Here is a 140943-nt window from a genome sequence, read left to right as displayed (position 1 = left end):
GAATACAGTGTAGTGTAAGCATAGGGGCTTCCCAGGAGGCGCCAGTAAAGAATCCATGTGACAGTGCAAGAGATGTAAGAGACTCAGTTTCGAGCCCTGGGTCCGGAAGATCCCCTGGAGGAGGAAATGGCACACCACTCCAGTACTCTTGCCGGGAAAATCTCATGGACAGAGGTCCATGGGGTCGGAAAAAGTCAGACCTGATTGATCATCTGAGCACTATATAGTATAAACGTAACTTTTATAGGTGCCAGGAAACTGAAAAATGTGAGTGACTCACTTTATTGCTGTATTCGCTTTATTGGGGAGTCTGGAACCAAAACTGCAATTTCTCTGAAGGATGCCTATATTTAGACTCTTTACCTTTAAGGTAAATATTGCCATGTTAAAGCTTGGTCTAATATGTTCACTGCAGCTTTATTTACATTAGCCAAGATACAGAAACAACCTATGGTGTATATATACAATGGAATGTTAGCCATTAAAAAGAACAAAATCTTGCCATTTGAGACAAGATGGTTAGATCTAGAGGGTATTATGCTAAGTTAAATAAGTCAGAGAAAGACAAATACTGTATGATTTCATGTATGTGTGGAATCTAAAAAATGAAACAAGTGAACTCACATAACAGAACAGAAACAGTTATAAATACTGAGAACAAACAGGTGGTGGCAGCGGGGAGGAGGTTGGGGGAAGGAAAGAAATAGGTGAGGAAGATTATGAGGTACAAACTTTCGATTGCAAAAGGGATGAGTCATGCGTGTGAAATGTACAGTGTGAGGAACAGCAGTCAATAACTTTGTAATATCTTTATATGGTGATATATCCTAACTAGACTTATTATAGTAGTCATTTCGCAATGTATCGAACCAGGGTATTGTGTAACAGAAACTAATACAGTATTATAGGTCAATTATATTTAAAAAACAAACTCATAGAAAAGGAGATCAGATTTGTGGTTATCAGGGCAGGAGCCAGCAGGGGGAATTGAAGGAAAGCAGTCGTAGCTCAGCTGGTAAAGAATCTGGCTGCAATGCAAGAGACATGGGTTCGATTCCTGTGTTGGGAAGATCCCTTGGAGAAGGAAAGGGCAGCCCACTCCAGTATCCTTGCCTGGAGAATCCCATGGACAGAGGAGCCTGGCGGGCCCCATCCATGGGGTCACAAGAGTTGGACACGACTAGGCGACTAAACCACCAAACCACCACAGTCAAAAGCACAAATTTCCAGCTTTAAGATAAATTAATACTAGGGATGTAAATTACATAATAAATATAATGAATATTGCTATGTGTTATATATGAAAGTTGTTAAGAGAGTAAATCCTAGGAGTTCTCAACACAAGGAAAAAAATTATTCTCTATGTCTTTAATTTTGTGTCTGTATGAGATGATGGACGTTCACTAAACTTACTGTGATAATCATTTCACAATGTATGTAAGTCAAGGTTTTCCTGGTGGCTCAGATGGTAAAGAATTTGCCTGCAATGTGGGAGACCAGGGTTCGATCCCTGGGCAAGGAAGATCCCTTGGAGAAGAAAAGGACAACCCACTCCTTTGGACAGAGGAGCCTGGCGGACTACAATCCATGGGGTCACAAAGAGTCAGACTAGACTGTGTGACTGAGCACACATATACACATATAAGTCAGACCATTATGCTGTACACCTTAAACTTACACAGTGCCAACATCAACCATATCTCAATAAAACTGGGAGAAAAAAACTGAAAAAAAAAAAAAAGCTGCGGCCCTCGCCATGCACCACTAGGAGTTTTAGGGCGGCCAGCTGGATGGTGACCACGACGAGGGCACCAGGTGCCCTTGGGTCCAGAGGTCCCGAGCTGCTCTACCTTCCCTCCACCTTTCAATCTTCTTATGCCTGTTTTATCTATAAAGTCCAGGGGTTTTGGCTGTACTTGGCAGAAGGAATAGGGCCACGTATGTCTATTTCATCTTCTCAAGAGTGAAAGTTCCTGGGACTTCCCTGGTGGTCTAGTGGTTAGGAATCTGCTTTGCAATACAGAGGACATGAGTTCAACCCCTGGTCAGGGGACTAAGATCCCACATGCCTTGGAGCAACTAAACCCATATGCTGCAACTCCTAAGTGTCACAACTAGAGAGTCCGTGAGCCACAACTAAAGATTCCGTGTGATGCAATGAAGACCTGATGCAGCCAAATAAATAAATAAATATTTTTAAAAAGGAGTGTAAGTTCCCCAACTGTTGTCTTTTTTTTTTTTTTTTTTGCCTCACCATACAGGATCTTAGTTCCCCGACCAAGGATCGAACCCATGCCCCCTGCAATGGAAGCGCAGAGTCCTAGTCACTGGACTGCCAGGGAACTTCCCCCCTAACCGATTTTCTTTCACTTGGTTCTCTGTACACTTATTCATTACCTGCTCGGCTCCTGTAACCACTTGAGTTTAAGACCCCTAAGTTGGCCTTTGTAGTTCAGTGTTTTGGCCTTGGGTCTCCTACTGGCGACCAGAATGAGAAAAAGGAAAAGAAAAAGAAACCGCAGGGAAGCTCAGTTGGGATAGGCTGGGGCTGGGGGCACTGCAGGAGAGAGGGCTGGGAGACCCCGGCCCCCAGCCCCTGCATGGTGCTCGTCCTCCCCCTCACTAAGCCTCCCTTCCGGGAACGGAGGGTAAAGGGCTCCGTTGACTTTTAAGTTTATTTAAGCCTTGGGGATCTTATCATATCTGGATCCTAACAGCACAAAGTTAAACAAAGCAGCTTCTGAGGCCCAAGGAAAGAGTGGTTGATTTAACATAGGGCTCTATCAGAGGTTATTCAACCCTTAGTGCCTCCCGCCTTATCGCTGACAGGGGCCATGATCCCCAGCCAGGGCAGTCCCCTGGCATTCTGTGCTCTGGCTAAGCTCCAGCCCCAAGGGGAGTCTTCTGGGGAAGGAGCTCAAATAACTTTGTCAGTTGATGAGCAGCCCTGCCGGGGCCAGGCAGCCTCTTTATCCGCCAGCCTGCTCAATGCGTTTATAATGACAGCAGCCACTGTGGTAGAGAGGTAGGGGGTGGGAGGACATGCAGGGTTTTCTCTCACCAAGGCTGATCCCAGTGCCCATCGGCTGCAAAGCAACACCGATCCTGAATCCAATATGGTGCCATCCTTCCTTAGGGGCCAGCCAACCCAATGTGACCCCCGTCACTCCAGACCCCTTCTGTGGTGAGGACGTTGGCCATTTGTCCATACACTCATTGATGCTTACTTGGGATCTGGATTTGTTTTACTTGAGCATCATGGTTCTGCCAGTACCACCATTCTTGAACTTATTCACGCCTCATATGCTGTTCTTGTGAATCTTGCAATATTGCTTCTGACCTAGAAGCTGCCATACAGCAAAAGAAGTACAGGGAGATGTCCCTGCTTTCATCATGATCCCCACCATCTAGAAGCATCTGGCTTTGCAGGATGCAAGGATGAAATGACCCTTTGAAGACAGCTGCGGTCCACCTGGGAAACAAAAGCGTGGGAGGTTGGACTGCCATCTCAAAATTGCCCTTATACAGTGCCTTTTCTCCTGTAGACAGAACATATGTGCATTCGGACTTCCTCCTCTCCTGGTCTGCTAAAGAGGATTCAGTAATTGCACCAAGTTTCCCCTCACCCCTCCCATCTTACTGATTGTAAGGAGAAAGGGTTGTTTGCTGGGAGAAAGGCATTGTAGATACATATAATAAAGGGTTGAGATGGACAGAGGAAGAACAGAACTTTTTAGACTAGGAATGAAAGAAAGGTTTGGGAGGGCAACTTCCGGAAGATCTGCTGAGGACCAACAGAGGGGTGTGGGGTGTGAGAGGAAAGGACGGTATTTTTCACCTGTATTGTGGTCGACCACATATTTCAATACCTTTGATATCTTTCAAAAGGCAAGGGTGGGGAAGGGAATAGGGAGTGAAAGTGTTAATCACTCAGTCGTGTCCAATTCTTTGAGACCCTGTGGACTGTAGCCCTCCAGGCTCCTCTGTCCATGGGATTCTCCCGGCAAGAATACTGGAGTGGGTAGCCACTCCTTTCTCCAGAGGATCTTCCGGACCCAGGGATAGAACCTGGGTCTCCTGCATTACAGGAGGATTCTTTACTGTCTGAGCCACCAGGGAAGCCCCAGGGGGGAGTGAGTAGGGGGTTCCTATGTACTTCTAGTTCAGGCTGTATAAATGTGACACTGAGCCTAGACTGCTTTAGGATCTAGGATCTCAGTGCTATTTGAGGATCTTGGAACTGAGGGGCAAAAATGGGGGAGGCATCACCCTGAGGTACAACAATGACCACTGTCAAGAGTTTTGTTTCCTGAACTCTGCTGAAGGGAGGATGCTCTCCTGGGGGGTTGCATGATAACAGGCCCACTACAGTGAAAGGGAGGGGGTCTCCTGACCATTTGGGGTTCCTTGGGCCCCTACAAGAACAGGCAAAGGAGGATCGCTGCAATGGCTGAGACAATCGACTCTGACCACAGAGGGTAAGTGAAATCGCAGTTAAGAGATGGGAGCATGGGCAATTGTGTAGAGCTCAGGGACCCTCCTGGGTGTCTGCGTGTTGCCATCACCAGTGGTAAGTTGTTCAAAGAAGACAACTGCCACCCCAGGCAGGACCACCAAGTACAGGTCATCTCCGTGGGAGAAGAACGCTGGCCCAGCTGAGGAGCTGCCAAAGTCGAACTGTGGAGTGAAGGAGGGAAGGTACAGCCTGGGATCGGCTACAGAAACCAAGATGGCATCCCACCGTCTTGCAGCTAGCCTGCAAAATTGCCCTCCTCCCTTGGAATATATTTTTTAAAATTATAAGGGGAGTTTCTTGGTGGTCTCGTGAGGACTTGGTACTTTCACTGCCATGGCTCAGGTTCAGTCCCTGGTTGGGGAACTGAGATCCCGCAAGCTGCAAAGCACAGCCAAAAAAAAAGAAGACACACCACCAAACACACTGGTAAGTACAAAGAAGAACATAAGAGATACCCACGGGGCCCCACCACTCAGATTTAGCAAGTCGTTACATTCTTATTTGGAGAAGGAAATGGCAACCCACCCTAGTACTCTTGCCTGGAGAATCCCATGGAGGGAGGAGCCTGGTAGGCTACAGTCCATGGGGTCGCAAAGAGTCCGACACGACTGAGCGACTTCACTTTCACTTTTCACTTTACATTCTTATTCTTATTTATTTATTTATTTTTTCCCCCACCACATGGCATGTGGGATCTTCATTCCCTGACCAGGAATCAAACCTGTGTCCCTAGCATTGGAAGCACGGAGTCTTAACCACTGGCCCACCTAGGAATTCCCACAAGTCATTACGTTCTGCCAGAAACCCTTTGCACCTCTTCCCTATGCCACTCACTTCTCTCCTTCTGGGTAATAATATCCTGAAGTTGACATGGCATCTTCCTGTTCAGTTTTGCATAGTTTTCTACTTGGGTATATATTCATTCACAATATATAGAACTACCTGTGTATTAAACATTTTTACATGGGCAATCTTACATTGTACACCTCTATCCAAGGAATTCTCCAGGCAAGAATACTGGAGTGGGCAACTGTTCCCTTCTCCAGGGGATCTTCCCTAACTAGGGATCGAACCTGGGTCTTCCACATTGCAGGCAGATTCTTTACCATCTGAGCCATCAGGGAAGCCCTATATTGTACACAGAATTTGACAATTTGCTTTATTCAATGGTGTTATGGCTTTGAAATGTACACAAGAAGCTCCAGTTCATTCAATGTAACTGCTGTGTGGTATTTCATGTCTGTGAGAATGTCACGGTTTCCATTCATTCTCCTCTTGGTGAGCACTTGGATTATTTCTGTTTTGCTATTTCAAACATGTGACATACATCCTCGTAAATGCCTCCAGGTGCCTATGTATGAGTTTCTCTAGAAGTGGAATTGCTGGATTGTAGGGTTTAGGCACCTTCCACCTCACCAGGTGTTGTGAAATGATTCCAGAGAATATTGCCTGTTAGTCTTAGACACTCCCTTCAGCACAGAGTTTCTATTGCTACACATCTCTGCTAAAACTTGGTAGCATTCAGATTTTTGTTTTCTCTCATTCTGTGGGTGTCAAGTGGCATCTCCTTATTGTTTTAATTTGCATTTCTTTTTTTTTTTTAATTTGCGTTTCTTTATTCATGACACTGAGCCTCTTTAATTTGTTCATTGTTTATCTCAGCATTGTCATCTATGAGCTACTCACTGATGGAATTTGCCTAGTTTTCTGTTGGAATGTTCTCCCCTTTTCTTATTGATGTGTTGAATCTGTTTATATGCTCTCAGCATCAGTTGATTGTTGCCTGTGTGTGTTAGTCGCTCAGTCGTGTCTTACTCTGCTACCCCATGGACTGTAGCCTGCCAGGCTTCTCTGTCCATGGGATTCTCCAAGCAAGAATACTGGAGTGGGTTGCCATTTCCTCTTCCAGGGCATCTTCCTGATCCAGGGATCGAACCCAGGTCTCCTGCATTGCAGACAGATTCTTTACCATCTGAGCCACTGGGGAAGCCCTGATTGTTGGCTATATGGCAGTAAATATCTTCTCCTGGACTACAGCTTATCTCTTACCATGTTTAGGTTATCTATTGTTTCTTTTTTGAGGCATAAAATACATTTAGCGAGGTCCTTAAAATGCACAAATCTTAAAAGTACAACTTGAAATTTTTACACTTGCACATATTATGTGCCCACCACCCAAATCAAGATATAGAACATTTCCATAACCCCAGAGGGTTTCCTTAAGTCCCATCCCCCTTCTCCCCAGAGGTGGCCATTTTCCTTTTCCCTTTAAATTTTTTAAAAAAGACATTTATTATTATTTTTAAATTAAATTAGTTTATTTATCTGGCTGTGCCCCGTGGCATGTGGGATCTTAGTTCCGCCACCAGGGATCAACTCTGCACTTCCTGCAGTAGAAGCACAGAGTCTTAACCACTGGACCACCAGGGAAGTCCTGTGACCAGAGGTAGCCACTTCCAAACTCCTGTCACCATGGATTACTTCTGCTTCTTTTTGACCTTTGTAGAAGTGGAGTCACAGTGCGTACGCTTCTGTATCTGGTTTCACTCAGTATAATGTGTGTGAGGTCCACTCATGTTGTGTGTGTGTATTCTTTTTCATTGTTGTATACCATTCCGTTGTGTGACTCTGTCACAGTTCCTATCCATTCTTGTGAGCATTTGGATGGTTTCTAATGGTTTTTCTGTTACATACAAGATGTGGCACACGCCCTTGTCCTCCAGGTACACATACCTGAGAGTTTCTCTAGAAGTAAAAATGTTGGGTCATAAGGTGTATGCATCAACCACGCTACCAGATATTGTGAAATGATTCTCTAAAATTGTCCCAGCCAACTCTTTCTTAAGCATGTTGGAAAGTTTCTGATGTACACATCTCTACCCACACTGGGTAGTACTTTCGTTCTTCTGTGGATGAGAAATGTAATTGTAATTTGCCTTTAGAAGTAAACTAAACATCTACATGAGAAGAAAACTGTAAAACTTTCAGAAGAACATAGAGACTATCTCTATTTCTTGGGGCTGGAAAGCATTTCTAAATATGATACAAAAGTATATTAAATAATTGATAAGTTCGAGTACATTTTAAAAACTGGTGTGATAAAGGACAATAAAAATTAAAAAAAATAAGCTAGGTAATTTGCCATTGTAATTTGCCTTTCTCTGATTGTTAGTGAAGTTGAACACTTTTATGTAGTCATTGGTCATTCCGGTTTCTTCTGTATATTGCCAATTCATAGCCTTGGTCTATCTTTCTAATAGGTTGTCTTTTCTTTATAGATTAATAGAAATTTCTTACATATTCTGATTACTAACCATTTGTTGGCTATACAGATTTGATATGACTTATTTTTTAAAATAGATATTTATTTCATATTAATTTTTGCACGCAAAGTCTTTTTTGTGGCATGTGGGGCTCTTGAGCTATGGCATGGGGGATCTAATTCCTGACCAGGTGTCAAATCCAGGCATTGGGAGTATGAATCTTAGCCACTGGTCCACCAGGGAAGTGGTGCCTAGCTTATTTGTAAAAAAAAAAAAAAAAAAAAGATTATTGTCTTTTATCATGCCAGTTTTTAAAATGTACTCAAATTTATCAATTTTTTTCTTTTTTACATACTTTTGTATCTTGTTTAGAAACACTTTCCAGCCCCAAGAAATAGAGATAGCTCCTGTTTTCATCTAAAATTTTTATAGTTTTCTTCTCATGTAGATGTTTAGTTTATTTCTAATATCTACATTGTTGTTATTGTTGAGTCACATCCGATTCTTTTGCAACCCCATGGACTGTAGCCTGCAAGGCTCCTCTGTCCATGAGATTTTCCAGGCAAGAATACTGGAGTGGGTTGCTATTTCCAACTCTGGGGGATCTTCCTGACCCAGGGAGAGAACCCGCATCTCCTGTATTGGTAGGTGGATTCTTTACCACTGAGCCACGAGGGAAGCCCATATATCTACAAGGAGACCTTTTTGAGAAGAGACAGGCCCTGCCGTGGGATGTCTCAGTCTGAGGCAGATAATCACACATACTGGGAGCAGATGTCACACCAAGGAACAAAAATGGCCCCTGTACTCAGGTGCTGGGGATTTCGGGGGTGATTGGAGAGGTAATTTTGCAGCTGGCTCTTGTTACATGGACACCTGTGCTGAGATACCACAATTACGTGTGTTTTCTGAGATGGAGCCTAAGGCCAGGAAAACGATTAGGTGCAGGAGGCACCTAAGGAAGCAGTGAGGACAGGGGTGGTGGCATCTTAGAATCTTGTGATACTTGGCCCTGGGCCAGTTAAAACCCGCTCTGTCCTTTCTCTTCTCAGCAGCAAGGTTGGGGTCCCCCCGCTACCCTCGTTTGGCATCCCCTCCACCTCAGCCTCCCTCATGAGCCTCTTAAACTGGCCAGCTGAAAAACCAAATTGGTTCAGGGCCAGCGGGTCAGACTCACCCACCCCCGGGGCCGGCTGAGTCTGTGAGCTGGTCCTCAGGCGCACTGGGGGCTGTGTTTGGCTGTGAGTGGTGGAGGTGGGCTGGGCCCTGGCGGCTCTGGGGGTTGCCGCCGGTGGGGTGGGGGGTGTATTTATCTCTGGGTGGGGAGGTTTGGGTTTGGGTTTAGCCCGCGGGTGTGTGTCTGTGTGGGTTTGTTTGTGTGTTTCTCTCCCAGGGTGTCCACAGTTCCGGGCAGGGTCTGTCCCTCCCTGTGAGTGATGGCGACGGCAGGAGACCTGAGGTAAGAGTGGCCGGGGTGGGGTGGAGCCGTGTCCTCGAGGCCTGGCCTGGTTGGCTGCTTTGGGGGTAATTCCCAGGCTCTGGGGTGTCATGAGCCTGGGAGGGAGGCATGAGTCACTCCTCCCCTCCCACTGCCCTAGAGAAACTTCTTCCCTGTCCCCGGGGCCAGGTTTCGCCAGAAGCCATAAAGAGGCCCTGCGTAAGCCTCTTCCGTTTTCAGGTAGGTGGCTGAAACCCAGCCCGGGAGCTGCCTCGGAGCTGAAACGAGGGCGCCGCCCAGATGGGATCCAGCAGCCTGGACCCACCCTTCAGGCCCTCCCGGGTCTTTTCTGTGTCCTGAAAGTTCTGTCCGATTCCGGTAGGCCCGCCGCTCACTGAGCCCTCCCCTCACCGAGCCCCTCCCCTTATTGAGCCCCCTCCCCTCACTGAATCCCTCCCCTCACCGAGCCCCTCCCCTCATTGAGTCCCGTCCCCTCAGAGGCCCTCCCCTCACTGAGGCTCCCCTCTCTGAGCCCCCTCCCCTCACTGAGGCCCCTCCCCTCACGAGGACCCCTCCCCTCACTGAGCCTCCTCCCCTCACTGAGCCCCCTCCCCTCACTGAGCCCCCTCCCCTCACAGAACCCCTCCACTCACGAGGACCTCTCCCCTCCCCTCCCCTCGCTGAGCCCTTCCCCTCACGAGGACCCCTGCCCTCACGAGGACCCCTCTCCGACTCCACTCTGCGCCTCGTCTCTTCATCAAGCTCTTTTTCCCTGGGGGTCCACGGGCGTAATCGGGGGCGGGCGGGGCTCAGGGCAGCGATGGGTTGCGCCTGTGCCAGCTTGTCTTCCGTCTGGCTGGCTCTCCAACGCATCACGAACATGAGGGCCAGTGTTCCCGCCATCTTCCCAGGCCCAGGGGCTGGATGGGGAGGAGGGCAGACCAGGGGGCTGTGGCTGCCATCACCCCGGGGGGCTCCTGGACAGCCCCTGCCTCCCCTCCCCTTCTTTCTCTCTCCTCGCACAGGCACACGTTCACCTGCCTACCCGTCCTCCCCACACACACCACCCTCCTCCGTGGAGGGCTCGAGAGGAGCCCCCCTCCTCACTCCTGGGCCCCTGGTTCTCGGGTAGGTCGGAGCCCTTAGTCTAGGCGCCCCTGCCCCTTTGGACCCGACAGACCCCCGCGGGGTACCTGGGCTTTCCCCGGGGACTTAGAGGCGGGCTGCAGTAACGCCCGACTCCACTGGGGGGCCCTCCTCTGCTGCTGGGGCCACAGCCGTCCATCAGGTATGGACGGTTGGACCTCACAGTCCTGCCCTGGATGGCCGCCTCCCCGGCCTCTGCCTCAGGGCCTCGGCCACACTGGCTGTGCCCTCCGCAGACACCCAAGGGCGTCCACCTCAGGCCTGTCCAGCTGGGCCCTCCCTGGGAAAGATGGGCCTCTGCCATGCATATAGCACTGATCAGCTTTTATCATCAGAGTGAAAAAAATCTGTAAACCCTAATGGCTCACCATTGAGCCCTTTCCCTTCTCTGAACCCCAACTTAGGGGTACCTTGCGCAGCCCCATCAGTTTTCTAATGGCCACAGCTCTTCATTCCTTCACTTTCTTTTCTGTGCATGTAGATTCAGGTGTGTCTGACTCATTGGGATCATATGGACAGTAGCCTGCCAGGCTCCTCTGTCCATGGGATTCTCCAGGCCAGAATACTGGAGTGGGTTGCCATACCCTCCTCCAGGAGATCTTCCTGACCCAGGGATCAAACCTGGGTCTTTCACATCTCCTGCATTGGCAGGTGGCTTCTTTACCACTAGTGCCACCTGGGAAGCTTACTTTGGCAGCGGGGATTTTTGAAATTCCCATCCACAGGTGGACTATGCCTCAGAGGCTGCAGTGGCCACAAGCAGACATGGGGGTGACACCTGAGAGGGCCACACGTGGCGACGGACACACAGCCATTGTGTCCCCCTCCACCTCACTACCCTCTTCTGGCATGCGGCACCACGACCAGGGCCTCTGTCTCCTGGCTGGGCATCCCAGCTCATTCTGGACAGGGGGTCGGGGGAGGGGATGTTGCCTAGGACAGGCAACCTGAATTTCCACTATCCTGCTAGGTCCCCCCACTCTTTACCCCAGCCCTGCACCATCTGACCACTCCTGCGTGTCCACAGCGGGACTGGCAACCCTTGAAGACAGGGCCTGACGGTTTCTGAGTTTCTCTCCAGCTCCAGCAAGCTGGAGTTCAGTCACATCTCGAAAACAAACAAATTTGAGCGTCTTAATGCTTGTTGCAGTGGTTACACACACTGCTGGGTTCAAATCCTGCCTCCACGAGCTGTGTGACCTGGTGGAAGTCACTTTAAATGCTCTAAGCTTTGGTTTCTACATTAGTAGACTGGGACGGTATCCCCCTCCCTCCCCTTTTTCAATGTTTATTTTTCAAAGAAAAACAGCAGCAGCCAATTGGAAACCTGTGTATTCTTCAATTCCAGTTTTGTTTAATTTAGAAATGACTTACTGATCCACTGTTTTAAACACTCCTCTTTCCTCTTTAAATATTTATCTTTTACTTGTGTTGAATTCTTCAAAGGAGATTGTTTCAGTATATATCTCCAGGTCCTTGCTTTGCTACTTTAACCAAATACATAAAGAAAAATAAAAATGCAAAACGCAATTCCATCATGCACTTGTGCACGTTAAGGGCTCCAATCATCAAAAATAGAAAAGAGGGGACTTCTCTGGTGGTTCAGAGGCTAAGACTCTGCACCCCCAATGCAGGGGGACCTGGGTTCCATATCTAATCAGGGAACTAGATCCTACGTGCTGTAACTAAGAGCTCACATGCTGCAACTAAAGATCCCACGTGCTGCAACTAAGACACAGAATAACCAAATAAATAAAAGCAAAATATTTTAAAAAAATAGACAAAGGAAAACTTTTTGGAACAGCCAGTTAAGTGAATTAAAAAAAAGACTCACATGAATTTGGCTTCGTTGGGGCAGAAATCCATTCCTATTATCCATCTCATCACAGGGTTGTGCAGGGTAACAGAGGTTGTGTGGAGCCTTCCTGGCACCTGATAGACATTTGACAAGTGATCATTATTATTTTGGGAGAAGCTCTACTGATAAATTGGGTTGGCCAAAAAGTTCAATTTGGTTTTAAGTAAAAATAAAAGACATATTTTGGGGGACTTCCCTGGTGGTGTGGTGGCTAAGACTCTGAGCTTCCAGTGCAGGGGGCCTGGATTCAATCCTCATAACCACAGTCAGTTTTAGAACATTTTCATCATACCTAAGAGCAGCCCCATACCCTCTATGACCCTACCCCACGTCCTCTCCAGCCCTAAGTCACTCATCTATTTGCTGTCTCTGTAGATTTGCCTGTTCTAGATGTTTCATGGAAACAGAATCATGCACTATGTGACCTTTCTCGCTGACACTTGCATTTAGCGTGTTTTCAAGGTTCATTCATGTTGTAGCATATATCAGTACTTCATTCCTTTTTATGGCTGAAAAATAATTTCAATAAATGAATATTGCCCACTTGGTTGATCAGCTCATCCTCTGATGGCCACTTGGGCTGTTTCCTCTTTGGCTATTGGAATCGTGCTGCTGTGAACATTCAGGTAGCTATTATTATTAATAATATAGATACTAGTATATAATACATTATCAACATATTGTATTATTATTAATATATTGTGTTATTATTGATAATATATTAATTAATAAGATAATGAGGCCTGAGCTCTCCAGACTGTCCAGAGCACATAGAAGGGAAAGAGCCGGGGGGGTGTCATTTTGTACCAGATTTATCCCAGAGGGAGGTCCCGGGCCACAGAGTTACATGGGATGGGGGGGTCACCTCCCCATCAGCAGGGAAGCCTGGTGTGTACAGATATGATTCAGGATATGAATGCGGAGTAGGCTGGGCCAGACTTTAGTACAGGGGAAGGATTGTTGGTGCCTGGGTTAGACTTCTGTGGTGAGTTGGGGTTGGGAGCAAGTGGGTATGGAGGGTGAAGCCTGTAGGAGGCCAGAGAGGAGGATGAGGAAACAATGGCTGGTGTGAGTGTGTGTGAGTGATTATTGCCACATCAGTTTGCCTTTGCTCTCTCCCCTTCCCCATTCCCAGCAGCAAGAGGTCAGGCTTGGGACTGGGGTGGGGTGGAAAAAGAGTCAAGGTCCCCCTGAGCTTGACCTTGAGGGAAAGGCCAAGGTCAAGAAGAGCTGGGAGTTGGTGTTCTGGACTGGGGACAGGAGGAATGGATGTGGGAGAGAATCCTCCATTGGGACGCAATGACTATGGGGTGTGGGTGACTTGAGAGTGTGCCCTGTCAGGTGTCAGAGGAAGTTCCTACTGTGTGCTCCTACTGTGCATCCGCCACTGTTCACAGGATTCACCTTTTAGTTGACAACTGTAGGGTTCCTGGCCAGTGATTTCTGATGCCTGGGTGTGGCCGGGAGGTTACCGAGCCCCAGGCCCTGAAGGGGCCACCCACACTGGAGCTTGGAGGTTTCCAGGGCAATCAGGGCTTGGCCTTGACTTATGATTCAAGAAAGTATTTCTCTCAGTGTCCTGGGATGTTGAGTTTCCCTGATCAGAGATGGAGCTGCAGGAAGATCTGAGGTTGAGGACATTTGCTTCATATTGAAGAAATGTTAGCCAGCCTGGCAAAGAGCTGGAATGAGGTCGGTTAAAAGAAAATAAACACACGGGACCCTTGGTGTACACCCGAGTGTGGTGGGGCAGCTTCATGCCGATGTGTGTGGTCTGAGTGGGCCCTGGGGGTGGACGGCTGTGGGGAGATGCTGAGGGGCAGTGACATGAAGCCAGTGGCAGCTGGCCAGGCCCCCGGGCACCTGCAGTCCCTCAGCATCATCGGAAGGAGGCAGGGAGTGGACGGGCAGAGAAGGAAGGGTGGGACCAAGGGCCTTGCGTGAGCTCTCAGGCCCATGACAGAAGCTCAAACCATGCAGCTTAAGCCCTGCTATAAAGCACCTTGAAAAGGAAAAAAAGTTCAAACTAACCACAAGCGTGGCTGCTCCCAGCTGATGGGGCAGGTCGGGGCCGGCTGCACCCTTCCCCAGGGCTAGACTGATCCAGAACTGGGAGCCAGCAGAGAATGAGGGCTGGGCCAGAGGGTATACCTGGCAGTGGCACAAAGATCTGCCTGATGAACTAGGCCCCAAGCGGGCCAGGGGTCAGGACCTGTGGGTGGTGTCTCCCCCATCCATGCCTGGAGGCACTTGGACAGGAGGAAGTCTGGAGGGGCCCGAAGGCCAGGCCTGGGAGCCTTCTCGCCAGGAGGAGAGTGCAATTAATATGATCTCTGAGTCACCTGGGGCTGGGGTGCCCCTCGTGATCCTTAGACTTCTGGTTTGGTCCCTGGCTTGTCACCACTGACTCACTGGCTACCTACCTGGGAGTAGTACCCTGGCTGGCCTACTGGTTTCTCTCTTCCTCTCAGTGTGTCATGGAAGCAGAGATAGCTTTTCTGTAAGGCGGAGTCATCAGGTGTAAGCTGCCCAGGCTGCTGGGAGGGAAAACGTGCTAGGTTCCAGGGTCCTCTGGGTTCTCCATGGAGTTCTCATTTCATGTTCCAGAGGTCTCCACTGGAGGGATGAGGAGGAGGTGAGTCAAGGTGAACCCAGCCCCTGGCTCTGTCCACTGGAGAGCTCAGTCTGTCCTGACCTGGGGCCAGCAGGGCTGCTGTGGGGTCAAGATGTCCCATAATGTCCTAAGGCTCCATCCATGTGTCTTCTCATCCAGTTAAGAAGTCACAGCTAGCTGGGCCTGCCCTTGACTGCCCATGACTCCCCTGGGCCTCCAAGCTTTGAGCTGGGTACTAGTGGTTTTTCCTGATGTGCCCAACGTGCCTTCCAGACTCCACAAGCCCCCCAAAAGGCCCCCCAGTCTCCCTGACCCTCTTTTTAGAGAACTCTCTCCTTTCCATACACTTCCATGCTTTTACTCGCCTTTCACAGCTCTCCTCTCCCCTCTCCCTCCTCCAGAAAGTCTGCCTTAGGCCTCAAGATGCTGCTGCCTGTGGCTCCTCCAGAGACCATAGAGTGGCTTCTCTGGGCTAGGGAATTGTCTGTGTAGATCAGGGGGGTCTCAAGGTCAGCTGTCATTCATTTGCTCAGTTGTGTCCAATTCTGTGACCCCATGGACTGCAGCACACCAGGCTTCCCTGTCCTTCACCATCTCCCAGAGTTTGCTCAAATTCATATCCATTGACCTCAGGGTCAGGCACGAGCTCAGTTCCCCACTGTTCTCAATATTTTTGTGCCCCTGGAATGTCATCTGAGTTCTCCAAGCCTTAGTTTTCTCATCTCTGAAATGCCCTGCATGGTTTTGTAGTGAGATACGATAACTTGCGGAGAAGGCAATGGCACCCTACTCCAGTACTCTTGCCTAGAAAATCCCATGGACGGAGGAGCCTGGTGGGCTGCAGTCCATGGGGTCCTAAGAGTCGGACACGACTGAGCAACTTCACTTTCACTTTTCACTTTCATGCATTGGAGAAGGAAATGGCAACCCACTCCAGTGTTCTTGCCTGGAGAATTCCAGGGACGGGGGAGCCTGGTGGGCTGCCGTCTATGGGGTCGCACAGAGTCGGACACAACTGAAGCGACTTAGCAGCAGCAGCAGCAGCCGCCGCAGCAGCAGCACGATAACTTGTCATAATACTAAGGCACGTAGCCCACTCCCTGGCCCAACTCTTGCTGACCAGTGGGAAGAGAGACCTGGCTGGAAGGAGGATTCTCTGGCTGGGGGGTCGAGGCCGGGAAGGTATGGACTGGGCAGGACTGATCCCTCCAAAGGGTTATTGGGTCCTCAGGGATCCCCTGGCCTTTAGGTCCTCTTCTTCCTCTGCCTATGGAAAACAGAAATCTTACAACCAGGAGACAGGGGTTGCTCTGAAGTGAGGTAGGGGGAGCAGGAGGGAGGGATGGGTTGGGGTAGGGGGGAAGGAGTTTTCCTGTCCCTGCGATGGACCCCTCTGAGAAGTAGGGGACAGCTTGTGAAGAGCAGACAGCAGGGTGGGATGGTGGGGATGGCTGCAGTCTTGCATAAATACAGGCTCTTTAAAACTGCCAGGCAGAAGCTCGACTCAGGAGGACTAATTTAATGGAAAGTAATTAAAAACCGCTGGCTCAGTGGTAAAGAATCCACCTGCCAGGGCAGGAGATGCAGGAGGGACAGGTTACATCCCTGGGTGGGGAAGATTCCCTGGAGGAGGAAATGGCAACCTATTGCAGTATTCTTGCCTGGGGAATCCCATGGACAGAGGAGCCTGGCGGGCGACAGTCCATGGGGTCGAAAAACAATTAAAAACTCATTTTCACCCATCTTTCAGTCTCCTCCCCTTCACAGAACCCTTCCCCCGCATCTGAGCCCCTCTCTCTCACCAAGCCCATTCAGAGCATCTGCAACCCCTACTCAGCCCTGCCTGGCCTGCGTGCGCTCTCTCTTTCTCTCTGAACCCATCTCCACCCCAACCCCATCCCTCATCCTTCCATCCTGTCACGGGAAGTGCTGGCCTTGCCTGGACTATGGGACTGTAACCAGCAGCAAGGTCTTGCTCCTCCTCCTTGGAGATGCCACCCCACCCCCCGCCTTCTCCCTCCATACATGTGGGGCCCAGCCTGGGGGCAGCACTGGCTCAGCCAGTCCAGCCAGGCTGGGCAGCTGGGCCTCTTGTGCAACCAGGCCTGTCATTACCCTTTCCTGGGCCAACTGGGGAGGAGGGCCACCAGTGTGGGCTGTCAGGCCGCAGGCGGAAGGGCTACCCGCTCAACCGAGGGCCTGGCCTCCACTTCTGAGCCCAGAGCCCGTGGCTTTCTAGGGCCTGGGCTGGACCCTCCAGACCCTTGTCAGGGCAGCCAGAAGAATCTCAGTGGACTAAGTGGGCCTTGATACCCTGTTTTCACGGAGCCTCCCAGTCTCAGAGGGAGATGCTGTCGTCCTCCTTGCCTGGATGAGAAAATTGGCTGAGCGAGTTTGAATCTATTGCCCAGTATCACAGAATCGGTAGTGACAGAGTTGGGACTCAACTGAAGGATGGTTGGGGTCGTCTTAGATGAGAGCCATGAAGACACCACATTCTGCTCCAGATTTCGGAAGTACCAGCTGGGGACCCAGCCCTCCCAGCCAGCGCTGGGTCTTGCCTGCTGAAATCTCCATCGTTGCTAGAGCCATCAAGAGGTGGCCAGCGCACACTGGCCCGGGTTTGGATGTGAACACCCGTTTGCTGAAAGCATCTAGGAGATCCTGCTTCCGGGACAATCCAGGGAGATGGCTCACAAGTGACTCAGTGACACAATCTTTACACTCACAGGGAATTAGGACTCCCCTTTGCAGATTATTTACTGAAACTTAAACAAATTTTTAACTTAATGACATTGTCTGTGGTTAAAAAACAACAGGATCTTAACTTGTGTCCGTGGGCAGAGAAGTTAATGAACTCCTGCAAAAACAAGTCATTTAGAAACAACTTTCGGCTAGACTAATTTTTCAGCTGAGAGTGAAACTGCTTCTTTTTTTCTTCAAAAAAGCCATTTGGTTTTATACTGATCAAAACGTTATGTCTGGGGAAGAATAAACTTTTTTTTTTTTTTTTTTTCTTGGCTGCACTGCACAGCATGTGGGATCTTAGTTCCCTCACCAGGGATGGAAACTGCACCCCTTGCATTTGAAGCGTGGAATCTTTAACCACTGGATCACTAGGGAAGTCACAAGAAGAATGATTTTAAGCTGACACTGACTTACTGGCTTTGGAGTTCCAGGTCCCATAAGATGAGTGAAGGGGCCGAGACCTGGGTCTGCTCAACCCTCAGAGATTCTTCTGGGTGCCTGGCAGGGGTCTGGTGGACCCGCACAGACCAGGGAGGGACAAAGAAAGTTCAGAAGGTAGCAGAGCACCTCAGGGTTGGATGAGACACTTTATCTGTCCCTTTCCCAGGGACACTCAGGGAGCTGGGCACGAGCACTGTGCGTGTGTGTGTGTGTGTGTGTGTGTGCTGTGATCAAAGACTTGGCTGAGCCCCTGGGGCCCTGGGGCCCCTGGTCTGAGAAGTCCTAGTGGAACCAGAGCTGAGGGGCTGTTGGTTTGGGACATAAACTTGGCTCTTTCCTCTTCAAGCTTTTCAGCTCACAAAGGATTTTCATATCCTCATCTTATTTCACATCTGGGAGAGGTGCTAACGCCTTCAGTTTTCAAAGAGAGGTGATGCTCAGATGTGGAGCTGGCTTCCCCCGAGGTTACAGGGCTGGTGAGAGGTTATGGGCAGGGATGGGTGAGATGATCTGGTTGGGAAAGAGGGTTATCATAGATTTAAAAAACCAGCATGTGGTGGCTCAGTGGTAAAGAACCCGTCTGCCAAGGCAGGAGACGTGGGTTTGATCCCTGGGTTAGGAAGATCCCCTTGAGAAAGAAATGGCCACCCACTCCAGTATTCTTGCCTGGAAAATCCCATGGACAGAGGAGCCTGGTGGGCTACAGTGCATGGGGTCACAAAAGAGTTGGACACAACTTAGCACTTAGAAAAGTGTAAGACACAATTCTATTGGCATAAAATTAGTGTCTGTTGGGAGAAAGAAAAAGATGTAAGTGCTAACCCTGCCCTCCCAGCCTCAAAAGCAAAAGTGATGAATGGCAGACACATTATTAAAGTGTCACAGTGAAAGGTTGTCTAAGCTGTTGGGAGGACCAGGCTTGGGGAGCCAGAGTGGGTGTAGCAGAAGTGTTCTGGCTTCACTGGTGTTTTTCCTTTTCCTGGGAGGGGCCCAGCCAGTGTCTCCTGGCATGAATGAAGCATCAACAAATAGCTCTCCAGCTCCACTCATGTGCAGAGGGTTCATGGCTCCCCCAGGACTGGCTCCTAATTCTCTTTCATACCTGGGCACCTCCAGCTCTGCCTGAGCTCCCCCACAGAGCCCCCCTACCCACCCCCACACCTCCCCCCTTAGCTTGTCCTCTGGGGCTCTCCTGCAGCTGTCCACCTCTCTAGCTCTCAGCCCCTCCCCCATCTCTGATGTGCTTGGCTGAGCTGGGAAGGACAGCTTCTTAGTCATTTCTGTTGGGCCACACGTAGAAGGTTCTAGGGCCTGAGTGCTTCCCCACCCCTACTCCTGCTTCTCCAAGTGCCAGCTGACGGTGTCCCAGAACGAGAGCCGGAAGTTGGCAGGGGCTGTCGTGGGGTGAATGAAGGCCTGGCCATCTGGCCAATTCACTCCTGTAGGCAGAAACCTTACAGAAGGGCTGGGATGACCGGCCCGCCCCATGTTGGGCAAGCTCTCCCCCTCCCCAGCCCTCTCTAGGCCTCAGTTTACCCGTCTGTGCAGAGGCAGTAAGAGTCTTTGCCCGGCTCACTGATGGGCAGGCTGTGATGAGGTCATCCCAGAGAAGCACTTATCCTGCATCTCAAAGGGTAGTTATCTCTGTTGCTCAGTCCACAGCCTGTGTGCGTGCCGTTCCTCAAAGCCTTGTAAGGAAAACGCCAGGAAGGCGTGGTCCTGGCAGAAACCATCCCTGTTTGTGTTGCTGTGTGTGCTTGGGAGTGAGGCCGGGGGAGGGGAACCGGAATAATGCCTCCTGCCTTACTGAGCACCCAGTATGTGTCAAACTGGGCACTGAGCTCTGAGGTTGAATATCCTCAGGAGCCCCCAGCATCGTCCAGCCCCAGGCTTGACGCCCTGGGGCGGAGGCTTTGTGTCTAATCTGACCCAGACACAGTTCTTTGAGCTTCCTGAAAGAGAGCTTGCGTGACTTGGGTGGAAGCCTTCTGTGAGCTATCTGAAGCGTGCTGATGGCCGGTGGAGCCCCCAGCCTTGTAGGGGAGACCGAAGTGTTTACAGTCAACCACAGTACAGGACTTCAGCTTCTCCATCAAGCTAGGTGATGCCCGCCAGCCCTGTGGTTCCACGGGCCATCAGCACACTTCAGATAGCTCACAGAAGGCTTCCACCCAAATCACGCAAGCTCTCTTTCAGGAAGCTCAAGGAACACTGTCTGGGTTGGATTATACACCCAGCTGCCCCAGGGCGTCAGGCATGGGGCTGGATGATGCTGGGGGCTCGGGGACTAATGGGAGCCCTGGCCCCTGGGATGAGCTGCCCAGCATGTGGAGCTCTGCAGCACGTGGATCACGTAGGGTGCCCTTGATCCAGTCAGGATGAGCCCGGCCACTCTCTCTCACCTCCATAATGGCTGCTTCTTTAGGTTCCCAAAGTCCTCGGCCCTGAATCAGGCCCTTCCTGGTCCTCTGCCTGCTTTCATCTTCATTCTGTCTCCAGAGACTCCCCCTTCTTTTTTTTTTTTTTAATTTATTTTTGTATGTGGACCATTTAAAAAGTCTTTGTTGAATTCATTACAATACTGCTTCTGTTTTATGTTTTGGTTTTTTGGCCCAGGAGGCATGTAGGGTCTTAGCTCCCTGACCAGGAATCGAACCAGCATCCCCTGCGTTGGGAAGGGAAGTCTTACCCACCGGACCACCGGAGAAGTCCCCCAGAAAGCCGCTCAGCCTGCATCCACTGCCTCTGTTCACAGCCCAGGGCTCCGCGGTGCCCGAGGCAGACATTTCTGGCTCTTTCGCTCTGGCCCCTCCCCCACTCCCCCTGTCTCTGGTCAGACTGGATTCCTCTGAATCCGTCTGGCTCCCAGAACTGGCTGCATTTCCCTACCTTGGGCACCTTTGTCCTCGCTGTTCCCTCTCTCTGTTCTCCTTCCCCTAGTCTGGCTGCCTTGCCCAACTCCAGGGGGACCCCTCCATGGAGATTTCTGTCCTCAGAGTCCTCTGCTGCACAACCCAAGAATTCAGTGCCGCCTGGAGTTGAGCCAGGCAGCTCCTCCTCCCAATCAGGCCCCCTCCCTGGCAACCCCATCTCCAACTCCATCTGATTTAACCCTCCCCTTCGAAGTCTCGTGGGACTTTGCTCCCGCTCTGGCTTTATCCGAGGACCGCTCTGTGTATCTTCACTAAGTAAACAACTGTTTGTTGGGCTGAAGTCCCCACAGTCTGACCCATGGCTTTCTCTTGCTGACTTCCCCCACCACCTAGTTCTGGCCAAGCCAGCTTAGCTCCAGCAGCAACTGGCTGAAACTTCTCAGCTTGGGGGTCCGGGAGTGGGGTGGAGCAGGCTTCCTTCTCTCTTTGGCCAAAAAGGTGTCTCCTCCAACACCCATCCTCCGCAGGGCTGGGAAGCCAGGTGATGGTGGGGAGAGAGGAGGAGGGCAGGTGAGGGACCCAGGAGTCCCGGCGCCCCCCAGCCCCTTGCTCCTTAAAACTGGACCTCACCAGGCCAATGTCCAGACCTCAGGTGAGGATGGTGGCTGGTGAGACTCTTAGCTATTAATAATTATCAGGCCAGTGATGAAGCTGATACAGACTCTGCCAACAGTAATCAAGGTGGGGCTGCTCTTTGGCATTTCCAGGACTCTATCCTCAGACCCTCTCCCTGAAGGTGGTCACACAATCCCCCACTCCCACCCCGTCCATCCATCGAAGCCTGGAATGAGGGAGCTCTGGGACGTGGGGATCCTTCTCTTCAGGTCCCCAACCCAGCTGGGCCTGACTCCTCCTCTGGCCCCTCAGGGATGTCCAGGTGCTTGGAGGCTGTGACTCAGTGTCTGTCTCCTGGGTGACCTCAACAGGGGCCTGGGGGCAGGGGGAAAGGGCAGTTTCCTCTGAGACTGGATCGTGACTCAGGGGCCCAGGGCTGGGACCTGAAAGTCCCTTTGTTGGCAGGCTCAGGAATCTAGAGGAACTGGTCAGGGGGGCGGCTCCAGGGACTGAAAGCCCTCCCTCGGCCTCCGCCCCTCCCGCGGAGCACCATATAACCGCTCCAGTTTTGAGCCCGCGAGCTTGTGGCAGCTGTTGGCAGGAAGGGAACTGGTCGGGTCACATTCGCTGGGTTTGTGCCTCTCTCGGGAGAGACGCCTGAAGCGGCTCCAACTGGCTTTGCCCCCGGACTCCCTCCCGGTGTAAGGCCTTGCTGCGAAGTAGCCGTCCGCGGCTCTCGGACTCCTACAGCCTCCAGAGCCGGATCCTCAGCGCCTTTTCAGGTCCTAGACGCGTCTCGCCTCTTCGCCGACGCTGAGCCATGGCTTCCATGGGGCTGCAGGTGATGGGCATCGCGCTGGCCGTGCTGGGCTGGCTGGGCGCCATCCTGAGCTGCGCGCTGCCCATGTGGCGCGTGACGGCCTTCATCGGCAGCAACATCGTCACGTCGCAGACCATCTGGGAGGGCCTATGGATGAACTGCGTGGTGCAGAGCACCGGCCAGATGCAGTGCAAGGTGTACGACTCGCTGCTGGCGCTGCCGCAGGACCTGCAGGCGGCCCGTGCCCTCATCGTCATCTGTATCATCCTGGCCGTGTTTGGCGTGCTGTTGTCGGTGGTGGGCGGCAAGTGCACCAACTGTGTGGATGATGAGAGCTCCAAGGCCAAGATCATGATCGTGGCCGGCGTGGTGTTCCTGCTGGCCGGCCTGCTGGTGATGGTGCCCGTGTCCTGGACAGCTAACAACGTCATCCGCGACTTCTACAACCCCCTGGTGGCCTCGGGCCAGAAGCGGGAGATGGGGGCCTCACTCTACGTGGGCTGGGCCGCCGCTGGCTTGCTGATCCTTGGGGGGGCCCTGCTCTGCTTCAACTGCCCGCCCCGAAACGACAAGCCCTACTCCGCTAAGTACTCCGCCGCCCGCTCCGCCCCAGCCAGCAACTATGTCTAAGGCACTACTGTTGACTCTTTTTAATTTTTTTTCCTTTCGTCTTTGTTTCTCCCTGGACTGAGCTCACTGCAATCTGTGACCCTAGGCGGATGGCCCGGCCATGGGCAGCAGGGGACCGGGTTAGCAGCCCCCAGAGCCTCCTGGCTCTCTCGGACACTTTCTCAATGCCACCTCAAAAACCAGCAAGGAGGAATGGAAAGAGACTCCTGGGCCACCCTCCTCTGAATGGCTGTGGACACAGGGGGCTGGCTCCTGCTGGCCAGGACAGTTCAGCCTTGACTTTGCTTGGGCTCTGCCTCTGAGTGGGTGCTCAGTGGACCATGGGGCCCACGTTGACCACCGTCCCCCTTCTTCCATCCTTCCTGCTCCACTCTGCCAGCATTCTCTGGCTGGGCCAGTGAGCACTTAGGCTGGGTCTTGCCCACGGAAACCTGGGGTCATGAGAATGGCCGCCTTGCTCACCTACCTGCCCTTGGAGCTTAGTTGCACAGAGTGGACGGACAGGTTTAGAGGGGAGGGGTGGAGGTGCTACAAACTGGTTTGGGTAGTGGTGGGGGAGGAGGCCACAGAGGTGGCCCAAGCTGCCTGCACCCCTCCAGCCCCCGACCGTGGCCCCCAGCCCCTTGATCCTGGCCACCTCTGGATCCTCCGCCCCTGCCAAGGTCATTGGCAGCCTGGAGAGGGCAGGAGGAATACTCTTTCTCTGGCCCTCATCCCAGGAAGTCCTGGGGCTTTCCCCTGCCTCCTACGTGGTTTCTGTTTTGTAATTTAAGCTATTTGTCACGGTAATTGCTATTATTTTCTACAATAAATGGGACCTGTGCACAGGAATTCTCTGTATTGATCTGATTTCAGTTGTGGACATGGGGTAGAGGGGCGGGGTTGGAGGCCTGGGCAGGGGGTTGGTAAGGGGCAGGACCCCCGTGGAGTGGCTGGGATGGGAAGACTTAACAAAACTGATATTGGGGAACTGTGAGGCATGGAAACTGGCCCTGACCTTTGTAGCCACCTTGCTCAAGCCCTCTGTTTGTCAGTGTAAAGCCCAGGATCCTCGTGAAGTGCTGGGGACCCTAGAAGGGAGGACACAGGAGAACAGCCAGCCCTGGGGGATGGGCCACCTGCCCTCTCCCACTTTTGTTCAAGGTTTGTCTGGGCTGCCAGGCTGGTCAGCTCACCCTCCAGATCCTTTCTCCCAGCCTGTGCTCAGGCTGTCCCTGCCCTCAGCCTGGAATGTCTTTTTTCCCTCCTCCACCCTCTGAACCCTGTTAGTCCTGAAGGCCCGGCTCCCCGCCTCCTCCTCCATGAAGCCTTCCTGTGGCTCCTGTATGGAGGAGTTATCATCGGCCCTGGGCACATCCCCACCAGTGCTGGTGCTGACTAGTCACCCAGGCCCTTTCACCTGCCCGGCTCTGGGGCAGCCTCCAAGCTACGCCCTTAGATCCTTCACTCTGCATTCCAATCCCTCTAGAGATGAGGAAACCGAACCCAGGACACGTGAAAGTATTCGGCCAGATGTGTGAGCATGGGTTCCTGGTCTGTGGGTTAGAGGGAGGGGGCCTTCCACGTTGGGAGGAGTCATGGAGTCGCATCTGTGGCCCTGCATGCCAAGGCCCAGGGACAGCCAGGGATGGGGGCCCTCTTTGTCCTGTTTCTTCCCTCTGTCTCCCACTGAGACAGACATCACTCTGGCGGGGGGTGAGAAAAACCACAGCGCCAGAATTCTGATGCCCACTTTGGGTCTCATTTAATAGGCACAGCTCTCCTGGGGGCAGGGGTGACTCACTGGCTTCATTTTACAGGCAAAGCAGAGGGTGAGGCCACAGGAGGGTTAGAGGCCAGCTGGGGGCTAGGCACCGGGCCTCCCTCCCTCAGCCTGGGCTGCCGCCTGCTTCCGGTACAGGTAGATGATACCGGAGATGAAGCCGTCACTGTCGGAGGTGCCAGGCCTCACCTCGAGCTCGGAGGTGGCCAGTTCCCACTGGTCTACAGGCCGGGCCACCAGGCGTTCCCATGCCCCGGCCTGCTCCAGCCTGTCCAGGGTAGCCTCCAGCGCCTCTTTGTATCGCAGGTTAGATGGGTTGGTCCTGGTGGTCAGACACACCAGCCCACCTGGGGAGGAGTGGGAGAGGAGCAGGTGAGTGGGGGGAGGGCGGGAGCCAGGGACAGGGAAGTTTGTCCCCTTCCCACTCGCATCCTCACAGGCAGAAGTCCTCCCAGCTTTGAACCCAGGCCGGCTGTTTTCCATCTCCAAGCCTCTGGGGCCCACTGCCCCCTCCCCCAGGCATACCTTCTGCTCCCCCAGCTTGATGGCCTCCTATGTACCTTTCAAGGCTCAAGGATCCTTTCCGCTGGGAATTCTTGGCTGAATCCCCTTGACAGAGGGGGCTACCTTCTCACTGCTCACCCAGTCTGTCTGCTGGAGGGTATGGTTGTGTCTGAACACTCATGGGCTTTGGACCTAGAGCAAGTCCCTTCACCTCTTGGCGCCTCAGTTTCCCAGCTTACAAAGCGAGGAAGGTTACCCTGTCTCACAGGAAGGCCAGCACATTCAATAAGCACTGGCTGAATGAATGAGTGACCTCGTCCCTCCAGGTCTTCTCTAGGCACCTACTGTATGCCCAGCACGGGCTCAGATATACTCAGGAGAGACAGGGGTCTGGAAGGCTTCCTGGAGGAGGAGGTAAGGAGAAGCAGGGTGCTACTGGTGGAGAGGGGGCTTTGTAGAGGAAAGGCTCTGAAGCAGAAGAGCCTGTGACCTGTGGGCAGGCAGATTGGCCAGCTAAGGGGTCTGGCAAGCCCAGGCTGGGCAAGGTGGCCTGGTCTCCTTACTGATACAGGTGATGGAAGTTTCCTGTCCCCCTGAGCCTGATCACTACCTCTCTCTCTGACCCCAACACGATGTCCTTGCATCTGTCAGCCTCTGTGGTTCCCTGAGGGTGAAGCCTGCCCGGACCTGCCCTGATTTAACCACAGCCCCTGCTGGGCCCTGCGGGCAGGAGTAGATGAGGTTTTGCTGGGATAGGGCACCTTCGGGCTTCCAGATCCTGTGCTTCAGCCGGGTCTTAACCACAGAATCCTCATACTTCATCACTCTCCTTTCTGCCTGGGACTTTGCTTAGACTGTGCGCCTGCATGTCACCGCCCCCCCCCCCCCCCCCCCCACCGCCCATGCCAGAAGTGGGAGATGCCTCTCTTCCCTGAATTCTAGGAGGACTGAACACCCACATTCCTGGGGCCTACCTCCAGCCTGGTGTTTTTCCCCTGGCCCCTTCCCAGGGTGTGTGGGGTGCGTGTGTACCTTCTCTCCAGTCCAGAGGCTCCCATGGGGTAAGGCACACAGTAGGAACACAGTAACCACAATCCCTAGCTGCACACCAGCCCCGTGTGTGGAGTTTATAGAAAAGTGCTTATATCTGTCGCTCCATTTCACAGATAAGAAAACTGAGGCCTCCAAAGTGAAAGAGACTCTTCTAATGGCTGGCTCTGAGTTAGTGGGGAAGCTGGAAGATGAGGGAACTGAACTGAGCCCCTACTATGTGCCAGGATTGAAATACAGGCCTTATAGACACTGAGTGAGCAAGTGAAAATCATTCAGTCGTGTCCAGCTTGTTGCGATTCCACGGACTATAGCCTGCCAGGCTCCTCTGTCCGTGGAATTCTCCAGGCAAGAATACTGGAGTAGGTAGTTAGTTATTCCCTTCTCCAGGGGATCTTCCTGATCCAGGGATCGAACCCAGGTCTCCCACATTGCAGGCAGATTCTTTACTGTCTGAGCCACCAGGGAAGCCCTGATAGACACTACTTCACCCAATTCTCACTGCAACGCTTGTGGGGAAGGGACTGTGGCATTCTGCTTATTGGTGAAGATGCAGAGGCCAAAAAGGAGTGGAGCTGTTTCTGGTTTCCCAAAGGCTGAGAGGCAAGATGACCACCTGGGTCTGTTGATGGTGGCAGCTGAGGCCGAGGCTGGGCTGGAAGCTGGTGGCTGAGATGCTAGGCTGTGTGACCCCAGGCACAACGCCACCACACACCTCGCTTGGCCTGAGGGGTTCTGAGGCTTGTGTCTGTGCGTGTGGAGAAGGGAAGGTGTGCGTGGGTGTGGTTGGATGGGCTGCTTCTCACCTGGCTTGGTAACTCGCAGGAGCTCAGGTATCGCACTGCAGGGCACCTGGCCATCACTGAGGGCACCCACCATCAGCACCGCGTCAAAGGTCCCTGTGTGGGCGTGCGGACATGATGTGGTGGTTTGGCTTCAGTGTGGCCTCAGACCACCCTGGAGGATGGTGTTCATGGTGGGCACTGGGGAGGGACAAGGCCTGCTGCTAGGGTCTGCAGGATCATGATCCCTTGGGCCATATGGCAGCTGTGGCTCAGTCCTGAACTGAGATAAGGTCATGGGATGGAGGTTTCAGAGGAAGCATCTCAATGCGAAATTGTCCCTCAATGAGAGATTGAGGGGCTCGGTGTGGGAGGGGACTTGGGGAGGGCTAGGCAAGGGGGATGGCGTCTTGGCAAAAGGAAGGGGCTCTGTCAGCTGTCAGGTGGGCAGGTGGGCTAGGTCAGAGGGTGGGCCTTGGGCTGTCAAGGGGGGAGGGGTAGTACCTTCAGTGCTGGGTAGTGGCTCCTGGCCCAGGATGCAGAGGTTGAGGCACTGGTAGAGGCCGCGGGCCCGGGCCTGATCCAACATCCCTGGGCTTCCATCCACCCCATGCAGCTGGTGGAAGCCCCGAGCCTGCAGCTGGGGTGGGGGAACCCACTCACAGTTCATACCTGCCACCTCCCAGGTGGGTCCCCACACCTTGAAGAGGACAGTGGGCCCCACGGTGGATGTGGCCCCAGTGTCTGGAAACAGTGAGTCTGAGCAGGCAAGTGGGGATCTGGGGCTGGGGTAGTAGGAATTTTCAGCAAGTAGGGGCTGATGGGAGGGAAGGGGGTCTGGGGTGGCCTCACCTCTGCAGCCACAAGGCCAGTACCACAGGCCGCGTCCAGGATCAGGGCAGCGTGGTGTGGACCCGGAAGGGCTTGCATGAGGCAGTCAACTGCGAGACGGGGAGCACGGTACTGCAGGGCAGCCACATCCTGGGGACAGAATGCTGAGCCAACCACCACCCCATGCTCCAGCATTTAGGGGCCCTTCTTGTGGGGTAGAGTCAACCAAGCCAAGCTGTATGTGTGTGCTGGGGGCCCAGGATCTGGTGGAACTACAGTGAGGGGAGACGCAGGTGTGAGGTGCTTTTCTCTCCCAGTGGGCCCTTTCTGTGGGCCTTGGCATCGCTGTCTGCTTAATTCATTGTGATCGCTCACAGCACCTCGTCCAGGTAGCTCCTCTGCCTGGACTCCTGTACCCGGGTGAGGAGGTCTTGGCTCCTGGTCTCTAGGGGCTGCCAATCTGGAAGAGGATCAGAGGGCAGGGCCACCGTGGTTGGGCTGAAGAGGAGTTGGATGGAGAGCAGACAGGGCTGGAGGTTGCACCCAGATCTTACTTCACTCTCACATTCATCTCCCTGGGATGATTCTAGGCTTACTATACCGGCTTTACAGACAGGAAAACTGAGGCCAGGTGAGCGGAGGAGAGCAGAGGTGAGGACATGGCCGATTTACCTGGTCATAGTTCGGAGCCCATTGGTCATAGAAGTGAAGCTTGTGGGCCAGGTCAGTGATGCCATGCGAAGCCCCAACCAGCGCACGCACCTCGGGCAGGCTCCTGCCCTCCGCCATCCTGCTGTGGGGACATGGCCCACCTAAAGCTCTAACCCCCTCCCACTCTCGTGCGGAGCAGAGGAGGCTGTCAGGACGCCTCTGCCCGGGGAACAATGCAATCTCATTTCACAGGAAGGAACACTAAGCACAGAGAGGGCGAGGCTGGACACCTGGGGGCTCAGGGCTGCGGAAGGGGTGTTTCCCGCGGTGGGGGCAGGGGGAGGACCTGCCCTCGTCTCCCAATCGGCCTTGGTGAGAGGGATTCCAGGGTAGAAGGGCCCTTAAGACGTAGGTGGTTAGAACTCACCGCCAATCTGACCCGCCAGGGAGGTGGGTGGGCTCCGGAACGCTGGGCGGGGCCTGTACTGCGAGCCTGGCCCCGCCCCCATCACCCTCAATGATTGGTTTTCCGCTGAGAGAAAATGCCCAATCAGAGCAAAGCGCTGGCAACCCGTCCCTCCACCACCAGCCAATGAGTTCAAAGTTCTTGGGAACGCCTTCAGCCTGGAAAGATTCCAGAATCTTCAGAGACGCTTTGAAAGGTATCCTGGTGGAGGTATATTTCTTTTTCCTCCCGGCTCCTGACGTCCTTTATGCTTCCCCAAAGCCTCAGCTTTTAGGCAGTAGGAGCCTTAGAATTCCGGCGGGACAAAGAGGGACGTAGGATCAGCCTTCAGTTTTAGAATAGTCACCAAGATCCATGCGAGGCTGTCCGGTAGAACGGATGATGGCTTTGTTTTATAATACACGCTGTTCAAATGGCTGTTGAGCACTTGAAGTGCGTCTAGTGCTGCTGAAACCAAACAACTCAGATTGGGACTCGAACCCAGTTGTGCTTCAGATGGAACATGAACCCACAATCTCTGGCTATGGAGCAGGCTCCAAGCACCAGAGAAGAGTGGGTCTGTAGATGGAGGAATCTGGGCCCTAGATTGTGTGGGGCAGTGTCCTCTCTACCAACCTGCATTGCATTGTAACATGAACAACAAAAAAAACTTTCATATTGTTAAGCCACTGAGATTTTAGAATTTGTCTACTACAGTAACTATTGTGTATGTGTTATATATGAAAGAAATGGCAACCCACTCCAGTATTCTTGCCTGGGAAATCCATCCCATGGACAGAGAAGCCTGGCAAGCTACAGTCCAAGGGGTCACAGGAGTTGGACACGACATAGTGACTAAACAACAACAGTAATATCACATGCTCTTTTTCGTATTCTTTTTCATGATAGTTCACCAAAGGATATTGAATATAGTTTCCTGTGCTATACAGTAAGACCTTGTTGTTTATCCATTCTATAGATAATAGATTGTAGCTGCAAATCCCAACCTCTCCCTTGGCAACCACCGGTCGGTTCTGTATGTCTGTTTCTGTTTTGTAGATAAGTTCATCGATGTCATATTTTAGATTCCACATACAAGTGATATCCTATGGTATTTGCCTTTCCCTGATGAAACAGGGGGGAAAGGGCCAGGGCACAACTTTTAAAAGGATGACATAGCCGTCGAGGGTATGACAAACTGGTTAGAACCCACTAGGTCCAAGATGGCAGAAGATTCAACTTCCAGCAGACCCTGAGCCTCGTTACAAGCTCATTGTAATTCACTGTTGTTGTTCAGTCGTGTCTGACTCTTTGTGACCCCATGGACTGCAGCACATCAGGCTTTCCTATCCTTCACCATCTCCCGGAGTTTGCTCAAACTCATGTCGATTGAGTCGGTGATGCCATGCAACCATCTCATTCTCAAACCCAGTTGTGCCTCACAGGGGACATGAACCCAGCTGTGCTTCAGATGGGACATGAACCCACAATGAACTGTGTAATTCATTATGTATGTGTGAAGTAGCTCAGTCGTGTCCGACTCTTTGTGACCCTGTGGATTGTAGCCTACCAGGCTCCTCCCTCCATGGGATTCTCCAGGCAAGAATACTGGAGTGGGTTGCCATTTCCTTCTCCAGGGGATCTTCCCAACCCAGGAATGGAACCTGGGTCTCCTGCATTGTAGGCAGATGCTTTAACCTCTGAGCGACTATCATAGACTATATGACACACCCATCGGTGAGATGACAGGTCTGACTGAGGCTGACCATAAAAGGCCAAAAATGGACAGTGGCCCGATTCCTGGAAATCTCCTCCCCTTATCCAAAATAGTTGGAATAATCTTCCCACTCATTAGCCTATGAAGTTACCTAGCCCATAAAAACTAATCACCCCATGTATCAGGGCCTCTTGCCTTCTGAAATGGCCAACACTCTCTGGAGTGTGTTTCTGTCTAAATTTGTTAATTTTTTTCGGGAATAGTGCTTAGTTGTCTTTAACTTGATTGGAAACAGTTTTGTTAGACTGTGACAGCTGCTGTATCTGTGCATTAAAAAAACATCAAAGCTGGTGAATTTTTGTGTAGCCATTTTAATATTGAAGATGGAAGAAAAAAGCCATATTTTCTTCATAAAATGCTATATTATTTCAAGAAAGGTAAAAATACAATTGAAATGCAAAAAAAAAAAAAAAAAAGATTTATGCAGTGTATGGAGAAGATGTGACCGATCAAACGTGTCAAAAGTGATTGTGAAGTTTCATGTTAGAGACTTTTTTGTTGGGTGATGCTCCACAGTCAGGTAGACGGGTTTAAGTTAATAGCAATCAATTGAGACCTTGAGAACAATCAACATTATACCATGCGGGAGATAGCCAACATACTCAAAATATCCAAATTAAGCTTTGAAAATCATTTGTACCAGCTTGGTTATGTTAATCACTTTGATGTTTGGGTTTCACATAACTTATTTGAAAAATATTTTCTTGACCATATTTCCACATGTGATTCTCTACTGAAATGTAATGAAAACCTTCTGTTTTTAAAGCAAATTATGATGGGCAATGAAAAGTGAATACTGTATAATAATGTGGATGGAAGAGATTGTGGGGCAAGTGAAATGAATCACCACCAACCATACCAAAGCCAGGTCTTCATTCAAAGAAGGGGATGTTGTATATATGTTGGGATTGGAAGGGAGTTCCTTCTGGAAAAATCAAGTGATTACTTTCAACAAGTACTGCTCTCAGACCAATTGAAAGCAGTGAAAAACATCCAGAATTAGTCAATAGAAAACACATAATCTTCCAATAGGATAAGGCAAGACCACATGTTTCTTTGATGATCAGGCAAAGACTGTTACATTTTGGCTAGTAAGTTCTGACTCATCTGCTGTATTTGCCAAACATTGCACCTTTGGATGTCCATTTATTTTAGTCTTTACAAATTATCTGAAAAAATTTTTTAAGTCTTTATTGAATTTTTTACAATATTGTTTCTGTTTTATATTGTTTTGTTTTTTTTTGGTCATGAGACATGTAGGATCTTGGCTCCTCAGCTAGGGATCGAACCCGAAGCCCCTACACTGGAAGGCAAAGTCTTAACCACTGGACCACCAGGGAAGTCCCTACAAAATTCTGTTAATGGAGAAATTTTCAATTCCCTGGAAAACTGTAAGAGGCACCTGGAACAGTTTTTTTTTTTTTTTGCTCAAAAAGATAAAAAAATTTTGGGAAGATGAAATGATGAAGTTGCCTGAAAAATGGCAGAAGGTAGTGGAACAAAATGGTGACTATATTGTTCAATAAAGCTCTTGGTGAAAACAAAAAATATGTCATTTATTTTTATTTAAAAAATAGAAGGTACTTTTTGGTCAGCTCAATAAATTCACTTCTTACCTATCACTTTGTTTCTCCCTGAATTCTTTCTGCAATTTGACATAAAGAACCTGAGCTTTTTTTTTTTTTCTTTTTTTTTTCTAGTTATCAAAATATTGGCTGTATTCCCTGTGTTGTACAATATATCCTGTAGCTTATTTAATCATAGTAGTCCTAACCCTTTCCACTCCCCACTGCTTTTCTATATCTGTGAGTCTGCTTTTTGTTTTAGTAACTAGTTTGTTATATTTTTTAGATTTCACATACAAGTGATATCATATAGTATCATCCTGGTATCATACAGTATTTGTCTTTCTCTGACATTTCATTTAGCCTAATACCCTTCATGTGCATCCATGTTGTTGAAAATATATATTATGTATATATATATATAATATATATATACACACATACACATATACACCATAAAGAACCTGAGCTTTATTAGGTCCTGAGACCAGGAGCGTGAACTCAACTAAGAGACAATGGTTTCTGGCTGAGTTTGAGTCCTGGGATGTGGGTTTAAACCTGAATCTGAGGTGCATGGTTTTATTAAGACTCAGAAAGAAGCTTTGGGACTGCGCTGGTGGTGCAGTGGTTAAGACATCATGCTTCCACAGCAGGAACACAGATTTGATCTCTGGTTAGGAAACTAAGATCTCACATGCCTCTTGGTGTGGCAAAAAAAGAAACTTTGACCTTCCCCCTAACTGCCTAAAATATTTAGATAGAGCTATGGCCGTAGATATCTGCAAAGAATGTGAGCTAGGTGTGGTGGGGGGAAATTCCAGGAAGTGCCTGGAGATCAGAGTCCTCTCTCTGCCCCATTATCTCTGCTTGGCCCAGCAAAGCATTTGTTTACCAAACGTGTACTTTTCTGTCGATACCAATGGCCTTCTTCCTTTTTTCTTAACATGTTTGTTTATTTGGCTGTGTTGGGTCTTTGTAGCACTTGGGATCTTTACGTAGCACACTCTTTTTGTAGATCTTTCTGTCGTGGTACACAGGCTGCCCAGCTGTCGCTCATAGGCTTAATTGCCCCTCAGCATGGGGGATCTTCGTTTCCCAACCAGGGATGGAACCCGAGTCCTCCGCATTGGGAAGCAGATTCTTAATCACTGGACCACTTAATCACTGGGCCAAGAAAGTCCTGCATTCTTCCTTTTTGACGTTCCAGACCCCTACCCCAACATCCTCCTTTATCTTTAGCTGACGAGAGTATTTAAAGTGAGTGTTTCAGCCATTTTGTTGAGTTACTCAGTTTTCCCGGGGTCTCTTCCATGTATGTAGTTGTTAGTCCCTCAGTTGTGTCTGACTCTTTGTGACCCCATGGACTGTAGCCCACAAGCCTCTGTCCATGGGATTTCCCAGGCAAGAAAACTGGAGTGGGTTGCCATTTCCTTCTCTAGGGGATCCTCCCCACCCAGGAATCGAACTCACGTCTCCTGCACTGGGAGGCAGATTCTTTACCACTGGAGCCACCAATATATGTTATTAAACTTCTGTTTGATTTTCTCTTGTTAATCTCATGTCAATTTAAATCTTAGGTCAGCCAGGAGAACCTGGAAGGGTAGAGGAAAATTTCTTCCTCCCCTGAAAGAGTTCCCCTGCTGAGTTTATGATTAACCTCTATCCAAAACGTTGTTCTCTTTCTTGTCTCATACCCGCTCCCCTCAGGATTGAGGAGTACCAAAGAAAAGGGGGGAATGAAACCCTCCTGAGTGCAAAAGCCTCTCTGTGTTGCCAGGTTCCTGTTTACAGAAAATGGCTTTAGTCTCCTAGGGCTGCCCTGAGTTCCAAAGAGCAGGCACAAGCATTACTAACTAGGGAAGTGAGGGAATGTGAAACAAAGGAAAAGCAGTTAAGCGAGAAAATAATGACAATAATGCAGCTATAAAACAGAGTCCTAGTTCCTCTTTAAGGGACATACGTAACCATCTGACACATATCTTGGAGCTGTTCTGCAGGAACTAAGGCCCCCACCCAGGTGGAGGATGGTGACTCCATGCTGAGACCAAAAGGAAGATCGCAAATTCGTCAGTTGGAAACGGGGAGGTTGAGGATGGAGCTTGATGACATTCCTGGAACACCACCTCACCAACCAATCAGAAGAAAGTCATGCACTCTGCAGCCCTCTCCCCAAGTGTTGCCTTTAAGGACCCTTCCCTGAAAGCTATAAGGGAGTCTGGGTCTTTTGAGCACAAGCTGCCCATTCTTGGTGGGCTCTACAATAAACGCTATACTTTCCTTCCCCACAACCCTGTGTCAGTACCTTGACTTTGCTTCATGGGGGCCAGCAAACCCAAGTTTGGTTTGGTAACACCCTGACACCAGTCTTCCCTGGGGGCTCCGTTGGTAAAGAGGCTGCCCCCAATGTGGAAGACCCGGGTTCAACCCCTGAGTCAGAAAGATCCCCTGGAGAAGGAGATGGCAACCCACTTCAATATTCTTGCCTGGAGAATTCCATGGACAAAGGAGCCTGGTGGGCTGCAGTCCATGGGGTCACAAAGAGTCGGACATGACTGAATGACTAACGCTTTCACTGACATTAGCCAAGATCCCAACCCGACCTATCTTAGCCTAGACCTGTATCAAGAACATGTGAACCCGCTGCAAATAATAGACCCCTGAGTGGCTCGGCTGGTAAAGAATCTGCCTGCAATGCAGGAGACCTGGTTTCGATCCCTGGGTTGGGAAGATCCCCCTGGAGAAGTGTACGGCTCAAGTATTCTGGCCTGGGGAATCCCACGGACTACGTACAGTCCATGGGGTTGCAAAGAGTCGGACACCTGAGTGAGTTTCACCTCCCTTCACTTCACTTGTGTACGTGTGGCTTCAACAGAGAGGGATTTACAGGTCTCAGACAGGAAGCATGGTCTGGGGCTCAGTCACACCATCAGGGACCCTGGCTTTTGTCCCCTTCTCTCTCCGCTTCCTTTTGTATGGAGGCCTTTGTCCTCATGTCTGTGGCAGCGACTATACCTCCCAATAGGACAAAGGGGAAAGGGCACAGAGCCAGGCCAGCTGAGTTTATTCTGTCACCAAAGCTTTATTAGAAGCCCCACCCCATGACTTCTGCATCCTCCTATTGGCCGGAATGGGTCACATGACCACCCCTGAATCATCACTGAGTTGGGGGGAGGTGGGGCGGAGATGGCAGCTAGCTCAACCAGATGACACCCGGGCCCCATCTCTGCAGCCTCATGTGCCATTTCAGCCCATAAATATTTATTGTTCACCTTCTGTTTGCCAGGTCCTGGGCAGGACACTGGAGGCAGTCACAGAGATGATGAGTCAGACGTAGCCCCCACTCCACCCTGTTCTGGTGGTGGTGGTGAGGGTGGGGTGTCTTCTGTCCCAGCCTCTGGTCACCCACCCCCTGCATGTCCAGGACCACTGCTTTGACTGGGAGTGGATGGGCGCTCTGATGAATGTCACTGTGGGGAGTGACCCTCACGTAAGGTGGCTGGCTCCGATAAAGGCAGCTCAGTTAGACCAGCAGAGGGTGGCCTTGGGTTGTTCTAGGAGAAGCCTTGGTTGGAGGGGAGGGTCCCTGGTGGGGCTGTTTGTCCCATCTGCCTGTGTAGCCCCTCAGTGGTGTCCTGCTCACCGGCCTGCACAATTTGTGGGTACCTATATCTAAGACTCCTGCTGAAACAAGAGACTTGCCACATAAGATGTTGTGTGTGGGGGTGCTGGTGGTCTCTGGACACCACTGTGCTCCCCCCACCCAGGCATGGCCCCAGGCCTCATGGACTTCTCCCCCCGTAACCCACTCTATTCTTTCCCCTGTTCTAGCCTAGGGTGGGGAGACCTTTTCTCTGACAACACATTTTTATCTCCTTTGATCGTTCCATCTCAAGTTTCTAGAACCTTTGCCCAAAATGATCTTTCCCGGGGCCATGGACACCACTGGAGGAAAGGGTCACATAACCGAAAAACAGTCTGGGGGTGAGGAGGGGGTGGTAATGATCTCTGGTGGCCTGGGCCCGCAGTGGCTGGAAGCAGGGTTTCTGGTTCCTGGCCAGAGACTGAAATCCCGCTTCAGCAGTGAGAGCGCGGAATCCTGGCCACCAGGGCCCGGTGGTCATGACAAGGCCCGTCAGCTGTGCAGAAATGAATTTCCACAAGAAATGGAAAGCAGTGAAACAACTGAAGTGTTTATTAGGAGGAGAAAGGGTACGTGTGGATAGACACACGGGTGTTTATCAGAGAGTTGTGCCCTCATGGTAGTTTGACTCACTTTTTTTTTTTTAAGTTTCAGACTATCTATTAATCAGTACACCAGCATGCTTTCATGCATTTAGACGGGAAATATTTCCTGGTTAAGTGGAAAATTGTGCAGATGTCTTCTGGAAGACCTTCATTCTAGCAGCTTTATAGTGAAACGTTTCATATAGGAGTCTGGACCTTCTTTCTTCAGTTTGCTATAATCTACATTCACAGAGTAGAACTTGTACTGACCATTAGGACCCAGTTTGTTCCAGCTGTCATTGTTGTTCAGTAGCTCAGTCATGTCCGATTCTTTGTGACCCCATGGACTGCAGCAAGCCAGGCTTCCCTGTCCTTCACCAACTCCTGGAGTTTGCACAAACTCATGTCCACTGAGTCCGAGATGCCATCCAACCATCTCATCCTCTATTTTCCCCTTGTCCTCCTGCTCTCAATCTTTCCCAGCATTAGAGTCTTTTCCATTGAGTCAGTTCTTCACATCAGGTGGCCAAAGTATTGGAGCTTCAGCTTCAGCATTAGTCCTTCCAATGAATATTCAGGTTGCTTTCATTTAGGATGAACTGATTTGATCTCCTTGCTGTCCGAGGGACTCTCTAGAGTCTTCTCCAGCACCACAGTTTGCAAGCATTAATTCTTCAGTGCTCAGCCTTCTTTGGGCTTCCCTAAGAGCACTTTCATGCATTGGAGAAGGAAATGGCAACCCACTCCAGTGTTCTTGCCTGGAGAATCCCAAGAACGGGGGAGCCTGGTGGGCTGCTGTCTATGGGGTCACACAGAGTCAAACACGACTGAAGTGACTTAGCAGCAGCAGCAAGAGCTCAGTTGGTAAAGAATCCACCTGAAATGCAGGTTCAATTCCTGGGTCGGGAAGATCCACTGGAGAAGGGATAGGCTATCCACTCCAGTATTCTTGGGCTTCCCTTGTGGCTCAGCTGGTAAAGAATCCGCCTGCAGTGTGGGAAACCTGGGTTCCATCCCTGGGTTGGGAAGATCCCCTGGAGAAGAGAACGGATACCCACTCCAGTATTCTGGCCTGGAGAATTCCATGGACTGTATAATTCATGGGGTCGCAAAGAGTCGCACATGACTGAGCAACTTTCACTTCAGCCTTCTTTATGGTCCAACTCTCACACTCGTACATGACTACTGGAAAAACCATAACTTTGACTAGGTGTACCAGGGTTCCAGTTTGTTCTAGGGTTCTGGATTATTCTTCCTGATGTCACAGGATTGAACAAGGCCAAGTGCAAGACATACAGTGCTGCTCCAGTACCAACTGCTCCAATAAATAGGAAGAAGGGGATCAAGCTAGGATGCTTCTTGGCCTGACTGACGGTCCGGCAGATCATGGTTGCAAAAGAGGCCTCGGGTCCAAACAGAGAAAAAAATCTAACCCACAAGGCCAGGGATTAAAGTTTCTACCTGAATCATTTTTTTAAAAAATTATTTTTAATTGAAAGATAATTGCTTTACAGTATTGTGTTGGTTTCAACATCAACATGAATCAACCATAGGTTTACCCATATCCCCTCCCACTTGAACCTCCCTCCCATCTCCCTCTCCATCTCACCAGTCTAGGCTGGGACTGAGCCCCAGTTTGTTCCGAGTCATACAACAAATTCTCATTGGCTGTCTATTTCACATATGGTAATACGTGAACCGTGAACTGCCTGATGTTCAAGCTGGTTTTAGAAAAGCAGAGGAACCAGAGATCAAATTGCCAACATCCGCTGGATCATGGAAAAAGCAAGAGAGTTCCAGAAAAACATCTATTTCTGCTTTACTGACTATGCCAAAGCCTTTGACTGCGTGGATCACAATAAACCGTGGAAAATTCTGAAAGAGATGGGAATACCAGACCACCTGACCTGCCTCTTGAGAAACCTATATGCAGGTCAGGAAGCAACAGTTAGAACTGGACATGGAACAACAGACTGGTTCCAAATAGGAAAAGGAGTACGTCAAGGCTGTATTTTATCACCCTGCTTATTTAACTTATATGCAGAGTACATCATGAGAAACACTGGGCTGGAAGAAACACAAGCTGGAATCAAGATTGCCTGGAGAAATATCAATAACCTCAGATATGCAGATGACACCACCCTTATGGCAGAAAGTGAAGGGGAACTAAAAAGCCTCTTGATGAAAGTGAAAGAGGAGAGTGAAAAAGTTGGCTTAAAGCTCAACATTCAGAAAACGAAGATCATGGCATCCGGTCCCATCACTTCATGGGAAATAGAGGGGGAACCAGTGGAAACAGTGTCAGACTTTATTTTTTGGGGCTCCAAAATCACTGCAAATGGTGACTGCAGCCATGAAATTAAAAGACGCTTACTCCTTGGAAGGAAAGTTATGACCAACCTAGATAGCATATTCAAGCTATGAAAGCAGAGACATTACTTTGCCAACAAAGGTCCATCTAGTCAAGGCTATGGTTTCTCCTGTGGTCATGTATGGATGTGAGAGTTGGACTGTGAAGAAGGCTGAGCACCGAAGAATTGATGCTTTTGAACTGTGGTGTTGGAGAAGACTCTTGAGAGTCCCTTGGACTGTAAGGAGGTCCAACCAGTCCATTCTGAAGGAGATCAGCCCTGGGATTTCTTTGGAAGGAATGATGCTGAAGCTGAAACTCCAGTACTTTGGCCACCTCATGTGAAGAGTTGACTCATTGGAAAAGACTCTGATGCTGGGAGGGGTTGGGGGCAGGAGGAGAAGGGGACGACAGAGGATGAGATGGCTGGATGGCGTCACTGACTCGATGGACATGAGTCTCAGTGAACTCCGGGAGTTGGTGATGGACAGGGAGGCCTGGCGTGCTGCGACTCATGGGGTCACAGAGAGTCGGACATGACTGAGCGACTGAACTGAACTGAACTGAATGCGTGTTGCCATGTTACTCTCTCCATACATCCCACCCTCTCCTTCCTGCCCCTCAGCCGTGTCCATAAGTCTGTTCTTTATGTCTGTGTCCATTACTGCTCTTCCAACAGGTTCCTCAGCACCATCTTTCTAGATTCCATATATATGCGCTAGTATACAATATTTGTCTTTCTCTTTCTGACTTACTTCACTCTGTATAGTAGGCTCTAGGTTCATCCACCTCATTAGAACTGGCTCAAATTCCGCCCGAATTACTTTCGGGGGCGTTTCTTCTGGGTTTCCCTTGGCCAGTCATTTTGCTTTGCCAGGTTGGAGTTGGTGATGGACAGGGAGGCCTGGCGTGCTGCAATTCACTGGGTTGCAAAGAGTTGGACACAACTGAGCGACTGAACTGAAGGCTGTATTTGGTGTATATCTCAGGGTCCTTCTACGTGTGCATGCACATCTCTTAGTCAAGATGGATTCTAGCAAAGAGCCTCACGGGTAGGTTGACATCACTTACTATGGGGTGGTGCCCCCTCCCTTTTTGACCTTCAAGGAGCCTTTCTGCGCATGTGTAGTTAGGAAGGTCTCCTTGACCTCGAGAATGAGAAATATGTGGTCTCTGTGTCTTATCTGGGCAAGGCTCAGCTCTTCTCTGGCTCCTGCTATCTCGGATCATCTGTCCACAGGGCACAGCTGACCAGCCTGGGGTCCACGTAGCTCCTGCCTCAGTAACAGCAACTGCTCATCTTTCAAAGCTATCGTCAGATCTCAGATGTACAAGCCACAGGTCAGGGGTTGCTGGTGGTGGAGGAGAGAGGCCAGAGTCATCTGTAGCCAGAGGGAGTGGGCCAGGGTGAGGGTGCGATGAAGCAAGACCTAGAGATGAGCTCTAGGGGAAAAGCCACTACTTTTCGGGGGTCAGGCATGTGAGGCCGGGTATGCACATGCGTGAACATATGGAGGTCAGTTGGGATGGTGCTTTTTTTTTTTTTGCTTTCTCATCAATTTCATTGGTAAAATTCACACACTGCCAGTTGGATGCTTTCTAGTCTATTCCAATCTACATAAGCATCAGCACAGTTAATTTAAGACCGTGCTCATCATCCAAACGGAAGCCCCAACCCTGCGAGCAGTCAGTCCCCAACTCCAGCTGGGATGTTTCTGAATGCAACTATCAGAACCACAAACCTGCCCGGGGTGGCGTAAGCAGTGGGTTGCCGTTTCCTCTGACAGGAAGTCCAGTGGTTAGCAAAACCAAAGCACAGCTGATTTCTCCCAGGATTCAAAGTCCATTCTCTGGTTTGCTGGTTCGTCCTGTGCCTTTGCTCTGGGAGCCCCTTCTGGTCCCGAGACAGTGACAGCAGCTCAGGCAGTCGTGTGTCCTCACAGACAAAACCCCAAGGTGGGTGGGCTACAGATGACCTTGTCTCCTGGTCTCTCTCTTGTCCTTTGGGGGAAGATGTTTTCCCAGAAACCCCAGAGACCGGGAAAGCAAAGTCTGGTACTTCCAGGCTGGGTTGTGGGAGGCAAGCAGGGTCTCCAGGGAGGAGGGAGGGGGAATGGCTGTTGGTCCAAGCTGCGGGGCCCGCTTCTTGATGTGGGAGCATTGGCGGGTGGAGCAGCTGCTGCGTGCAGAACCCAGGCCAAGGTGAGCAAGGTTACCAGGCTGAAGACTTGGTTTCTAACCTTGAATGAGTTGCAGGGAGTTACAGTGTCAGATCTGCGTTTGACAAAGATGGTGAGAGTGGGGACTTACCTGGTGGTCCAGTGGCGAAGACTCTGTGCTCCCAAGACAGGGGTCCCCGGGTTCAATCCCTGGTCAGGGAGCTAGATCCTACATGCCCAAGCCGAAACTAAGAGTTCCCGTGTTGCAAGTAAAGATCTTGCATACCTCAACTAAGACCTGTTTCAGTCTAAAATAAAGATAGTGAGAGTGGACATGGTGACTGCGAGGTCCGAGGCTGTTGTTATTATTTACGCGAGAGCTGGAATCTGAGCAGCGTCAGGGACTGCTGTGGCGATTATAGGTTGTGGAGTTCGGAGAATGAGGGGAGAGGAACATTCCTTCTCTGGTGCGTTCTCCTTCCTGAGAAGCTGCTTCTTCCGGTCTCCTTTCCTGCTGCCTCCTCCTCTCCTCTCGTCCACCTGTAACAGGAGGGCTGCCCCGGGCTTGTCCTGGGCCCTCTTTCTCCTCTATCAACACCCACATTGTAGGTGGTCTCTGTCATCCAGTCTCATAGGTATAAATGCTATTTATACGCCATATCAAATTGCCAGCATCCGCTGGATCATCGAAAAAGCAAGAGAGTTCCAGAAAAATATCTAATTCTGCTTTATTGACTATGCCAAAGGCTTTGACTGTGTGGATCACAATAAACTGTGGAAAATTCTGAAAGAGATGGGTATACCAGACCACCTGACCTGCCTCTTGAGAAACCTATATGCAGGTCAGGAAGCAACAGTTAGAACTGCACATGGAACAACAGACTGGTTCCAAATAGGAAAAGGAGTACGTCAAGGCTATATATTGTCACCCTGCTTATTTAACTTATATGCAGAGTACATCATGAGCAACGCTGGGCTGGAAGAAGCACAAGCTGGAATCAAGATTGCCTGGAGAAATATCAATAACCTCAGATATGCAGATGACACCACCCTTATGGCAGAAAGTGAGGAGGAACTAAAAAGCCTCTTGATGAAAGTGAAAGAGGAGAGTGAAAAAGTTGGCTTAAAGCTCAACATTCAGAAAACGAAGATCATGGCATCCGGTCCCATCACTTCATAGGAAATACATGGGGAAACAGTGGACACAGTGTCAGACTTTATTTTTTTGGGCTCCAAAATCACTGCAGATGGTGACTGCAGCCATGAAATTAAAAGACGCTTACTCCTTGGAAGGAAAGTTATGACCAACCTAGCTAGCGTATTCAAAAGCAGAGACATTACTTTGCCGACAAAGGTCCGTCTAGTCAAGGCTATGGTTTTTCCTGTGGTCATGTATAGATGTGAGAGTTGGACTGTGAAGAAGGCTGAGCGCCGAAGAATTGATGCTTTTGAACTGTGGTGTTGGAGGAGTCTTGAGAGTCCCTTGGACTGCAAGGAGATCCAACTAGTCCACTCTGAAGGAGATCAGCTCTGGGATTTCTTTGGAAGGAATGATGCTAAAGCTGCAACTCCAGTACTTTGGCTACCTCATGCGAAGAGTTGACTCATTGGAAAAGACTCTGATGCTGGGAGGGATTGGGGGCAGGAGGAGAAGGGGACAACAGAGGATGAGATGGCTGGATGGCATCACGGACTCGATGGACGTGAGTCTGGGTGAACTCCAGGAGTTGGTGATGGACAGGGATGGCCTGGCCTGTTGCAATTCACGGGGTCGCAGAGAGTCGGACACGACTGAGCGACTGAACTGAACTGACCTGAATACGCCATATGTGCGTGCTAAGTCTCCTCAGTCGTTTTCCAACTATTTACGACCTCATGGACTGTAGTCTGCCACGTGCCTCTGTCCATAGAGTTCTCCAAGCAGGGATATCGGAGTGGGTTGTCATGCCCTCCTCCAGGGGATCTTCCCGACCCCGGGATCGAACCCGCAGCTCTGTGTCTCCTGCATTGGCGGGCGGGTTCTTTACCACTAGAACCACCTGGGAAGCCCCCATGACTCCCAAATGGGTGACTGGCTCTGACTCTTGCCTGAACTCTGGACTTGTGTGCCTGACGTCTCTCTTCGGAGGCCACAGGCCTCTCCTGGGCCTCCTCCTCCCAAACCCCTCCCATCTTCACTGACGCCGGAACCACTAGGCATGCAAAGACTCAGCCCAAATTTTCTCTCATCCCACATTCCGTCTGTGGGCAAAGCCTGTGTCTGTTCTACTCCTCCCTGGCCCCTCCCACCTTCCCCAGACCCCTTTGGCGACCTCTAAACTGGCCTCCCTGCCTCCCCATTGTCCCCATACCCAGTCCTTTTCCCTCACAGCCAGAGGTCATAATTATTTTTAACTTCTTACGGGAAATTTCAAACACACACAAAAGAAGAGATTAAGACAATAACCTTATGTGTTTACCACTCAGTTTCGATCGTCAATAAAATATGCCCAACCAGAACGATGTCTTTATAGTATAAGTTTGGTGAATTTCCCCTTCTGCTTAACCTCAACTCAGATTCCTTACCAACCTCATCCTTAACCTTTTTCTTCCTCACTCCGGCATCCTGGCCTCTGCTGATCCTGAAACATGGTATGGTGACCTCAGGGCCTTTGCACTGCTGGGTTTTCCTTTTTTTTTTTTTTGGCCTGATTGCTCTTCTTTCAGATCTTTGCTCGCCTGGCTTGTTCTCAACCTCAAGGTATCCACCATTTGGAGTGAATAAATGTTAGTGTTTTGTCAATATGGCTTCTGAATATTTGAAAATAGAAAAAGAAGAATGCATTGCAGGTGAAGCAGAAGTTCCCTCTGAGTCTCACCCTCCTCCATCTGCTGCTCTAGGGAACCAGCTGCCATCACGAGTGGGCAGGGATCTTCTAGGTCTTTCTTTGGCCAGAACATGCAGCATGTGGGATCCTAGTTCCTCAACCAGGGAATGAACCTGGGCTCTGTGCTTCCAAGGCCTTGGAAGCACAGAGCGTAACCCCTGGACCACCAGGGAAGTCCCTAGGTCTTGTTTCTTTAAAAAATATTTTCACTCTACTTGTGTCTAGAACAGCATATAATACTGCTTAATGGGTTTGAAAAAATTATACACATGCTATCATTTCACAGCTATCACTCTGTAACTTTCCCCTCTCACGTGACACTGTGTTTTCCAGACCTGTCCATGCTGACGCATATAGATCACATTCATTTTAACCACTGCTTAGTCATCCCTGAGCCCGATATACCCAGTATATTTATTCATTTTCCTAGTGATGGAAAAAATGCTGCCACACGCAGTCTCACACGTGCTTTTTCATTCACAGATGCATGCTTCTGGAAGGAGTGCCTGTCAGGCTGGGGTGTGCAACCCTTGAGGGGGTGGTAAAAACAATCCAGCCGGTTGTGAAACAGGATGGAGAGAAAACAAAGGCGTGGTGAGGGTAATTGCTGTTTTGGAAACTTGCATTTCAGTTTCCCGTGTCTGAGTAGTGGGCGGTTTTGTACAGGACCCTTCTCGCCACTCTCAGAGTCTGAAAAACCAACAGAGAGCTGTGGGCTCAGAGATGGGCAGAAGCCAATGCTCTGGTCGCCCCGTGAACTCATCCGAGCCCCGTGTAGCGTCAGACTTTCTTGGTTTTTCCAAATGAGATAGTATCTCATTGTGGTTTTAATTTTGCATCTCCCTTGCTTACTAGCAAAGTCGAACATCTGTTCCTACATTCTTGGCTCTTTGGTTTTTTTTTCCTCCTGTGACTTGCCTTTGCCTAGGTGTTCTACCGAGTCACTTGATTTTATCTTACTGATGGGTAGGCGTTCCTTAGATATTCTGTGAATTCTGGCTACTTGTCCTTGGACTGTTTCACGGGTTGCACACATTTCTTCCAGGCTGTCACTACCTTTTGCTTTGCTCCAGCTCTCTCCACACCAGACCCAGCAACAAGACGTTTATCAGTGACTTGGGCCAGGCCGTGGGGAGGCGTGGGCAGAAGCCATACGGCCAGTGGCTGGTGGCTGCACACCTTCTTTCAACAATATGGCTTAAATGATCAAGTGAAGGGGCAGTGAGGAACATTTTTCTTTCTTTTAATAAAAATTGTATACTTGTTTTTCTTTTTGCTGAGTCGCATGGCTTGCAGGATCTCAGTTCACCAGGAACTGAACCCCAGGCCAGGGCAGTGAAAGCACCCAGTCCTAACCACTAGCCCGCCAGGGAGCGCCCCACATTGTACACACTTAATGTTTGCAGGTCGGTGTTTTCGTCCTACATACACATTGTGAAACAATCGCCGCAGTCCGGCTAAACAACGTTTCTGTCACCTCTACAGCCAGCGTGTGTTGAGAAGATGTAATTAAACCTAGCCCCTTAGCAAGTTTCAAGCACACAAGGCAGCATTGTCAGCTGTCATCGCCGTGCTGCAGGTTAGATCTTTAAACCTTACTCATCTTGTATAACTGAGACTTTGTACCCTTTGATACTGGAGTGGGTTGTCACTTCCTCCAACCCCAGCCTCTGGCCACCATCTTTACACTTTCTAAGAGTTCAGCTTTGTTAGATTCTACACGGAACTGAGGTTACGTGGTCTTTCTCTTTCTGTGTCTTGCTTATTTCTCTTAGAGTAGTGTCCTCCAGCTCCATCCACGTGGTCACATCTCACACGTGGGAATGTAAATTGGTGCGGCCATTCCGGAACACAGGATGGAGGTTCCTCAGAAAATTAAACTTAGAACTAACTTAGGATCCAGAAATCCCACTCTGGGTACGGCTGCAAAGGAATCAGAATCAGGATTGTGAAGAGACCCATCTATACCCCCAAGTTCACTGCAGTGTTATTCACAGTAGAAATGGAAACACACTAAATGTCCTTTGATGAGTGTGTGTTTAGTCGCTTCAGTGGTGTCTGACTCTTTGCCACCCTATGGACTGTAGCCCACCAGGCTCTTCTGTCCATGGGATTTTCCCAGCAAGAATACTGGAGTGGGTTGTCACACCTTCCTCCAGGGACTCTTCCTGACCCAGGAAACGAACCCACGTCTCCTCTGTCCCCTGCATTGGCAGGTGGCTCTTTACCACTGAGTCACCCAGGGAAGCCCCCTTTTGATGGACAGAAGGAGCAAGTAGGGAGAGGAGTTGCTGAGGAAGTGGGTGTGGGAAGATCCCAGAGAGAAGTCCAGGAGAGCCGGCAGAAAACAAGACTGTGAAACACATTGGTTCTGCATAAATTAATAAGTGAGTGAGTGAAAATTATATTTTCCATTCTTGTTTTTGTACCATGCAGTGTGACTTTACAATCTGTTGTAGGCATTGATGTGCTTTTTTTCCCCATTTATCCAAACTTTTTTTGGGTGGTGGTGCTGAATGTTTTTCAACAATGGGATGGTTGCACAACTTCATATCCTTTTAAAGAACTCTTTCTAAAGCATTTTCATTCGTGCTTGTGTGCAGTAAAGTTTTTGCATTATTTTTAAAGTAGCAATGACCCTTTTCAATATGGTCGTTTTCTTTTTTTTAAATTTTACAATCTAGTCCTGGGTTCCAAGTGCTTGCTTGAAAGTGGTTTGATTTCAGTGAATATTTCCACATATTGGTTTACAAATTAACAAGACGTGTGCCCTCAGGAGGTGATTTCTTTGTAGAAATCTGTACATATTTGAAAGCAACCTGTAGCTTATTTTGTTTTTTAAAAATTCCTTGCATTCCTTCTCACCTGTGGACGCTGACTTCACTCACTCATGAGCTCCCAAGCATTGGTGCATGGCCAGGTACCGGGCAAAGCATTTCACAGACATTATTTCATCAGCTCCTCCCCAAGGCCTCACCTGGCAGATTCTATATATAAACTATGTACCAGCTTTACAGATAAAGAGACCTGGGGCGGGAGCTTAGATTTATGATCAAGTGGTAGAGGTCAGTTCAGTTGCAAGTCTGTCCTCTGATTCCAAAAACCTTTTCCCTTAGTCAGGATAGGTTCTTCAGCTTTCATCAATTTTTAATGATGATTTTTGCATTTTCAATCAAGCCATTTTTAGAAAGTAAAAAAAAAAAAAAAAAAAGCAAGTCACAGTAAGTTTGAAGGCATATTTATCAATTTTTGCCTTCTTCTGAGGGGGAAAAAATGAAGATTTGAAATAAAGTGAGGTTTTCATATTGGAATGAGGAAGAAAGACTATTTGTCCCCAACATTTCTCAGCGGTTTCGCCTCCAGCAACTCAGGCAGGATGGGACCTGCACCGGGCGAGCTCCTCGGGATGACGTAAGGTTGTTGTCGCAGGCTGAGAAGGGACAAAATCAGCCACAGAAAACTTTCCATCAATTTGCGCAGCGCGCTCAGGTGCGTTGGGCCCCTGCGCGCCAGGTGTTTGCTGCCCCCTTGCGGTCTTGCCGCCGTCCTGCACCCTTCAGGGAGAGCACCTGGGAGGCCTTGGGACTGGGAGGGGAGGTGACGCTTCCTGCCTCTCTCGGCCTGAGTCCTGTGCTGAGGAGGCGAATCTCGATGAAGAGGGATCAGGCCCGGGGAATGGCGCCCCCTGGCGTTTGACAATGCAGCGGTCACTAATAATTGCCTTACGCCACTTGGTCCTTCCTCTGAGGAAGGGGAGATGTGATCTAACATCACTTAGCACACTTAGCATGGCCTTGAACCTAGGTGTTAGGCGGGGAAGAGAAAGGAGGGGAGGGCTCCCTGCTGCAGGATCCAAGGTGGGGCGGGGGCGGGCTTCTGCAGCAGCTCCTCTGCTCCTATTCCAGCCTGGCAAGTGGGGATAGCTGAGGCCATTACTCATTCATTCATTTATAAATTCAACAAATACCGGGTTGGCCAAAAACTTGGTTTGGATTTTCCTGTGGCGTGTGCGTGCATGCGAGCTCAGTCGACTCTTCCCGACCCCATGGACTGTAGCTCACCAGGCTTCTCTGTCCATGGGATTCTCCAGGCAAGATTACTGGAGTGGGTTGCTATTTCCTTCTCCAGGTGGTCTTCCCAACCCAGGGATCAAATCCACAGCTCCCACATTGTTAGATGGATTCTTTACCACGGAGCCACCAAGGAAGCCCACATTTGAAGATCTAATTGGCTTTATTAAACAACTCATGAGTAGGGTAGCATCCCATCAAGCAATCAGAAAGGTGCTCTGAGGAGCTGTACAAAATGGAAGGTTTTTATAGACAGAAGGGGGCGGGACATGGAAGTAGACACAGTGGATGAGCTCAATTCAGTCACTTTGTCCTGTCCGACTCCTTTCGACCCCATGGACTGCAGCATGACAGGCTTCCCTGTCAATCACCAACTCCCAGAGCTTACTCACACTCGTGTCCATCGAGTCGGTGATGCCATCCAACCATGTCATGCTGTCGTCCCCTTCTCCTCCTGCCTTCAATCTTGTCCAGCATCAGGATCTTTTCCAATGAGGCAGCTCTTCGCATCAGGTGGCCAAAGTATTGGAACTTCAGCTTCAACATCAGTCCTTCCAATGAATATTCAGGGTTGGTTTCCTTTAGGACTGACTGGTTTGATCTCCTTGGAGTCCAAGGGACTAGTTAGGCAGGGTTATCTTCCCTTAGGGGAAGTCAGGGAATCTTAGGCAGATTTCCTTACTAGTTCTCACCAAGTAATTCCAGACTGATTGGTTTAAAACACCACTCTTGAGAAAGGCTGAAATTATAATCGTTGTTGCTTTTTAGTTGCTAAGTCATGTCTGACTCTTTGTGACCCCATGGACTGCAGCACACCAGGCTCCTCTGTCTTCCACCATCTCCTGGAGTTTGCTTAAATTCATGTCCATCGAGTCAGTGATGTCATCAGGCTAGGTAGTAAGTCTTGGTGGCGCTTAGCATAAGTGACTTCATTTTGGACCTGTTGTTTCTTTTCAACAATTCCACTTTGATCAAACCCTCAGCCTAACTGAGAAATGGGATCAGAATTTAAGGTATCAGCACCACTCACCTCCTGCTCTGTAGTTCCCACCATTTTTTGCTACTGCTGCTTTATTGCCGAATCTGTGTGCTATCCACAGTTCACCACTCCAGGCTCACCATTTTTCAGTCAATCATTTGCTTTGTTCCTCTTCTGAGGTCCAGTCTTAGGGGGATTTGCTTGGTGACTAGAGGCTGTGAATATACATTTAAAGCTTTAGACAGAATATGCAATGTACCAGGGATATTATTTTAACTACAAGCGGGATAATTCCCAGTGTTAAGAGTGCACTTGGGAGCCATGGGTCTCCAAGACCCAAACCACTCAACATCAGATTAATCAAAGGAAGACCCCATTGAAGGAGTCACCTTTAAAAGCCAATGGTTTGCTCAGGGATCTTATGTAACTGAGTTTTGGCCTCCCCAGAAGTATTAACTCTAGGTACGGTAGGTGATGCTGGCTATAGAACCGCTCAGCTGAAAGATAATTCTGTTATCAAGAACAACTTTGGCCAGAGAGTCTAAGGATTTTGCTGGGTAGCCAGTGTCTTAGAAACAGAATCTGCAATGTTTTAAGAGTTAAGGAGAGGTTTCTGATTGCACTGCCATTGTATTTACTCCTAAGCCAGGGCTCCTTTGTGCTTCCCTGATGGCTCAGCAGGTAAAGAATCTGTCTGCAATGCCGAGACACAGGAGGCGTGGGTTCGATCCCTGGGTCAGGAAGATCCCCTGGAGAAGGAAATGGCAACCTCTTCCAGTATTCTTGCATTAAAAAGTCCCATGGACAGAGGAGCCTGGTGGGCTACAGTTCAAAGGGTCACAAAGAGTTGGACACGACTGAGCAACTAAACACCTCCCCTCAGCCCCCAACACACAAGGGTCATTCAGGACTTTTAGTGCATATGGGGGAAGAAACTTCTAGCCTGAAATAAAAAATTGTTCTAAATTCCAGAGCTTAACCCCTCTAGCAATGGCCTGAGAAATATGAGTGATGTCATTATCTTTCCAGGCCAATGCCAGGGTAAAGGAGAGGAAAAAGAGAGAGTTTCGTGGTTTTTTTTTTTTTTTTTGACCAAGCTCTGTGGCATGCAGGATCTTAATTCCCCAACCAGGGATCAAACCTGAGCCCCCTACCTTGGGAGCTCAGAGTCTTAACCGTGGGACTGCCAGGCAAGTCGTGAGTTTCATGTAAAGTATAAAGTCTTGATCGGTGTCTTGAGTGCAAGCAATCTACTTTGATGTCTAACTACTTCTCTTCCTAGTCAATTTGATTTGGATGTCCCCAGTGTTTAGCACAGGACCCACCGATTTTGCAGCCTTTTGGCTTCTGAGATTCCTGTTAGCAGTTGTTTTTACTGGACCCTGTCCAGCTCAAGTTGGACCCAGTCCGACTCCGGCTGATAACCACCAAGAATTCCCATGGAACTCTGGAGTGGGGGAAAAGCCTTGAACCAAAGACCTCAGCTAAGTGAAGATGGCAGCTTGATTCCAAACAAATGGGGAACTACAGCAGTTACCGCATTTCCAGATGTGGAATTTGGGGAAGGAGTTCAAAGAAATGGGAAACTGCGGACTAAATCACCAGCAATTCCCAACATGAAATCTGGGGACAACATCAAGAACTGGGGTTTCCAAGCAAAAGGGGAACTGACCAGAAAACCAATTAGACCAGGGCGCTTGATGCAAAGAAAGCAGAGCTCATGAACATGATGAACTTCCTCTGGCCTCAGAAATGGTGAGAAAAGATAGTCCAGTCAAAAAGGGGTTTGCCGGCACCACGCCTGTCTTTCTCATTGTCCGTGAACGCCATCAGAAGGTCACCTTGGATCCCACCACTGCCACCAAATCTGTTAAAAGTCAAAATTCAATTGAATACGGGAAGGGAGATGGGAGGGAGTTTCAAAAGGGAGGGGATATATGTATACTTATGGCTGATTCATGTTGAGGTTTGACAGAAAACAGCAAAGTTCTGTAAAGCAATTATCCTTCAATAAAAAAATAAATTAATAAAAAGTTCAGTTGAGTACATTTGATGATCGAATTGGCTTTATTCAATAACCTTGAACAGTCTGCATCCCACCCAGCAGGTAGAGAGAAGCTCCAAGGAGCGGAACAGCAGTACAAAAGGGAGGCTTTTATAGGCAGGAGGAGGGCGGGACAAAGAAGTTAGAGGGTGAATTATTTCAAGTCAGGTCACCTTCTCTTGCTGCTGCTGCTAAGTCGCTTCAGTCGTGTCCAACTCTGTGCGACCCCATAGACGGCAGCCCACCAGGTTCCCCCATCCCTGGGATTCTCCAGGCAAGAACACTGGAGTGGGTTGCCATTTCCTTCTCCAATGCATGAAAGTGAAAAGTGAAAGTGAAGTCGCTCAGTTGTGTCCGACTCCATGGACTGCAGCCTACCAGGTTCCTCCGTCCATGGGATTTTCTAGGCAAGAGTACTGGAGTGGGGTGCCATCCCCTTCTCCGCACCTTCTCTTAGAGGAAAGCAAAAACTCCAGATGAATTGGCCTAAAATTCCACTCCCGGGAGAGGTTGAAATTGCAATTAAGATAAATATTAAGTCCTGGGCTTCCCTTGTGCCTCAGCTGGTAAAGAATCCACGTGCAACGCAGAAGACCTGGGTTCAATCCCTGGAGAAGGGAAAGGCTACCCGCTTGAGTATTCTGGCCTGGAGAATTCCACGGACTGTATAGACTGTGGGGAAGCAAAGAGTCGGACTCTGAGTGACTTTCACTCGCTCAGTCACTCACATTAAGTCCTAGTGGGGCTTAGCACAAGTGACTCCATGTTGGGCCTGTTGTTTCTTTTTAACACATTACTGACTGGGGGATTTTTGTAGAAACTAATGCCTGTGGCTAGTGATTTGTTGTTGTTCAGTCGCTCAGTCGTGTCCGACTTTTTGAGACTCCATGGACTGCAGCACGCCAGGCTTCCCTGTCTTTCACCATCTCCTGGAGCTTGCTCAAACTCATTTCCATTGAGTTGGTGATGGTGATGCTACCCAATTTGTCCTCTGTTGCCCCCTTCTCCCCCTGCCCTCAATCTTTCCCAGCATCAGGATCTTTTCCAGTGAGTCGACTCTTCCCATCAGGTGGCCAAAATATTGGAGCTTCAGCTTCAGCATCAGTCCTTCCAATGAATATTCAGGGCCGATTTCCTTTGATCCCCTTGCAGTCCAAAGGACTCTCAAGAGTCTTCTCCAGCACCATAGTTTGAAAGCATCAATTCAAATGTGGGCATTTAAATGTGGACATTTATTATTACAAAATCAACTGGTTTGATAAAGATAACCATCGTATTTTAAAATAACTTAATACAAATACAAATTAAAATAACTGTAAACTGTGATTCTTTTTAAAAAATTAATTAATTTGTGCTGAGTCTTAGTTGCAGCATGTGGGATCTAGTTCCCTGACTAGGGATTGAACCCAGGCCCCCTACACTGGATGCAGAGTCTCAGCCACTGAGCCACCAGGGAAGTCCCACTGTGATTCTTTCGAGTGCCAACTGTCACCCAAAGAAGAAATAAACCTTGCATGCTCAGTCGCTCAGGTGTGCCTGACTCTTTGCGACCCCATGGACTGCAGCCGGCCAGGCTCCTCTGTCTGTGGGATTTTTCCGGCAAGAACATGGGAGTGGGTTGCCATTTCCTTCTCCAGAAGCGCACTTTATGCTCCACCCATACTGAATTGTTGGAATCATGCAGTTCCTTCTGCCCATACCACCCTTCACACTTCCTCCTCCGGAAAGCTCCCACCCATCCTTCAAAACTTAGCTGAAGGAGGCCTTTTTGAACCCCAGCTTCCCCTCAGGGCTATGGTGTTAGGGGACTGTAGAGGGTGGTGGGGGAGGGGTAAGGGCAGCGGACGGAGCCGAGGGACTTTGCACCCTCCTCGAAGTGGACCCCAGCTGTCGCCCCGGGAGAGGACACAAATGGGCGAACGGGACCCGTCCTGGGCAGGGGTCACCTCTGACCTTCCAGGGATTCTTTATGGCGGGTTGTATCCTGCACCAGGGTCCTCGCGGAGAAAGGGAGTGAGACTGCAACTGTGCCCTGCACTCACGGGCCACCAGAGGGCGCGCTTTTAAAAAAATTTATAAATGGCTTGAGAGCCTCATCCTTGGAGCATCTCGGGGCACCTGCTGGGACCCAGACAGGAAAGCATTGTAGGAAAGGCTGTGGTCAAGGTTCTGGATTCTCCCGGAATGCTAAGACTAACTCTGATCTTCTGAGGCTTCCAGAAACCTCTCTTCCAGGCAGCCTGTGGCTCCCGAGGGGTCTCGCGCAGCAAATTGCCCCCTTTCCCTCTCTGAATGCCTCTCTCCAAGACCCTCTGAAGCCTTTTGCAGGCACATTTTCTCTCCCCTGCCCTCCTCTGAGTCTTGGTAGCCACTGACGCATCACTCAGATCAGAGAATAAAGGTTACAGCTGACTTCTCTACTTTGTGATGAGACCAACCTTTTAGCAAAATGCAAGAAGGATGGGTGGGGGTTAGGTAGGAGCTTTCAGAGTTGGGCGGCTGAGGCTTCCATCTGCCTTCAAGCGTTCTGCCCACCCGCGGCCTTAGGGTGAAGATGTCTATCTCCCAGGTCTCTGATCCTTCAGGGTTTGGAAGGATGTGGGAAGGTACAGCATCTTTGTGCTGCCTTGGCTGCCTGTGCCGGGTGGACTGGAAGTTCGTGGAGCTGATGTCTCCGGGAGCAGTCTCCCATCAGGAAGGCAACAGGATGCGGAAGACAAGTACCCCAGTTCTTGTGCAGTGATGGGGCAGGAGGCAGGGAAAGGGGAGACTTTCATGGCAACTGGGTCCCCACGGTAACTTGGTCCCCACCCTGCGGTGTCTGTGAGGTCACCCTGCTTCTTCCACTGGAGAAGGGAAAGGAGGGCCAGACATGGAGGCCATCCCTCTGGTCAGATCCAGCCTCTCGGGGACTCTGCTGGTGGTGGTGAAGCTGTCCGCACTGGTGAGGCGGGGGTTGGAGGTTGGGGGCCAGGGGGACGAAGGCCCAAGCTGCTGCTGGATGCCGCTGGTGAAACGAGGTGGCTGCCCCGCTCCTGGAGTAATCCCATAGCTTTCAGAAGCCCTACCTTCAAGCCGCAGAGCCACAGAATTTTCTTTAGAGCACTCCCGTGGGTTAAGCATTGACCTTCCCACCACTCTTTTTCAAACATGACCTTAGTCTGAAGGGTGGTAAATAACCATTGAAACCCAAAGGAAAGGGAATTCCCTGGTGGTCCAGTGGTTAAGACTCTGTGCTTCCCCTGCAGGGGACACGGGTTCGATCCTTAGTCAAGGAACTAAGATCCTGGTGTGACCAAAAAAAAAAAAAAAACAGAGAGAGAGAGAGAAAGAAAAAAACCCAGAGGAAAGAAAATCAAATATAATATGAAACACCTACTAAAGCTCCCTCTTGAGAATGGAGTCCTTCCAAGTGGACAGATAAAGATCACTCTTGGGATAGGGGAAACTGAGGCCTTGAGAAAGGAGGACCTGGCCCCGGGATGGCCTGGCAGCCACACCCGCACCATAAAGCCTGGGACAGGTGGGCGCCCGTGGCAAGTGAGTGGCAATGGGTGACAACATTCTCTTCTTCCTGTAGCTCATCCAGAACCGGGCCCACCTCTATAATTTCCTGCTCCTCAAGATCTTCCTCTTCAACCACTGGCTGTTGGGGCTGACTCAGGAGGCCCAGGGGTTCCACCCACCCTCCAAGATTGCCGGCTGCCCTGTGGGCCGGGTTCTCTGGGCCGGGCTGACACTGCTAGAGGTCCCTGTGTGCCTGGCACTGCGGGTGCCCAGGCTGGTGTGGGCAGGCCTGCTGGGCTGTGCCCGGGCCTTGGGCCTGGGCCCAAAGTGGCTGGGGGCCTGGGAGCAGCTGGGCCTGTCTGCGGCCACCTGGACGGACCTGTTCCTGTCGTGTCTGCACAGCCTGATGCTGGCTGCGTTGCTGTTGCTGCTGCTGGTCTGGAGACTGTACCAGAAAGCCCAGTGCTGCAGCCTGGGCCGGCTGCCCAGGAAGGTGGGTGAGGGCGGGTGCTGGCTGGGCTGGGGAGCGCAGACCCTGAACGCTGGGCCTGGGCTGGGCTGGGGGGTCATGGGGCCCCTAGCGGCCAGGCAGTGTGGCATGTGAGCTTCGGACAGCCGCCTGCCCATCTTCTCGCCGCCCCCCCGCCCCCAGGCTCTACTGCAGAACCGCGTGGTGCGGAGGTCACTGGCGCTGCTGAAGAGTCTGTACTGGTGGGTGGAGAGCACGGCAGCGCTCACCTCCTGGCACCTGGCCTACCTCATCACCTGGACTACCTGCCTCGCCTCCCACCTGCTGCAGGCTGCTTTTGAGCACACAGCCCAGCTGGCCCAGGCCCAGGAGGCCGAGCCCCAGAAGGCCTTGGGGCTCTCGTCTGAGACCCCACCCCCTGGGCCCCCAGCACCCGGGGCCAGGCCAGTCCTGCCAGAGCCTGGAACTCCTGGAGAATAAATGTGTCCCCCTGTGCCTCCCCTGTCTGGTCTGGCCTGCGGTCTCACTCTCGGTCCCTCTTCCTTACTGGGCTGGAGGGATGTGCGTGTGTGTGTTTCCTAGAATGCCTCACTTCATCTGGGTCCATGCGCCTGCTTCCTGAGACTGCTGATGCCCAGGGTTTTTAGGGACAATGGGTAGTTAGAGACTCTGCCCTCTGGGGGGTGCCAGGGCCTCACATTTCAGAGATTGAGAAAATTCCTTTAAGAAAGGAGTTATTCCTGAGCCAGTCTGCAGCTGGCCTGTGCATCCATTTATACAGTTGGTCACTCATGTCCCCACTCATCCATCCGTCCACTCAAACACCTGTCTATCTCTCAGCCTGTCTTCCTATTCACCCACCTGCCCATCCACCCTGCCTGCCTGCTAAGCCGCTTCAGTCATGTCTGACCCTTTGCAACCCGTGGACTGTAGCTCCCCAAGCTCCTCTGTCCATAGGATTCTCCAGGCAAAAATACTAGAGTGGGTTGCCATGCCCTCCTCCAGGGGCTCTTCCTGATCCAGGGATCAAACCTGCATCTCTTACGTCCCCTGCACGGGCAGGTGAGTTCTTTAGCACTAGCGCCATCTGGGAAGCCCGTCCATCCACCCCCTCACCCACAAGCACAACCACAGATCCATCTCCTCCAGGGAGAGGGAAACACCCAGTTTCCCTCTCAGCCCTTGGCCCCAGCTGCCCAGGTCCTGCTCAAGGGGTGCGGATGCCATCGAGGCGTGCTCAGGCCGCAGTGGGTCAGATCCCCCATTCGCCACCCTTAGGGCAGTGCTTCTGTGAGAGGAGGGGAGAGATGGTTTCTTGGGAGTTAGTGATCGCTTCTTACTCATTCCCAAGCCTGGGGGTGATGAGTGTGGGAAGACATTCCCGAGAGTTCTGCTCTACATTCTTCTCCTCCATTCTGGCTCCTAGAGAAGTTAGGGCCAGATTCCTGCCCTGCCTCTCATAGAAAAACCTGCAGATGGCCGGGGGGGTGGATGTGGGGTGAACTTCCAGGCCCTTCTTCTGAGTCTCAGGAGCAGACTCGGCCTGCCCCTGGCCCGATGACTCAGAAGTGGCCAACCAGGCAGAACACCTGTGAAGGGGTCACAGCTGGGATTCTGGAACTCCCACCCAGCAGGCAGGGAAAGCAGAGCGCAAAGGTGTGTGAGCTCGGCCCCCTGCTGAAGATGCGGGCTGGGGGACAGGGAGGTGGCCCCAGAGCTCACCTGGGAGCGGCCAGGGACCAAGATGGCACTTGAATGGGCTCTGGCCATGGGCCTGGGGTGCTGGGAGGGAGGGAGCAGGTGGAAAGGGGCCTCAAAGGCCAAGAAGGGAGGGGAGGTGGCAAGTAGCTGTGCCATCTAGGGAGAGAGGCCCGGAGCCAGGATAGAGCTGGGAATGGGCTGGAGGCTGGGACCAGTGGTGGGGCCCATGGGCAGTAGATGGGGAGAGTTTGGTGGGGGTGATGATGGGGGTAGGGGCTACTTTTTTCCTTCTCCTAAATTTTTTTTTTTTTTAATTACCACAAGTACAGAGATGTTGAGAATTCCCTGGTGGTCCAGTGGTTAAGGCTCCATGCTTTCACTGCCAGGGCCCCGGGTTCAATCCCTGGTCAGGGAACTAACATCCCACAAGCCCCATAGTGTGGCCAAAAAAAAAAGAAAGAAAAGGGACAGAGGTGTGAAGGTAAAAATGTTTCCTTCTCTCTGGTTCTAAACTTCAGAGAAACAGAGTCAACTGTGTGTGGAATATCTTTCTAGTCTCAATATACATGCAAACCTGCGTGCGCCCACACAGAGCCCACCTACAGCCACTGATGGGGCACCATACTGATGCACTGATGGGAATCCACTCACATAATACGTGTCGCTGGGTGGCCCCTCTGGGTCTCGGTTTCCATGTCTATGCAGTGTCAGGTGACTGGGTGATCCTGATGAAACAGCCAATGTTGGGGGGGGGCCTCGATATCCTGGACACCCCAGCTGGGAGGAGGTCACCTGTACATCTGATAGGTCCTTGCTTGCTTAGTTGCTCAGTCATGTTCAACTCTTCACGACTCCACGGACTGTAGCCCGAAATCCTCTGTCCATGGGATTCTCCAGGAAAGAATACTGGGGTGGGTTGTCATTTCCTTCTCCAGGGGATCTTCCCAACCCAGGGATCAAACCCACGTCTCCTGCACTGCAGGCGGATTCTTTACCTGCTGAGCCATAGATCCTTACATGAGCTAAGATCTGGCTCCACAAATGTAAGTGCTCCTGGGCCTTCCAGGGGCCCTGATGACTCGGGGCTAGGGCTTGGGAGAAAGGGGAGAAAGGCGTGAACCTGCCCATGGCTTTTCCTCGTCGCCACAGGCCAGCGGTGAGAAGATCAGAGGCCCTGGGGTTAGACAGGCTGCAGTTTGAACCCTGGACCGACCCCCTCCCCTCTGCATGACCTTGGGCAAATTCCTTAACCCCATGAGCCTCAGTCTCCCCACCTGAGAACAGGTACAGCCGTAGCCTTGGGCCTCACACACAGGGCTGCGCTGGGTCTGTGCACACACAGAACCCCACCAGGCCTGGTGGATCAGTGCTGGGAAACCCTGATCTCTCTCTCTTGGGCCTGCGGCCTTCCCAGCGCCATGGGGGGCCTTGCTCTGAGGTCTGGAGGGCGGGCGGGCGGTCCGTCTATCTCAGGCCTGAGAGTGTGGAGGGGCCCTGGCCTGCTGGAGGAAAAACAAGTTGGGGGGCGGTGGTGGTGGGGGTGCGAACAGGGTGGGGGGAGCTGGCTGCAGGGCTGGCCAGCGGCTCCACGCAATCTGTCTGCTATGCAGTCCCGGGCCTGGGCTGTATTTATTTATGCTGAGCGTGTATTTATATCAGCCCCTTTCTCATTAATAGGGCAGGAAATGGCTGGAATTGTTACATACCTGGCGGCCCAGGGGTCCCACTCGGCCAAGACATACAGGGCCCTGGCCGCCCAGCCACGATTGTGAGGGGCCCCCTCCTCAGGCCCAGGCCTCAGTCCCTGGCCTTTTGTTAACCCTGCTTCCCCCCACCCCCGACCCTTGCACGGAGCACTCATCTAGGTCCTTGGGCTCCTAGTCACTCCCTGAGCCCACCGCCCTGAGAGTGAGGCTCCTTTTCAGGCTTCTCCTTGTCCCCAGGAGGGAGAGTGATGTTGGGGCTGTCAAGGTGCGTCTCTGAGGATGGTGGGGAGTGTTGGTGCTGGGCAGGCCCCAGGCAGAACAATGAGAATATGAGAAATCAGGGTCCCCTGAGTTGGGGATGGGATCTTGGAGCCCCGGGGTGGGGGTCTGGCTGGAGGAGGAAGTGATGGACGCGAGAGGGCCCCTCCTGAGGCTTGGGGATTCTGCTGCCCAGCAAGCAGAGCTACCTGTAGGCTTGGACAGACCCTGCCGCCGAAGGGGGTGTACCCCTGTTGGCCACCCAATGGAGCCCGATGGGGTGGAGGCTCACCCGGGCCTTGCCTTCCGGGCTACCGCGGCTAAACGGCTTCCCCGCTCGGGGCGGGCAGCCCCCTCCCCGGCCCTGCGGCTGCACGCAGAATCAGGCCAGCATCTCTCCCCAGGCCCCAGCTCTTGGGCGTGGGCCCCAGGTGGGTTAGCGCTCGCCTGACATAACCCGTTAGCGCCTCTCGCCTTGGCGGCTCCCCGCTCCGCCCGCCTCCCCGCTGACCCTCTCTGGGCTGCCTCACCAGGGCAGGGTGAGAAGGCATCTGCAGGGTGACCAGCAGCCCCCCAAGGTCTGCAAGGAGGGCCGCTGTGCCCACCCCGCTCTCCTCCGCTCGGGCCCAGAGGCAGCCTCTAGGCTGAGATTCCCAGAAGCCACTGCGGGCGGTAGGTCTGACCTCTGACCTCTACCCACTGGGGCCGCCACGCCCTCCTGGTTTAGAGGCCAGAGCCGGGGCCCCTGTGTAAACGTGAGGACTGAAGCTTAGAGGGGCTTTCCCAGGGCCCTCCATTGGCCTCCATCCTTGCCTTCTCAGCCCACTTGCAGGGTCTACGGGAAGGGGTGGGGAGGGGGCGGCTCTGGACATCGAGGAGGGGCTGTGGCAGGGGTCTGTTTTTCCCGAGGCAGTCCCACCATCGGGGCGGAAGTTATGTGTTGGGACAGGAGGCTCAGGTCTAGGGAGGCACCCCCCCACCCAAGGCTTCCTTAGGAAGGTTGTCCCCAGACACTGTCTTGAGCCCCCAGCCCACAGAGCCCGGCAGGCCCGGGCCAGGGGCTGGTCCCCGTGCCCCTCTGGCCCTGCCTGGCCCAGCCTGGGCACCTCTGGGACCGGCCGTCTCTGAGATGGGGAGCCCGCACCCCACACCGGAGCTGTGGGGAAGCGCCCTGGCTGGTAAGGGGCCTGCTCACGGCTTGCATTCGCTGGTGCTCAGGGAGCAGGAGCGCCTCTTTCAGCTTGGTGGCTGAGTGCCTGGGGTCGGCCGGGGTCCTTTGCCGAGCTGAACCCCAACCCTGCCACCCCACCGTGGAGCAGCACCGTCTGCGGCAGGAGGAGGCTGGGGGGCTGCATCCTCTGAGTCTCCTGGGCCTGGACCGTGTCCCCGCCCACCCCGTGGACCCCACCTCGAAGGTCAGGGCTGCGCCTGCTCCTACCGCTCCCCCAGAGATGCCCAGGTCAGCCCAGTGTGTGGCTGACAGCGTCTGGGGAGAGGCTGGCCTCCAACCCTGGAAACCGTGCCACCCACCCCCCGCCCCCAGCTGCCTGTGGTCGGAGGGACTCGAGACCCTTTGTTCCTGCCAGGGGTCCTGCCTGTCTCTGGCTTGCTTGACCCTGGGCAGATCCTTGGGCTCTGTCCTTGCTCTGGAAATGAGGCGGGAGCCTCTGGGCTTGGTAGTTGCTGGGTCAGAGTTCTGTGAACCCTGAATCCCCTGACGCCCAAGGGCTGGAGTGGTGGGTGGGCTGGAGAGGATGTGAGCAGAGAGGCCCCTTGGCCCAGCCCTCGAAGCTCTAGGCCCCTGGGCCCCCGGGGTGCTGCCGCTGAGTCCTACAGTCATCCTTTGCTCAGACAGCACACATCTGGAGCTGTGTCCCATCCCCCCTCCCCACCCCAGGCCCACATCTGGAGCCCAAAGCCGGCTCGCCGGCTCAACACGGAGCATCTGGGCCCTGAGGAGACTGCTCCCAGGTTAATGCAGCCCATCTGGCCCCTGGCGGCTGCTCTGGCCTGTCTGCAGGCTGCATGTCTGGAGGTTCCGAGCCCCGTGGCCGTCCCCTCGCCCCATGCCCGGCGGGGTCTGGAGTTGGTACTCCCTGGGGTGCCCTGCCCTGAGGTAGGGTTCCTGTATGCAGAGCCCCCCACCCACCCACCTCTTCCTTTCTGGATGTCACAGCTCCCAGGGCTTCTCCTGGGGGCTGCCTGGGGAATAGCTGAGTTGTGACATAATGTAGACACACGTCCCCCGCCGGGAGTGGTGACAGCTGCCACTCTGCACCAGCTCAGCCAGCAGGCTCTTGGCATCTCTTGAAAGAGTCTCCGGCCCCCCACCCCCGGCTCGCCTGCCTGCCCAGCCCCTCCCGGGGAGCCTAGCTGATGGTGGGACTTCACTGGGTCCCTGTCACAGAGCACATCTCACATGATGTGCCCACCTGTCGCTTCCTTTCTAACCCAGTCTCTTGCCAGTACCTGTGCTTGGCAGGATGGGCTTAGATGTCTCCCAGAGGCCCCCGACTCAGAGAAGAGAGCCTGGCAAAGCAGGTGGCTGGAGGGCACTGATGCTAGTCTGCAGGAAAGACCACCTCGGGGTGAGGGGCTCCTGGGGCAGAGACGTGGCATGGAGCCATGAGGGGAGGAAGGCAGGTCTGGGTTGGAGGAAACCTTCTAGCCATGGGAACTGCCCAGCGGTGGCCTGGACTGTTCCTCCTCAGTGTGGGGCATGGCCCTTCTGACCTCACTGGGGACGTGGGACCCTAAGGAATGAAAGCAGATGGGATTCTCATGGGATTGTGGTGGTGAGCTCCCCGTCACAGGAGGGGATCCAAGCTGGCAGGGCTGCTTACCATCAGGAAGATGGCAGAGGCTGTTCTCACCAAGAGTTCAAATGCTATGTTAGATAGTTTTCCATCACTGTATTCCAACCCTGTAACTCCAGGCATCTAGGATTCTGAGACTCAGCCGCCTATGACATGAGGCACAAACAGCCATGGGCGGAGGCCAGATATTTGGCATGGAAGGCGGCGGGGAAGCAGGGGAGAGAGGCGCTGGGAACGCAGAGGAGTGTTGGCAGCCTGTGCCCTAGGACTGAGGGCTTTGCTGCCTCCCCACCCTGAATGGCCTCAGCTCTGGTGGTGGCCTAGCCTTTGAGGCCTGGGGTGTGAGCCCACAGCCCGCCGATTCTGCGTCCTGTGGTCAAGCTTTATCAGAGCATCACTGGCCCCAATTGAAAGGAATCCTTTATAAGCTGCAGCCTCCAGCTCAGAGGCCCTGGGAGCAGCGGGCAGTTTAGACCACAGAACTTCAAGCCTTCTTCCGCACCTCCTTACCCACGGAAAATTTGAGTCAACAAACATGCAAGACAGAGACACAAATAAAAAATAATGAGGGTTAGCATTTATTGAATGTTCACCCTGGGCCAGATACCGCCCTGAGGCCTTTCCTTGTATTAACTCATTCCAGCCTCCCTGGGATGAGGTACTGTTGTTATTACTAATCCATTTTACAGATGGGGAGCCTGAGGCTTAAGGTCCACTCAAACCACCGGGTGGTTTGTCTCCCAAGTCTGTGTCCTTCCCGCTCTCACTGCCGCTCTGCAAGTGGGGTGGGTGGAGGAGACAGAGAGCAGACTTAGAAAGGAACTGGGCAGGAGGGTGGGGCCTTGGGGCGGCTCAGGAGAAGCAGACCAGCTGATTTACAGGGGCCTGTTCCCTAGAACTGCCCCCCAGGCCTTCAGATGAGGTGTCAGGCATGCAAGGGCGGTCCCCTGCTATGTTGAGCCTTCCAGACCCAGAGACAGGCTCTTCTAGGGTGGGAGCCAGTTCCCCTGATTCTTCTGGAAGGAGGGAATCTCAGGCTGCTGCGGCTGTGAGGGTCAGCCCTGAGCCGCCCTGCTCTGTGGCCAACATCCTCAGGGTACCCCCACTCCCAAGGTGGGACCGCTGTCTGGAGGGTCACCCGGAGCTTCCAGGGCTGTGGACGGGGGTCTCCATGGATGTGTATCTGTGTGTAGGGGGAGGGTCTTCCATCAGTCTGCCTCTGCCACCATCTGACCCGCCAGAGGAAAAAGCAGAAAGAAGGAGGAAAGGACTTTCTGGGGCCAGGGGTGTCATCGCTGGACAGCCCAGACTGGCCTGCTTTGCTCCACTGATACTTTCTAACAACCTCTCCCACCCGGAGCCCTTTGCCCTTCTTGGGCGTGGACATGGCAGCCGTCCTCACTGGGTACTTCATTTGTTCGAGGTACTGCCGTGAGGACACAGACCATAATGTCATACTTCACTTAATTGCCACAACTGTGGCAGCAGGCTGTTATCCTCACTCCCATTTTACAGACGGAGAAACTGAGGCTCAGAGAAGGCAAATCCCTTCATACAACTGACAAGCGATTCAGATCAAGGCCTGTCTGACCCCCTACCCCTCACTAAGCTCCTAATTCCCACCCCTACCAAGAGGGCTGGGGAGACACCTCCCCCAAGCCCCCAGACTCCTGGGGTTGGGCCAGGCGTCCTAGAGCCCCAGCCTGATGCCCCCCTCATTCCCTAGCTGGGCTGGCTTAAACGGTCCTTAGCCTGGCCTTTGGGGACTGGCTGAGGGCCAAGAAGGAAAACAATGGGAGAGAAAGGAGCGGAAACCCTCTGGAGGTGCAGGGTGGGGGAGAGAAGCTGGGACGGCAGGGATTTTGGACACGCTGGGTCCCCGGGTCCACGGGGCAGGGGGCAGCGGTGGGGGTCGGCGTGCCCAGACCATGCTTCCTGTGTGCATTTGAGGTATTCTGGCCAGACCCTGCGTGGGGAGACCGAGGAAGGAAGGAAGGACCCATGCGAGTCCCATCCTGTGGTCTGAGGAGCAAGCTGCTGGTTGAGCCCGGACAGCAGCTCCTCTGCCTCTGGACAGGCTGAGCATGTGGGGAGAAACGGAGGTGGGTTCAGGCTGCTGGACCCCTAGCTGATCCAGCTTTCCCCTGCTCACAAGGTGGACTTCCAGTGGCCCCTCCTGTCCCCTCCTCGCCAAACCCTGGGATGCTGCCCTTTGGCATCCCTTATGTTAACTTGGGGGAAAGCCCAGGTCAGCCTGAACTCAGGTCCTTTTTTTTTTTTTTTAATTTAATTTATTTGACTGTGCCAGGTCTTAGTCGAGACATGCAAGCCTTTTAGGTGAGGCATGTAAACCCTTAGTTGCAGCATGTGGGATCCAGTTCCCTGACCAGGGATCAACCCCTGGCCTCCTGCATTGGGAGAGCAATGTCTTAGCCACCACCCCTAGGGGAATCCCAGAAACCAGGGCCCTCTGCTGCTGCTTGTCAAGTTTCCAATGTCCTGACCACGTGCTCTGCGTCCACCCTGGTCCCCAGGACTGGGTCTGTCTTAGCCTCGGCGCTCAGGATAGGAGGTTGGTTCTCAAAGTGGCCTCGGACCGCTGTGACCCTGCAGCCTCAAGCACCCAGGGCCCTCACCTGGACCCCCAGAATGGCAGGGTTCAGCCCTGGTCCCGGCGTCCGGGTGGAGCCCAGGTTCCCATCTGCGACTCTGTTCTGTCTGGTTGGCCGCCCCCAGCGGCTGGTCTGAGGGATGCTGCGGCTCTGCCTCCATCGTCTCCCCTGGGGGTGTCCCTGTCTTGCCCCCCATCCCAATAGCCCCTGGCCTCAGTGCAGGTGAGTCTCTCTCCCCTGGGAGCTGCTCCCAGCCCTGGGGGAGCGGCTCTCACCATTCACATCTTGGGGGAAGGAGATACAGATGCTCAGGGCGCTGGGGGACCTGCCTGCCTCCTTGTTCTGCCCCCAGGGGTCCAGCTCCCTCTCTGTTTCCTTCCTCTGAGCTGAGGTTTGGGATGAAGGGCTTTGACCACACTCGCAATCCACCCACACTCTGGGGGGACTCCCGGGTGCCCGGCAGGCTCTTGGTGCCGGGTACGTGGAGTGAACCCTGGTGATGCTGTTAACAGCTTCTGGCACTTCACCTCACTCGCTTCCTGCTTCTGGCCTCAGTTTTCCCCTCCGAGGAATGCGGTTGGGCTTGAGAGGTTCATGAGGCCCCTCCAGTTCTTGCTGGAGTGAAGCCCACCCCTCATCCTTGTGTCCAGGGTCCCCAATCCACCCACATTTCCCAGGTCACAGGGCGCCCCGTGATCAGTCCCCAGGCTGTGACGGTCTCTGGCCCAGTGTGGGCCTGGTCCCCAACAGAGAGGGTGGGTCTTCCTGCCTCACCCCCTCCCTCTCTCTGCAGGGCCAAGTGGCAGGGAATTTGTGAGGGAGCGAAGCCTCCAGACAAGACAAACCAGGCCAGTCCACAAACAGGCGACCAAAACAACAAGGCGAGATTACGAAACCCAGATTCAGGGAAAGAGGCCACTCGGAGCCTCTCTCCAGGACAGGGGGCGGTGAAACTGGGCCAGGCCTGTGGGTCAGAGCCGGCCTGGCCCGGACTATTTTTGTACTGTCTGGGGGGTGGGGGCTGATGAAATCCCAGCTGCATTTCACCAAAACACTTTCCCCTTAAGCCCAGGGCTCCATGTGGCGCAAATTCATTGTCACTTAACTCATCACTCAGGGCTCTGAGCCGCACCCCTCCCCCTCCCAAGAAAGACAAAAACACACAGTCTCTGGCCCGGGGGAGGTGGGCGTGAGGGGCTGCGACAGGCAGACTGGCTGTCTTGACCTGAGCTGCCCCCGGCAGGCAGGCAGCCGGCCCCTCCATCTTCCTGCCTCTTTCCCTCAAAGGCAGGCTGCATGGCAGGGCAGGCCCCCCACGAGGGACTGGGCGGGGGGGGGGTGTAGGTGGGAGCCTGGGGTCACTGACCTCTCCTTTTTGCCCCACGCAGCGGGTGCTGGAAACAGGAAACTGATGAGCTCTGCAGGCAGGAGCCCCTACTCCCCCACCGGGGCGGGGGTCACCCCGTGGCAGTGTCCCGTGCAGACGCTCTGCGCCTGCCACACAGGAGATTGCAGTCTGTTTTATCTCCTTGTTGCTTCGCACATTTTGTTGACTTGTACCTGGTGTTCTGCACCTCAGGGCAAGGGGAGAATCAAACCGGATGGGAAGGGCTTTCTGGAGGGGAGGTGCCTCCAGTCTTTTATCAGACCCTGCGGACGTGGCCTCTGCTTTTGCACACTGCCCTGACCCCTTGGCTTCCTGAGCTGGTGGCCACCACGGGTGCGTGTGGCCCTCCCTAGCCCGTCCCGCCCCCACATTCGCCAATCCCTCGAGCCCTTATTTGAGCTGACACCATTCTGGTTTTTCTCAGGAGGACTTTCAGCTGGGACGGAGCAGGCCCCCACCTAGCATCTTACTGCATTCCGGGGGGCCTCCCTCTCTCTCTTCCTAGATCGTGGGCCTCTCCAGGGCAGAGTCGGGGGTGATCTACCCCAGATCCCCAGTGCCCGGCCTGGGGCTTGGCCCAGAACCCAACAAGCACATGCTTGTTGAATGAATTAATACATTTCTCAAGTCACATCAAAGTGCTATTTGTATTATCTTTAGGCCAGATTAATCCAGAGCCTGGGCTCTCCAGATAAATATTGACAATCTGGCTTTTGTGTATCCTGCAGTCGGGGACAGAGGTCCCTTTTTTTTTTTTAATTTGACTTCATTTTTTTCTATTTTCTTTTTATTGGAGTATACTTACAAGGTTGTGTAAGTTTCTGCTGGACACCCACGTGAATCAGCTATATGTATACATATACCCCCGTCCCCTCCAGCCTCTCTCCCACCCGCCACCCCCTTACCCCATCCCACCCCAGAGCTCCCTTTCTGATTTGGGCAGGAAGGAAAAAACTCCAGTCCTTAGAGGGAGGTGACCCCTGAACTCTCCTCTGGCCACCTTGGGGATGCCCGTGACCCGCTTTGCTCTGGTAATAACCTCTCTGCTGGTTTCTGATCCCCAGACTGAGGGGGCCGCAGGGTGGAGCTGGAGAATTTCGCTTTCCTGGGCAGGGTCAGGCAGTTCCTGAAGCAGCGGAGTTGTTTGGGTGCAAACATTTCCCTGTATTGTCCAGCTTCAGAAGGCAGCCAAAAGTCTAGGCGGGAGGGAGGGAGCTATAGCACAATTTTCCTCGCCTCTGCCCCTAAGAAGACAGGAGCCTCAGAAGCTCACAGGTGGGGGTTGGGAGGTTGTTTCAGGCCCTGGAGGATGCAGAGGAACAAGGAGGAGACAGAGCAGGGGGCTCTGCTGGGCAGGACAGGGAGGCAGGTGGGTTGGTCTTTGATTCGTGTCTAGCCAAACGATGAGACTGTACCTGCCCCAGAGGATGCTGGAAGATGCGGTCACTCCCTTGCAGGCTGGCTTTTCCAGATTAGCCATGGTTTTCTCTTCTGATGCAGCAGATGGCCACCTCCCCTCTCGGCGAAGCTTGCCCCCTCCTCCTGCGGCTTCTGTTCTTTGACCTCTTTTTTGGGGTCAGTGGCTCTGGAGATGGGGCCTTCTGGAGGCAGAGACAGGGATGCCCATGCAGTATGTTATTTAGGTCTCAAAAATGCCCCAGTTACAGATGAGGAAGCTGGGGTTCAGCTAGTAGCTGGGATGGGGAGACCCTAGAGCCTCCTCCCACTGCAAGGCCCCACCACCTGCCCCTGCGGACTTCCAGGGCCCCTGCTCTCTTTGTCTCGGGGTCTTTTAATAAGAAGGCCCCCCTCTCCCCACCTCCAGCTTATGCTTTTCCTCCCAGAAATTCCAGAAAGAAGTTCCTCTGTGTCAAGATAGCAGTGGGAGATGTCGCTTTGCATTTTGGGTGGTTCCCAAGTGATGCTCCACAGAATGTTCTTTTGGGAGAGGTAAAAAAGGTTCTGGACCCAATAAGCTGGAGAGACACTGGATTTGACACGTCAGTCAGACTTCTCTCTCGTGGGACTTCTCAGAACCTTTTGTCTATTTTGATCTATTAAGAAGGGGCTTCCCAGGTGGCTCATTGGTAAAGAATTTTACCTGTCAGTGCAGGAGATGCGGTTTGATCCCTGGGTTGGGAAGATCCCCTGGAGGAGGAAATGGCAACCCATTCCAGTATTCTTGCCTGGAAAGTTCCATGAACAGAGGAGCCTGGCAGGCTGCAGTCCATGAAGTCACCAAGAGTCGGACATGACTAAGCGAGTACACGCATACACCAGTATGCAGTGTTTCCCACGCTTATTTGATATTGGTGCCTTTTCCTCCATGAAATCTTTCCTAGGACAAGCGGGACATACTCTGGGCCATGGAGACTTTGAGGATATCTCTGGGCTTCTTGGTCTTCCCTGGTGGTTCAGACAGTAAGGAATCTGCCTGCCATGCTGGAGACCCAGGTTCGATCCTTGGGTCAGGAAGATCCCCTGGAGAAGGGACCCAGCAGAGACGGTGGCTGTGACTAAGGATGCTTCTTTTTTCACGTTGAGTGGGAAATGGTCAACATTGGAGGAAGCTGGCCATGGAGGTTCTCCGGTGTCAAGCAAGTGGAAATCTGGTCACATGAATCGCCTGCTCTTCCTTGGTGCTGAATGGACAAGAGCTGGCAGGTGGACAGAAGAAGGAGGTAGGGACAGACCCTGTTTGTCTCGCTAATTTATTCTGAAACTATGAGTCATGATTCGGTCAACTGTGACCAAGTTTGGGCAAGACCCAGGCAGTTGGGAAGCTGGGAGGATTTCACTCATCCAGTTGGTGTGAAGTTCTGGAAAGGGCAATCCCAACTTCAGCAGATATCCGTCTCCAAGACCAGATTTGGGGACAAGTTACCAGGGATCAGAAGGTAGTGGGTTCTTACCAAGTATCTCCCTGTCCCTTCCTGACAGCTAGAGACCCTAGACTCCACGGGCAGGCTCAACTCTGCCACAAGCTCTGGGGCCGGACTTGACCTCAGGGCATTTCAGAAGGAGCCAAGTTCGGTGTCCAACCTTGTATCTTAGTTCTAATAATAGAGGCTCAACTTTGCTCCCAGGGCCCCTCTCATCAATTCTTCCTTGGCGTGAGAGACTTGGACCCCAGCTGTATGCTGAGGACCTTCTTGCCTGCCGTTGGATGTTCCTAGCTCTGCCCTCTTGCTTGGTTCCCAGGTCCTAGGTTCCTGATGCTGAGTCCCATGGACCTGCTGGACCCCTTCTTCCCGTCAACTCTGGCTCCCCTTTGCACCTCCTAAGTCCCAGGCCCCAGGGCCTCTGGATGGGCTTTTTGCAGGTAATGTTGTTTCAGAGCCTGCTCCACCTCAGAGGGAGTCCAGCCACTCGGTCCTCTCTTCTTCCAGTCTGCAGTTCTCTTGGACACCAGCTGGGCAAAAAGGAATCATTCTACTCAAGCCTGGGGATAAGACCAGGCCTCCTGAAACTCACTCCACTTCCTTGTTCATTCACCTGATTACGTATCATTTCTATCAACATTTGTGGACTTAAGCAAGGTCACACTCTAAAGTCAGTGGTGCTCAAGCTTGAGTGGAGAGTGTAGGTCTATGGGACTTATTAAAAAAAAAAACAACAACAACAGGCTGTTGATTTCATAGATTTGGGGTGGAGCCCAGTCATTTGTATTTCTAACAAGTTTCCAGGTGATGTTGATGCTATAAGCCTGGGGACCACAGCGAGGACAGGTCGAGCCATTGTCAGCTATCAAAGCCCACCTGTGGACTAGCTTATTGAGCCATTGAAACCAGAAGCTTCCCCAAGAGAGGTCTGGATGGAGCAAGGCTGTGGACCTGAGAGGGGAAAGGAAGCAAAAGACAGACAGAGGCCCATAAAGCTGGTTGGGGGCACAGAGGATGAGTCTGTCTCTTTCCTTGGCTGGGCTGGGCCTCGGAGCTCAGGGTCTGGGGACAGAGGGAGGCAGGCAGGCCTAGGAAGTCTGGGGCCCTGCTGAGCAGAGGCTGGGATTCGGCCCCGGCCCAATGCACCTGACCCGTGGCTCTGGGAACAATGGCTGGCCCGGCCCTGCCTGGCCTGCTGCCTGGCACATCTCTGTTTTCCTTCCCAGCTCCCATCTCTCCGACCTCTCCTCGCTTGCTCTCTCTCCGGCGGGCCCATCCTGTCCGCTGGAGCCTGGACAGCACATTCCTTCGTGCTGATCTTTTCCCGGCGGCTGCAAGCGCACGTTCTCACAGCAAGGCGAGGAGAGTGGCCAGGGACTGGGGTGAGGCAGAAGGGGGCTCAGGCGGGCCTCCCTGGGGCCCTGGTTCCCACATTCAGAGACCAGGAGGCATCTGGTGGGGAGAAAGGGGTCCCGCAGGAGCCAGCCAGCCCGGGGAACTTGGACTCCTTCCTCCCCAACCTTGTGTATCCTGTTACTAGATGAGGACCAGACATCGGGAGCCCCATGCATAGCACCCTCTGTAGAGAGTGGCCCTGATCCAGCTGGCCCCGGGTATGGTCTGTTCCCCCTGGAGGAAGGCTCAATGTATGGGGGAATCATCCCTTCTGGAACAGGGCCTCCCTCAGGGCAGGCCACCATTCCTGCATTGCCTCTCCCTGTATGGCCTCTCCCTTCTCCATACCTTCTCCATAAGCGATCCCAACCATTCAGAGGGAGCTGCTGTCCAGGCCAGCAGCAGAGGAGGTGGGGGCTCGCGTCCTGGCCTCCCTGGAGTCTTTCCTGGGCTGTTTATGCCACGCCAGTCCTCTGCCTTGGGGCCAGGTACAAGGTTCACTTTTGGGGTCGGGGTCAAGATCAAGGTTTAATTTGGGTTTGAGATTAAATCCCCCAAAGCTCAGTCTGGGCTGGGCTCAGGTGTCAGCCTGTATTTCAGGTTGGACTCCAGTCCAGTCTGAGAGTGGAGTTGGGGTTCGATTGGATGCCAGGCTCAGTCTGGGGTCATGAGTGGGCTTAGCCTAGTATTGGGGTATTGGGGTCACTCTGGGTTTGGGGTCAAGGCTTGGACTGGCATCAGACTGGGCCCTCAGTATGAGGGCTGGACCCGGGTGTAGAGTTGACTGAGGCAGGTACATGTTAAGGGTGACCCCTGGCCCATTCCCACCATCTCCCTCCCCATACCTCCCACCCTCTGCAGAGCTGTTTCCTGACTCCTGGAGCCTCTTAAAGGGTCCAGAGGCAGAATGAAGGCTAGAACCCAGCTTGGTGGCTGGGGAGGGCATCCAGTCTGGCTCGCTCTTTTTTTTTTTTAGCAAAATGCACCCCAATGCCTGGATGCACAGCCCCTTGTGCCTCTCTGGGTCTCAGTTTCCCTGTCGGAGGCTCAGTATTGGGGAGCTGAGCTCTAGAAATTGGATGCCTTGGGCAGCTGTGTCAAGAGGATTAGAGGGAGGAGGGCATGCCCGGGGCGGGGGGCGGTGTGGGGAACCACTTCAAAAGCACTGGTCTGGAGCCGGGCAGGGAGGGGGGCTGCCCTGGGCAGGGGAGGAAGCAGGGGTGGGCAAGGACGGTTCTTCCTGGGACCCCCTGGGCGAGGGTCTGTGTAGTGCAGGAGGCATCTAGGGCCCTTAGTGGCCCATGGTGCCACCTCCGTAGTCAAAGGGCCTCCTCTGGGGACATGGAGCCTCCCAGGCAACAAATTTGGCTTAAATGTTAGGGCTCAGGGGTGGGGTCAGTAAGGGGTCCCAATGCTGCTGCTGACCCCCGATGCCCTGACACCTGCCCAGTAGGTGACCCCTGCTCTGCTCATCAGCAGGGCCCCCCACCGCCCCCACAAGCTCTCTGGGCCCAGGAGGGCAGGTCAGAAGACCGGGGCTGCCCTCGGCCTCTGGTCCTTCTCTTGCCTTTTCAGCTCGGCCCCCTAATTCGGCCTCCTTCCGTCGAAGCCGCAGACACAGAAGAGCAGCCCCGATTGACGTCAGGCGAAGCGTTCACAGGGCCTCTGTCTCTCCCAGAGATTTGGCTCCGGTGCTCGGTGTGGATGTCTGTGGTTTTTAAAAGGTGAAAATGGCCCCTAGCCCTGCTTCTGCGTCTCCACCGAAACCTGGCAGGGGATGGGCGTTCTGGGGGAGGATGGGCTCCGGGGTCCTGGTCCTACACCGGGAGAGGGGGTGGGACTGGTGACCCCCTTCCCCTCTCTGAGGTCCCCTCTCCCAGCCCCCATCCCTCTCCCCTGTCTCCCACTCACTTGCAGACCCGGGCACCCCATGCTCCCCTGTGGGCCCCAGCAACTCCTGCCCCCTGGCCTCACCGCCCCTTCTCCTTGCCCCCAGCTCCTCTCCACACCGAGGCACTGATCCTTCCCATGCCGAGGTCCCCCTGCCCAGTGTTCCTGGGCGCTACCTGGCTCATGGATCTCTGGGTGCCTGACACCCCCTTGGGGTCCAGCCCCAAGCCTGGACATAGCCAGTGCTCAGTGAGACTGCTGGCTCAGGTTGGATGAATTCCTCCTGAAACCTCCGTCTTCTCTCATACTTTACTGCAATTTGATGTGGATATTTGAACCACTGATTTCTGGAAACCATTCCGTGCCCCAAGCAAGGGCTGCTGGGAGGAGCTGGGGGAACCAGATGGCTGTTGTGCCCTCGGTCAACTCGACCCAGTTCAGCCCAGGGGTGGCCTCTCCATGCAGAGGGCTCTGATGGCCAGGCTCCCTCAGGACCTGCACACAGTCAGCAGGCCAGTCCTGCCTCCTGATGCCAGCCCTGGGCACCACAACCCCTCTCTTAACATCGAGGGGCCCACAGTCCAGGATGTATGGGGAGTGAAGAAAAACTCAATCTCTAATTCTTGCTCAGAGCCTTCTCGACTTCTGCTGCAGCCTCAAGGCCACGGACAGCTGTACGATGACTCCTTCCGTGGGCCAACGGCCCCAGCTCCGTGGTCAACCTGACCATGACCCTGCCTTACTTAATCCCCTTGTTCTCCTATCATTTATGGACTATCGTCCAAGCAGCTGACGCCAGCCACCCACACCCATACTTTCTATTCCCTGTCCATTCATCGCTCCTCCGGCTCCTGCCAGGACTCTTCGTGTCTCTGAGGCTTTACCTGGTCCCTCCTCAGGCCTCATGTCCCAGCTGAGGCAGGGATCACCACAGGCGCCCTGCTAGAACTGGAGGGCTCCTGAGTGTGGTCAGGATTTGGGAGCCCCAGGCTGGTCCTCAGAGCACAGCAGAGTCACTGTGTGATCCCGTTGGAGCCAGCACCCTTTGCCCTCCTTGTATTCATTTGTGAGACCACTGAGGCCTGGAGAGGGGAAGTGACCATCCCAAGGTCACACGGGCAGTACAGCTCACCTTCTGATTCTTCTTTGCGATTTTCCTTTGGTTGATCTATTGCCGTTTCCACCTGGGCTCACCTGAATGGGCTTCACAGAGAACCCAACTGTTGGGGAAAGCACCTCTTCCAGGAGGCCTTCCCACAATTTCCCAACCTTCCAAGCCTCGGACCCTGCCTGCTGCCTGGCGTGATACCCAGGAGCATCCTCATCGGAATCTCACCTTCACCTCTGTTGCCCTCTGACCATGGGCAAGCCTTTGTCTTTTTTTTTTTTTCTTTTCTGAAACCCCAGTTGACCTCTTTATAGAACCAAGATATTGAACTTGCTGATCTTTGAGGCTCTGCTGTTGGAACTAGGGGTTGATCTGGTGGGCTGGGCCCAGGGTCTCGGTGGCCTCTTGCTGTTGGGATGAAGTGTGGCAGGAAAGAATTCAGAGTGGGAGGTGGCAGTCCTGGGTGAGAACGTGCATTCACCTCTCAGACACTGTGTGGTCTCAAGCAAATTCCACTCTGGGCCCTCGTTTCCGAAGAAATGGGGAAACCTGCCAGGCTTGGCTTCCTGCAGGGGTGATTAAGTGAGACCAGGGCTTTGAAGGTGTTTGCTGAATCAAAGGGCCATGCTCAGGTGCTTGAGCAGGCTCCCCCGGCCTGCAGCGCTCCTCCCGGGGGGCCCAGCTCAGAGAGACCGGGCGGATGAGCCCCACGTGGCGGGCTGCCGAGGGAACGTGGCAGGTGTCTGGACGCTGCGTCCCCGGGCGACTTGTGCGGGCAGCCTTCCCGGCAGCTCATGCTCTGTTCCCAGCTGGTCCCACTGCTGGGCAGCTCCCTCCTCCCCACCGCCACCCCAGCCCGTGGATGGGAGGAGTGGGGGTGGGGGAGCCACCTGGCACTGGCCCAGGTTGGCCGGCCTCCCACCCCATGTTTTGTTCGCAGAGTTTGGAATGTCCTGGGATGAGGAGCCGGGCTCCCTGGGGAGACATGGGTGCCATCTCCTTGATCTCATCGCTGGACAGGTTTCTCGCTCATTCCAGCCTGGGACTCGGCAGGCTCCCAGCCCCAGCTGCTGCCAGTCCTGCTCTGTCTGTGTCTGTCCCAGCGCTGGCAGCCAGGAGCCGTGCGGCTGGGAGCCGGGGGGCTTCCCAGAAGGATCGGGGAGTGGTTCTCCCAGGCTGTCTGCCGTGGGCCCTGGGCATGCCTTGAACGGGCTCTCTGCAAACCCTTTCCAGCTGCTTTTCTTCACAAACTCCTTTGTCCATGACCCCCTGATCCTGGGGGGTCTGTTTGAAATGATGTTCTCAGGACCTAAGGAACTTGGGAAGGGGCAGAGTGGGCCCAACTGCTTTGATTTCTGGTTCCCTTGGTACAGGCTGTGCACGGAGTGAAAAGATGTGTGTATGTGTGTGTGTGCGCGCGCGCGCATGCGTGTGTGAATTCGCACGTGCACGGAGTCTTTTGGAATTCCTAGTTTTATGTATTCCTAGACTTGATTCATTGCAGGAAGAGGTTAAGGGGAAGGGCTAGGGAGGTCAGGGGTCTAGTTCAGGAAGGAGTCCGTCCTATCCTGGACAGCAGATGCCTCTGGGTGGCTGGACACTCTGCACCCTGACTTGGGCCCACATGTTCAGGTTGGATCCACTTGGCTGGAAAGAGGAACAAGTGCAGCTTATCCTGTTGTCGGAAATGTGTAATTATGTGTGTGTGTGTTCATGCACACGCACACCCAGGTCAGGAAGGAGATTCATCATTACTTAGCTACAGGATACTCCCGGTGTGCGGAGCTCACACCTGGCTGGGTTGTGGGGCTGGGGTATCCTGGTAGTGCAAGAGGAATCCTCACTGGAGGAACAGAGCCCCGGAGGGACCCCTGCGGTCTGTCCTCAGCTTGGGCAATCCCTGGCCTGATGTAGGTCAGCACCCGCCCCAGGCTCGGGTAAATGCTCTTCTTTCCACATCATTAATGAGGAGACTAAATAAGTCAGTGCCTCTGGCAGGCCCCCGAGCCCCCCAGGCGGTCTGGCTGAAGCTATTAATATTCCCCGTGTTTATGACCCCCCTGGCCCCGCTGACAGGCTCCTCTGTCTTAGCCATTGGAATGAATTTTGTGAATCAGAAGGGGGTGGGGGTGGGGGGGCAGCCTGTTGGAATCCAGGACCATGACATCTCCACCCCCTCCTGCAGCGGGTCCCACTCACTAATTCTATAAAACAGTCACCGTGTCCAGCCCAGCCTGGGGCCGCCTGCCTGGCCAGGACTGCCTCATACCTCTGCTATGCTCTCTCCTTCCCCCCCTGAGGGAGGGGGGTGGCGGGCTGGCCCGGGGCCCCGATGATTCAGGCCCCCTGACACCTTACACTGATGTCAGTGGGAACTGAGACCTCAGGCCCTGCGACCTTCTGGCCTGTTGCCTGGGCCCGCGCCCTGCACGGGGCTTGGCCCTTGCCAGTGCCTCTCGTGACCTTCCCATGGACCAGGACTGGCCGGGAGAGGGAGTCCAGGCCAGACAGCCTCTCCCTCACGCTGTCCCTTTTCTGAAAGCTGCCCGCCCTGGCGCCGGGCCGTCCCCCCAGCCTCCTCGGGTTTCGAGGACTGTTCTAAAATTAATATGGGGGAATTCGGGGAATTTGCAAGCGAGTTCCCAGAGAACTGTGGCTGCCCTCGGGGCAAGGGTCCCTGCTTCTTCCCAGCCTCCCCTAATTCTCCTTTCTGATTGCCTATATGGGCAGATCCCCGTGGGATCAAGCTCATTCCCTGGAGGGTGGGGTAGGTTGCCTGTGGTCTGTACCTCAGAGCAGGGTTATCCCCCTCCACACCCCAACCAGAGAGAAGTCCTTCATCCAACATACTCTTAAGTCATTTGAAATATGATTTGCAAATATTTTCTCCCATTCTGAGTCGTCTTTTCACTTTCTTGATAGTAAATTTTGAACCACAAAAGTTATTAGTTATGGTGAAGTCCAATTTATCTATTTTTTTCCCTTGTGGTTTTGGTGTTATATCCAAGAAACCATTGCCAAAATCAAGGTCATGAAGATTTATCTCTGTGTTTTCTTCTGTGAGTCTGATCGTTTTAGTTCTTACATTTAGGTCTTCAATCTATTTTGAGCTCATTTTTATATATGGTGTGAGGTAGGGGGTCCAACTTTATTCTTTCGCTGTGGCTCTCCAGTTGTTCCAGCACTATTTGTTGAAAAGACTGTTCTTTCCCCTACTGAATGAAGTCTTGGCATCCTTGTCAAAAATCAATTAACCATCAACGTAATGATTTATTTCTCAATTCTGTTGCACCGGTCTCTATGTCTGTCTTCATGGCAGTACTACAAGGTCTCGATTACTGAAATCAGGAAGTGTGAGTCTTCTGACTTTCTCTTCTTTTTTAAGATTGTTTTGACTATTTGAGATTCATTGCATTTCCATTTGGATTTAGGAAGAGTTTTTCCATTTGTGCAAAAGAAAAACACCATCGGGATTTTGAGAGGGCTTGCATTGAATCTATTTTTGGTAACTTTGTCATCTTAATATCAAGTCTTCCAATCCATAAGCATGAGATGTCTTCTCATCAAGTCTTCCAATCCATAAGCATGAGATGTCTTCTCATTTATTTAGACATTTAATTTCTTTCCATGATGTTGTGTAGTTTTGGGTGTACAAGTTTTGTTCTTTTTTTGTTGAAAGTGAAAAGCGAAAGTGAAGTCACTCAGTCATGTCCAACTCGTTGCGACTCCGTGGACAGTAGCCTACCAGGCTCCACCGTCCATGGGATTTTCCAGGCAAGAATACTGGAGTGGGCTGCCATTTTATTTAAACATTTTATTCTTTTTCATGCTATTATAAATGGATTTTTTTAACTTAAAAAATTGTTTATTTATTTTTGGTTGCACTGGGTCTTCATCGCTGTGTGTGGGATTTCTCTAGTTGTGGCTCATGGGGGCTACTCTCTAGTTGCGATGCATGGTCTTCTCACCGTGGCAACTTCTCTTGCTGCAGAGCACAGGTTCTAGGGTGTGTGGGCTTCCGTACTTGCAGCACTCCAGCTCTAGAGCATGTGGGTTTCAGCAGTTGTGGCTCATGGGCTTAGTTGCCCCACAGAAGTGGAATCTTCCCAGACCAGGAATCAACCCTGTGTCCACTGCACTGGGCAGGTGGACTCTTAACCACTGGACCATCAGAGAGGTCCTGAAATTGTTTTTTTCCAATTTCATTTTTTTCTCCCTCCCCACTGACCTTTTAATTTCATTTCTGAATCAGGTCATTTAAAATAGGATTTGACATAAAGCATCAGCCTAAGCATCGTTTACCACCTAACTTGACAAGAACTTACTTATGTGAAATGTGAGATCTACCTGTGATTTTTAAGCCTAGGTCAGTGGTTCCCTAGTGCCTGATCTAGGACCCACCAATGGGGCCCTGGCCTCTCAGGGGACATTTCATCCTCATCCTATGTCTCCCCGTCTCTGGTCTCTCACTGCGCAGGCCAGCCTTCTCCCCACTACCTGAATGATTCTTCTAAATCTGATGCTGATAGCCCTTGTGGGTCTTCTCTACTGAGATGTCCCAGGTGCTGGAAGCCATCAGGTTCAACGGAGGCTTGGGGATGCTACCAGATAGCTGTTCCTCCACTGTCTCCATCTCTACCTGCATCCTGTCCATCCTCCCTACTTCCCAGACACGTCCTCCCCCCCCCACCTCAATTCCCTCCCTACTATTACCAAATCCTATAGATTTTACCTACTACGCTCTGTGTCCCTCTTCTTCATGGCCATCAAAGTTGGGCTCTATTCTGGCCTGTTCAGGTCTTCTCAGGTGGTGTTAGTGGTAAAGAACCCCCCTGCCAATACAGGAGACATAAGAGACTTGGGTTTGATCCCTGGGTTGGGAAGATCCCCTTGAGGAGGGCATGGCAACCCACTCCAGCATTCTTGTCTGGAGAATTCCACGGACAGAGGAGCCTGCTGGGCAACAGTCCATGGGGTCGCAAAGAGTCGGACATAATGAAGCAACTTAGCATGCACGCACTGGCTTGTTCACAGGCATCAGAATGATCTTTCTTTCTTTTAAATTTATTCATCTATTTAGCTGCATGGAGTCTTAGTTGCATCATGCGGGATCTTTTAGCTGAGGCATGAGGAATCTAGCTCTCTGACCAGGGATCGAACCCAGGCCCCCTGCATTGGGAGCGAAGAGTCTTAGCCACTGGACCACCAGGGAAGTCTCAGCCATCAGAATGATCTTTCTAAACATTAGTCCTTCCTCCTTCAAACCTTTGATAAATCCCCCATGAGCATGTGAACTTCAGTAGTTGCGGCACACGGCCACAATGAGGCCCATGGCCTCTAGGGACAGAGCCTGATGCTGATGTACTGACCTTGCTCACCTCCGCCCTCTCCCTCAGGCCTGTCTATCACCCTCTGTGAAGCCGTCTGCAGGCTCCCTGCTGTCCCCTCACCTCCACACTCTTGAAAGCTCTTCACCCAGGCCTGCCTGACAAATTCCTGCCCCCTGCACCAGACTCACCTCTCTAATACGGCATCCGCCCGTCCCAGGTGGAGTCAGTCATAGCATCCGGGACACTCTGTCTGTCTCCCTCCCCCGGCCAGGACCACGCTTGGTTTTTGTCCATACCACAGAGCCTGGCACGGACCTGGAACATGGGAGCCATCAGCCCATGTTCGCTGAACACTGAGAGGGTTGGGGTGGGGGGTGCTTGGGGAGACATGGAGCCACAAGATGCTTTGGAAGAAAGCTGGGTCTGGCGCCCCACAGCTCGTGTTTGAGTGCTACGATGATCTGTGGAGTCGCTGGTGGGTCTGCAGGGTGGGGGTGGGTGGTGGGGTGGGGTAGTGCCGGAGCCAGCATCCTTTGCCCCTTTGGATTCATGAGACCACTGAGGCCTGGAGAGGAGGAAGGGACAGTCCTGAGGTCCCTTCTGCAGGAGGGCTCTGGGCCCTGGGTCCCCAGGGGGGCTTTGCCTGGGGGCTCCCCACCCTCCCAACACCTCCCCCTCAGGACTCCCCCTGGCAGTCAGGCGCCTCCCTGCTCCCAAGGCTGGGTTTTGATCACCTCCACTTCCTCTCCTTGTCCTCACCCCTCCGTCTACTCCAATTTGGCTCCACTCTACTGCGGCGTGGAGACCAGGGGCCTCTTCACTCATTAATCTCAGGGTCTGAACAGCGGGATACAATCTCCACCCCCCTTCCCCACCTCCTGGTTTCCTTCATCCTCAGAATCTCTCCGGGAGCGGCCTGGCCCTGCGCCACCCCCACCTCACAGCAGGCCCTGCTGGACTGTCCTCAAGCACACTGCTTCTCCACAGCCATATGCCTCCCCTGCTTGATGGAACAGCTTTCAAAGGCAGGGCCTCTGGGAGTCTTCTCAGAACCTAGCAACAGGTCTGGCTCAGGAAAGGCTTGATAAATGGTTTAGCATGGAGTTCTTTGAAAAATGCCTTCTTCTCTGCTTTCCCCTTGCCCAGAGATGAGATATGATTTGAGGGGCACAAGAGCAGCCTCCTGAGGGGAAGGGAAGTATGTGATTGGATTTGGGGTGAAGGTGTTTACATTACCACTAGGGGAGGTCCTAGGATCTTCTGGGGTGGGGAGTAGCTATGTGGGACAAGCACCTGGAATCTTCCTTCCTCTGGACAGCAAGTGTTATGGAGCAGATGGCAAGGGGGCCCCCCACCCCATGTCCCATGCTTCTCTTCTGCCCTGGCGTCCTCTCTTCCCTGGGCGGGGGGTGGGGGGCGGGTCCCGGCTCTAGCCTTCTGGTCCTGTAGCACAGGAGCCTGGCTGCATAGCCTTGCCTGCAAACCGGCACAGCAGCCCCAGGCCCGTGGCAACAGTGCAGCTGGGAGAAGCCGCCCGCCAGGGTCTGAGCTCTGAGCCCTGAGCCCTCACGCTTGGTTCCCATCTCCGCCCCCTGCACCTCCTGCCAGCGTCTAATCACTTCCATCTGCCCCTCTGACTCACGGGGCTCCAGCTGTCAAGGTTCTAAAAATTTCCAAATTCCTCCCCACCCTGTCCTTCCAGGCTACTTCCCCAGCTCTGACCCCCTGGTGGCATCCCCATATACCCATCCAGCTGCTCACTCTGGCCATACCCAGCAGGGCAGCGGGTGGCAGAGAGGGGCTCTGTGAGGGGCTGAGCAGAAAGCATCTCTGGACCTCTCCCCCCTCCACCCAGGGAAGGTCCTGACAGCAGCAAAGAAAATGGAAGTTGGGAAACCAGGGTCAAAGGAAGCATCAGGACAAACTGTCCATTTTACAGATAAGGTAAACTGAGGTCCAGAGCCAGTGGCAGAGCTGGGTGTAAATCCAGGCCTTGGGACCCTGCTCTAGGGCTCTTCTCCCCCTGCTGTTACTCTTCCTCTCCCTCTAGCTTTCCCTCTGGGCCTTGGGAAAGGAACTTCAGCCCTGGCCCCACCTTCCCCAGGGACCAGGGTTACTTGGTGACCAGGAGGGGCCTCTTCCCAGCTGGCTTGCTTCTCCTTCCTTCCCCCCAGGAGAGCTCCTGAAGAAGTGTTTGTACCTAAACAGTATTTCCAGGGTAACTTGCCTTCCAGGGGGTGGGGGTGAGGAGCATGGGGGAAGAACTGGTTCAGTGCTGACGGCCCCCACCCCCCATGACCCACAGCCCCTCTGGGTTTAGGAAACTTGTGCCCTGGGAGACCATTTCACACTTGGATCTTGGATGGAGCCTCAGGATGACCGAGTGAAACACTCATTCCTTCTTTGTAGGGCATCCTGCATGGATGGGCAGAGTCCAGGAGTTCCTTAAGGAGACAGAGGGGTAACCCTACAGTGACTAGTCCTGGGACCCCCTTTTCCTTCTCCTGCTCCTCAGGGGACCCTCTCCCTGGCAGTGCCTGATTACACATCTCCGTATGCCCCTCGACTTGTAAGATGAAATCCTATCCACATGGCAGCACTTGCCAGGCTGTGTGTGGCAGTGCCTGTCCCCTTCTGCAGCCCTGACCTTGCCCTTTCCCCTGCCATGCCTGCCACACACCTGCCCTTGGATGGCCCCGCTACTCGCGGCAGCCAGGCCTCTTTATCTGGCTTCCTACTCCTTCAAGCCCAGCTTGAGGGTCATGCCTTCTCCTCCAGGCAGGCTTCCTTGGGCTGCCAGAGAGAGCTGACCACTGCCTCACAGGCTAGCTCACACCTGGAGATGACCCACAGTAGCTCGCGTCTCCGTGTGTATGATGACCTGGTTCTTAGCCTTCCGACTGCAAAGCCAAGCCAAGGAGGGGGTCCCTTCGCCTCGGCACTATGGCCTCAGAGCCCGAGCAGGGCCTGGAGCGCGAATCCTTCCCCACCTGGACCGCCCCCACCTTTGCGGAGATGTCCTCAGAGAGGCCCCAGACCTCGGGCTGTTCTGTCTTGGATTCACCGAGGTCCCGGATGGACAGGGACGTGGCAGGGTGGTCAGAGCCGGGCAGGCCGGAGGACAGAGGTACAGCCTACAGCGGGTGGCCCCCTGATAGCTGTGTGGGAGTGGGAGGGCCTGGGTCCCCTCTGCCATTACTAAGCCCCTCTCCTCTGTCTGAGCCCCCTCCCCCTTATTAGATCCGGTCCTAATTGCACTCTTTCCCCGTCCCTCCCCACTCCCCCCGGGCCGGCGGCTTTGCCAGGCAGGTGGAACCCCAGCTGCCAGGGGGCAGGTCTCCGGGCGCCCCGGGTCCTGGTGATTCGGCGTCTTCCCAGGGGCTGGGCAGGAGTGAGACGCTTCCCTGGGAGACCTCGGGCCGCCCTCGCCCGTGGCATGCTGGGAATGCCGCCGCGCACTGACCGGCCCCCTCCGCCGGGGGAGAGGCACTTCGGCCGGTGGACTTTTAAGGACTGAACCGGGAGCGAGCTGCGTCCCTGGCCTGGCCGAGCTGTCCTCGGATCTGGCCCTGTCTTGGAGGGGCTTGGCCGGGTGCCCCGGTGGGGAGAGGTCTCGGCGCTCAGATCAGGAATGGACCGGGCTTGGAAGCCTGCCGGCTCTAGCTGGGCCTGTGTGCCTCCGTCCCCGCTTGGGCGGTGCTGCGGAACGGGAACCGCTGTCCCTGACTAGCGGGGGCTCCGGGCCTGGTTTGGACCTTCCACCTGAGCCGGGGCCTCTGGGTGCTTCTTGGGAGGCCTGGAGACGGGGAATAGGACAGTGCCTGTAGCCCCAGCTGCCGTTTTCCAGTGCCGGGCCCTTACTTGACTTAGCCAACGGCCCTCTGGTTTTATCGTCACTCCCATTTCACAGATGAGAGAATTGAGGCTCAGACGCATCAAGTATCTTGTCCCACGCCTTCTGGCTGATCTATGGTGCAGCCGGGATTTAGACCCAGTCTTTGGTCTTTTGGTCTCAGAGGACAGAAGATGAAGCAGAGGAAGAGTAATATCCCCACCCCCCTTTCTGTGTCCCCCTGATCTTTCCTTCTTCACTGCAGTTTTGGGTGATTCCTCCCACCCTCGGGCTTCGCCCATGGATCCTGAGCCCCATGCTGTGTCCCCTAGCCCCAGAGGCTGTGGCCCACCTGATGTGATACTTGGGGCCTTGCACCCGATCCCCGACAGGCCCAGTCTTTCCCCAGAGGCTGGTAATGGCCTCCCCTGCCCTCTTCCTTCCTGGGCTGGAATTGGGTCCCTGGTTCCCAGATGTGACCTTCAGGCCCTCCACTGCCCAGTCCTGCCCCATTGCACTCTGGAGTTTGACATCCAGCCTCCTGCCTCGTCCCAGGGCTCCAGGAGGAGGACCATGTCTGGGTCCCCCGGGGTCCCTGGTGCCAGCCCGTGTGGGGAGGCCTTGACCAGGTGCTCAGCTGGAGACTGGGGAGGGAACGGGTACCTGAGGAAGCCCCAAGGTGCTGGGAATTCCAGCTCCTGCTGGAGGGGGCCCTTCCCCCACCTCGGTGACCTGAGCCGTCCCTCCCAAGGCCAGCCAGCTCTGGCCCCGCCCCGCCACTCTGCTTTGTCTCAACTGCTTCCTGGAGGACCCGCTGCCGGACTCACATCCATTGTTTCCTGTGTCTTGGCCACGTTGTCACCTGGGGTTACCTGAGGCCAACGGAGGGAAAGAAGTCTGGTGGATTTCAGGCCAACTGTGTGTTTGCCAGGAGTCTTTGCAAATGTTGCCTGCTGACTACCGGGACCCCCAAGGTAGGGGTTATGGCCTTTGGAAAACACAGGAACACTCTGCCCTCCTCCCTTGCAAGCTGGGTGGTGGGGGAGCAGTGAAAATGCCACCTCGTCCTTCTCTGGGGCTCAACGGGGCTATCCCCGAGCAGTCTTCATCCCTGACCTGGGGCTCAGAGACCCTGTGGGGGCAGAGACTAGAGCTCAAGCTTTGGGTCAGACCCACTTGAATCTGTATCTTAGAGCCACCCTTACACAACTCCACCTTTCAGACCCTTCTTCAAAGTCACCTCAGCAGGAGCCCTCCCCTCCCTGAGCGGTCCAGCCCAGCCCTCCTGCCCCGAGTCGGGCTGTCTATATCTGTCCTTGGCACAGAGACTCCTCGAGGAAGCAGGAGACCCTGAGGGTGGTTGGGGACTTAGCAACTTCCTTCACTCTCTTCTCTGGGCGGCCGTTGACCCCCAATCACACCCTCTCATGTCACCACTGAGAGAGAGATGAGACCGGGAAATACTTGTCTGATGGGGAAGGGGAAAGTACAACCCTGATCTGGGATGGTGGTCTGATGAGCGCAAAGCCCTCGCCTAGGATGTGGGTCTCACCGTGTGTGTGTGTGTGTGTGTGTGTGTGTGTGTGTGTGTGTGTGTGTACACAGCCTTGACTTGGGAGGCTTATTTTTAGAGACAATTAGTCTTCTGAAATGATAGTCTGAGGGTGGAGGCATGGTCCTAGAAGAGGGCACGGGGGAGGAAGACCTGAAGTCGACTCAGAGAGAGAGGAGGCAGCTGAGTGTGTCTGCTCCTTGACCATCCAGGAGCAAGCTTTGGGTTCTCAGCCAGGTGTGGGATCTGGGCAGTGGGGTTGGAGTGGACCAGGCTCCGGGCCGGAGGAGTAGGTGTGGGGGTGGGTAGGGACTCATGGACAGATACAGGGACCGGGGGTTGGGGTGAGCAGCCTCGCTTGCCCTGGACTCCTGGCCCTTTTTCATTCCCTGGACACAGAGCAGGTGGCGGCCTTCCTTGAATGTCCCCGCCCCAGCCCCGCCGTCTGGGTTCCAGACGTGGCCTCGGCTTATGGGGCCACGTTCCCTCCCTGGCCAGCTTGGCGGCCACTTCAGACACGCTCGTGCCTGGATGCCCCCTGCCTCGCTGAGGACAGAGAACACAGTCTGCCTCCCCCAGCCCCAGCCGCCCCCGCCCTGCTAATCCCGAGCACACGGGCCAAGCCAAGAATGTCTTGCATACTCTGGCGGGCGGGCTAGCCACGAAGCCTCCTGGAGGGGCATGAATCACAGACCCCGCCTGCCAAGTGCTCACTTGGGACGTGTTCGAGGCTGGCTGTGCCCAGAGCTGATGGGGAAAAGGGAGGGAAGGAGAGCTGGCAGCTGCGATGGGCAGACAGAGCAGTTTTGAGGGGAGAGATGTCTGCTGGACCCATCCCTGGTGGCAACACAGAAATTATGTTATAGGATTTTAAGAGCCTGGAATCCTACAGGAGTGACTTCTCGGAATTCCACGGGTCTGAAATGTGAGACCCGTGGAATGTCACATTGCACCCCTCTGACAGCACGCTGATGCCAAGGCCCCATCCTGCAGGTGGGATGCTGAGGCTCCAAGAGGGCAGAAGGCTCTGCTCCAGGTCACATGTGGAGTCAAGCATTGGGCTGGGCTGCACCCCGGCCCCCTGCCTTGGGTTGAGGCCCTTTCTAGTCCCATGGCAAGCAGTGTCTGTTCCAGCTCCTCTCCCAACACAACCGTGTGCTCCCGACTGATAGAGAGGAGAGAACATTGGGGACCTCCTTCTCCTCCAGCTCCCCCATCACTCCAAGCACACAAATCATCCCTACCTTATCTGCAACAACTCCCGTGCCCAGCTGGCCTTCCCCTCCCTTCTGTCCCCATCATGAAAGGAGTCTGCCTGAGGCCCAAGCTTGCTCCCACTGTCTGTACTTGCTCATGCTCTTGTGCCAAAACTGCCCACCGAGTGCTGGGTGTCCTCCGGCCAGAGACACTGAGTGATCACCCTGCTCTCCCGTGTCCGCAAACGCTCCCTAGTTCTTGGCACGTCACCAGCTTAGTTTTTCCCTCATCTTAAAAGGAAAGTGTCTCTGGGTGCCGCCCACCCTCACCTTCACCCCCGAGCTTTCTCCATCAATCCATACATAGTCAAGTTTCTTTAGAAGGTTGTCTACACTTCCCATCCCCTCCATCCTCACTGCCCACCCTCTCCGGATCCCTCTCCAGTCCCCTACAGATGGAGAGGAGGATGCCAAAGCTCTCATGGCTTACTGCTACTGCTCCCAACCATGCTGTCTGCCCTCAACTTCACCTGTCACAAACCCCTGCCCACGCTGGTCCTTCCTGTCTCCCCCGTTCCCTCCCTTAGAGCTCCTCCTTGGGTTGGTGATCAGCCTAGATCCCCTCCTCTGCTCACCGTCCTCTTCCCTGGGCCGGCAGTCTGATTATCAAACACTGGGGTTGATGACTGTCCCCACTGTCCCCGGATCGGATGGCCAGCTCCATCTCCCCAGGGCCCCAGACCAGTACATCCAGAACCAAATTGACGTACCCACCTGGGTGAGCCACGGGCCCTCACACTCGGCTGTCTGGGGTTCCCACCTGCCCTGCTCCTCCCCAGGGCTCCCCCACTTTCCGTGAAGCTCCCCCCACCCACCTACCTGATTCCAGGTGGAGATGCGGGCATCACCTGAGACTCCTCCCTCTCCCTCATCCCCACCCTTGGTGCCAGGGATCGACCAAGGCCAAGCCATGCGATCCCATGACTTGGTTCTCTCCCTGCTGTAGTCGCCTTCATTCTGAGCTCATCTTATCTGGCTCGGACTGTTGCAACATCCACATCACTCATCTCTGGCCCTCCAGCTGGCCTTCCACGGGGAGCCAGAGGGCGCGTCTTCCCACGCAAACCTGCCCCTGCCCCCCAGGGCAACGCCCTTCCCTGGCTCCCCACGGCTCCCCCCGCCCCACGGGGCCCTCCACATCTAGGTCCTTGGCCACCCCTCCGGCCTGACCCAACACCCCACCTTGTGTTCCATCCACCTCCAAAGACCCATCACCTCCAACCAGGCAGGACCGATTCTCCTTTCCAATCTCTTACCTCCCATTTCTTCCCTTTCTCAACAGACTGGCCAAGTTGAAAGTCCCCTCGGGTAGGTTTCCAGTGGTCCTGTGGCCACTCCACTCACCACTCTGCACACCATCCCTGCCTGGCTGTGTCCCCTGCTCCTGTGTGAACTCGGAGGGCAGGGCTGGGTCCCGTCCTTCTGGTCCCTCCACGGCCTGGAGTAGAGGGTGTGCTCACCACACACGTACTAAACGAACGAACGAATGAGCCCAGCAAGGCCTCAGTCCTCTCCTTGGGGACCCTGCTCATCTGTTGCAATCCGAGGCCCCAGTTGCCCTTCTGGCTCTGAGTTCTGAGCACTCAGGTCTGAGTTCTGAGCATTTTTGCCACGGGCTGATGGCTGGTGTGTGGAGATTTATTCTCCTCTGAGATTTCTAATCCCACCGGAGAGGGGCAGTTGGGTGGGTGCCTGGGAAACCCGAGGGCTGGCGACAGTGGGAGGGAGGAGCAGGTGGGCTTATGCATGAGCTGGCACTTGGCTCTGACTCTGGGGACCTTATCCTTGGAGGAGTTGGCTGGGGAGGGGGCAGGAGGCCTGTCTCCCACCCTTCTCCAGACCTGCCCTGGAAACCCAGGCTGAAAGACCAGTGGGTGGAGGAGCCAGGGGAGAACTGGAGTTTGTGCAACAGCCTTCAATATGTTTGCAATAACAGGGAAATGGAAAAAATGTTAATTTAATTTTGACAGTGCCCTGGGGATAGCGCTCATGGCTCAGAGCTCACTGACTGCCACCCTGTCCAGCCCTGCTCTGGAGACTCCAGGGAGGGAATGTGGGCGGTGAAGGAGACGGTTGGGACTCCCCGTCCCAGGCTGTCCCCCTGCTCCTGGTCACTGAGTGGACCCCTCCCTCCATGAAGCAGCCTGCTCAGGGTTTTGAGAGCCATGTGCCTTCAAGCCGAATGAAGGCGGCTCACCAGGGAGGCGAAGACCAGCTGCTCACTGCACATGCCTTCCGGGGTTGGGCCTGGGGCTCTGATAAAGACCCCCAACTGGGAAGGGCCAGCCTCTTCTGCCTTGAGCCTGAATCACTGAAACTCTGATGATCCCTGTGTCTGCCCCCAGAGACCCTCGGGGAGGGTACAGCAAGGGCCAGGGTCTCAGAAGACCTGACTCTGAGAGCCAGCTCAGCTCTTGAGCAGCTGAGTGACCTTCTCAGAGTCACGTCCTCTCTCTGATCCTCTGGGTCATCACTAGGAATGTGCTGGTGCCTGAGTGCCTGGCTGCAGGCAGGGCAGGGGACCTTTGGGTGGAACTACCAGGGGCTCTGACCCCCCTTTCTGGCACTTAGAGCCCGAGGGTTCGGGATGCTCACCCCCAGATCTCAAGGCTGTTGATCTCCTTGCACATTGGTTTCTGTGTGTCTCTCCATGTGCCACATTTGGAGGGGGGGGTGGGGGCAGCACTGGGGTCAGGAACACAGCCCCTCAGCTTCTTCCGGGGCTCTCGGGTGATAGGGGCTGAGTCACCCCTGGTTGCCATCATAGCGATGTCACAGGTGCATTGATTTAGGATCTCCAGAAAGCAGACCTTGAGACAAGGTGTTGGCTGCAGGTCTTTTATTTGTGAGAAGGCCCCAGGAACCACAGGTAAGGGGGTGGGAGGACAGGCAGGGAAGGGAGAAAGGCCAACGTGAGCAGGCAGCCCAGGGCTCCATTCCCCCGGGGCATCCTCTGAGATAGCACTGCCAACAGAACATTCTGTGTGCTGGGGATGTTCTAAATCTATCCTGACTGGTATGGCAGCCACCGGCTGCATGTGAGGTACTGTGTGACTAGTGCAACTCAAGAAATGTATCTCCACTGGCTCAGATGGTGACGCATCTGCCTGCAACGCAGGAGACCCAGTTTCGATCCCTGCGTTGGGAAGATCCCCTGGAGAAGGGAATGGCAACCCACTCCAGTATTCTTGCCTGGAGAATCCCATGGAGACTGGCGGGCTACAGTCCACAGGGTCACAAAGAGTTGAACTCGACTGAGTGACTGAACAACAACTGTAGGCATTCCTGGGGAGGCTTGGATACTGATCCGCTCTTAGGGGGCATCAATCCCCTAGAGCTCTTGGCAACAACCAGCCGAACCAGTGTTCTGGTGTCAGAGAGCCCTCAGGCAAAGAAGGAGAAAGACAGAGGCAGTAGCTTGAAGCCATTTTCATACCAGAAACACGCCACCAGCAGGTAAACTCAGGTGGGCTGAGGGGTCTAGGTAGGGCGTCCACGGATACGTCTCATGGACAGATTGCTAACAACCCAGGATGCTGCGGCCTCTGACCCACCCGCTTCCTTTCGTCCTTGGGGAGTCTGCTGGGCAGGGAGGAGGGCAGGTCCTTTTCCTCTGGGATCTGCTCCATCTGAGGGGCCCTCAGCGGGGCTGACGGGGCCCATAGCCATGGCTGAGTCAAGTAAAGCAGCTTTCTGCTCCTGCCATGGCTGTATTCTCCCCAGGTGACCCAGGACCGTGTGCCCTGTGTGCCAATCCTTAAAATCACTCTCTCTCTGTTCTATTGGTCTTATTTCTCTGGGGAACCCTGACTGATACATTACCTAAAAGTTCATTTACTAAGCAAGCGTCTTTGTGCTTTTTTAAAATTAAAATTTTAAAAATTTTTTGGCTGTGCTGGGTCTCTGTTGCTGTGCACGGGCTTTCCTCTACTTGCGGCCACTTTCTGGTTGTGTGGTTCGTGAGCTTCTCGTGGTGCTGGCTTCTCTCGTTGCCGAGCACAGGCTCTAGGGCGCGTGGGCTCAGTAGCTTTGGCTCTCGGGCTCAGTAGCTGCGGCTCTGGGGCTCTAGGGCGCATGGGCTCAGTAGCTGCGGCTCTCCGGCTCAGTAGCTGCGGCTCTCGGGCTCTAGGGCGCAGGCGCACAGTCTTAGTTGCTCCAAGGCATGAGGAATCTTCCTGGAGCAGGGATCGAACCCGTGTCCCCTGCATTGGCAGGCAGATTTGTAACCACTGGACCACCGGCGAAGTCGGAAGCCAGGCATCTTTGTATTCCTAAATATGTGTCCAGCATCTGCTCTGGGCTAGACCAGTGATGGGCCCTCTGGAACCGGATGTGAGGAGGTCCCCTCCTGGGACTTCTCTTCTGTGGGTGTTGATGTAAATGTCACCTCTTCAGAGGAGCCCTCAGACCTTTGGAAAACTGATTGATCCACCCCATTGTTATTCTGTTTCAATGCCTTCAAATCATGTTTTAAAATTATTTTATTAATATTCCTTTTGGGGGAAGAAGGATCTGTTTCTGTTTACTTAATAGAGGATCCAAGTGCCAGGAGGAACTTCACATCCAGTAGACAACAAGTCTTTATTGAATAAACACATGAATGAATGTATGGGAAATGCCATTTCTTGTTGCCAAGGCCCTCTCATTCAGTGAACACTTGGGAGTGCCAGAGGGGGGTTCAGGGTCCCAGGCATCTCTAGGAGCCATAGTGGATGATCTGGGGAGCTGTGTGTCACGGTGAGCCCAAGGAAGTCTTCGTACGTGGCCCGAACTCCAGTGTGGATTTCACACCTGGACTTCCCGTGTGGCCTGAACTCCCACCTACAGGCCAGCCTGTTGGTCGACTGTCTCTCTTTTTAAATTAGTTTATTAAAAATATTTTTTATTTTTTAAAAACCTCAACTTTATTAAGGTCCAATCAACACACAATAAGCTGCATCCATTTCAAGTTTCATGGGCGTGTGTGCATGCTAAGCCACTTCAACTCATGTCCAGCTCTTTCTGCCAGGTTCCTGCCCCCCAGGCTCCTCTGTCCACGGGATTCTCCAGGCAGGAATACTGGCATGGGTTGCTGGGCCCTCCTCTCGGGGATCTTCCCCATCCAGGGATCGAATCTCCTGCATCGCCAGGCGGGTTCTTTACCACTCAGCCATCGGGGAAGCCCATTGCTGAGTATATCAATAATTAATTCCCTTTCCTTGCTGAGTAGAACACCACTGGGTACACCATTTGTTTATCTGCTCACTTGTTGATGAACATCAGGGAAATTTCCAGATTTTGACTAGTTTGAATAAATAATATGTTCTAAACATAGGTGTACAATCCTTTTTATGAACACATGTTTCCGTTTCTCTTGGAAATCTGCTTGGAAGTGGGATCACTGGGCCATATGGTAAGGGTATGTGCAATTTTTTTAAAACTTTAGTTTTAATTGGAGGATAATTGCTTTACAATGTTGTGTTGGTTTCTGCCACACATCAGCGTGAATCTGTTCAAACCGCCAAACTGTTTTCCAAACCGACGGCACCATTTTCCTTTCTCATCTGTAACAGATGAAAGAAAGCCCTAAATACTCACTGACATTTGGTATTAGCAAGTCTTTTAAAAAAGTTCTTTTTCATTGTGGTGTAATTTGCCTACAGTGAAATGATGCAGCCTTAAGTGTATCATTCAATCAGTTTTGACAAAGGCATATCAAAACTCAGAACATTCCCATCACCTGTGAAACTTTCTGTGCTCGTTTCACATGTCCCAACCCCTCAGATGGAGAAGGCAATGGCACCCCACTCCAGTACTCTTGCCTGGAAAATCCCATGGACGGAGGAGCCTGATAGGCTGCAGTCCATGGGGTCGCGAAGAGTCGGACACGACTGAGTGACTTCCCTTTCACTTTTCACTTTCATGCATTGGAGAAGGAAATGGCAACCCACTCCAGTGTTCTTGCCTGGAGAATCCCAGGAACGGGGGAGCCTGGTGGGCTGCCCTCTATGGGTCGTGCAGAGTCGGACACAACTGAAGTGACGCAGCAGCAGCAACCCCTCAGAATCAACTGTTGGTCTGATTTCTATCAGACTTCCTTGGTGGCTCAGACAGTAAAGAATCTCCCTGCAAGGCAGGAGAACTGGGTTTGATCCTCTGGAGAAGGGAATGGCAATCCACTCCAGTATTCTTGCCTGAAGAATTCCATGGGCAGAGGAGCCTGATGGGCTAAAGTTCACGGGTTGCAAAAAAATCAGACATGACTGAGCATCTAACCCCTTCACTTATACTCTTCACTGTCTTCTATCACCATGAGTTGGGTCTGCCTGTTCTAGAATTTTATCTTTCATTTGGCATGATTTTGTTGTTGTTGTTGTTGATCACGCGCAGGAATCTTAGTTTGCCAACCAGAGTTTGAACCTGGGCCATGGCAGTGGAAGTGCTGAGTCCTAATCACTGGACCCTCAGGGAATTGATTCCCAGTGTAATATTTTTGAAATTTATCCATGATGTTGCTTGTACTTTGTTCCAAATACTTCCCCACTGTATGGACATCCCACAGTTTGTTTATCCATTCTCCTGTAGAGGGACATTTGGGGTTTAATAGTTTGGGGCTATTAGAAATAAAGTTGCTCTGAGTGTTTGTGTTCAAGTCTTTGTGTGGATATACCCATTTCTCTTGGGTAAATCCTCAAGAATAGGTAGAGTTTTTGGACTATATGGCAAGCATATGTTTAACTCTAAGAAATTGTCAAACCATCTTCCAATGTACATTTCAGCCAGTAACATATGAGAGTTTCAATGGCTCCATATCCTCTGTAACATTTAACACTGTCAGTCTTTTTCATTTTAACTTTTCTAAAAGGGTATATGGTAGTATCATTATGATTTTAAGCATTTCCCCACTGATTAGTGATGCTGATCACTTTTCGATGTGTTTACTATTTTTGTACTTTCTTCTGTGAAATGTCTTTTCAAGTCTTTTGTCCATTTTTAATTGCATTGTCTTCTTCCTGATTTGCAGGAATTCTGTATATATTCTACATTCAAGTCTTTTGTCCGATGTATGTTTTGTGAAAATTTTCTCCCAATTCTGCGGTTATTCTATGTATTTTCTTGTCAGTGTCTTTTTTTTTCTTGTCGGTGTCTTTTGAAGAACATGTTTTTAATTTTGATAAAGTGTAATTTAAATTTTTTATTTTAAAAATATTAAAATACAAATTTTTTCTTAAAAACTTTTTTTCAAATTTTTAAGAAACACTTGCCTACCTCCAGATTGAAAAGCTATTTTCTCGGTTTCTTCTAAACTTTGTAACTTTACCTTTTACTTCCAGGTCTAGAATCCATCTCAAATTAATTTTTGTGTACTGTATAGAGAGAATAAATGTTCTTTTTTTTTTCCCCATGCAGATATCTGATTATCCCAGCACCATTTAAAAAGCTTTTTTAAAGAAATCCTAACAGGTCATGAAGATTCTTTCCTATGTTTTCTTCTAAAAGCCTTATAGTTTTAGTTATTAAATTTAGATTTTTAATCAATTTTGAGCAAGTGTTTGTATATGCTGTAAGATAAGGGCTCAATTTTGTTCTTTTGCATGAGGAAAATCAGTTTTCCCATCACCATTTGGTGAAAAAACTGTTCTTTCCTTATTGAACAGTGTTGACACCCTTGTCAAAAATCAACTGACCATCACTGTGAGGATTTAATTCATGAACACAGCCTATCTTTCCATTTATTTGGGTCTTTTAAAATTCTTCCAGCAATGTTTTGTATTTTACAGTGTCCAGGAATCACCTTGATTAAGTTTATCCCTAAGAGGTTTTTAGTCATTTTTGATGTTATTGTAAACGGAATTGTTCTTTAAAAGTCTTTTTGTATTGTTCATTGCTAGTGTATACAAAGACAACTGGTCTTTGTGGGTTGATTTTATATCCTGCAATTTTGCTGAATTTATAGCTTTTATAGTTGTATATGTGTTTGTGTGTGAATTCGTTAGGGTTTTTTTACATATAAGACCATATCATCTATGACTGGAGATAGTTTTACTTTTCTTCCCAACTTGAATACCTGTTATTTCATCTTCCTGCCTAATTGTTTTGGCTTGATTTTCTAGTACTGTGCTATCAGGTAGCAAAAATGGGCATCGTTGTCTTATTCCCAATCTCAGAGAAACGGCTTTCAGCCCTTCATCACTGAGTACGATGTGTGCTTTAAGTTTTACATGCATGGCCTTTATTTTGTTAAGGAACTTCTATTTCTAGTTTATTGGGCATTTTTATTTTTACCATAAAAGGTGTTGGATTTTGTCAAACGCTCTTTATGCATCAGTTGAAATAATTATGCTTTAAAAATGCATTCTATTAATGTGGTATTTTACATGGCTTCATTTTTTCATATGTTGAACCACTTGCCTTCTGGGGAGAAATCACACTTGCTCACGGTGTATAGTTTTTTAATAAGCTGCTGAATTCAGCTTGCTAGTATTTTGTTGAGGTTATTTTGCATTTATATCCATAAAGAATATTAGTTTGCAGTTTCGTTTAATGTCTGTGGCCTTGGTTATCAAGGTAATATTGGCCTCATAGAATGAGTTAGCAAGTATTTCCTCCACTTCAAATTTTTTGGAAAAATTTGAGAAGAATTGGCATGAAATCTTCCTTTGATTGATGGCAGGAGGAGAAGGGGATGACAGATGATGAGATGGTTGGATAGCATCACTGACTTGATGGACATGAGTTTGAGCAAGCTCCAGGAGTTGGTGATGGACAGGGAAGCCTGGCGTGCTGCAGTCCATGGGGTCGAAGAGTCAGACATGACTAAGCGACTGAACTGAACTGAACTCCTTAAATATATGGTTGACCACCAGTGAAGCCATCTGGTAGACTCTTCTTCATTGGGAGGTTTTCAATAAATAATTCAATCTCCTTACTTATTGTCAGTTCAGTTCAGTTCAGTCGCTCAGTCGTGTCCGACTCTTTGCGACCCCATGAATCCCAGCACGCCAGGCCTCCCTGTCCATCACCAACTCCCGGGGTTCACTCAGACTCACGTCCATCGAGTCAGTGATGCCATCCAGCCATCTCATCCTCTGTCTCCCCTTCTCCTCCTGCCCCCAATCCCTCCCAGCATCAGAGTCTTTTCCAATGAGTCAACTCTTCGAATGAGGTGGCCAAAGTAATGGAGTTTCAGCTTCAGCATCATTCCTTCCAAAGAAATCCCAGGGCTGATCTCCTTCAGAATGGATTGGTTGGATCTCCTTGCCTATTCAAATTATCTAGTTCTGCTTGAGTCAGTGGTTAGTTTGTGTGTTTCTATGAATTTCTAACCATTTCAGATAGGTTTTCTGATTTGTTGGCATATAGTTGTTCACAGTATTTCCTTATAATCCCCCTTTTATTTTATTTGTGTAAATTCAGCTGTAATGTCCCCTCTTTCATTTCTGATTTTAGTAATTTTTATTCCCTACTCTTTTTCTCTTAGTCAAGCTGACCTGCCTCTTGAGAAACCTGTATACAGGTCAGGAAGCAACAGTTAGAACTGGACATGGAACAACAGACTGGTTCCAAATAGGAAAAGGAGTACGTCAAGGCTGTATGTTGTCACCCTGCTTATTTAACTTATATGCAGAGTACATCATGAGAAATGCTGGGCTGGAAGAAGCACAAGCTGGAATCAAGATTGCTGGGAGAAATATCAATAACCTCAGATATGCAGATGACACCACCCTTATGGCAGAAAGTGAAGAGGAACTAAAGAGCCTCTTGAAGAAAGTGAAAGAGGAGAGAGAAAAAGTTGGCTTAAAGCTCAACATTCAAAAAAAAAAAAAAAAAAAGCTCAACATTCAGAAAACGAAGATCATGGCATCTGGCCCCATCACTTCATGGCAAATAGATGGGGAAACAGTGGAAACAGTGGCTGATTTTATTTTTCTGGGCTCCAAAATCACTGCGGATGGTGACTGCAGCCATGAATTTAAAAGACGCTTGCTCCTTGGAAGGAAAGTTATGACCGACCTAGACAGCATATTAAAAAGCAGAGACATTACTTTGCCAACAAAGGTCCGTCTAGTCAAAGCTGTGGTTTTTCTAGTAGTCATGTATGGATGTGAGAATTGGACTATAAAGAAAGCTGTGCACAGAAGAATTGATGCTTTTGAACTGTGGTGTTGGAGAAGACTCTTGAGAGTCCCTTGGACTGCAAGGAGATCCAACCAGTCCATCCTAAAGGAAATTAGTCCTGGGTGTTCACTGGAGGGACTGATGTTGAAGCTGAAACTCCAATCCTTTGGCCACTTGATGAGAAGAGCTGACTCATTGAAAAGACCCTGATGCTGGGAAAGATTGAGGGCAGGAGGAGGAGGGGACGACAGAGGATGAGATGGTTGGATGGCATCACCGACACAATGGACATGGGTTTGGGTGGACTCCGGGAGTTGGTGATGGACAGGGAGGCCTGGCATGCTGTGGTTCATGGGGTCGCAAAGAGTCGGACAAGACCGAGCGACTGAACTGAACTGAACTGAACTGTTTTTCTCTTAGTCAAGCTAACACTATGTCAATTTTGTCGTGATTCTATTGTTTTTCTATCTCTATTTCATTAATCTCTACTCTAATTCCTATATTTACTTCCTTCTGCTAGCTTTGGGTTTAGTTAGCTCTTTTTTTTTCTAGGTCCTTAGGTATAGAGTTAGATTGTTGCCTTGAGATTTTTCTTCCTTTTTAATGTAGGCATCAACTGCCGTAAATTTCCCTCTCAACACTGCTTTTGCTACATCTCCTGTGTTTCAGTATGCCGTGTTCTCCTTTAGTCTGTCTTGGGGAGGGGGGTAGGGTCTGTCCACACGCTGCGGCAGTCACCACAGTGGCCACTTCGCTTTCTGGGGGAGGGGCGGCTGGGGGAGTCTGGTACCTCAAGGCTTCCTCGTGTGTCACCAGCAAAGGCTTTTTTCATGCAGGGCGCAGAGTCGCCCACCCGTCACCTCCCTTTCCGGCCAACAGAGGTAAGCAAAGGGCCTCACAAGGGAGGGGCCTCATTGGACAAGAGTGCCAGCCCCCTTCGCATTGCCCAGGCTGCCACAATCGCTCCCACACCAACAAGGGGGCACGGGCGCCTGCCTTCCTTACGGACCACAGCACCCCCCCAACAGAGCTCTTCACCTGACACAGCACCGTGGAGGGGACCTGAGGAGCTTGCTGGGAAAGGGAAAGGATGCCATCACTCGGCTTTGGGCAGCTGAGCGGTGACCCAGATGCTCCAGGGGCACCTAAGAGGGCCAGGTGGGACATGCTCACGGTGGGATCCCCCACCGCCCGGCCGCAGGGAGGGCCTCTCACGAGACACGCCAAGAAGGGGAGGTGAGCGTGCCATGGCATCAGCAGACACCTGTGAGGCAGGGGCTGGAGACTGAGGATCGAGGGTCAGCTGGTGCCCCATGCCTGCCCTCCACACACCACCAACAGGTGGGCAGGAGCCCCGAGGGCCGGCGAGGAGAGTGAGAAGGGTAGCCCCCCAGTTGCCAGGAACCGCCGTCCCTTGTCTGGCACATCCTAGGCCCAGCTGGAGAGACTGGGACATCCCCACGTGGATAATCTGTAAGTATTTTCTAATTGGCCTTTTGATTTCTTTCTTTAATCGTAAATCATTATTTACAATTGTGTAAATTCCCACATATGTGGCTTGTTTCCTTTTCCTTCTGTTACTGGTTTCTAGCTTCATTCTGTGGTGGTGAGAGAAGATATGATTTCAATCTTTTAAAATTTATGGAAACTCACATTGGGCCCAACATATGGTCTATCTTGAGGGATGTTCTCTGTGCCCTAGAGAAAAATGTGTATTCTAGCTGTTGTCTACTGGAGTGTTCTGTGTAGGTCTAATTAAGTCTGATTGTTTTGTAATGTTCGTGTCCTCTTTTTCCTTATTGATCTTCTGTCTAGATGGTCTAGACATTTTTTTTCTTTTTTAAGAGCCAACATGTGGCTCTTTATTTATTCATTTTTGGCTGCTCTGGGTCTTCACTGCTGCCTGCAGGCTTTCTCTGGTTGCGGTGCATGGGTTTCTCATAGAGGTGGCTTCTCTTGTTGCAGAGCACAGACTCTAGGGCACTCAGGCTCAGTAGCTGTGGCACTCAGGCTCAGTAGCTATGGCTCACAGGTTCTACAGTGCAGCCGCACAGAGTTAGTTGCCCTGTGGCATGTGGAATCTTCTCAGACCAGGGCTCAAACCCGGGTCCCCTGTATTGGCAGGCAGATTCTCACCACTAGACCACCAGGAAAATCCCAGTCTATCCATTATTGAAAGTGCACTATTAAAGTCTCCAACTTTAATAGAGAATTGTCTATTTTTCTGTTCAGTTCTGTCAATATTTGATTTATACATTTTGAAGGTCTTCCGTTTTGTGAATAAATGTTTTTAATTGTTATATCTTCTTGATGAATTGACTCTCTCATTAATAATTAATGTCTTTGTTGTAACAGTTTTTGACTTAAATTTTTTAAATTTCATATTAGTTTAACCATTTCCACTCTTTTAATTACAGTTTGCCTTAAAAAATTTTTTTTTCTTTTCCTTCCTTTTACTTGTGTCCTTGAGTCTAAAAATATTGAATTATAAAATTATTGGCTTTTGTATTTACTCAGGTAGTTACCTTTACTAAAATTTGTATTTCTTCATATGGCCACAAATTACATCTAACGTCCTTGCATTTCAACCAGAAGTACTCCCTTTAATGTTATCATAGAGCAGGGCTGCTAGCAATGAACTTCTTCAGGTTTTGTTTATCTGGGAATGTCTTAATTTTTGCCCAAATCTTTTTGAAAGATAGTTTTACTGGGTATAAAATTCTTCATTAATTTTCTCTTTTGGAGAAAAGAGAGTGTGTACACACACACACGTCAGCTCTGCTGCTACTGCTGCTAAGTTGCTTCAGTCGTGCCTGACTCTTAGTGACCCCATGGACTGCAGCCTACCAGGGTCCTCAGTCCATGGGATTTTCCAGGCAAGAGTACTGGAGTGGGGTGCCATTGCCTTCTCCAATGTCAGCTCTAGAATGTCTATTTAGTTCCTTAAATATTTTTTTCTATCTCTTTGTTATGTTCTTGTTATGTATTGCTTTCCTGATATCCTCAGTTCTTTGTTTATAGTTTCCTTTAGTTCTTTGAGTGTATTTAAAACACTATATTTTAAGTCTTTATCTAGTAGTCTAATGATCAGACTTCCTCAGGTATAGTTTCTGTTGATTAATTTTTTCCCTATGAATGAGCTGTACTTCCTGATTCTTTGTATGCCTGATAATTTTTTTGTTAAAAACTGGACATTTTGAATATTATAATGTAGTAACTCTGGAAATCAGATTTTCTCTCTTCCCCAGGGTTTACTTTGGTCCCTTTGTTTAGTGACTTATCTAAACTATTTTTGTAAATACTATATTCCTTGTTGTGTATGGTCTCTAAAGTCTCTATTTTACTGTCTCAGTAGTCAGCAGGTGACATGACTGAGATTTCCTTAAGTGCCTGGGACTAAAAAGGAAAAAAAGTAGTACTCTCTCGGTCTTTGTGCTTTACTCTGAGCTGAGGCTTTCCTTCAGCCTAAGCCATGCTGCTTACGCCTCCACCTTAGCCCTCACCCTCTTCTTTGCAGAGCCCACAGAGTTATCAGAGGTGGAACCTAATGACATTTTTGGCTGTGCCGGGTTTTAGTTGCAGCATGCAGGATCCTGAGTTGGCGGCACGTGAACTCAGTTGCAGCATGCAAATTCTTAGTTGTTGCATGTGGGATCTAGTTCCCTCATCAGGGAATGAACCTGGGCCCCCTGCTTTGGAAGCTTGGAGTCTTAGCTACTGGCCTACCAGGGGAGTCCTGACATCTCAGGTCTTTTCTGAGTATTCATTACATCCTGGGCATGTGCACTGCACTCTTTTTCCCAGTGTGTGCAGTGGCCCTTCTCAGCTGTTATTGCCCTAATAACCATCCTTCTCTCTCTCCTCCTTCCCAGTTTTTTTTTTTTGGGGGGGGTGTCTGTCAGTCCCACTTATCCCTTTGCCACAGGAGGACATGAAGTGCATATGACTTTAAATCCTTCCACAGATGCTGCTGCTGCCTGGAAAGTCACTCCAGGGGTGTGTGTGTGTGTGTGTGTGTTGACGAGGGAGAGCATAAAAAGAGTCAATTTCTGAGTCATTCCTCAGGGACCCACCAGTGAGGTCAAAACATGCAATTCCAGTTTTTAAGAACAAGGTTCTATATTAGCCCCCATCATCAGTCAGTTACATCAGGAGTGCCGGCTGTCATGTCATCCCCACAGCTGCTACCATGCTGGAGAATGAGAAATGAGAGTCAGGTGGGTGAGAATGTCACAGTGTCCTCTTGCTGAAGTTCAGTTTTCCTTTCTCTTCATTAAGCATCTTCCTGGTAGCTGTAAATTTTGGATTAGATTCCAGAGTCCTCCAAAAGCTGATTAAGTCCATTTTTCCCAAGTTGTGGTTGTTTCAGTGGAAGGACTGATTCTTTAACTGGTCCACTCCATCATTTTCTGTGATTTCACCTGGTCTCTGCCTTTTCTTAACTTTGCATTTTCATTCAGGTAAAATTTACAGGGACTTCCCTGGCGGTCCAGTGGTTAAGACTTCATGCTCCCAATGCAGGGGGCCTGGGTTTGATCCCTGGTCAGGGAACTAAGATCCCAAATGCCACAACTAAGAGTGTGCATGCTGCAACTGAGACCTGGCACAATCGAATACATAAATAAAAATATTTTTACAATTTACAAACAGCTATGCACAGCTTGATGAATTTTGCATATGTATACGCTCATACAGCTGCCACTCAGATGAAGACCTAGAGTATTTTCAGTTCCTTAGGAATCGCCTTCATATTCCTTCCAGGAGACTTACCCATTCTCTCAGATAACTGTCACTATGACCTTGATCACCGGAAGTTAGTTTCGCCTATTGTAGAAGTTCTTATGAATAGAGTCAAGCAGTAGGTACTCCTCTGAGTCTGGTTATTCTTGCTCAGCCTAATGTTTTTGGGATTCATCCATGTTATTGCTTCTAGCTGAAGTTCATTCCTTTTTCATTACTGAAACAATTCCACTGTGTGACTATATCATGATTTGTTTATCCATTCATCAATTGATGGGTATCTGGGTTGTTTCCAGCTTGGAGCTGTTATGAATAGAGCTGCTATGAACATTCTTGTATGCATATTTTTGTTAATATGATGCATGGACTTTTTTCTCTTTGGCGTTCGTCTGAGAGAACATTCTCTTGGTCACTGGACTCTTGTAGGGGGAAATGCCCTGCTCTCTATATCCAGTGACCTTTTCTCTGTGCCCACCCCATCTGAACTCTGGTTTGGCCTTCTGCTTCTTGAACCCCACAACTCCCAGGAATTCTGTGACTTTTCTCTGCTGGCTTCTGTCCATCCCACTTGACTTTCATTTGTTAGTCCTTTAACTTTTCTTAATCCCCAGCTGGAACACTCCCCCTCCAAAACCCTTCTGGACCCCTTTTTCCATTGGGTCTGGCTGTTCACCTTGGCTCTCTCATTTTCTTCCAAAACCTGACTCTCAATGAATATGGAATCCAAGACTTGACCTTCATCTCTGTCTTCCCTTCTAAAAGTGGGCCAATGGGCAACTGCTTGTTGGACATCTCTGCTTGGGTGACCCCAAACCCCTCACAATCCACATTTTCCCACTTTCCCTTTCCACCATCCCTCAGCTCATTCTCTCTCCTCTGTGATACACAGCTCAAGAACTGCTCCTTTTTTCCTTTAGCTGCACAAGTCTAGGTCCCCACTTCCTTCACTCTGTCCCTTTCCTTTTCCCCAGCAACCAATCTGGAGAACCCCAGCACCATCCACAGAGCCTTTCCAATGTCTTTGGCGGCGGGAGGGGGTGGGGGGGCACCCTGCTCCTCTCTAGCCTCATGGCCACTGCCCCAGTTCAGGCCTGAACCCGAGCATCCCCTTTCAGTATTGTTGCTGGGCTTCCATCCCCTAGCCTTGGCCTGAGGCTCTCTCCATGGTCCCCATGGCCGGCCCTGGCCGTGTCTGCCTCAGCTGCGAGGCCACACTCCTGGGCCCTGCTTTGGGGCCTGGGCTGCAGCCGAGCCAGCCCCAGGCACCATTCCTTAGCACCGATCGTGCGTGGCGGACACGCTCCGTGGTCGGGGCTCACAGACAGGTTTTTTGAGTTAAGAGATTTGGAAGGGACATCAGCACTGGTTGCAGTTCAGAGTCCGTGAGGTGCTGGGTAGACCCTGTGTGAGCTCATCTTTCCTGGGGCAGCTGGACTCAGGGCTAAGCCGGCGGGGGCAGCGGATTGGAAAATTTCACACTCATGCTCACCGCTTGGCTGGCCTCTGGGTGTTTGGCAGCTCAGGTGACTTGTGGGGAGGCCTTAGTCAACCTTTTCCTCCAGCAAGTACTGCAAGGCTGGGTTCACCTCTAGACGGGTCACAAAGGCAGGGCTGGGGAGGTGGGTACCTTGAGAGACAGACACTGTTATGATGGACTTGTGCCCTTGTTGGGGAAAGGAGATTCATAAGGAGACGTTGGTGCGACTCCTGAAGGTTGGTGCGACTTGTGTGTGTGTGTGTGTGTGTGTGTGTGTGTGTGAGGGAGATGGCATTGATCATTTGAGACTGAATAGCTAATTTATTTGTGCTTTAATGTGTTAAAGCACAGTGTTAAATAATTCACCTGCCAGTGCTGGAGATGCAAGAGACAAGTTCGATCCTTGGGTGGGGAGGATCCCCTGGAGGAGGAAATGGCAATCCACTCCAGTATCCTTGCCTGAAAAATCCCATAGACCGAGGAGCCTGGCAGGCTACAGTCTATGGGGTCACAGAGTCGGACACGACTGAGTGACTGACCACGGGCACAATGTGTCCACAACCCTCTGGAAGAACCGCAGCGATACATCTCAGTGAGACAGTACCTGGTCACAGTTAAGAGCAGGGCTCTGGAGCCAGCCTGCCCTGAGGTCAACATCTAGCTCCACCACTTGCTGGCTGTGTGACCTTAGGCAAGTTGCTTAACCTCTCTGTTCCTCTGTCTCCTCATCCGTAACATGGTGATGATAATAATCAGCACCCATCTACCTACTTTATCTGATATTCATGATCATTAAATACATTTAGTACAAATGAAGATTGAGGACAGGACCTGACGCCTAGTAGATACTCAGATATTCATGTTGCTATTACTATACTTTTTCCAGCCTACCCTTCCACACCCTCCCTCCATCATTTTGCTCCTCTCTGTCTATGCTGGGGAGCTCTTACTCCTTCCAACCCAGCTCAAAAATCACCTCTTCTGGGAAACCTCCCCCAACACCCAGATCCTTTTTTCTGTTGTATCAACACTTGCACATTTTATTTTTTGAGCTTTAAAAAAATTATTTTTATTTATTTATCTGGCTGCACCGGGTCTTAGTTGCAGCACGTGGGATCTTTAGTTGCCACATGTGAACTCTTAGTTACAGCATGTGGGCTCTAGTTCCCTGGCCAGGGATCGAACCTTGGGCCCCCTGCACTGGGAGCTCAGAATCTTGGCCGCTAGACCACCAGGGAAGTCCTAGCACTTGCACCTTTTAAGTTTAAACATGTCTTTAGCTGTCTGGCCTTCTCATCAGCCGGTGAGCAACTTGAGGGCAAGCCTAAGTCTAAACCATGCCTTTGTTCCTAACACCCCAAACCCCCTGGTGTTGGTGGTTTAGTCGCTCAGTCGTGTCCGACTCTGTGACCCCAGAACTGTGGCCCGCCAGGCTCCTCTGTCCATGGGATTCTCCAGGCAAGAATACTGGAGTGGGTAGCCATTCCCTTCTCCACCAGACCCCCGTGGCTAGCCCCAAATAACCATCTGATGAGTGTGTGTTGGATGGGTAATTGAAAGAATTAATGACACATGATAAGGAAACATAATGGAAGACAGTTATGAAATTCTACACTATGGCAGCTACGATGAAGTGTCTGCTGCTGCTGCTAAGTCGTTTCAGTCGTGTCCGACTCTGTGCGACCCCAGAGACGGCAGCCCACCAGGCTCCCCCGTCCCTGGGATTCTCCAGGCAAGAACACTGGAGTGGGTTGCCATTTCCTTCTCCAATGCATGAAAGTGAAAAGTGAAAGTGAAGTCGTTTAGTCGTGTCCGACTCCTAGCGACCTCATGGACTGCAGCACACCAGGCTCCTCCATCCATGGGATTTTCCAGCAAGAGTAATGGAGTGGGGTGCCATCGCCTTCTCCGAGTGAAGTGTCTGACCAGGCATAAATGGCAATGATGCTTCCCCAAGCTAAGGCCAGTGCGTGCCATACTGTGAGATCCTGTGGGTGGCGGCAGTCAGGGCAGGCTTCCTGGGGGAGGAGGGGTCAAAGTGACAAGCCCAGGCTGGTTCCAACTGGCTCCAAAAATGTCAGGCGCTGTGGGATTGGCAGCTGGTGTCCCCATGGTCTGTCCTGGGCCATCGTGCTGCCCCTTTGGGGCCGGGGGAGCTTGGCAGGATGGAGTTCTCCATTCTGGTCCGGGGAAATGACCTGAATGTGAGGTGGTGCTGGTGAGGCCCAGCTCCATCCGGTGACACACGGAACCTCTTAGAGAGGATTTCACGCTCCCTGCCCTAATGAAGACAGTCTCTGTTGTGCCTTGGGAAAACAGAGGTCTCACTCCAGCCTTCTGAAACCAATTGGAAACAAACCTTCCTTCCCCGCCCCTCCCCCAACAGTTTCAGAGGCCAAAAAAATAATGCAGAACGAAGCAGGACCGAATGGCTGAGGAGCTTGGGACCCCGCTCCCTGTGGTGAGCAGAGCGGCCACTTCCTCTTGGAAGGATGGGAGCCAGCTTAGGCCATCTCTCCAAAGCTGAACTCCCTATCTGTTTATCCTGCTGGCTCACCAGAAAGTCTTCAGAGAGGGTGTGGCAAAGCCGATATTGGAATTGAGCCATAGCCACATGCCCGCTTGGTGGTGCTGATGCCTGCCCGCTTCCCCTCGTCAGTAAGGTCCCTGCTCTGCAGCCTTCGGCCCAGGTCCAGGGCCCCACGGCTCCTTCTTATACCCTGTCCCCTCCGTAGAGGTCTGACTGGCACCCAGGCCAGGCCCAAAGGGCCCAGCTTCTTCCCACTCGCTGGATTCCTGGCCTGGGTCTTCCCCTCCATGGCCTGGGTGACCTGACCCACGTCCTTGCATCTTTGAGCCTCGGTTCCCCAGAAGAGCAAATGGAGAGAGTGAAAGTGACTTCCTGCCTGTGTGAGGGGGGCGGAAGCCCCTCCATAGGAGATGCGGGAAGGCACACGTATGAGTTACCGCCATCATGCTCGCCTGTCTCCAGGTCTGAGCCTCCCCTCTGCTCCTCCAGTTCCTTGCCAATGTGTGGTCCAACTCTGGGCCACCCCCCTAGGAAACCTCCCTGGACCATAGTAACCCCAAGGATGCCAGGTCGGTATGCAGTCTGAGCAGTTCGGCACTCACTAGGCACACCTGGTTGTATTTATGTATCTGTTTATTTCAGAAAAAAGCATAGCAATTGGAGGCCAAAGGTTGAGTTGGAGTTTCTACACCCCCACTGCTGTCTAGCTGAGATGGGGAAGCAGCCTGCAGCCTCTCTCCAAGCCCCCAAGTTCCTCATTTCTGAGTGGAGATGGTTATAATCACGCCTACCTCCTGGACTTCTTACAGGCACGATGGGCTGCAGACATGCGAAAGTACTTTGTGGACTATAAAAAGCACTTGGTCACGTCGCTTCTTTCTGTTTCTAGTTTGATGTACGTTTCCTGTGAGAAAGACCTGAGCCAGGGTGATGGAGCCGGGAGGATGTGGTACCAGGCAGGTGCCCGGTGAGTGGTCCTTCTGGACCCCACATGGGGTGGGAGCAAGCCAGGAACGCTGGCCTGCCGTGACTCAGATGGCCCACAGGAGTGCTGGCCGGGGGAGAAGGCAGTGGCAACCCCGTGGATTGATTTCCAGCCCCGGTCCCCGTCTAAAGACATCCAGATGGTTGTTTGACGATGTTACCCAGGAAGCCCATTGCCAGACATGAAGGCTCTGAGAAGAGGTCCAAGGAAACACAACCAGAGGACACAAGAGGACACATCTGATGGTTGAAATGTTGAGTTGCCCAAAGCCCAGCTAGAGACCGTCAAAATACAAACACCCAGTGGGAAACAGAGCCACAGAGATCGGATTGTGAAATGGAGTGCCAGAAAATTCTGAATAATTGAATTATGAAAATTCTTTTTCCTAAATGAAGGAGAGAGGCTGCCGGCTGTGGTGGGGAGGAGGAGAGAGTGCTGGGCCGGGGGAGGATGTCTTCCCAGGGTCACGCCCGGGCTGGACTCAGCTCCATCCCCTCTCTGTTCCCTGTGCCCAGCCAGAGGCAGGGTTCAGAGCAGCAGACATCAGGGAGACCTGGAGGGTCTCAAACATCATGGCCAGAAGTTGTTATCTTTAATGATGGGGAGCCATGGAGGTGGGGGGGGGAGAGTCACAGATATCAAGTCCAGATATTTGAACTTGAACTGTGGTGAAGAAGATTGGCAGAATGGAGGGGAACTGACTGGATATCATAGATGGAGAGTGGGGATGAGGCTTGATGATGACCCTCGCACTTTGGGAGCAGGAGACAGAGTGGGTACCAAGTACGAGTAGACGTGGGATCAAAAAGGATGGCATTTATGGAGTTTGGTGGACTGGCCAGCTGGACATGCTCAGAGGAGTTTGGATAAACAGATTGAGGTTTGCAGTAAACATCTAGATCTGGAGTTTCAGGCTTGGGAGCTGTCTGAGGTTGGGTTTCTTAGAAGCAGACCCTGAGATGCAGATTTCTGTGTGAATGATTCATTAAGGAGGTGCTCCCAGGGGAGCCTGGGAAGGGGTGGTGGGGGATGTAGGACAACACAAGAGAAGGAGTCAAGCAATAAAAAGTGCAGAACCCCAGCACCCACCCCTGAGGGGACTCTGGAGTGTACTTAGGCTTCTTGGCCTGAGACTGGCATCAGAGTGATTGTTTCTGAGAGTGATGGTTTCTGCCGGTGTAAGCCAGTGGTTAGGGATTGTGGTAGCGAGGGATGGGTAGGTTGCTTGGCGTCTAACTCTCTGCAAGTGCAGGGAAGCCTCCAGCAGGCCAAGGGCTGTCCTCCAAAAAGGGGCCAAGAGCCAGTTGTTGAACAGGAAAGCCTAGCAAGTCCAGGTACGCAGAGTCGTCCCAGGGTTCCGCGTTGGGGAAGATGAATCATACTGTCTGCTCCCCGAGTCCACAGCAAGTTGACCATCATCAAAGCTGGCGTGGATGGGTTGGCCCTGGAGAGGGCAGAGCCAGAAGAGGAGAGCAGAGGGTGGGCTCTGGGCAACACTTACTGTCCAAGTTCCTGGCTGGGAGGGGCCTTAAAAAAAACAATGGTTTATTTGGCCACGCTGGGTCTTAGTTATGACACGTGGGATCTTCGCTCTTCGTCGTGGCTCGCTGGATCTAGTTTCCTGACCAGGAATCCAAAGTGGGCTACCCTCTGCATTGAGAATTGGGAGTCTTGGCCATTGGATCCCCTGGAAGTCCTTGGGAGGAGACTTACAGTCCACCTGACCTAGTTTCCCATGGATGCCAGCAAGCGTCGGTCACAAGTGATTTCTTGTTGTTTAGCTGCTAAGCCATGCCGACTCCTTGCAACCCCATGGATTGGAGCCCTCCAGGCTCCTCTGTCCATAGGATTTTCCAGGCAAGAATACTGGAGTAGGTTGCCTTTCCCTTCTCCAGGGGATCCTCCCAACCCAGGGATTGAACTCCCATCTCCTGCATTGGCAGGCGGGTTCTTTACCACTGAGCCACTTGGAAAGTAACTCTACTCAAATGACTTCAGCAGGAAATGAAGTCTTTGACCCTGGTCGCTGAGAAGTCTAAGGGTATGGCCAGGTGCTGGAGTGGAAATTACGTGACCAGGTTTCTCTCTCTCCAACTTTTGACTGTGGCTCCCCTTGTGTGCTGGTCTCCCTCGGAAAGGCTGGTGTCTGACAGCCCCAAGCACTATCCTTCAATTTCTCAGTACAAAAGGAAGAAGGACAGTCTTCCTCGCAGCTGCCAAATGTCAGATCTCAGAGAAGACCAGTTATCCTGCTGGGGTCACATGTCCATCCCTGACCCGGTCGTTCTGGGGCATCCTATCCTGAAAGTACCCACAGTGGGTACTGTCATCTAGCCAGCATCATCCACTCCCAAATCTCTCTCTCCCTCCCTTTCTCTCTGTATTTCACTCAGGCCCGAGTCACAAGACTACTTCTAGGAGGGGGGATTGGGAAGGATCAGCCCCTCCAAACCAGATGAAATGACTTCTCCATGGGAAGAAGTTTCAACTACTGCAAGAATCTGCATGTAATGAGGGAGACCCAGGTTTGACCCCTGGGCTGGGAAGATCCCCTGGAGAAAGGAATGACTACCCACTCCAGTTTTCTTGCCTGGAGAGTCCCATGGACAGAGGAGCCTGGTGGGCTATAGTCCATGGGGTCATGAAGAGTTGGACATGGCTGAGCGACTGACATGAAGGAAAAGGAGGAAAGTCTGGGTTGACAACTGTGGACATCCTGCCCACCTGTTGGATGGCCACCTGGCCTCCCCTTGTGTTTCTGAGATGGGGATGCTCCCCTCCCCAAGGCGTCTAGGAAGGTCAGGGTGGATCCTAGGAAGGGGAATGGGACAAACAGACGGCCTACCCTGGAGAGATGGAGAGAAGAAGGACAGGCTTCAGCTAGGTGGTTGGAGCCTGTCTGGGATCTGAGACAGGGGAAGGGGCAGAAGCAGGCCCTACATGGAAGGCCCTGGGGTCTGGCCTTGGGGTTTGGAGACACTGCTCCTGAGACACTGGCTTATGGGGCAGATAGAAGAGCAGACACTCCCCATGTCAGGCTGCAAAGGGGGAGCTGAGCGGACCTGGCAGGAGAAGCTGCCAGCTGCTGGGGCTGTTCCAGGAGTCAGGCAGGGGGACATAGCTAGCATCCAAGGCCAGGGAAGACTTGATGGTGGCCCTTGAACTCTGACCCTACTGGTCAACATGATAGAGCTGGCCAGCACCTGGGGCACTAGGGTAGGAGTCAGTCCCCAGATGCAGGGGGCAAAGAGCATGCCATTCCTACAGGGACAGAAAGTCCATTAACAGTAGGAAGTAACACGACGTTTTAAAGCACTTATACTAAAAAAAAAAAAAAAAAAAAAAAGAGTTAAAAATAAAAGAAAGTAGATTAGTCGTTGCCCAGGGCTGGTGGGGTGCTGGGAGGGAGGCAGGGGATGATGGCTAAAGGATATGGGGTTTCTTTTAGAGGTGATGAAAAGATCCTAAAGTGGTTACACGTATCTGTCAGTATACTAAAACCCATCAAATGGTACACTCTGAATGGGCGAGTTGCCGGGTGTGTGAATTATATCTTAATAAAGCCTTTTCGTTGTTGTTTTTAAAAAAGTGTTATTGGGACAGGTCGCCAAACAGGAGTGCTTGGCAAGGAGACTGAGGCATAAGCCTCTCCTGTGGGCTGGCTGGGCCCCCATGGAGGAATAGAGGCTGCTATGGCCCAGATGGTCCCCAGAGTGTCCCCAGGCAGGTGAGAGCCTAATGGAACCACCTGCAAATGCCATCTTCTGTTGCTACTATGGGGAGGACTCGCCTGTCTGAGCTCCCACTTCCATCACCTGCTTATCTATACTAGATCCTAAGGCGGGGGGCACTCTCTCTCCTCTGTACCCTCTCGGCTCTGTAGTCAGGGAACCTTGGCAAATGCACATGTATATTCATGTCACCCCTTGAGTGACAAGCGCATCTGACCTTCTTGCACATCCAGCCTCTGCTAACCCCTGCTAACTGACCTCTTTCCATCCTTTGAACTTGACATGGCCTCAGGGCCTTTGCATTTCTGGTTCTCAGGGACCAAAGCTCCTTTCTCCTCTTTGGGCCTAGGAAAACAGGAGTAGCTCCTACCTCCCCTCCTGAAGACCACCTCTCCCCGCGCCCAAGTGTACATTCCTGCCTGTTTGGAATGTAAGCTCTCTGGGTCTGTGTGTGCTCACCCAACCCAGAACACCCCATAAAAATGTGTTCAATGAGCAAAAGGAATGTTCTCTCTGGCCTGGGAAGGCTGGAGCCTGCAAAGCGAGCCTGTGGGTCTCCTGGGTGTGAGCAGACGAGGCCAGCAGGTGAATCCTCTTCCCCAGTCATGTAGCCTGATGAGTCCTGGGCCTGGGGGTCACGCATCTCTCTGTGGCCAGCACCCTGGAGGTCAGAAAGCCCCACAGCCGCACGTTTGTTGAGCTGGGGCAGGCCGTCCTGAGACTGCGACAGGGGTAAGTTGGAGCTGGAGGCTCTGAGGGTAAGGAGATGCTTTGGCCTGGAAAATCACATCACGAGCTCGAGGCTGGCCTCAGGACAAGGCAGGGAAATTGCTAAGGGCCTGGCGTTCCAAGAGGCGGCCTGTGCAAGAGGAGAGACTCATTCTTGGAAAGTCGAAACCCCCACGGGGGCTGCAGCGGGTCTTTGAGCTGCTGGCGCGCGCGCCATTCTGGCTTCGGGATCAACCAGAGTGGTGAAAACAGAGTGACTGGAGAGTCTGGCCGCCTCGCGGCGTGGACAGGACGGTGAGGTCCAGGGGACCGGGGCCATCCTGCGAGGCCGCGGCGAACTGGAACGTGGGTCCAGGTGCCCTGGCTCCCGGCCTGCCCTCTTTTCTTTCTGTCAGGCCGCGGCCGCCGCTGCCTCTTCCAAGTGGGAAAATCCACGTGGCACTTCTTCTTGATTCTGGAAGGGATGGTGCAGTGAGCGTGTGGACGCTCACAGAGCTTCGCGTCCGAAGTGGATTTCCCTTCCCGAGGTTTTTTCTTAACCTGGAGTCATTGCTGATTTACATTTTACCCCTTTTGCTTATCGTGTAATCTCCAGCTACACACAGACACATACACACAGATAAATATGCAAACACAGATGCACACATTGCAAACCGTGAGTTCATATTGATGCACTCAACTGCTGTCCAGCACCCTAGTTTGGTTAAACCAAACTTCTAGACTTCTCCTTTCCATGTATGTGCGTTCCCCTCCAACAGTGAAGAAATACTACCTCCTATTTTGTATTTATTTGCTCAGAGAAATCGTTTTAGAGTTGGTAACCCATACCACCTTAACAGGAAAACCTATTAATTGGTATTAAATATGCCTTTACATTTCCTTAAGATAAAATTTAATATAGAAAATGCACACATCTTAAGCGTGTGATTTGATGAGCTTTAACAAATACATACACTTGTATGACCCACGGCCCAACTGTCTTGATAAGCCATACCATAGCCAGGGTGGCTTACATATTAGGCACTTATTTCTCATGGTCTGGAGGCTGGAAGTCCAAGATCAGAGTGCCAGTGGATTTGGTTCTTGAGGTTTATCTTCCTGGTGTGTAGATGGCTGTCTTCTTGCTGCGTCCTCATTAGGCAGAGAGAGCACTCTGGTCTTGTTCTTCTTATAAGGTTGCTAATCCCATTCTGGGGGCCCCACCATCATGACCTCATCTAAACCTAATTACCTCCCCAAAGCCTCATCTCTAAATGCCAGCACCTTGGGGGTTATGGCTTCAACAAATGAAGTTTGGAGAGGCACAAACATTCAGTACCTAACATCAGTCAAAGTAGAGACAATTTCTGTCGTTTTAGAATATTCTCTAGAGCAACTAGGGACAGAATTGGCTGGGTGATGAGAAAAGTGTATGTTCAACCAAACAAGAAATGGTCAGAACTTTCCTCACAGTTTTCCTATTTTTTATGTTCTCCCTAACGATAAAGAAGAGTGGTACTGTTAGTGTTTAAATTTCATCCTTTAGAAGTGGAAGCATACAGCATGTGTGTGTGTGTGTGTGTGTGTGTATAGAAAGAAAGAAAGTGAAGTTGCGCAGTTGTGTCCGACTCTTTGCTACCACATGGACTGTAGCCTACCAGGCTCCTCCAACCATGGAATTTTCCAGGCAAGAGGACTGGAGTGGGTTGCCATTTCCTTCTCCAGAGGATCTTCCCAACCCAGGGATCAAACTTGGGTCTCCCACATTGCAGGCAGATGCTTTACCATCTGAGCCACCAGGGGGCTATATATGTGTGTGTATACACATACACACACACACACACACACATACACACACACACATAAGTATATGTATACATATATTCACATATTCTTTTTCAGTCTGGTCATTCTAATAGATATATAGTGGTATCCCTTGATTTTAATGCATTTTCCTGCAGAAAATTACGTTCAACTAATTTATAAAACTTCGTTTAGGAAGTGTCTAAGGTTCAGGTATATTTTGCCTGTTTTTTAAATTGGGTTTTAATTTTTTATTATGGATTTGTTTGGAGTTTTTTACATATTCTGGATACAAGTTGTTTGTCAGATCTATGTCTTGCAAGTATATATTTTTTCAAATCTGTGACTCGTCTATTCCTTTTCTTTGGTTCAGTTGTTTAGTTCAGTCTCTCAGTCGCGTCCAACTCCTTGCAACCCCATGGACTGCAGCATGCCAGGCTTCCCTGTCCATCACCAACTCCCAGAGCTTACTCAAACTCATGTCCATCGAGTCAGTGATGCCATCCAACCATCTCATTCTCTGTTGTCCCCTTCTCCTCTTGCCTTCAATTTTTCCCAGAATCACAGTCTTTTCCAGTGAGTCAGTTCCTCGCATCAGGTGGCCAAAGTATTGGAGTTTCAGCTTCAGCATCAGTCCTTCCAATGAATATTCAGGACTGATTTCCTTTAGGACGGACTGGTTGGATCTCCTTGCAGTCCAAGGGACTCTCAAGAGTCTTCTCCAACACCATAGTTCAAAAGCATCAATTCTTTGGCGCTCAGCTTTCTTTATAGTCCAACTCTCACATCCATACATGACTACTGGGAAAACCACAGCTTTGACTAGACGGACCTTTGTTGGCAAAGTAATGTCTCTGCTTTTTAATATGCTGTCTAGGTCGGTCATAACTTTTATTCCAAGGAACAAGCGTCTTTTAATTTCATGGCTGCAGTCACCATCTGCAGTGATTTTGGAGCCCCTCAAAATAAAGTCTGTCACTGTTTCCATTGTTTCCCCATCTATTTGCCATGAAGTGATGGGGCTGGATGCTATGATCTTAGTTTTCTGAATGTTGAATCTTAAGCCAACTTTTTCACTCTAACTTTTTTACTGTGAGTTCTTTCCTTATTGGTCACTTAATTTTTTTTATTTCGTTGCACTGGATCTTAGTTGCGGCACACAGCACCTTCAATCTTTGTTGCATCTGCTGGGATCTAGTTCCCTGACCAGGGATCGAACCTCAGCCCCCTATATTGGGAGGGTCGAGTCTTAGCTACTGGGCCACCAGGGAAATCCCTTGGTAACTTTTTTTAATGTGATAAAATACACAGAACGTACAATCTACCATCTTAACCATTTTAAAATTCAGTAGTGTTTAGTGCATTCATAGTATTGTGCAATGGTCACCACTGTCTAATTTCATTTTCATCAGTCCAAAAGGAAACCCAATACCCATTAAACTGTCATTCCACATTCTCCCTTTCCAGCCTCTGGCAACCACTAATCTACTCTTGGTCCCCATGGATTTGACTATTTTGGATATTTCATATTAACAGAATCATACAGTATGTGGGCTCTTGTGTCTAGCTCATTTCAATTAGCATAACATTTTCAAGGTTCATCCACACTGTAGAAATAAGTTCACATCCATTCTGTGAATAAGGTCGTGTCATCTGTAAACAGCCGTGGTTTTGCTTCTTTTCTTTTTCTTTTTTTTACTTCTTTCCTCATCTGGAAGCCTCTGCATCTTTTTCTTGCCTTGCTGCCCTGGCTAGGACCTCTAATGCCATGTTGAAGAAAAGTGGTAAGAACAGACACTCCTGTCTTGTTCCCGATCTTAGGAAAGAAAAAATTTTAGTCTTTCACAATGAAATATTATGTTGCTCTGGGTTTCTCATAGATGGCTTTCATCAGATTGAGGAAATTCACTTCTATTTCTAGCTGGTTGAGTGTTTTAATGAGGAAAGGGTGTTGGATTTTGTTGTTATTGTTTTTTTACATTTATTAAGATTAGTTTGTGTTTTCCCCTTTATTTTGTTACTATGGAATATTTCACAGGTTGATTTTTGTGTACTGAACTAAGTTTGCATTCCTGGGATAAATCCCACCTGATCACAGCGTATAATCATTTTTGTATGCTGCTAGATTCAGTTTGCTAATATTTTATTGAGGATTTTCCTTCTATTTTCATAAGGAATATTGGTCTATAATTTTCTTTCCTTGTGAGAGTTTGGTCTGGCTTTGGTATCTGCAAAGTACTGGCCTCACAGAATGGCTTAGGAAGTGTTCTCCTCTCTTCTCTTTTATGGGAAGACTTTGTGAGAGATTGGTGTTAATTCTTTTTAAACATTTGGTGAAATTAAACAATGTAACCATCTTGTCCTGGGCTTTTCTGTGTTGAAAGTGTTTTGCTTACTAACTCAATTTCTTGTTACATGTTTTTTCAGATTTGCTTTACCTTTTTCAGTCTCTCTTGGGAGTTTGTGCATTTCTAGGAATTTTTCCATTTCATCTAGGTTATCTAATTTGTTGTCATAGTATTTTCTTATAATCCTCTTTATTTTTGTAAGATCTGTATTAGTGTCTCTTCTTTTATTCCTGAGTTCAATAATTTGAGTCGTTTTCCTTTTTTCCTTCATCTGTCTGGCTAAAGGTTTGTCAATTTTGTTGATCATTTCAAATGACCAATTTTTGGCTTTGTTCATTGTCTCTATTGAGTTTCTTGTCTCTGTTTCATGTATTTCCATGCTAATATTTATTATTTCCTTCCTTCTGAGTCCTTTGGGTTTGGTTTGCTCTTTCTCCCCCTAGTTTCTTTTCTCCTTTTTGGGTCGGGCTGCGTGGCATGCAGGATCTTAGTTCCCCAATAAGGGATCCTACCCACACCACCCTCCAGTGGAAGCTTGGAGTCTTAACCACTGGACTGCCAGTATGCTAGGTTGTTGATTTGGGATCTTTTCTCCTTTTTAATTTGGGTGTTTATAGCTATCAATTTCCCTCATTTATAGCACTACTTCTGCTCCATCTCCAAAGTTTTGGTATGTCGTTTTTGTTTTCATTAATCTCACAACATTTTCTAGTTCTCTTTGTGATTTCTCCTTTGATCCACTTTATTTAAGAGTGTGTTGTTGAATTTCTGTGTATTTGTCGATTTTCCAAATGTTATTAACTTCTAATTTCATCCCATTATGGTCAGAAAACCTACTTGCATTATTTCAGTCTATTAAAAGATATTTATGGTCTAACGTATCAATTATCCTGGAGAACATTCCATGTGCGCTTGAGAAGAATGTGTATCTTGCTGCTGTTAGGTAGATGTTCAATAGACGTTCATTAGATCTAGTTGGTGTATATTCTGTATCCTGATGACCTTCTGTCTGGTGTTCTCTCCATTATTAAAAGTGGAATATTGACATATCTAATAAGGGAATTCCCTGGCAACTGCCAGGGCCCAGTTCAATCCCTGATCAGGGAACTAAGATCCTGAAAGCCGCATGGCAAAAAAAAGAAAAACAAGAAAGGAATACCTAAATATCATAGTTGGGGTGCTTATTTTTTCCGTCAGTTCTTTCAGTTTTTGCTTTGCTTTGTGTGGGGCTCTGTTTTTAGGTATATATGTTAACAATTATTATATCTTATTAATGTGTTGACCTTGTTATCATTCTGTGATGTCCTTCTGTGTCTTTAGTAACATTTTTTCCTCTTAAAAAGTATTTATTTATTTGTTTGGCTGGGCAGGGTCGTAGTTGCAGCATGTGGGATCTAGTCCCCTGATCAGGGGCCAGACCCTGGCGCCTGCGTGGGGACTGCAGAAGCGTGGTCACTGGACCACCAGGGAAGTCCTAACAATTTTTTTTTTTTTCTTAAAGTCTATTTTGTCTGAATTTAGTGTAGGCACTCCATCTCCCTTTTGGTTACTGTTTGCATGGGCTATCTTTTTCCGTGCTCTTTAAAGCTATTTATTTATTTTTATATCTATTCTGCCAATCTTATGTCTCTTAATAGGAGAGTGTAATCCATTTAGTTCAGTGTATTTATTGATAAGGAAGGCCTTGCTTCTGCTGTTTTGCTGTTTGTTTTCTTTATGTATGTCTTTTCATCCCTGGGTTCCTCCGTTCCTCCCTTCCTTTGTGTTTATGGAGTGTCTTGTGTATCACTTTAATTTCTTGTTGTTCCTTTAAATACATACTATTTCAGTTATTTGGGGTTGCCATGGGGATTAAAATGAACATTTTAATTTGTAATAACCTAGTTTCCGTTAATGCTAACTTAATTTCAATAGCATACAAAAATTTTTGTTCCTATATAGCTTCGTTACCCTCCACTTATGTGGTTCTTGTTCAAACTGCGTTTTTATCCATTGTGTGTCCATCGACATATTAATATATTTGTAATTATTGCTTTTCAGGTCTATTTTTTGTATGCATCCTCCCTGGTATGTACATTACCTGCTCGATCCCCAGAAATAGATCAGAACTTTCAAATCCATGTAGACATCTCATTCCCCAGCCTTTCCTAAAAAAAAAAAGACAGACTTCTGGTTAGGCTATTGTTTGCCTCAGCTTTTATCCAGTGCCTCAGGCAGCAGTGACTAAAACATTTGCCTATAAATGTTTTTAATAAACACCCCCCCACCCACACCCCGGCTCTCTACCCCTGGGCCAGTTCTTAGTTAGGCAAAATGAAGACAAGCCTTCTGAGTTGATTTTACAGGGAACCACAAGACTGGTCAAAACAAATAATTACATTTTTTTGTGTGTGTGAATGAGGTCTGTTCTGCTCCCTCTACCACCATCAATATGGATTATTATTTTCAAAACTACCACTGAGCTGGAGAGTAGATGAGACAGGGGTAAGATTATACACCGCAAAGCTTGCTGTCTTGCTGAAATTCAGCTGGTTTTCTTGAACAAGTGCTCCCAGGTTTCTTGAATAAGTGCTCCTTTGTTTAATTTCCACAATTGCAAAAAAGCGATTCTGACATTTTTGCCTCATTTTACTGCTTTTATTGAGGCTGAAATCTTGGAGTTCCTGACTCTGCCACACTGACGTCACTCTTCCAGTAGACTCGTGTTCTTGAGAGTCATGCGTATCATTGCATAAATCAGGAATTTCTTCCTTTTTGCTGGTGGGTAGTATTCCACTGTAAAGATATGCCATAATTCTTAGTTCATTCATTTTTTAATGGATATTTAGGTTCTTTGCAGTTTCAAGCTTTTATAATAAAGGTACTGTATATGTTTATATATAAGGCTGTGTTCAAATATATGCTTTCTTTTCTCTTGGATACCTGCCCAGGAATGAGACTTGCTGACTATTTGTTTAATTTAGTAAGAAATAGTCATGGACAGCAAAAGAGACACAGATGTGTAGAACAGCCTTTTGGACTCTGTGCGAGAGGGAGAGGGTGGGATGATTTGGGAGAATGGCATTGAAACATGTATAATACCATATATGAAACGAATCGCCAGTCCAGGTTCGATGCACGATACAGGATGCTTGGGGCTGGTGCACTGGGATGACCCAGAGGGATGGTATGGGGAGAGAGGTGGGAGGGCGGTTCAGGATGGGGAACACGTGTACACCTGTGGTGGATTCATGTTGATGTAGCAAAGCCAATACAATGTTGTAAAGTAATTAGCTTCCAATTAAAATACATTTATATTAAAAAATACAGGAAATAGTCATGGGCTTGCTGTGTGGTCCAGTGGTTAAAACTTTGTCTTCCAATGCAGGGGGTGTGGGTTCTATCCCTGGTCAGGGAGTTAACCAAAACATAAAACAGAAGCAATGTTGCAACAAATGCAATAAAGACTTTAAAAAAATCCACATCAAAAAATAAACAAACAACTTATCCTTAATAAAAAGGAAAAGGAAAAGAAAGAGTCAAAGTGTTTTACAGTGTGGCTGTGCTATTTACATTCCCGCCGGTGTGATGGTTCCAGTTGCTCCATATGCTGTTAATAGTAGGTGTGGTCAGTTTACAAAAGATTAACAGTTTTAATGGTTAATGCATTTGTGTCTTAATATGGACTTACCAGAGATCAAATTGCCAACAGCCACTGGATCATGGAAAAAGCAAGAGAGTTCCAGAAAAACATCTATTTCTGCTTTATTGACTATGCCAAAGCCTTTGACTGTGTGGGTCACAATAAACTTTGGAAAATTCTGAAAGAGATGGGAATACCAGACCACCTGACCTGCCTCTTGAGAAACCTATACTATATGCAGGTCAGGAAGCAACAGTTAGAACTGGACATGGAACAACAGACTGGTTCCAAATAGGAAAAGGAGTACGTCAAGGCTATATATTGTCACCCTGCTTATTTAACTTCTATGCAGAGTACATCATGAGAAACGCTGGGCTGGAGGAAACACAAGCTGGAATCAAGATTGCCAGGAGAAATATCAATAACCTCAGATATGCAGATGACACCACCCTTATGGCAGAAAGTGAGGAGGAACTCAAAAGCCTCTTGAAGAAAGTGAAAGAGGAGAGTGAAAAAGTTGGCTTAAAGCTCAACATTCAGAAAACGAAGATCATGGCATCTGGCCCCATCACTTCATGGGAAATAGATGGGGAAACACTGGAAACAGTGTCAGACTTATATTTTTGGGGGGTTCCAAAATCACTGCAAATGGTGACTGCAGCCATGAAATTAAAAGACGCTTACTCCTTGGGAGGAAAGTTATGACCAACCTAGCTAGCATATTCAAAAGCAGAGACATTACTTTGCCAACAAAGGTTCGTCTAGTCAAGGCTATGGTTTTTCCAGTGGTCATGTATGGATGTGACAGTTGGACTGTGAAGAAAGCTGAGCGTTGAAGAATTGATGCTTTTGAACTGTGGTGTTGGAGAAGACTCTTGAGAGTCCCTCGGACTGCAAGGAGATCCAACCAGTCCATTCTAAATATCAGGCCTGGGTGTTCTTTGGAAGGACTGATGCTGAAGCTGAAACTCCAGTGCTTTGGCCACCTCATGTGAAGAGTTGACTCATTGGAAAAGACTCTGATGCTGGGAGGGATTGGGGGCAGGAGGAGAAGGGGACGACAGAGGATGAGATGGCTGGATGGCATCACTGACTCGATGGCCATGAGTCTGGGTGAACTCTAGGAGTTGGTGATGGACAGGGAGGCCTGGCGTGCTGCGATTCATGGGGTCGCAAGGAGTCAGACACGACTGAGCGACTGAACTGAACTGAATGACTAATGAGGTTGAGCATGTTTCATATGCTTATTTGCCCTTTATACATCTTCTTTTGAGAGGCATCCACGCATTTTGCCCAGTTTTTATTTTTTTTATTTATTTTTTTTTATTTTTTTTCCTAATTTTATTTTATTTTTAAACTTTACATAATTGTATTAGTTTTGCCAAATATCAAAATGAATCCGCCTGCCCAGTTTTTAAAAGACCATTTTTCTCTCTTTTACTGAGCTGCATAAAAGTCCACTGTCATCTATAGATACTGTGAAGATTTTCTTCCATTCTATGGTTTACCTTTTCCTTTTCCAAACAATGTCTTTTTTAAACTGTAGCTTTATTAGAGATCGAGTTTCTTGTTTGGGTACTATTATAATTGGTACTGTTTTTGAGATTTCAGTTTGCTGAAATGCATGGTTTGCTGCTGGTGCATAGACTTTAAATTGTATGTTTCCATCTTTATAAATTTATTTATAGTTTTAGGAGCTTTTGAGGGGTGGATTTCTTGGAATTTTCTTTGGAGACAATCATGTGTTCCATAAAAAGGGACAGTTTAAATTCTTCCTTCCCAAAGTGCCCTTTCTTTTTTTTCTTTTTTTATTATCTTGCCTTGGTCTTCCAATACAATGTTGAATAGAAGGGGTAAGAGTAAACATTCTTATCTTGTTCTTGAATTTAGGGAAAGTATTCAATCCTTTACCAGTAAGCATAATTTTGATCAGTCGCTCCGTCGTGTCCGACTCTTTGTGACCGCACGGACTGTAGCTTGCCAGGCTCTTTTGTCCGTGGAATTTCCCAGGCAAGAATACTGGAGTGGGTTGATATTTCTTTCTCCAGGGGATCTTCCTAATCCAGAGATGGAACTCACGTCTCCTGCATTGGCAGGCAGATTCTTTCCCACTGTGTCACCTGGGAAGCCCCTATAATTTTGATAAGTAAAAGTGTTAGTCACTAGGTCATGTCCGACCCTTTGCAACCCTGTGGACTATAGCACACCAGGCTTCTCTGTCCATGGAGTTCTCCAGGCAAGAATACTGGAGTGGGTCTTGCCATTCCCTTCTCCAGGGGATCTTCCCAACCCAGGGATCAAACCCAGGTCTCCTGCTTTGCAGGCGGATTCTTTATTGTCTGAGCCACCAGGGAAGCTCCAAGTATGATTTTAGTTCTGAGTAATTTATAGATGCCCTTTATCAGGTTGAGGAAGTTCCTTTCTATTCCTACCTTTTTTTTTTTTTTAAAAGACTTAAAAACATATTAAAATTTTTTTTTCAATTTAATTTTTTGGCCATGCCACACGTTGCAGTATGTGAGAATCTTAGTTCCCCAACAAGGAATCAGACTCGATTCCCCAGCTTTGGAAGTGTGGAGTTTTAAACACTGGACCACAGGCAAGTCCTCTATTCCTACTTTGATGAGAATTTATCCAGAATGGATAGGGATTCCCTGGTGGCTCAGACGGTAAAGTGTCTGCCCGCAATGCAGGAGACCCGGGTCGATATCCAGGTTGGGAAGATCCCCTGGAGAAGGAAATGGCAACCCACTCCAGTACTCTTACCTAGAAAATTCCATGGATGGAGGAGTCTGGTGGGCTACAGTCCATGGGGTTACAAAGAGTCGGACACGACTGAGCGACTTCACTTTCACTTTATCCAGAATGGATGTTGAATCTTGTCAAATACATACATTGATATGATCTTCTGTGCTTTCTTTTTTAGACTGCATTAATTAACACTCAAATAGTAAAACAGTCCTGTGTTGCTGGGATAATACTCAGTTGGTTGCTGTGAGTGGCAGTGGTCTGTGCCCCGTAATTTATTCCTCAAAGTCTATGCTATCTAGGGCCAGATCCACACACAAAGCTCAGCCATGAGCACACGGGTTCATACATACAACGTTACCAAGTTGTTTTCTTCTTCTTTTTGGCTGCACCACACCCTTAGTGGGATCTTAGTTCCCTGACCAGGAATTGAACCCTGGGCCCTCATCAGTGGAAGCTCGGAGCCTAACCACTGGACTGCCCGGGAATTCCCCCAAATTGTTTTCTTGAGTTCCTTTTTCTCAGCGATCTCACACTTTCCAGCTTGTGACTACTCGTCTTCCTTGTCCCTAATTAGAAAGCCAGGCTTTAGTTTCTCTGCTCTGCAACACCCTATTCATGATGACTTCTTCCTTTAGGATCAAATGGCAAGGAGATAGAGAGAAGGCAACAAGGGCGCCCCCGGTCCTCTCGGGACCACACTGCCTCTTGCCGTGGAGAAGATGCCTTTTAAGTCTGCCTCTGCCTTTTAACTTTTAACTGGGGTTGAAAAGAACATTGAAGAACATTTTCTGTAAAGGACTGGCAATAAATAAATTAGGCTTTGTGGGCTGCATATGGTCTTTGCTACATACTCCTTCGCTTCCTTTTTTTTTTTTTCTCCTTTGCTTTCTTTTCCACAATGCTTTGTGAATGGACAGACCATTTTTAGCTTGAGGGCCATGTAAGAACACGCTGCAGGCCATAGTTTACCACTCGTCCTACAAACCATTTACATTTTATATAATCATTGATACGGTGGGACTCAAATCTGCTATCCTGATATTTGTTTTGTATTTGACCCATCTGCTCTTTGTTCCCTGTTCCCTCTTTTTCGGGCTTCTTTTGAATTAATTGAACATTTTTTATGATTTTATTTGATCTCACTTATTAGTTTATTAGGTATAACTCTTAGTTTTTTATTATTTAGTGATGGTTTATGACAGTGTGTACATCTTTAACTTATTAATCTACCCTCAAGTAACATTATACACTTAAAAATATATAGTCTAAGATCCTTACAAGATTGTGCTTCTATTTTCTCCTTCACCTTTGTGATTCTGTTGTCAGATATTTTGCTTCTACGTGTTATGCCTGCCACAATACATTGTTACTATTTCTGCTTTGAGTAGTCAATTCCCTTTTGAAAAGATTTAAAAAGGAAGAAAAAGACTTTTTCAAGTTTATCCACACACTTACCATTTCTAATGCTCTCCTTTTCTTTATGTCCATCCATATTTCCATCTGGTATCATTTTCCTCCTGTCTGAAAGACTTCCTTTAACATTTTTTTTTGAAGTGAAGATCTGCTGGTGATTAATTCTTGCAATTTCATATGTCTAAAGAAATCTGTAGGCTCTGGTTCTGGGTAAAATGTAGTAAGCGCACTCCACCCTGTCTCTCCTACTGAATACAGCTGCAAAACCTGGATGGAATACATGGAACAGCGATCTGAGGACTCTGAAAAGTCAATATTAGTAGGAACATTGGAAAAAAAAAAGACAAGAAGTTGGAGCACCACCGAACCAGTGGTGAGTCTACCCGTTATTTTTTTCCTACAGTGTCCTCCAGTCTGAGCACAAGTCAGCCTGAAACCAAGAACTGGTGTTGGCAGGAACAGTGAGAAGCCCAGGAGGAACCTTATGGTTCCCGCTGGAGGAGCAGGAAAGGGACCTCCTAAAGCCTAGAGAGAGGAGAGACTTCTTTTTCTTTTTCGCCTCCCGTCTCTCATGTCACTGCCCTCAGCAACTTCCTGGTAATGACGTGAGACCTCCCAGTGGAGCCCACAGGATCCATTCCTCAGTAACAACAACCTTGTGAAGTGAGTTAAGGGTTAACCTGAATTGCTCCATAGTTACTGAAGAAATTGAATTTATAGCTAGAATCGACCAGTGAACCCATCTGGGTCTGCTGCTGTCTGTTTTGAAAGGTTGATAATTATTTGGAGTTAATAATTATTGACTCAATTTCTTTAATAGATAAAGGCCTATTCAAACTTTCTCTTCCTTCTTATGTGAGTTTTGCAGATTGTGTCTTTCAAGGAATGGATCTGTTTCATTTAGGTTATCAAATTTGTAGGCAGAGTTGTTCATAATATTTATTATCCTTTTAATGTCCCTGGGATCTTTAAGGCTGCCTCCTGTTTAATTTCTGGTAATAGTAATCTTGAGTCCTCTCTTCTTAGACTGGTAAGAAGCTTATGAATTTTACTGATCTTGTCAAAGAACTGGATTTTGGTTTCATTGATTTTCTCTATTGATTTTCTGTTTTCAAGTCCATTGATTTCCATTCATTTTTATTGTATCTTTTCTTCTGTGTGTGTGTGTATGTGATCAGTAGTATCTGACTCTTTGTGACCCATGGACTCTAGCCCACCAGGCTCCTCTGACCATGAGATTTCCTAGGCAAGAATACTGGAGTTGGTTGCCATTTCCTTCTCCAGGGCATCTTCCCAACCCAGGGACTGAACCTGCGTCTCTTGTGTCTCCTGCATTGGCAGGCAGATTCTTTTGCATTAGTGCCTTCTGGGAACCCCTTCTTCTGCTTACTTTGGGTTTAAATTGCTCTTCTTTTTCTAGCTACCTAAGGTGGAAGCTTAGTTGATTGATTTTAGATCTTTCTTCTTTTTTAATATACTGAAAGCTATAAATTTCCCTCTAAGATCTGCTTTTACTGCATCCCACACATTTCGATAAGTTGTGTTTTAATTTTCATTTCATTCAGAATATTTAAAAATTTTTCTTGGTATTTCTTCCTTGATCTGAGTGCTATTTAGAAGTGTATTATTTAGTCTCCAAGGATTTTGGGATTTTCCAGCTATCTTTCTGTTGTTGATTTCCAGTTTAATTCCATGGTGGTCTGATACAGACATTGTGTGCTTTTCATTCTTTTAAATTCATTAAGATGTGTTTTATGACCCCAAATGTGTTACAGGCTATCTTAGTCAATGTCCCATGTGAACTCGAGAATCTGTATTCTGACATTATTGGATGAAGCACTCACTAGATGCTGCTTATATCCAGTTGTTTGATGTTGTTGGGTTCAACTGTGGCCTTGCTGATTTTTCTGCCTGCTGGATTCATGCACTTCTGGTAGAGGGGTATTGAAATCTCCAAATATGGTCGTGGTCATCTATTTCTCCTTGCAGGTCCATCAGTTTTTGCCTCACATATTTCAATGTTCTGTTATTAGGCATGTATGCATAAAGGATTGTTATATCTTCTTGGAGAAATGGCTCTTTTGTCATTTCCGCCTTTTGTGGTTTTAATTGAGCATTTTATTCTATATTATCCCCTTTCTTAGCATATCAGTTACTACTTCTTTTTTTAATGATTGCCCTAGAATTTGCAGTATATATTTACAACCAGGCCAAGTTCACTTTCAAATAATACTTTACCGCTTCACAAGTAGTGCAGGCACTTCAGCAAACGGACTCTGATTCCTGCCTCCTGTCCCTGTTGTCATCATTCATTTCACTTACACATAAGTACACACACACAAATAAGTATACGTGGTACTTTGTTGGTATTATTAGGTTGAACAAGCTATTATCTTAGATCAACTGAGGATAAGAAAAATACGTTTTTAAATAGCCTTCACTTATTCTTTCTCCTGTGCACGCTCTTTCTTTATGTAAAAGTGGGTTTCTGAACTTTATTATTTTCCTTCTCTAAGGAATTTTTGAAAAGCATTGTTTGTGGGACTTCCCTGTGGTTAGGAATCCACCTTGCAGTGTGAGGGATGCAGGGTTGATCCCTGGTCAGGAAACTGGGATCCCACGCGCAGCAAGGCAACCAAGCCAAGCGTTCCAGCCACAACGAAAGATCTCGCGTGACACAGCAAAGATCTCGTGTGCTGTAACTAAGACCCTCCTGACACAGCCAGATAAATAAATATTTTTTAAAGAAACCATTTTTTTTTTTTTGCAAGGCAACAAATGCTCTCAATTTTTGCTTGAGAAAGTATTTCTCATTCACTTTTGAAGGATATTTTCCTCCTAGAAATCTAAAATGGTGGGATATTTTTTTTACCCTCTTAATACTTTTTTTAAGTATTTCACTGCACTCTCTCCTTGTTTGCATAGTTTCTGAGAAGTTGGACGTAATTCTCATCTTTTCTCTTCATTTTTCCCTGGCTTATTTCAGGAATTTTTCTTTATCTTTGATTTTTGGTAGTTTGGATATAATATGCCTGGGTGTAGTTTTCGGCATTCATCCTGATTGATGTTCTCTAAGCTTCCTGGATCTGTGGTCTGGTGTCTGACGTTAATTTGGGGGAAATTCTCAGTCAAACAAATTATTGTTTCAAAAATTTCCTCTCTTCCTGTCTCTCTCTTTCTTCTCCTTCTGGTATTCGCATTAAGCATATGTTACACCTTTTGTAGCTGTCTCCCAGTTCTGTTCTGCTCTGGTATTTTTTCTCCCAGCCTTTTTTTCTCTTTGTTTTTCCATTTTGGAGATTTCTGTTGAGACATCCTCAAGCTCAAAGATCCTTTCCTCAGCTGTGTCCAGTCTGCTAATAAGCCCATCAAAGGTATTCTTCATTTATGCTGCAGTGCTTTTGATCTCCAGCATTTCTGTTTGGTTCTTAGAATTTCCATCTCTGCTTACATTGCCCGTCTGTTCTTGCATGCTGTCTATCTTATCCATGAGCACCCTTAGCATAGTGATTATAGTCGCTTTAAATTCCTTGCTTTTATATTAATAATTCCAACATCCCTGTCTTATCTGAGTCTGGTTCTGTTGCTTGCTCTGCCTCTTCAGACTATGTTTTTTTGCCTTTTAGTATGCCTTGTAGTTTTTTTTTTTCCCTTGATAGTTGGACATGATGTACGGGGCGATAGGAATGACTATAAATTACCCTTTAGGCATGTTGTGATAAAGGGGGTGTAGGGGAGCAGTCCATAGTCCTAGGATTAGATCTTAGTCTTCGTGAACAGATGCTCCTGGACTGTGAGCTTCACAAGTGCTTATTGTTTGTTTTTCTGGCCTTAGGTGGAACAGGATGGCTAGAATGGGATGGAGCTGGGTATTTCCCTTCCCCCAAGACAGTTAGGCTCCGTTAAACCCCTCTGCAAGTAAGTCTCTGGTTAGGTCATTTCTCCTGAATGCAGGCTTTGTTAAGAACAGAATACTCTGGCATGTTTCATAATGGTTTGTTTTCTTCTGCACCTGCCAGAAGCACTGGGGGTTTTTCTCTGATATTCATTATGAGAACCTGATAAGTCTTCAGGAGGTAAAACTCACACAAGTGTGTCTGTGTGTGTGTGGTGGGGGGGGGGGGCAGGCCACCCTCTGATTGCATCCCCTTGGAGTTTTTGTCAATGAGACTTGTCCACACTCAGCCTCCAGCAGTTTGTTGATTGTAATTGAGGTTTCCCCACCCCGGTACTGCTTTCTGCACGGATAAGCTGTAGTTCTCTGCGTCCACCTGCCTGTCTCTACAGTTTGGGTGGGGAGGGGGCAGTGATTTTCCCCATGACTGTGCTTCTCTGATGGATCTGAAGTTATTCATACTTCAGTTCATTCAGCCTTTTACTTATTGTTAGGACAGAGTGATGACTTCCAAACTTCTTCCATGTTGGATGGGAAATGTTTCCATTTTTAGCTTGCTGAAAAGTGTTTTTATCATGACTGTATGTTGAATTTTGTCAAATGCTTTCTTTCTGCCATTATTAAGAAGACTATGTTATTTTTAACCTTTATTCATTGATATATTTTATTACATTGACTGATTTTTTTTTTTTTTTTTGTAAACTAACATTGCATTTCTGGGATAAATTTCCAGTTGACTTGACTTTTACCTTTTTTATGTGTTTCTTGGTTGATTTGCTGATCCTCCTAATGGATTTTTGCATCTTTGTTCAGGACAGCTCTTTGTCCATAGCAAGGAATCAGCAAATTTTTTCTGTGAAGAGTCAGGTAGTAAATATCTGAGGCTCTGGAGACCGTGTAATCTGTGTCACAACTACTCAACTCTGCCACTGTAACATGAAGGCAGCAATGGAGAATACACACATGAATGGGTGTGGCTGTGTTTTCTTAAGACTTCCCTGGTGGCTCAGATGGTAAAGTGTCTGTCTACAATGTGGGAGACCCAGGTTCGATCCCTGGGTTGGGAAGATCCCCTGGAGAAGGAAATGGCAATCCACTCCAGGACTATTGTTAGGAAATAATGTATGTAAATAATGTGTGTTTTCTTAAAACATTATTTACATAAACAGACTGCAGGCTGATTTGGGCCCGTAGGCCATGGTTTGACAATCCCTTGTCTAGGTTTGTTAGGTTTTTTTCCCCCTTGTAATGTTTTCGTCTGGTTTTGGTATCAGAGTAACACTGGCCTCATAAAATTAGTTGGGAAATATTCTCTCTATGTTCTCTAGAAGTTTTTGTGAGATTGGAATTACCTCATTCTTAATTGCTTGCTAGAATTTACCCGTGAAGCCATCTGGGCCTGGAATTTTTTTCCTTGTTGGAAAGTTTTGAACCATAAAACATAAATTTTAGTAGATATAGACTCATTCAGATTTTTCTATTTTTTCTTTTTTACGGAGGTATAAATCACATACCATAAAATTCACTTTTTTAAAAAAGGGAACAATTCACTTGTTTTAAGTATATTCACAAAGTTGTGCAACCATCTTCTCATTTCATAAACATTTTCCATCTCCCCCTGAAAAACTCCATTCCCATTAGTTTACACTCATTCTCGCTTCCTCCCAGCCCCTGGCAAACACTTTCTGTCTCTATGGATTTGCTTATTCTGGACATTTCATATAAATGAAATCATATGACACATGACCTTTTGTGGCTGACTTCTTTCACTTAGCACAATGTTTTCAAAATTCATCCATGTTGTAGTATTTGTAAGGACTTCATTCATCTTTTTGTGGTCGAAGATTATTCCATCGTATGGGTATACCACATTATGCTTATCCATTCATCAGTGATGGATATGGGAACTGATTCCACTTTGGGCCACTGTGGATAACGTTGCAGTGAGCATTTACATACATGTTTTCACGTGGACATACATTTTCAGTTCTCGCATGTGTGCATGCTCAAGCGCTTCAGGTATGTCCGATTCTTTCTGACGGGATGGACTGTAGCCCACCGGGCTCGCCTGTCCTGGCAGTTCTCCTGTGGTATATACATGAGAGTAGAATGCCTCCTTTGGCAACTCTATTTTAACTTTTTGAGATACTGCCAAACGCTTTTCCAAAGTGACTGCACCATTTTATATTTCTGCCAGCAACGTACGAAGGTTCCAATTTCTCCACATTCTTGTCAACACTTTTTATTGTCTTTCTTTTTATTACATCCATTATAGTGGTTTTGATACATCATGGTGTGGTTTTGATTTTCATTTTCTTAGTGACTAATGATGTTGAACTTTTTTTCATGTGCTTATTGGCCATTTGCATGTATATCTTCTCGTGGGAAATGTCTATTAAAATCCTTTTCACATTTAAAGGATGACTTATGTACCTTTTTATTGCTGTTGTAAGAGTTCTTTATATATTCTGGAAACTAGTCCCTTATCAGAAAAACGATTTGCAAATATTTTCCTCCATTCAGTGGGTTGTTTTTTCACTTTCTGGACGGTGCTTTGAAACGTGAATGCTTAAAATTTTGATCAAATCCAATTTACTTAATTTTTTCTCTTCTTGCTTGTGCTTCTCATGTCTTATCTGAGAAACCACTGCTTAGTCCAAGATCACAAAAATTTACTATATCTTCTTCTAAGAGTTTTAGAGCTTTAGTTCTTTGATTTAGGTCTTTGATCTTCTGAGTTAATTTTTGTATATGGTGAGAGGAATAGTTTTATTACTTTTCCTTTAGAATGATTCATTTCTAGTTTATGTAATAAACTCAATTGATTTTTGAATATTTCTCTTATATTCTAAAAGCTTGCTGAGTTTGTTTATTAGTTCTAACAGGTGTGTGTGTGTGTGCACGCACATGTGTTTGTATTTCTTATGGTTTTCTGTGAATAACACCCTGTCATCTACACATCTACACATAGTTAATAGTTAATCTTTTTCAACCTGAGTGGTTTTGCTTCTCTTTCTTGCCTAAATACCCTGATATCTTTGTCTTATTCTTGGTCTTAGCAGGAAAGCTTTCAGTTCTCACCATTATGTATGACGTTAGCAGTGGATTTTTCATAAATGCCTTTTATCGTGTTAAGAAAGCTGTGGTTCTCTTGTAGATCCCTGAGCTTCCTTAAAATGATGATTTTGAATTATTTGTCAGGCAATTCATAAACCTTCATATGTGAGGGGTTCAGTTGCTGAAAAATTACTGTGTTCTTGTGGTGGTATCATGTTTCCTTAATTTTTTTGTGTTCCTCAAAGTCTTGCATTATTGTCTTCACATTTGAAAAAGTAGTCACCTTCTCCAGTCTTTACTGACTAACTTTGGGAGAGAAATACTGTCACCAGTCAGCCCAGCTAAGAATTCTGAGGTTCAGACCTTTCCTATGGTTGTGGCCACTCCACACCTCATGTGCCCTCTTGGAGGGAAATTTTAAAAATATATATTTATTTATATGTTTATTTATTTGGCTGCACCTGGTCTTAGTTATGGCACATGGGACCTTCAGTTTTCATTCTGGCATGCGGGACCTTTGTTATAGCGTGTGGAATCTTTAGTTGTAGCCTGCGAACTCTCAGTTGCGGCATATGATCGAACCTGGGCACCGTGCCTTGGGAGCTCAGAGTCTTAGCCACTGGACCACGAGGGACGTTCCTTGGAGGGAAATTCTTAAGATTGTATGCCTTCTATTGATTCTATGAAGCCAGGCTAGAAGCTGAGAGGCTACTGTTTTATTTCCCTAGGCTTGTGCCCTGAGAATGCTCAAGCTTGGTGCCTTCTGTCAGTCCCAGAATCACGGCAGCTTTCTGCTTGTGCTTGTAAGTTGTCTGCCAAGATTCATACTCCCTGTCCATGACGGTGTGTGCAGGGAGCTGACCAGAGGAGGTCAGTGACGTGTGCAGAGCATTGGAGATACACTTGGGCCAGTTGAGGGATCTGCAGGTGAGGCTTGCTAAGGGACTCCCGGGTGGACTTCCTGGTGGAGTCTACAAAGTGGTTTGTAGGATCTGCAGCCTCTTGATGAGCTTTTGTTTTGTCTTTTAAATTGGCATGTGGGATCTTAGTTCCTGGACCAGGGATTGAAACCATGCCCCCTGCAGTCGGAGCACAGTCTTAACTACTGGACCACCAGGGAATTCCCTCGGATAAGTTCTGAGCCCTAGTTTTTGTGTTCCCAGCCTCTCTCAACCCCTCAGCTGTGCTGACCGTGTTCTGGGTTCTGGGTGGGTTAGAATAAGTGGGCCTCTTGGGTGCCATCCACCTTGACTGGGAAGCCCGGTGTTGACTTACTGCTCTCTCATTTTTCCCTGGGAGAAAGGACAGGCCCAGAGGGTCTCTCTTGGCATTGAACTATGCCACCTTGAGAGGGGGTGACGTAGGCATAGGGCAAGTATTCATCGACTGTCTCCAATGTGTGTGTTCTCAGATTTTCTTTTCTCCGACAGTGAAGGAACCTCTCTGCTGGATTCCTGGACTCCCACAAAGGTACTGTCGTCACCAGTGGTAGCCAGAACTGACGTCCTGCGGGCGGGGATGACGACAGGAAACTCCTATTATGCCACCTTGCTGGTATCACTCCTCTAGCATCAGTTCTTCTTTAAACATTTGGCAAAATTCACCCATAAAGCCATCGCGTCTTGGGCTTTTCTTTGTGAGAAGTTAGAACCCACCTGCCAATGCAGGAGACATGAGACGTGGGTTCAATCCCTGGGTTGGGAAGATCCCCTGGAGGAGGGCATGGCAACCCACTCCAGTATTCTTGCCTGGAGAATCCCGTGGACAGAGGTGCCTGGAGGGCTACAGCCAGTGGGATCACAAGAGTTGGACATGACTGAAAACTTAGGACAGAGGACAGTTATTATTATTAATTCAATCTCTTTACATGTTAGAGAGCTTTTTGGTCTCTTTTGAGTCCATTTTAGTAGTTTGAATATTTCTAACTATGTCCATTTAATCTAGGTTATCTACTTTGTTGGTATACAGCTGTTCATGGTATTGCCCTATAGCTCTTCTTACTTCTGTAAAGTTAGTAGTAATGTCTATTCTTTCATTCTCAATTTTAATAATTTGAGATAGCTCTTTTTCTCATTCAGGATTGCCAAAGATTTGCGAATTTTGTTACCATTTCGAAGAACCAGATTTTGGTTTCTTCCATTTTCTCTATCATTTTTCTATTTCATTTACTTCCCTTTTATCTTTTCTTTTTCACTCAGCTATAATTTGCCCTTTTACCTTCTGTTTCTTCGTGTGCTGGTTTTGATAGTTTGTGTAAGGAATATGTCCATTTCCATTTGTTATTGAATATATTGACTTGATATTGTTCATAATCATCCCATGTTATCTAGTTAGTGTGTATATAGTCTCTAGCGATCCTCCTTCTCTCTCTAATAATATTGGTCGCGTAATGGTCTCTATTTTTTGGTTGAAGAATCCAGTCTGGGTTTTACCAATTGTGACAAAAGCTGTACAGCAGCCCTAAGGTCCCCACCTTCTGGTGTTCACTTACTTGGGTGAGCTGCTCCCCTCAAGTGCACATGTGACCTGCGACTTGCTTCTAATCAGTTGTCATTGTTCAGTCGCTCAGTCATGTCCGACTCTTTGTGACCGCATGGACTGAAGCACGCCAGGCTTCCCTGTCCTTCCCTGTCTCCTGGAGTTTGTTCAAACTCATGTCCATTGAATAGGGGATGCCATCTAGTCATCTCATCCTCTGTCACCCCCTTCTCCTCCTGCCTTAAATCTTTCCCAGCATCAGGGTCTTTTCCAATGAGTTGGCTCTTTGAATCAGGTAGCCAAAGTATTCTAATCAGTAGAATATAGCAACAGTAAAGGAGTGTACATGATTATGTATATGTGATTATTTTGTATGAGTTAATAATTCACATTACTAGGAGATGGCCCCCCTCCACCATGGCTTTGAGGAATTAAACTGCTATGTTGCAAGCTGCCATTTGGAAAGGGCCACGTTGCCAGGAGCTGCAGGTGGCCTCCAGCTGACGACAAACTAGAAAGTGAGGCTCCAAGCCCAGCATCCCATAAGGAACTGGATTCTGTCGATAACTATGTAAGTTGGAAGTGGTCTCCTCCGGAGCTGAGCCATAGACAAGACACCTTAAGTGTAGTTTCGTCACGTCCTAAAGCAGAGGACCCAGTTGATCTGTGCCTCTGACCCACAAAACTAGGAGAAAATTAACGTATGCTGTTTAAAGCTACTATGTTTATGGCACTACTGTTATATAACAATAGATAAATATGTTAGTGATTTGGACCTTTCAAATCAACTGCTTTTGGTATCAGCATTTTCTGTATTGTTTGTCCACTTCCTATTTCATTGACTTATGTTCTTACCTTTGTTATTCACATTTTTCTATCTCAGGTTGAATTTGCTCTTTCATTTCTTAGGTTTTTAGGACAGACCCTTTACTCATCGATTATCAACTTTTTATCTTTTGTACAGCAGTTAAAGCTATAATTTCCCTCTAAGTCATTGCTTTTAGAGCTGCACTCCACAAACGTTGGTGTATTGTGTTTTCATTTCCATTTGGTACAAAATACTTTGTAATCTCTCATGTGAAAAGACTCTGATGCTGGGAGGGATTGGGGGCAGGAGGAGAAGGGGACGACAGAGGATGAGATGGCTGGATGGCATCACGGACTCGATGGACGTGAGTCTGAGTGAACTCCAGGAGTTGGTGATGGACAGGGAGGCCTGGCGTGCTGCGATTCATGGGGTTGCAAAGAGTCAGACACGACTGAGCGACTGATCTGATCTGATCTGATCTGATGGGTTATTTAGAAGTACATTAATTTCCTAAGATCTAAGAAAATTTCCAGGTTTTAGAATTCGCCTTATTTCCTCTTCTCTTAGGGATCACATTTCTGTACTGCTTCTCGTCCGTGTTGAAGAACCGCTGTGTCCTATGTTTTATTTGGTTTTCTCCTTGTTAAGGCGGGAGGGCAGATGCAGTCCGTTACTCCGTGTGACTAGGCTCCGAGCGATACGTTTGGGTTTAACGCTCCTGACTTGCTGTTTGTTTTCTGTTTGCTCCTTCAGCTCTGTTCACCTTTGCCTCTTTCCCTTCCTTTCTTGGTTGTTGGTTTACATTTATTTGGCCGTGCCAGGTCTTAGCTGCGGCACGTGGGATCTTTAGCTGTGGCCTGTGAACTCAGTTGCAGCGTGCTGCATCCAGTCCCCTGACCAGGGATCAAGCCTGGGCCCCCACACTGGGAGCATGACAACTAGCCGCTGGACCACCAGGGAAGTCCCCCTCCCTTCCTGTGGACTGAGGATTTGTCTTTTGGTTTTAGCCTTCCATTTTGATCACTTTTGGCCCATTAGCTACTTCTCTCTCTATGTGTGTGATGTGTGTGTGTGTGTGTGTAATTGCTCTCGAGTTTGTACTTTGGATTTGTAACTTATCCAAGTTAAAGATCCAGTCTATCTTTAAACTATTAACTAATACTTTGTGAATAATATAAGACCCTTACAACAGTATACTTCCACTTCCATCCTTCGTGCTGTGGCAGTCCTTCATTTCACTTCTGTGAAGGTTCTAGACTCCACAATACAGTGTTATTTTTTTTTTCTTTAAAAGTCAGTTACCCTTAAAAAATGTTTTAAATTTCTTTTCAAAACAAACAACTTTTCACTGAAACCGAGTTGATTTACAATGTTCTGTTAGTTTCAGGTATGCTGCTGCTGCTGCTGCTGCTGCTGCTGTCGCTTCAGTCGTGTCTGACTCTGTGCGACCCCATAGATGGCAGCCCACCAGGCTCCCCGGTCCCTGGGATTCTCCAGGCAAGAACACTGGAGTGGGTTGCCATTTCCTTCTCCAATGCATGAAAGTGGAAAGTGAAAGTGAAGTTGCTCAGTCGTGTCCGACTCCTAGCGACCCCATGGACTGCAGCCCACCAGGCTCTTCCATCCATGGGATTTTCCAGGCAAGAGTACTGGAGTGGGGTGCCATTGCCTTCTCCTTCAGGTATACAGAAAAGTCAATTATCTTTCAAGGAAATAAAAATGAGAGAAAATCTGTTTTATATTAGTCCACATATTTGCCTATTCATCATTTCTGGTATTCTTCATTGTCAGGTAAATCATATTTACACATCTTTTTCCTTCAGCCTGAAAAACTTTCTTTAAATTTTTTTGTAGGGCAGGGTACACTGGCAATTAATGTTCTCACCTTTTGTTTGTCAGAAAATACCTTTATTTTTCTTTATTTTTTAAAGAAAGAATTTGTTGCAAAAAATGCTAACCAATTATACATGTAATAGATGAATCAGTGTTGTTCTGTAGTTCTCCAAGTCTATATTAACATTCTTTTTAATTTTTTTTCCCCTCCAAGCTGCAGCTGAGCTCATCCAATGAATTTTTCATTTCAGACATTGTATTTTCAGCTCTAGAAGTTATATTGGTTCTCTTTTATATCTTCTATTTCTCTCCTCATTACATTTATTTTTCCTTTAAGATCTTGAATACTTGTATCATAGCTGTTTTCAAGTCTTGTCAGCTGATTGGATTATCTTTGTCATTTCTTGATCTATTTCACTGATTTTTTTTTCTTGGTTATGGGGCACATTTTCCTTCTGGGTTCCCCAGAAACAGAGCCTAAGTCTGTATTAGAAGTAGATGCTGTGATTTCATGAGGTAAGGAAGCAGAATGTGGCCTCAGGAAAAGTGTGTACTTGGCCTGATCCACAGGGAAGACTCTAGAGCATAAATTGCACCACGTGTTGGCTTTCCTGGAGGAAGGGAGTCCCCGTTTCAGCTGGCCATTGATCGTAGGCTGCTCAACATCCAGACCAATAGCTCCTATCAGCTCAGAGCTGTTCTCGGGAGAAGGGGCAGCTGGGCGCTGCCCATGTTCACCGAAGGTGCACAGCCAGCAGCAGGCATTGGGTGGAGTCCTGCATGGCCTTCATGGTGGCATCTTTCTCTGTCTCAGAGTCTTCTAAGCAGGGGTCCTCTCTGCCTGACGAGTGCCACCTGGGATGTTGGGGTGGGGTTCACTTCCCTAGCAGCAACCCTCAGCCAGTAAGAAAACACCCATCTCCTGTCACTCAGACCAATCGGATTGGCATTCTGTGTAAGCCTGGAGGTTCCGGGGGAACTGGGCCCCTGCTGCCTGTGGCAGAGAGCATCCTTAGGTTGCCTTCATGCTTTCCTTCCTCCTTCATCCTGTCTCTTGAAATCCTCTCCCAAATGCACGGTCTAGTTCAGGCCCTGTCCTCTTGGGAATCCAGACGAAAACGCCTGGGGCCGAGGTTCTGGATGGAACCCTAAGGGTAACAGAGACCTGTTGGGCCTTTCCAGGTGACTTGATTACATTTCCACTTTAGAACAGTCCCAGGGGCGGTGAGAAGCGGACAGCGCCACAGTGGACTGTGGGAGAGGGGGTCAGCTGGGAGGAAACAGAGGGAGAGAGACAAGACTTGTGGCTGGTTAGAGAGCCTGTACCCCGAAGCGCTGGCAGCCTGGAGCCCTGGGCCTGGGGCAGGAGGGGCCCTAGGGAGGGGCTGGTTTGGGGGCAGCAGGCAGATCCAGTTTACCCAGTGTCCTCCTTCTCTAAGGAAGCAACGATGACAAGAAATGTCCACAACAGGCACGTCTGTAGTGATAGCGAGTAGGGCTGGTGGGAGTAGAGATGGAGTCTGGAAGGATTAGGAGTTAGGGGGTGATAGACCAAGGCTTTCTTTTTGGGGTGATAAAATGGTCTCAAACAGACAGTGGAAATGTGTGTCCAACTTTGTGAATATGCTAAAAACCATTGAGTTGTATGCCTTAAATGGGTGAATTGTAGGGTGTGTGAATTCTATCACAATCAAACTGTTATTTTTTTAAAACAATGAGTGCAAAGTTGTGCAAGGGACTTGGGGTTGGCAGAGGGAGGGAACCTTGCTGACTCATGGACGGTGGGCTGGGCCTCAGACGTTCTTTCGCTCACCCACCTTGTTTACCAGTGGGGTACAGGGAGAGGGTGAGTCAAGGGCTTATACCCAGGTCTCCAGACTCTCTGGGGGCGCGTCCCCCGCCCCGGCCATCTCCGGTCACTTGGCCTGCAGCTGGCTGCTCCATCCACTGCAGCATACACTTCCCTTCCCTTAGGCCAGTGTCCTTTTGAGAGGTGGGTGACAAATTGGATGAATGACTTTTCTGCTTTCTGCCCCCTCCCCGCTCCGCCTGGCCTGGTGAGTCTGACTGCCGCCCCAAGGGTCTCCCTGCTGCCAAGGACGCGGCCTGGGAGGACCCAGCTTGGGTGGAGGGAGAAGATGTTTGGTTCTCTGAGCAAGAAGGATTGGGAAATTGAGTCTGACACCTGGCAAGGCCCACTGCCCGGGCAGCACGCAGGGGAGCCTGGCCAGCACCCCGACTAGGCTCTTCCAGGCCAGCACCTCGCCAGGGTCCTGGCAGAGGCCAGAAGCGGGCACACCGTGGGGTAGAGGGGGTGTGGGAGCAGACAGCCTGCGGGTAATGGAAAAGCTAGAACATCGGTCATGGCGGGCCTGCAGCATTCGTGTGTTGATGTCAAGAATGGAGGAGGAATTTGTGACCTTTTACCAAAGATGCTGGAATTCCCAGTGGCCGCCTTGGAGCCCATGCTTGGACCACTCCTGGAATCTTCTTGCTGTCATTGTTCCACCCTTGCTGCCAGCAAGACCCCCAACCCCTCTGCCTCAGATACCTCCATCAACCTCGTCATCCCACCCCTGGCAGCTCCCTCCAGGCCAGAAGCCTACCTAGCACTGGTACCCAGCATGCCCCTTCTCCCTGCTCAGTGTCGATCTCAGCTCCCCACCTTGCTGGCCCCAGGGGCTCAGATCTGCTCCTCATCTGCCCAGTAGAGCCTTTGTTCTCCTGCCTGACTGTGGCCAGGGCCTTGCTTCCTTCCTAGAACAGGAGGGCTTATCCCTAGGCCACCTCCCGACTGTCTGGCACCCCGGGCACTAGGCCTCTCACTGAGTTGGAAGCCCCTACCCTGTCAGCTGCCTGAGTCATGGCTGATGCTCCACTCACATTAGCTAATGCTTGGGAGGCAGCTGGGTCCCCTTCCTGCCCGTGATGTTATCTGGAGCCAGATGCTCATCAGTGACGCTGACTGGCCAGAGGGGCTTCTCTGACTGAAAGTCATGGCTGGAGGAGCGTCGATGCTTGGTGGAGAGGCTTCTGAGTCAAGAGCTACTCCCAGCAATTCTCTGGCCTTCAGTCTCAGTGTTATTGTGGCCTCCGGTTTCACTGGCCGCAGCTCCACCCCCATCGCCACCAGCATCACTGCCACCAGCACCTCCAGCCTGCCCATCATGTCCTCCATCGTCACCTTCAGTCTGTCCACCACTGTCGCCATCGCTGTCACCCCAGACCTGTCCCCACCAGCTCCACCGGCTCTGCTGTCACCACCGCCATTGTCTCCGCCACTGTCTCCATCATCTCTGTAATTTCCCCATCCTCACCTCCACCCTCACCTTCACCTCCATCCTCACCTCCACCCTCACCTCCATCCTCACCTCCACCCTCACCTCCATCTTCACCTCCAGCCTCACTTTCATCTTCACCTCCATCCTCACCTCCATCTTCATCTCCATCCTCACCTCCACCCTCACCTCCAGCCTCACCTCCACCCTCACCTCCATCTTCACCTCCACCCTCACCTCCATCTTCACCTCCATCCTCACCTCCATCTTCATCTCCATCCTCACTTCCATCTTCACCTCCATCCTCACCTCCATCTGCACCTTCATCTTCACCTCTATCCTCACCTCCATCTTCACCTCCATCTTTACCTTCATCTTCATCTCCATCCTCACCTCCATCCTCACCTCCATCCTCACCTTTGTCCTCACCTCCATCTTCACCTCCATCCTTACCTTTACCTCCACCCTCACCTCCACCCTCACCTCCATCTGCACCTTCATCTTCATCTCTATGCTAACCTCCATCTTCACCTCTACCCTCACCTCCATCTTCACCTCTGTCCTCAACTTCATCCTCACCTCCATCTTCACCTCCACCCTCACCTCCATATTCACCGCCACCCTCACCTTCATCTTCACCTCCATCCTCACCTCCATCTTTACCTCTATCCTCACCCTCATCCTTACCTTCATCTTCACCTCCATCTGCACCTTCATCTTCACCTCCATCCTCACCTCCATCTTTGCCTCTATCCTTACCTCCACCAACTTTATCACCTCTACCATCACCACCACTGCCACCCACCCAGCTCCCAGGTTGGACCCCTAATATCACTAGATATTTCTTAACAACCAGTCCTGTATCTGCTCGGAGAGTTGACCCTGGATGTGGCATGTAGCCAGAATTGCAGGTCCCTGCTGCCTCTTGGCTCACGTCTATCCATGAGTTGGGACACTTGCCTTGCATGGTATTGGTGGCCCAGTGTTGGAGTGACTGGTTTAGAGTCCACGCAGGCAATGCCTGGGCATCAGGGGGCAGCTCCCGGTCAGGAGTCAAGGGGCCAAGGAGCTTGTCCTCACACATAACCTCAAAGAAGACAGGAGATAGGGTAGGGGAAGAGCCCAAAGTAGAAGTCAGCCAGAGTGCCACGGACTCGGTGCGGCCTCCAAAAGTTACCACTTCTCTCCAGGTCCTCCCTTTTCCAAGAACAAACCTCCATTTCTCCACGGAGAGCTCCCGACAGGGGCAAAGTGTGTCTCCAGCCTCCACTCCCCTGAGGGTGTGCTGCTTGGCAGGGTAGCCCCTCAGCTGGCCTGGGTGGTTTCCAGCTTCCACCTCTTACCAGATCTGAGATCTTGAGGAAGTCACTCATTCTTTCTACAAACCTTCCATTTCCTCATCTATAAACAGGGGGTGAACATTAGACTCTACCCCTTAAGCCTGCAATGAGGATTAACTGACATCATGCACGGATGGCACTTACTCAGATTCTTACTGGTGCCCCAGGCCTGCACTTTGCAGAGGGGGACACAGAGCTGGCTGGTCAGCTGGGGGGATGGGGTGGGGATCGGCAGGGAGAATTGCTGAGGTCATCCACTCAGAAGTGACAGAGCAAGGACTGGCAGCCAGGCCATGAGCCTTCTGCTTTCTTTTCTGAGTTCCTGTTGACTTGGGAGCTCTCGAGGGGCACACAGGGACGCTGAGGCCTGGCTCCTGCCCTGGAGCCCATGGCCTGGGCCAGGGAGGGGAGCAGATGGGGCCCCTGGCAGCAGATTTGGGCTGAGAGGGAGTGTGCTGTTCCAGGCCTGCCTATGGGGGCTCAGCATGAGATTCTGGGGGGACTCAGGGCAAGGACCCCAGAAAGCCTGGGTAGGGCGTGTCCTTGGGAGCCATGGGGGCTTAGGTCACCAGAGAGGAGAAAGATGGCATTACAGTTAAGGGAAACTGAGCAAATGTTGGAGCCCAGTGGGGGCATGGCATGTGTGAGTCCAAAAGGGAAGATGCCCGGCCAGTGGGTATAGAGGATCCTGGGTCCTGAAGGCTGAATGTTAACAGGGTCCTTGGAGGTCATCACTGTACCCACCTGGTTCAAAGGAGAAGCAAAGGGACTTCCCCAGCAGTCCAGTGGTTAAGACTTTGCATTTCCACTGCAGGGGCCGCAGGTTCTATCCCTTGTCTGGGAACTGAGATCCTGCATGCCTTGAGGCAAAAAGCCAAAAGCCAACAAGCAAACAAGCAAAAACAAGCAAAACAAGCAAAAAGCAAGAACAAAGGAGAGACTAAGCCAGAGGAGGGCCAGGCAAGGGTGGAACCAGGGCTGTCACTGGACTCCCTCCTTCCCACCTCCCTGGGCTGGAGGGGTCATTCTGACCATTGGCACACCTGTCCAACATCACGACATCTGGTGGCCCAGTGCTGGCTGGAGTCCTGGACTTCTTTCCTGTCCTGTCCTCCTTGTTCTGGTACCAGGGTCCTGTCTGGTAGTCCCCCTGGGGGGACTTCAGGAGACCAGTCAAGAGAGGGACCCAACCCAACGTTAGAATTCCTTGCCACCGAGCTGTCAGGAGACTTTCCATCCTATTCACCATCTTGCTGGGAGCGGTCACTGCCTGTCCATTGTCAACAAGAGCTGCCCTTCAGAGAGTCCAGCTAGAGCCCGGGCACCATGTCAAATTAAGACCCTCATGTCATTGCAGGGAAACTGAGGCTCAGAGAACTTAAGTCACCAGCCCAAGTTGCTTTACTAGAACAGGGCTGAGCTGGACACAAGGGCCGTCTGATGGCCCCCTCACAAGACTCCCTCCTCCAGTTACTTGACCAGAGCCTGTGGGGGTCTGGGATGAGCTGGACGGTGATTCGGGGAGGAGTGGAAAATAAGATGAGCAGCTGTGGCCACAGCCAGCTGCCTGCGGGCCAGGGCTCCCTGCCACCCACAGTCTAGCCCACTCTCTGCCAGGGCCTGTTGCCTGCTGCACTGCAGGTGGCTGGAACGCCCAAGCTCCTGGGGCCACCACCCTCTCCCCTTGTGGCCCTGGCACAGCGTCCCACACCAGTGGGCCCGGATGCCCAGACCGCCATCCTCCAGAGAGCACCAGTTCTGCTACCCAACATGGCCGGCCCTGGGGTCTGCCAGTGGACAGACAGCCCTGCTGAATGGGGGGGCACCAGGCCTCTGGGTCTGCCTCTGGCCGTGATTGGGCTCCTGGCCACCCAGGCAAAGGACTGCCCCTCTGCCCACCACCCATCTAGGGCAAGCTATCTAGGGTGGGAGGTGAGGAGTGACTGGGCTTTTTAGGAGGGAATTTCCAAGGTAGAGGACCCATTTGAGGCTCAGACACTGAACTGTCTGCCCCTGGAGGGCCCCAGGTGGCTGCACATCAGCCGCCTCCCCCCGCCCCTCTTCTGTAGGTCCCGTCTCAGTGGGTGAAACTGCCAGCCCCTCACTCCCCAGAAGCATCCTGGCAGCCCTCTAATGACAGCCACATGGTCGTTGCTCCAGGACAGACTTCTCCATCCCTTACGCAATCGTTCACCAGCCTCTGCCAGAGACCTGCCCCCTACCCCCAGGCCTGCCAGCCTGCCCCATCAACAGTCAGGGTGGGCTTGTAAAAGAGGCACATGGGGGCCATGTCACCCTGAACCTTACATCTTCCCTGGCTCCCTGGTGACTGCAGAGAAAGTTCCAGCTCCTTAGCCAATTGTCAAGGCCCCTGGTGTCCCAAGGCATCCATGCTCTCCAGGCCCCAGTTTCCCTTCTAGCTAAACATCTCTGGTCCCTGGAAAGTCTGGGCTGCTTGACAGCACCCCTAGTCCCAGGCCTCGAAAGTTCTTCTCACAGATTTGCCTTAACCACGGCCCCTTCGTGAAGCGTTCCTGCTGACTCCTGTGGCCTGCGGCAATTGGCATGGCACACCCACGTGTACCACTACGCTCTGTGGCTCTGTGGGTCTCAGCCTGCCTTCCCCACTATAATAAATGCTCCTAGAGGCAGTAATAAATCCTGTTTGCTTCTCTCTGCGGCCTCAGTGCTCAGCACTGGGTCTGCCCCAGAGAGAGGCCATGCAGGAAGTACCTTCATCCATCCATCCATCCATCCATCCATCCATTCCCTACACTTGAGGTGTTCTTGGAATATTGCACAACTTTCTCAAGCAGGACCGCCAAGGGCAGTCATGCTCAAAACCACAGGGTTTGGAGGCAGCTGACCAGAAGGACCTGAGAGGTGAGGGGAGGTGCAGGTGACTGGTGTCTAAGCGGGGAGGCCTGGCCCCTGGCCCAGCGAGACCTGTTTTGCAGTAGCCTGGTGTGGGACCGCTTGGGTTTAATTTTTTTTTAATTGGAATATAGTTGCTTTGCAATATTGTGTTTCTAATATACAATAAAGTGAATCAGCTATATGTATATATATATACATCTTAATTAAAATTTTTTTAAATTTATCTTTGGCTGTGCTGGGTCTTCATAGCTGCACACAGGCTTTCTCTAGTTGCAGAGAGCATGGGCTGCTCTTCGTTGCGGCACGTGGGTTTCTCATTGTGGTGGCTTCTCTTGTTGCCGAGCATAGGCTCTAAAGCGCAGGCTCAGTAGTTGTGGTACATGGGCTTTGTTGCTCTGCAGCACGTGGGATTTCCCGGACAAGGGATGGAACTCGTGTTCCCCACATT

At 50.2% G+C, this 140943-nt stretch overlaps 4 protein-coding genes and 1 long non-coding RNA gene across 6 annotated transcripts; 3 read left to right on the top strand and 2 right to left on the bottom strand.

Annotated features, from left to right (window-relative positions):
- Positions 1-21958: 21958 nt before the first annotated feature.
- On the top strand, positions 21959-23793 carry CLDN4 (claudin 4). Its single transcript, XM_019988342.2, has one exon. It carries the CDS (start codon positions 22333-22335, stop codon positions 22960-22962), a length of 630 nt encoding a protein of 209 aa, XP_019843901.2. The 5' UTR covers positions 21959-22332; the 3' UTR covers positions 22963-23793.
- Positions 23794-24681: 888 nt separating this feature from the next.
- On the bottom strand, positions 24682-29042 carry METTL27 (methyltransferase like 27). 2 transcript variants are annotated; one of them, XM_019988359.2, is made up of 6 exons: positions 28970-29042; positions 28564-28681; positions 27913-28041; positions 27565-27700; positions 27085-27177; positions 24682-25071 (listed from the first exon to the last, which is right to left on the bottom strand). In XM_019988359.2, exons 2-6 carry the CDS (start codon positions 28678-28680, stop codon positions 24809-24811), a joined length of 738 nt encoding a protein of 245 aa, XP_019843918.2. In that variant the 5' UTR covers position 28681; positions 28970-29042; the 3' UTR covers positions 24682-24808. The 2 variants fall into 2 exon arrangements, with proteins under 2 accessions (XP_019843918.2, XP_019843917.2); XM_019988358.2 differs by having other exon boundaries at positions 28564-28684; positions 28970-29025.
- Positions 29043-36540: 7498 nt separating this feature from the next.
- Positions 36541-37941, bottom strand: LOC109578164 (cytochrome c oxidase subunit NDUFA4-like). The gene is made up of 2 exons (XM_070779245.1): positions 37819-37941; positions 36541-36866 (listed from the first exon to the last, which is right to left on the bottom strand). The coding sequence occupies exons 1-2, from the start codon at positions 37939-37941 to the stop codon at positions 36723-36725; spliced, it is 267 nt and encodes an 88-aa protein (XP_070635346.1). The 3' UTR covers positions 36541-36722.
- Positions 37942-53567: 15626 nt separating this feature from the next.
- TMEM270 (transmembrane protein 270) lies at positions 53568-55493 on the top strand. The gene is made up of 3 exons (XM_019987361.2): positions 53568-53966; positions 54603-55022; positions 55182-55493. The coding sequence occupies exons 1-3, from the start codon at positions 53895-53897 to the stop codon at positions 55476-55478; spliced, it is 789 nt and encodes a 262-aa protein (XP_019842920.2). The 5' UTR covers positions 53568-53894; the 3' UTR covers positions 55479-55493.
- A 25960-nt stretch (positions 55494-81453) lies between these two features.
- Positions 81454-132904, top strand: LOC139179746 (uncharacterized). Its single transcript, XR_011564092.1, has 4 exons — positions 81454-82889; positions 94184-96294; positions 121188-121302; positions 132549-132904. It is a non-coding gene; the product is annotated as an uncharacterized lncRNA (long non-coding RNA).
- Positions 132905-140943: the final 8039 nt, after the last annotated feature.

Source organism: Bos indicus, chromosome 25 (genome assembly GCF_029378745.1).
Source record: "Bos indicus isolate NIAB-ARS_2022 breed Sahiwal x Tharparkar chromosome 25, NIAB-ARS_B.indTharparkar_mat_pri_1.0, whole genome shotgun sequence".
Classification (NCBI taxonomy): Eukaryota; Metazoa; Chordata; class Mammalia; order Artiodactyla; family Bovidae; genus Bos; species Bos indicus.
The sequence above is the reverse complement of the archived record's forward strand: the minus strand, read 5'-3'. Positions and strand labels throughout refer to the sequence as shown.

Excerpts from the sequence above, each read along its gene's own strand:
- CLDN4 (XM_019988342.2), top strand. The coding sequence starts at position 22,333 with ATGGCTTCCATGGGGCTGCAGGTGATGGGCATCGCGCTGGCCGTGCTG.
- TMEM270 (XM_019987361.2), top strand. The coding sequence starts at position 53,895 with ATGGAGGCCATCCCTCTGGTCAGATCCAGCCTCTCGGGGACTCTGCTG. Across the intron at positions 53,967-54,602 it reads TGGTGAAGCTGTCCGCACTG|CTCATCCAGAACCGGGCCCA; the intron begins GTGAGGCGGGGG and ends TTCTTCCTGTAG. Across the intron at positions 55,023-55,181 it reads TGGGCCGGCTGCCCAGGAAG|GCTCTACTGCAGAACCGCGT; the intron begins GTGGGTGAGGGC and ends CCCCGCCCCCAG.
- LOC109578164 (XM_070779245.1), bottom strand. The coding sequence starts at position 37,941 with ATGATCTGCCGGACCGTCAGTCAGGCCAAGAAGCATCCTAGCTTGATC. Across the intron at positions 36,867-37,818 it reads ACTTGGCCTTGTTCAATCCT|CTACTGAACAACAATGACAG; the intron begins GTGACATCAGGA and ends GACATGACTGAG.
- METTL27 (XM_019988359.2), bottom strand. The coding sequence starts at position 28,680 with ATGGCGGAGGGCAGGAGCCTGCCCGAGGTGCGTGCGCTGGTTGGGGCT. Across the intron at positions 27,701-27,912 it reads CTGGCCTTGTGGCTGCAGAG|CTGCAGGCTCGGGGCTTCCA; the intron begins GTGAGGCCACCC and ends CCCCCACCCCAG. Across the intron at positions 27,178-27,564 it reads GCCACTACCCAGCACTGAAG|GGACCTTTGACGCGGTGCTG; the intron begins GTACTACCCCTC and ends ACGCCCACACAG.